The sequence below is a fragment of the Lactuca saligna genome, chromosome 7 (genome assembly GCF_052625555.1).
Source record: "Lactuca saligna cultivar CGN05327 chromosome 7, ASM5262555v1, whole genome shotgun sequence".
Lineage (NCBI taxonomy): Eukaryota > Viridiplantae > Streptophyta > Magnoliopsida > Asterales > Asteraceae > Lactuca > Lactuca saligna.
This window is the reverse complement of record NC_136423.1, coordinates 23,314,787-23,458,965: the sequence shown is the minus strand read 5'-3', so window position 1 is coordinate 23,458,965 and position 144,179 is coordinate 23,314,787. Positions and strand designations below refer to the sequence as shown.

Sequence of the window (144,179 nt, the reverse complement as noted above, 5' to 3'; positions counted from 1 at the left end):
CGAGGCCAGCAGCCGGCAGTTCAGATGCCGGAGGGGGATCAGGATCGGGATCAGGCCCGGAGGCCGGGCAGATGGATGAGCAGACTAGGGAGTTCCTTTCTTCTGAGGTTACCCGCATCATACTAGAGCAGACTCCTGTGATCTTCGGTTCGATCAAGGAGGGTATTTTAGAGCTGATGGATGAGAGATTGAGTACTTTCCATGCCGAGATGGCGGCCGTGATGGGGTCGCGCACACTTACGTTCAGGGAGTTCAGGGCATGTGGGGCTCCAGACTATCATGGGGCGCGGGACCCCATAGCGAGTACCAGGTGGTTGGCGGATGTGGCCAACGCATTCCGCACTAGCAGATGTCCCGAGGGGGACAAGGTCAGATTGGCGTCCTGTCTTCTGAAGGACAGGGCACGAGACTGGTGAGAGGAGGTCGGACATGCCATCGGGGATGATGCGGCATTGGATGCCATGACCTGGGCTGATTTCTCTACCAGGTTCAGAGCGGAGTTTGCACCGATCATTGAGGTGCAACAGTTAGCTAGAGAGTTCCAGGATCTTACCCAGACTACCGAGACAGTGGCGAAGATCACCGCCAAGTTCAGGGAGAGGGCCCTTCTTGTTCCTCAGTATGCAGCCGATGAGGAGATGAAGAAGGCCCGTTATCACGAGATGTTGCGGAGTGGCATTCGTATGTTTGTGAGCTGGTCCAGTTGCAAAACGCTGGACGACATGATTGCTAGAGCCAGAGAGAGGGAGATTGACCTCGAGATGGAGAAGAAGAGGAAACCGGAGGCGGTTTCGGGTGCAGGTAGTGTGGGCAAAAAGCCCAAGGTTTCAGATCACAGGTCCAGGGGTCAGCAGAGCCACGGTCGGTGTGGCAAGTGTGGGAGATTGCACGAGGGGGCGTGCAAGGCAGGGAGTTCCGGCTGCTACAAGTGCGGTCGGACTGGGCATATGAGTAGGGATTGTACGACCCCTACTACTACGGTTACAGCATCGGATCTGATTTGCTTTCAGTGCAATCAGAGGGGACACAAAAGGTCCCAGTGTCCCAGTTTAGCTGCAGCAGGGAAGGTGGTTGCACCTGCCCCTGCCACCCTGAGGATTACGGATGGCCGGCAGGGCCGAGCTGATGCGCCGGTGGCGAAGAGCAGGGCATTTCAGATGACAGCAGAGGAGGCGCGAGCGACTCCTGATGTGGTGACGGGTATGAATCTTTCCTTCATCTTTAATTGTTATTATATCGTTTGTATATTATTTGATGATATGTTTTATTTAGGGTCGTTCTCGGTGAACGGCATCCCTGCTTTGGTATTGTTCGATTCGGGGGCTACCCGATCATTTGTATCGCTTGCGCTTAGCAAGAGACTTAGCAGAGCTCCCGAGGAGCTGGATTGCCCACTAGAGGTTGAGATAGCAGATGATAGGACCGTGAGGGTCGGCAGAGTACATAGAGGGTGTTCCCTTCAGATATTTGAGGAGCAGTTTTCAGTGGATCTGGTTCCGATTCCCCTGCGCGGGAATAAAGTTATTGTGGGCATGGATTGGCTAAGCCCCAATGGGGCGGTGATTGATTGTGAGCTTCAGCTAGTGAGGGTTCGCACTCCCAGTGGGGGAGAGGTAGTGATTCAGGGCGAGAGGCCCCAGCGAGGACTGACCTTTTGCTCTGCCGCAAGGGCGAGGCGCTACGTTCAGCAGGGTTGCGCCGGTTTTGTAGCCTACGTCTTGGATGCCCGGGATAAGGGCAAGATGACGATTGATGATGTTCCTATTGTTCGAGATTACCCGGACGTGTTTCCCGAGGATTTACCGGGGATACCTCCTCAGAGGCAGGTTGAATTCAGGATCGACCTGGTTCCTGGTGCGGCTCCGATAGCCAAAGCACCATATCGACTTGCTCCCCCTGAGATGCAGGAGTTGTCTACACAGCTTCAGGAGCTGTTAGACAAGGGTTTCATTCGGCCGAGCAGTTCGCCTTGGGGAGCGCCGATCTTATTTGTGAGGAAGAAGGATGGGTCGCATCGGATGTGTATTGATTATCGGGAGTTGAACAAGGTAACGGTGAAGAACCGTTACCCACTTCCGAGGATAGATGACTTGTTTGATCAGCTCCAGGGAGCGTCTTGGTTCTCCAAGATCGACCTACGCTCCGGTTACCATCAGATGAGGGTCAGGGATGAGGATGTACAGAAGACTGCTTTCAGGACCCGGTATGGTCATTATGAGTTTGTGGTGATGCCATTTGGGCTCACCAATGCCCCAGTCGCGTTCATGGATCTCATAGAGGGTGTTCCCTTCAGATATTTGAGGAGCAATTTTCAGTGGATCTGGTTCCGATTCCCCTGCACGGGAATAAAGTTATTGTGGGCATGGATTGGCTAAGCCCCAATGGGGCGGTGATTGATTGTGAGCTTCAGCTAGTGAGGGTTCGCACTCCCAGAGCTCAAAGGAGGTAAATAAATGACTTAGATCTGATTTCCCCAAGGTGGTTAATCACATAAAGTTGCCAAACTTATGTTCATGCATGGATTAATGGGGCTCTAGAGCTCAAAGGAGGTAAATAAATGACTTAATACTGACACGAGACCACAACCACCATAAATTTTGCACCGTTTTGCATAAATGAACCCTTAACATGTCCAAAACTATAAAGCTGAGCTCCAAAAACGTCCTTAATTCCCAATCACCAACCAAAAGGATCAAAATTACCAAAAACATATGAATGAAAAGATCTAAGAAACGAAATGGAAAGGTTTGAACTTTATACCTCACAAGCCACCAAAAGAGGATGATAAAGCTAGATCTTAAAGCCCTTATCCAAAGAACAAGTCTTCAAGCTTCTTCTTCTTCTACATACACAAAACCCTCCACAAAAACTTCACAAGAGTTCTAGATCAGCAACCATGGGCTATGGAACGAATTAGCGTTTTTAGGATATAGAGGTTGGTTAGGAAATGATCAAAAGAGGATAATGTATGGCATATATATCGTAAAACTTGAAAATTAGTGTTTTCTTACCACCCCCTTGTACGCCCAGTGTATGAGGCTACACACCTGCGACCAACCTCCACTAGTACGCTAAGCATACATCAAAGGTACGCCCCAAGTACTAGCTTCTCAGCTAATACGCCAAGTGTAACCTATTGTAAGCCTCGCATAGTGCTTACAAGGGCCAATACATAATTCTTGAATTATGAAGGACAACAAGGAGCATCTCCATTTCCAAGCGTTACAACTCTCCCCCACTTCAATTAGATTTCGTCTTCAAAATCATTCCTTATCATTCCTAACACACCATACAGCTTAAAAAACACAATCACAACCCCTACGCACACTACATCCTTCCCAAAGATGACTGAACCCAACCCTAGCAGAAACTCTCCAACCCGGTGAAGAACAAATCCTTGGTACCATGCAGAGAACCACCTCTACTTTCACGAAACCTGAAATCTCGAATTGGTCTGAGTCCCCGACAGATCACCCATACTAAACCATTACCAGGCCAAATCCTCATTGAAGTCCAACTTAAACAAAATGCTTCCAACCCTTAATAGACTTGATGCTTATATTGGGAACAAAATCACTGAAAATTTATCGTTACAGAACACTTATACTTGACAGAAGGCTCATATAATACTTCGAGTAGAAGACTCATCCCTGCAACGGTTAGACTCAGACGAGATTTGCGCAACAGGTCAAATTAATTACTCTGAGATTATTTAATTCAAGCTGCAAGTGACTAGCATATTCCCTGAATAACAAGCAACCCCACACATGATTTCCAAATCACTAATATTTGCTCGACTCATATTGAAGTCCCCTAGCTGCTTCCCAAAGGTAGTTGAGACCTCCATGGTCCCAACTTACCTGCCAACTAACTGATTCACCATATTCCCGCCCGGTTGTTGAGGCAATTAGCCTTACACAGTCACACCATGCGGCTTCTGAACAAAAGCCTCATCTAGCAATAATTTCCCTAGCTAACTCACCACTTATGGCTCCAAAAATCTTTCTGATCCAACCAATCATAACATCCCGATCCACCTGGCGCCACCAAAACCCATGCTATAAGTGAATGCTGACCAACTGTAGTCTTATATCACAACCGGCCTCCAATGACCTACCATTTTTTTTATTTCCATGAGTGTTGTGTCCTTCCCATAGTCTTACAAACTGGCCTACTCTGGTCTATTCCATCTGAAGAAATTCATAACTAATCGTGGAATTGCCAAGCCATCACCATTGCAGAAGGATCGATGAATGCTACGGGTCACCCCGTAGCCTTGAAACACTCCCACACCAACTGCCTACCTAGCGAATGTTATGGCCCACCCCGCAGTCTTACAACACTCCCACACCAATTGCCTACCTAGTGAATGCTACGAGCTGCAGTCGTACAACACTCCTATCTTGCCATGGCTATCGCACATGGTCTTACCGCTCATCAACCAATCCATCCATCGCCAAGAATACGCTAACTGACGGTTGGGAGTTTCCTAAATTCCCAACTTACACAATCCTCAATCCAGATGGCTACTTGATTCATCTTCCCTCCCAACGAAAATGTGAACTCATCCTAGTTTCACGCCTCATTCGGCTTTCGAAAATCTGAACAATTCTCCTCCACTTGAATTCATCGAAGCTCTCCCAGCACACAAAGTTCGAAGGATTCCTAATCCATCTTACCCTTATGATTGAACCACTGACAACCTGCACTCAACAATGCTAGTGTTCCATCACTAGCCAAACCCAAAGACCGCACATCACCTGAAGACCAGATGAACACTCCCCAAAATCTCAGCAAATCCGACGACCCCAAATGCTTCCGATGATACAGCCCCTGAATCCTGAAATCCTTTATGCTGGTGACAAGACCAAAACCTTAGCAATCAATTAATTTTCCTGACACTCCCAGTGGCTAACCTAGCTCACGTGACTATCACCACCATCTTCTTGCTACTGCTCCTTCCCTAGAAACGGTAGTGATTGAACCTAAAAGTCCTTCCATATGTGACTGCCAACCCTACCAGATCAAATGCTAAAACCATGGAATCCTGAATTTACTAGAGAACCAAACCACTCACCTTGACCATAGACCTTCCAAACGATACCCCTGGATTGATCCCGGCAAAGAACCATAACAACAATCGAGCACAATGAAACTCGTTCAACAAGATACAACCCCTTGCTGACCCACTAATGATTCATGGCATGCAAATGGCATATAACAATTCTTGATGATACAACTCAAACAATTGTAGATAATTAAACCGAAGATAACGCTTACCCAAACAGATACAAAATCCTAAGCAATATAAATACAGATAATAACCAAAGAGAAGAAAAAAGGCAACATACCCGCAATATCACCTGCTGGAGTCATGGCATGCCCATGTTTGACACTCAGTTCTTGGCTGCTCTCTGCTGGGGCTTCTGCGCTACCCTCACAACCATCAATGATCCTCAAAGTAGCCAGAGCAGGTGCACTCACCACTCATCCCATCAACACCTGACAGTCGGCCTTATTGTGGACCACTTGGTTGCAGTGAAAACATAATGGGCTTGCCCCTAAGGACAATCCCTGCTGACATGACCAACCCTGCCCCACTTGTAGCAACCCATACCCTAGAACAAGAAATCCCATCATGTATTTTCCTACATGTGCTGCACTGACCCCGACCCTGCTGTCCCCACAATTGCTGATCTAAAGTCTTAAGTCTCTTCTCAGGACCGTCTATTGCCTATAACTGATCTGGCCCCCTCTTCACCAGGTGCTCCAAATCGATCTCCCGCTCTCGGTCTCTAGAAATCATATCATTCAGGGTCTTGCACCCTGATATACTCACAAACTCCCGGATGTCATCCCCTAGCATATCATGATACATTACCTTCTTTATCTACTCGTCTGATGCATATTGTGGAACCAATAAGGCCCTCTCCTAGAACTTGGCAGTGATCTCTGCCACAGTCTCAGTAGTCTAGCATAGATCCTGACACTCTCGCACTAACTAGTACACCTCAATCACCGATGCAAACTCAGCTCATAACCTGGTCAAAAAATCATCCCACAACATACCATCAACAACATCATCACCCACCTCACATCCTACCTCCACCAACCAGTCTCGTTCCCTATCCTTCAAAAGGCAAGAAGCAAATCTGACATTCGACTCCTCGGGACAGAAGTTCATCCTGAACGCATTATCCATATCTGCTAACCATCTCCTATTGTGGGATTCTTCTCCCCCGAGAACGTAGGAGCTCCATATGCACGGAACTCACGGAAAGAAAGAGTGTGAGATCCAACGACAACCATAACCTTAGCACGGAACGTGCCCACACGCTCATCCAAAATCTCCATAATCCCCTCCTTGACTGTACCAAAGATCAAAGGAGTCTGCTCCAAAATACCGCAGGTAATCTCCGACAAGATGAACTCCTGTATATGCTCGCTAATCGGCTCAGTGCCTACACCTGAGCCGGAACCAGAACTTGAACCTCCTCCCTGAGTGCTCATCACCAAATTAAAATATAATCATGCAAATAATCAGAACATACTCAAGAATCCTCATCCCACAAGCTTCCTAGATTCTTCAAGACTCTCCCTAATTTGAGTATGGATCATGTGCTTTCAGTAGTAAGGTCCCAATACTACCTTCTACACCTATTCATACTTTCCGTAGAAATCATCCCAATTCGTCTAAGTCACCCTCTCAAATTGATGCACCCTTAGATCACTAAACAACACAACTAAACCCACTGATGCATTTCCTAGGCTCTCTTAGGTTCCCGACCCCACCCTGACCTCTGCTTCTGAAAGGATCTCACCAATGTCAACTAACTACCTCATGAATATAGTCACATGCAACAGAGATTAGATAATCATTCGAGTAAAAGACTCAACCCTAGAGCGGTTGGACTCAGACAATAACTGTGCAACAGGGTCTGATCTATGGCTTTGAGATTATTTAACATGTGCCACATTTGACTTAAGCCCCACAAAGCACAAAGAAATTAGCATTCAGGCAATGGAAAATCTAACCAACATACACTAATCAAGCCATTACATCCACTTATCTAAAATCCATACAAGCATACAATCCTAATAGCTCATACAATCAGGCATATAAAGGAATCTCTCCTATCATAAAATCCTAAGCAAATCCTTAGCCTTAATCTAGCATGCAGTTCTCATAATCATATCATATATCATAACAAACATGTATTGGTATTCTAGGAACCACTTACATGAGCTCAGCCGATTGCACGCATCACACCCCCTTCTTTGATTAGAAACCCCTATTTTTTTAAACATTGATTTTATGAAAATTTTCACCAAACCCTCAGTTTGAGTTCAGACACACCCGAGAGTATGCATGAATCCCTTAAACCAAAGCTCTGATACCAACTTGAAACACTCCAAAACATGAAGGTAAAATTTTCATTTTTAAAACAACCAAAACACCTATTTATCATTTACTAAAACACTTAAAGGTATTTTATAATAAAAACAGTTATTGGAGTACAATCCTAAAATCTCAAGGTTGCGGAAAATATGGGTGTATGCACTGCGATCAAACCGGGTCTTTCCCTTTTGAACCGGAAGTACCTAAAACTATAAACAACAACTATAAGCACAAAGCTTAGCGAACTCTACAAATACCACATAACATACATAACATACGAGTCATACTTATCAAACATGCAATAGGAGATACTATGTGCCAACCATAGTCTTGCCATTATGCCACGAGTCGTATCACTGTCTTTCCTTTCCAGGCCGTGGACCAAAACCATAGGTCTTATAGACAAGTACTAGGAGCCACCTCCTGGTCTTCCATGTAAGCATCACTAAGACAACTAGCATACAAACTACAACTACTTATCTACTTAACTACCAGAGTCCAAACTCTGGTCTTGCATACAGATTTGCCAGGAGCCACCTCCTCATCTTTCATACAAATGCCAAGGGCCACCCCAGGTCTTTCTATAATACATAAACCAATAGGTCGACATTGGTGCTTTCGACCCAATAGCATAGTGAGGAAACTCACCTCAGACAGTTGAAACCCACAGATAAAAATCGGACTGCAGCTCTGCTAAAATTCACGTGCTATCAAATACAAAAATGACAGCCCATCAATAACTAGATCCTGAGTCACACTAAGAGTAGAAATCGGGGTAAAAGATCTTTTTACCCTTCCTCTAACTCGTCCCAAGGCTAAGGCCCCATCTAGATGACCTAAAAGCCCAAAATCTAACACAAGCACTCAAGGCCCAAATATGGCCCAAATTTCCAAATTGGGCCCAATCCCTTTCATGGGCCTTCACCTAAGATAGTCCAATAAAGTCTCAATAGCCCAACCATAAAAATCCAGATACCCTAACATGGCCCAAGACAACCAAGACCATCCTAGCCCAAAACAAAGAAACCCAAGCCTGTTGAGTACGTAGGGCGTACTCAGCCTGTACACTCAGCGTATTCCATCAAAGGCTTATACGTGCAACGTACAAACTTGTACGCCCAGCGTACTCACCAATCATGGCTAACTTTTAAAATTCAGCTCTTAATCCATTAAGACTTTGATCCAAACTCATATCTGACTTCCCCAAGGTGGTTAATTACATAAAGTTGCCAGCTTTATGTGTATGCATGGCTTAATGAGGCTCTAGAGCTCAAAAGAGCTTAGTAAATGACTTAATACTCGCATGAGACCAAAACCACCATAAAGTTTGCACCTTTATGCACAAGGAACCATTAACATGTCTAGATCTATAAAGCTAAGCTTCAAAAACGTTTTTCAAGCAACTTTGTTCCAGAACATTGAAGGTGGGGGATATGAGGAAAGCAAAAGTAGACATTATTGCAATCTTGTGCAAGTTAGATTTGATTTATCCTCCAGCGTTTTTTGACATTATGGTTCATTTAGTTTTGCATTTACCTGATGAAGCGATTGTCAGAGGTCCGGTATGTACGAGATGGATGTATCCCTTCGAAAGGTACATGAAAAGACTAAAAAACTATGTCAGAAACAAGGCGAAGCCGGAAGGTTCTATAGCTGAGGGTTATGTTGCTGAAGAAGCTTTATCATTTTGTTCGATGTACCTTAAAGATGTAAAGAATCGTCCGGAAAGAAATGTAGATGTTGTCATTGAAAAAACAAAGTTTTAGATGTTTGAGTATAAAAGTCGACCGGCCAGCACAACTCAAATCAAAACTCTTAATTTAACGAAAATGCATAACATGGAATGGTTTGTATTGAATAGCTGTGAAGAAGTCAAACAGTATATCAAGTAATTAATCTTATCTCTAACTTTCATCCTTAATTTTTTTTTATCTTTTTAAATCTATATCTTTTGGTCATCAACATAGGAAATTCAAATCTGAGCATCCCCAAAGTGATGAAAAGAGAGAATTTCGTAATTGGTTTCGTGAAAAGGTAATATAAATTAATAAACAAATTTGTTTCATTGATCTAACGAATACAAAATACATATTAATTTATAATTTCTGGGTTCATCAAATGAAAATAGAAAACTCTCCAGAATTCCACAAAGAGTTGTCGGCTCTTGCAATGGGTCCGCAAATGAATGCTTATTCTTACATCGCATGTATAGTCAATGGTGTTAGGTTTATGGTAATTAGTCGTGACACACAACGTACAACACAAAACTCTGGGGTTTTAGTAGTGGGTGAGAAAGGCGAGAAATATTATGGCCAGTTAGAAGAGATTATAGAGTTGAGGTATACACATGATTATTCAACTGTACTATTTCATTGCAAGTGGTTTGATACTCGAACATGAGTTATTTCTAGTGATAATTTCACCAATATCAACACACGACGCGAAGCATACAAAGATGATTAACTCATATATGCTTCACAAGCCAAACAAGTGTTCTACATCAGAGATCCAAACAATTCTCATAAGTGTGTTGTCGAGCATGTTAATCATCGAAGTATTTGGGATCTACCATCGAACAATGACATTGTACAAAATGTTGACAATGTCTCACACGAAAATGTAGACAATGTCGATGTACTTCAAAATATATCTTCATCCGATGCTCCACTTTTTATCGATTTCAACATGTACTTTCAAAACATTCCTAGAGTCATTATTGATGTAGAAAGTGCAACTGAAGTTCCTCCGCCAACTGGTAGAGTCAATGATGTTTCTGATTGCGAGACTGATTACGATGAGACCGATTCTGATTATGATACCGAAGAAGACACTGAAGGATATGAGGAAGATTCAGATTAGAATAGTTCTTATGTAATGTGTATTTGTAATATGTGTTTGTAATATGAACTTTATTTGGATTTCTAGTTTAAATAGAAATGTGTATTTTTATGTAATCTGTATCTATAATAAAAATTGTATTTGTACATCTTATAGTTTTTCAGGAAATTATGAGCATATGGATTTTGTTTATGTATACCATGGCTGCTGTCATGGGTCGTGGACATGGGGGAGACGGAGCTAAGGACCCACCTTTCCCAGGTGGTAGAGGTGTCGGTCAGCATGAGCAAGACGGTAAATATTATTATGAATTCTTATTTAATATTTTTGTTCATTTATTATAAATTAAATATCGTTTCTAATAATTTATAATTATATTTATAGTTGAGGAACGTGCCCGAAGGAAAGTTCGAGGCAAAGCAAAAAACATAAAACTTGAAAAAGCAATCTTACGGAACCAGGGTAAAGCAATTAGCTTGCAATATGATAGGGATATCACATTTGATCACATCAGAGAGCCGAAAGACATGTTTTCCCGAGAAGTTGGAAAAACAATGTGGCAGATGGTCCCGTTTGACAAATGGACTTGGAAAAAAGTTTCCCCTTCAATACAGGATACCGTATTACAACATTTAGCGGTAATTATTTATTTAAATATATTTTATATCGTTAACTATAATTGTTTTTTACTTTTTTAACTTTTTTTTGTAGAGAAAGTTTGATTTGGATCAGATGTACCAGGATGTACAAGCTAATCTGTTGATAGAGAGTTTTCAAACAGCTTTGTTAAAAGGTTATCGAGAACGTAAAGCTGACGCAAAAGAATATTTTATGTTAGTTGGAGGGTATGATAATATCCTGGGAGCATTAGCCAATCCTCCGGAGGGTATGCTAGTTGATAACTGGGTGAAGGCAGTTGAATATTTTCAAACGGACGAACACAGATTCACATCAGAAAGGAACAAAAAAGTCCGTGAAATGCAAACAAGTGTGAATCGTTGGGGTTCGAGCTCGTATAGCAGTACTTGCTATAAGAAGGTATTTTACGATACATGTAATTATTTTTTAAAAATATAATCTAATATTTAAATTTACACAAACCTCAAGAGAGTTGAAACGTTTCGCAAAGCTCATACCGATAAGAATGGTGTGTTTGTTATGGCTGAGGCGGAACAACAATACGTAAGTATTTAATTATAATTTTATCATATAACTAAATGCTTATTTATACTTAATTATTACTCACTTTTGGGGTTTATAGAATGGATTAGTTGAAGAACTGTTAGAACAAACTCAAGGTGAAAGTGAGTTAACCCCCGCTCAAGAAAGAGTTGCATTCGAGAAAGTATTAAGAGAGCGACGTGGCCATATTAGAGGCATTGGCCATAAACCTTCTGCTCTCCCGCCGAATCCACATCCTTCGCAAGCATCACAACAAGCATCACAACCATCACAGGTAAAACAATCTACTTTGGTTTTTGTCCCAAGTGCAAGAAATAGCAATGTACTTTGGTTTTCTATCTTAGTTTAAAAATAACAATCTACTTTAGCATCGTACAATGCATGTTGAATTGGTAATTTTGGTTTTGTGGTGATTATTTGCTAAAAAGTTTGGTAATTTGGTTTTTGTCCCAAGTGCAAGAAATAGCAATGTACTTTGGTTTTCTATCTTAGTTTAAAAATAACAATCTACTTTAGCATCGTACAATGCATGTTGAATTGGTAATTTTGGTTTTGTGGTGATTATTTGCTAAAAAGTTTGGTAATTTGGTTTTTGTCCCAAGTGCAAGAAATAGCAATGTACTTTGGTTTTCTATCTTAGTTTAAAAATAGCAATCTACTTTAGCATCGTACAATACATGTTGAATTGGTAATTTTGGTTTTGTGGTGATTATTTGCTAAAAAGTTTGGTAATTTGGTTTTTGTCCCAAGTGCAAGAAATAACAATATACTTTGGTTTTCTATCTTAGTTTAAAAATAGCAATCTACTTTAGCATCGTAAAATGCATGTTGAATTGGTAATTTTGGTTTTGTGGTGATTATTTGCTAAAAAGTTTTGTAATTTGGTTTTTGTCCCAAGTGCAAGAAATAGCAATGTACTTTGGTTTTTTATCTTAATTTAAAAATAACAATGTATTTTGATAGTTTTTGTTTATGTTTGACAATCTAACTTATAAGTTTATATATATATATATATATATATATATATATATATATATATATATATATATATATATATATATATATATATTGTTATTAATTATGTAGTTGGAAAATCTTCGTGCAATGCTTAGGGACCCGATATATAGGGATGAGCTTTATTCGTTTTTTCAATCCCACAATAATTAAGGAAACGATGGGAACGAAGATGGTGATATGTAAGGATACGTTTTATTTGCATATGTTGTCATGCTTTGCAACTTGGTAGATTGTAAAAATTTGGTTGTTTTGCTACTCGGATATTATGACTTTTGATATTTAATTGTAATCGGATGTTTGTTTGTAATTTGCATTGACACTATTATGTTTGATATTTAATCGGATGTTTGTTAAAAATTAATTTGTAATTAGCGTTGACACTATTATTTTTGATATTTAATCGAATATTGTTATTATCGACGACACTTTTACCAGAGACATTATCACCGCCAACCAAAATCATTTATTTAAAAAAAAATGAAAATTGTTATTATCGGCGACACTTTTACCGGCAACAAGTGTTATTACCGGCGACATACTTATTAGCGGCGACAGAACTCATTAGCAGCGACACAGTCAATAGCGACGACTTTTATCATTAGCGGCAACATAGTGACCAATAGCGACGAAGCAGTAGCGACGACTCATTACCGGTGATGAGTCACCGCTATTAGTATTACCGGCGGTTTTTGGGACCTGTACCCGCGACTTTATTGTCGGTAATGACCTTTTTCCTTGTAGTGTTTATGATGGTTTCTTTTAAAATACTATTTGGTGACTTCATATGGATTACATTTGAACTACTCATTTAGGAGGAAGTGGTATGAATTTTTCATTTGAGAAATAACTTTCTTTTTTTTAGAAACAATCTTATAAAGAAGATGAATCAAGAAACACTCAGCTCTAAAAAAGGACTAAAAGTTTAAGTAATTAATTAGAAATTAATCAAATTATAGTATACATATTATTGAAAGAGGAAGATAAAAATTTATTGGAAAATAATCAAGTGACAACGTAAATTCTATCTTTCGGCAAAATTAAAGAAGACTAGGGGCGAAACTACTCACCTAATGGTTGGTTTCGATTAAATCAATTGATATGATAATTAATATCATATTAGTTTATTATAATTTTTTATTTTGTTTTGGTTTTTACTTTGTTAATTGGTTTTCCTTTTTTATAACATTTTAGATTTTTTAATATTATTTTGATGGTTGTTAATGTGAAGTTATCTTAATTAAAGTGTAAACAAAATTTATATCTTATTAATTTAATAAAATTTTACAAATTTTTTGTTCGTAGTTTCTATGAGTTGTAACCTAATATATATATATATATATATATATATATATATATATATATATATATATATATATATATATATATATATATATATAGAGAGAGAGAGAGAGAGAGAGGGGTTGGGTTCATGAGGCACACTATAGGATCATTATGATCATTTTTTTTAAACTATTTTAGAGTTAAATAAATAAAAATATGTAAATTCATAATTTGTTAAACCTCTTACTATATATTGATATTCGGTAAAAAATATGTAACAAGTGCATCATATGCATATCATTTGGAACACGGTTTTTTAAAGCTTATCATTTTATCGAAAAAATAACTAAAAATATGTAATTTAATCATTGTTTAACCTTTATACATACTAATAATAATTAATTTAAATATTTTTATTTATGTTTTTGAATAGAAGATAAACTCAAACAAAGATTTAAAAAGTGATAATAAAATTCTCATAACTCAACTTTTTCACAATTATTTCACGTTAATATTTTGAAAGTCTTTTAGCAACTCTCAATAGAAAACTTTTTACTCCAACAAACTATAACTGGATAACTGTATATAGAAAGATTTAAAGAGAAATGAAACTGGTAATCAGTTCTTGAAATATACAAACATACATTATAATCTTTCCCATAGTAAAAGAGTACATAAAACTTTCCTTATACAATGAGAACATGCATGGTGATGGACTGATGGTGGTGCACTGCTTCCTGCCGCTAGTGATGCTGACCATCGGGCCCATGAGGGGCAACTCTAGCCGAGTCCACCATTTTTCTCCTCTTATAATTCTTCAATTTAGACAACTCTAAAACTAAATCATTCAAAAACTTTATGCTTATCACTCCTTTTTCCATACCCTTAACTCCACGATAACTTGTCCCCAAACTACTTACACTTGTAAACAAAAGTAGTAGAAGAATGCACATTGAAATTAGCTTAGAAGATGAAGTAGCCATTTTCATGATACTTGAAAGTGGTAATCAGTTATAGAGATTTACATAAAATTAATAATGATCGAGTTTGTTGAATGATAGTTGCATAACTCTAGCTGAATCTATATAGTGCTTCCAGTCTAGGAAAATGTTAAGAATTATATTGTTTTTTATAATTATTAGTTTCACACATATGCAATTATAAAGATATCAAGACAAAGCCGTAAAGTTGTATTAGATCTATTTTTTTAGGTGAGTAGGTATTTTTTTAATTTTTTTGACTAGATTTTAGATATACCCATGCCTTGTTAAACTTAGTGACATACTGACATGATAATTGTAGGCATACTGTATCTATTTTAAGTATGGATCACACCATATAACAAGAAATAACATCCTACTTCTATTGATTTGTTTATTATATTTTCAATTTTTTTTATATTACAACATTGTATTATAAAGTAGGTGTGAAACCCGTGTACTACACGGGTTTATTAAAAATAAAATTTTAATATCAATATTTAAACATTAAATATTTTATAAAATAACACTTTACATAACATAATGTAATCTTTTGGAACATTTATAAAAGAAATCAAATATTCTTTAAAGCATTTATAAGACTTTATTATCAAATTAATAGAATGATTCTCTTTCCTTATACAACTCGTTAGAATTTTGTGGAATTTTATTTTAAAAAATGAAAATTCCCAAAAACGAAAAGTGGAAAATAATAATTCTAAAACTCCCACAAAATTACATGTGACAAAACTCTTTATAAAGCAATGCTTTAAATTGTATTTCTAATAGAATTTTTGAATCGTACAGCAGGAAGGTATATATATATATATATATATATATATATATATATATATATATATATATATATATATATATATATATATATATACAACTACAGATCACAACCTAAACTAGAGATAAATTAGGAACATATACAGGAGCAGGTACAACAACTATGACTAAGTAACTATATCTAATATCTAACAAGTGTGGAATAATATATTCAGTTGATACACCCCTGCAAGATGGAGGATCCGTCGGATACGCCAATCTTGGAACGTAACCTCTGAAATGGACCACGAGAGAGAGGTTTGGTGAGAGCATCCGCGAGTTGGTCAAAGGAGTTGACATGTCGAACAACAAGAGAGCCATCTTGAACTTTTTCTCGAACAAAGTGGTAGTCAAGTGCCACGTGTTTCATTCGTGAATGATAAACCGGATTGGCACACGAGTATGTCACGCCCATGTTGTCACAGTAGAGTGTTGGTGCAGAAGGTGGTTTGATGCCGAGCTCAAGAAGAAGATTTTGAAGCCACATAACTTCTGAGGCTGCATTAGCTAATGCTTTGTATTCTGCCTCTGTGGAGGACCTTGACAGTGATTTTTGTCTAGCTGATCTCCACGATACAATGCTTGAGCCAAGAAACAACAAGTAGGCAGTAGTGGAGCGACCCCCACATGCGATTCCTCCCCAGTCGGAGTCTGAGAAAGCAGTAAGTTGGATAGAAGAGTTCCTGTGTAAGTAAAGACCATGATGAATAGTACCTTTGAGATAACGAAGCACCCGTTTTAAGGACTGCCAGTGAGTTTGTGAAGGCGCATGCATAAACTGAGACAACTTGTTGACCGCAAAGGAGATATCAGGCCTAGTGAAGGCTAAGTACCGAAGAGAGCTCACTAGTTTCCGGTAGGGTGTTGGATCTGTACGCCGGGACCCATCATGTAAGGTGAGAGAGACTGATGAGTTCAATGGAGTTGTGACATCTTTTGCACTGTCCATATGGAAGTGTTCGAGTAAGTCATGGATATGACGATGCTGAGATAAAAATAGTCTGGTGGAGACAAGGATAACCTCAACACCGGGGAAGTGATGGAGAGAACCAAGGTCCTTGATTGAGAAGCGTTTGGCTAGAGAGGAGACAAACGACTCTAGAAAGGAGTTGTTGTTGCCTGTTAGGACGAAATCGTCAACATATACTAAGAGGTAGCTGATGATGCGATTAGAATTGTAGATGAATAAAGATGGATCAGCTCTAGACTTACGATAACCGATAGAGACAAGAAATGAGGTGAGTTCAAGGTATCACGCACGTGCGGCTTGTTTTGACCCATAGAGAGATTTTTTTAGTTTGCAAACATGAGTTGGGAAGTCAGGGTGAGTGAAACCAGGAGGCTGAGACATGAAGACCTCTTCATGGAGAGTACCATGAAGGAAGGCGCTGTTGACATCTAATTGACGAAGTGGCCAATTATAGGAGAGGGCTATAGATAAGACTGTACGGATGGTTACGGGTTTGGTGACTGGACTAAAGGTGTCAAAGTAATCCTTGCCATATTGTTGTAGAAAGCCTTTGGCTACAAGACGTGCTTTGTATTTGGAGATAGTGCCATCCGAGTTGCGTTTAATGTGAAAAATTCATTTACATCCTATTGGAGTGTGATTGGATTTTGGAACGAGCTCACATGTTCCATTTTGGATAAGGGCGTTGAAATCTTGGTCCATTGCTTCACGCCACTGTGGGTCCTTGAATGCTTGTGTATGGGTAGTGGGCTTAAGGATTGTTGGAAGGGGATGTAAGGTAGTAGTATTTACAAAGGAGGGGTTAAAATATTTTGAGTTGGCTTTGCGAGGTCGAGTGGTGGGAAGTGGTGGTGGAGAGGGAGATGGTTGAGGAATAGGTGAAGGTTGTGGAGAGGCCTCAGATTGGGGTGAGTTTGGTTGAGAAGAGTGAGGTGTGGAAGGGGTTGACGGTGTGTCCGGTTCAAGGTTATTGGTGATTGGCGGGATGTGTTCAGATAATGGATCAAGCTGTTGGATCAGGGGAGGTGCTGAAGTAGACATGGTAGTGTCTAGGTGCGTAAATGAGGTTGATGAGGGAGTTAAGAAGAGGTCAGGTGTTGGTAGTTTGTCTAGGATTGTGGTGTTGTGATATGGGAACTATGTGGGTATGAACTCAACATGTCTGGAGTGGTAGAGTTTCTTTGTTTGTGTGTCGAAGCATTTGTAGGCTGATTTGGATGAGGAATATCCAAGAAATATACAATAGGATGATCCTGGTTGGAGTTTTGATGTGGTATAAAGGCGTAGCCAAGGGTAGCACAGGCATCCAAACGGTTGGAGTTTATGGTAATTTGGAGGTTGGTTAAATAGGCATTTATAGGGAGATTTTTTGTAAAGGATGGAAGTAGGGAGTCGATTGATTAAGTAAACAACGGTTTAGAATACATGGGACCAGAAGGTGAGTGGAAGGTGTGCATGGTGGAGAAGGGCTAGACCGGTCTCGACAATATGTCGATGGCGGCGTTCAGCTATACCGTTTTGTTCAGGTGTATGAGGTGGTGTAGTGTAATGGGAGATGCAATGTTTTTGAAGGTAGGGTAGGAGGCCTTGGTATTCACCACCATTGTCACTGAAAAGAGAGACAATAGGATGTTGAAAAAACTTTTCAACAAGTAGTTTGAATTGGGGAAAAATGGCAACAACATCACTTTTGTGGGAGATTGGATAAAGCCAAGTGTATTTGGTGAAATAATCCACAAAGAGAACATAATAGGAGTATTTATCAGTTGATTTTTGGACAGGTCCCCATACATCAGAGTAAATATGCTGAAGTGGTTTTGTGGCAACAAAAGTATTTTGACCAAATGGTAACTTGTCACTTTTATTAATAGAACAAGAAGAACAATGAACATCAGACTCTGACTTGAACCTAAAACCTAGCTTGGAAACAAGTTGCTGGAAGACTTGACGTGACGGATGACCGAGTTTGTAGTGTAGTAGAAGTGGCGAATGTTTTATTGTGGAATGGATGAAACGATTTGTAAGTGACTAGGCAAGGTAAACTCTATCAGCCCTCTCTCCTCGCATGAGTCGCGCCCCCGTGCTCAGATCCTTCACAAAAAGATGAGATGGAAAGAATTTCACCGAAACATTATTAGTATCACACAATTCACCAACAGATACTATATTTTTATGTAATTTCGGAACATGTAGCACATTAGAAAGAACTAATTTCTTTTGTGGAGTATGAATGTATGAATCACCAGTATGTGTAATAGGCAGACTTGTACCGTCATCGAGTACTATCTCATCAGGGCCTCCATATTCAAAGACTTGATGAAGAGTGTTGCGATCAGATGCAACATGGTTCGAGGCACCGGTGTCAAAGAGCCACTGTGGAGAAGCTGGTGCTGAGGTAGTAACATGAGCTGTTGGGGTTGGAGGTTTTGTGGTGTCAGTGGTAATGTTGTGTTCTCTTAGGAATCATGCTACCTTGAGACATTCTTTGCTGAGGTTTCCTGGGATATTTCAGTATTGACAAAACTGGTTGCTACGGTTGGGCCGGTTGGTATTAGAATTTTGATTGTTCCACTATGGTTCTGCACCACGTGACTGATAGGAGGACCGGTTGTTTCGATTGTTTGAGTTGTTATTGTTGTACCTGTTCTGAACCCCTGAGTTTCTAGAGGTGTAATTAACTGTGGTTGGAATGGAATCGGATATAGGAGTGGTTTCTTTGAGTGCTCTTTCAAAGTCGGTGAGTCGATCAAAGAGTTCAGAGTACGAGAGAGGAGTGTCTCGCACCTTGATGGCAGTTGCAATTGTATTGTAATCATCTCCTAGTTGAGACAAAATGTGCACAATAAGATCTTCTTCTAAAACATGGAATTTTTGAATTGTTGATCGATTGAGAGAAATTGTGTGGATCGGTTTAGGTCTCGTGAGAGTTACAGTGCTCTGATACCATATAAAGCAATGCTTTAAATTGTATTTCTAATAGAATTTTTGAATCGTACAGCAGGAAGGTATATATATATACAACTACAGATCACAACCTAAACTAGAGATAAATTAGGAACATATACAGGAGCAGGTACAACAACTATGACTAAGTAAATATATCTAATATGTAACACGTGTGGAATAATTTATTCAGTTAATACTCTTGAAATTTGACAAGTGGAAAAAAAAACTTCCATTTATTAAAGAGGATATAAAATCGTGTTTTTATTTTTTTTCTTATTACAATATTATACTTTAAAGAGCCTCTCCACTTATAGAAGTGAAATTTGGATTGTATTTTGATGGCATTTATGTAATTGTGTAGATTTATTAAAACAAAAAAAGTTCAAATTAGTCGATATATTACTCCCTCTGTTCTAAGCTTTGAGAAATACTTTGACTTTGAAGGTCAAATGAGTCGATCTATAGTGTAACACCCCGTTCTTAAAGTGTTTAATTAAGAGTCCCTGAGATTTAAGAGAAAGGGTAATTATGGTCCTTTTTCGGGAAATGGGTTCTATCCGAGAAGGTTTCGGGTTGGTGTATGTTGTTAGAAACATTGGACTTCTTGTCACCCTCGTATGAATGTAAAGTTATTTAGGAGCAGGTTTAGAGTAGAGGAGTTGCGGAGTTTTGAAGATGAGCATTGTTATAGCTCTTTGTGAAATAAGTGGGAAAGGTCCCATGCATGCATGGCATGCATGCATAAGTTTTAGGTTTTGGCTGGGTACGCCCAACATAAGCTGAACGTACGCCCAGCGTAAAGGGCGAGAAGTGTGCGGGTGGCCGGGTGAGTACGCCCAGCGTACTCTCAGAAACCCCAAACCCTAATTTAGGGTCACCCACTATATAAGGAACATGTTGGTTCATACCCTAGCCTCCTTAAGCTCATCCTTAACCTCAGAAACCCTAGAACTCGTATTCCCTCCATTATTGGGTGTGTTTGACCTTGGAAAGCTCATTTTGGCAAAAGAAAGGTTAGAAGGAGAAAGGAGAAGTTGTCAAAGAAGAAGAGGAACGATTGGAGCTTGTAGATCTGAAGAGATACCATCCTTTGGAGCTTGTTTGAGGTATAAAGCTTCTTGCTTGACATTCATATTGTGTAGATCTATGTATTGTGAAGCTTTGACACCATTCTTGTCCCAAGAGTCCTCACCTTGTTGCATGTTTCGAGTTGGTCAAGATTATTTGTCCTTTCAGACCTTTGGAGAGGTCTTGAGTGAGAAAAATGAGGTCCCAAGGGTTGTAGTTGTTCCATATGTGAGATATATATGTCTTAATGGATTAAGACCTTGGATTATGAGCTTATGGACGTCCCAAGTGATAAAGTTTAAGACTTTATGGATTCTAATCATATTTGGCCTAGGGATCTGAAGTTTGGGCTTAATAGCTTAAGCCATTAAGGAGTTATAATGACTTAACGAGTAGAGTAGTTACGCCCCGCATAACCCTTGATTACGCCCAGCGTAGCGGGCCAGTTCCACGATTCCCTTTTGCGAATCAAAGTTGTACGCCCCGCGTACCAAGGAGGGTACGCCCAGCGTACTTCCCCTATTGGACTTTCATTTTGGGCCTTTGAGTTTGGGCCATTTGTGGGTAGTTGGTTATTGGGCCAAGTCTGAGAATTTATGGATAGAGTATTTTGGGCCCAATTATTGTTATGGATATTGGATCTAGGCCCATTTGGTGAGGTGGGCCCAATTTGTTAAATTGGGCCAATATTGGACTTTGTATAAGATTTGGACTTTGGTCTTGGCCCGATAAGTGGATGTATGATTGGCCTAATGTTTATTTTGTTATGATTGTTAGTTCGGTATTGGCGGTGAGTTGGTGATTCGAGAGTCTGCTTCTTCAGTTCAGAGTATCAGCATTCGCGAGGTGAGTTATCCTCACTATATCGACAGGGTCTAAGGCACAAAGGTCGGCCCTTTATCGAATTGAGATTCGGATAATTGTTGTTATGTTATTACATTGATATGTCTGCATCCTGGTAGCTAGGATGGTATATGTTAGAGACCTGGTTAAGGTCGGTTTCCTGATATGTAGGGTGATGTTATGCTAGTGACCGGTTAGGTCAGTATCCTGGTTAGGGTAATGATATGTTATGTGATCTGCTTCATCGGCTTGTTGACTATGAACTCTTATATGATTGTATGTTATGTGCACATGGTTTTTTGGACTGGAGTTGGGTTGAGGCGGGTCCTGCTTTGTGCTGTAGGCCAAGATACCCAGGGTGGACCGGTTGTTCCGAAGGCCCAGCGAGCGGTCCGGATAGGCCCCACGAGGGCGAACCAGACGTGCCGAGGCTCGGAGAGGGGACCAGGCCGACTGAAGGCCCGATGCGGGCGGACCAGTCATACTGTAGACTCAGAGAGTGGACCAGGTGGGTTGAAGGCCAGGTGCGGGCGGACCAACCACACTGCAGACTCAAAGGACATGACTAGACACGGAGGGTGGACTGAAGGCCGATACGGCAGACCAGTCACACAGTAGACCCGATATGCATGGCTATTCTATGTTCTGTTATGTTATGTAGGCTATTTATGTAATGGGTCGAAAGGCACTATGTTATAGGCAGGAAGGCAATATGTTTTGGACCGGAAGGTCGTAGCCTGGAAGGGCGTATATGTGGTTGGTATTTTGGGGGTATCTCACTAAGCTTTCGGGCTTACAGTTCTGGTTTAAATGTTTTTCAGGTTCTTCAGGAGACCGTGGCAAGGCGAAGGCGTGATCGTACCGCTCCTCGTGTTTATTTTTATTTTTGGGAGTACTCTGATACTAAATGTATTGAAAACCTTTTTGTAATAACATTATTAAAATGGGTTGTTTTTGAAAAGTTTAAATTTTGTTGAAATTTTTGGTTGTTACAAGTTGGTATCAGAGCCTTGGTTTGAGTGACTTGTAGGAACATTCGTGTGAATCCAGTCTCAAATCAAGGAGAGTTTTTAAAAGAGAAATTAAAATGGTTTTCAAATTAAGTAAAAAGAGGACGTGGAGGAACGATCAGCCGGAGCCAGTAGGTAACCCCAAAATACCATACATGATAATTGTTTTCGAGCTTTGATAGAACAACATGCTAGTACTATGCTAGGGATCTTCAGGATTTCATGATAATGTTGCCTGTTTTATGATGCCTGCTAGCCTAGGGTTTCCCTCTGTATGAGATTTCCAGTGTTCCTCTAGGAGTGAGGATTGAGCGCTTGCTATGTATATTTGTCACTAGGGTGTTGTGGTAGTATTTCATACAAATATGGGTGGGTGTGGAAGGTAGTATGGGCCCGTACTACTGAAAGCACAGGACCCATACACGTATCATGGAAACCATGACCTCTAGGGTTGGGTTGAGAGTTGGTTCCCGGGATAGTGGGAAGTGTCTGAGATTTTGTGGTTTATTTTCAGTATGGAGATTTCGAGGCATGCTGGGAGTGGATCCGGGTCAGGATCGGGAGCAGGAGAGGGAGTTCCGGGCGGGTCAGTACCGTCCGAAGTTATCAAACAGATGAGCATGTGCGAGTTGGATGCGAGGATTCGTGAGATCCTGCATGAGGAGGTTGCTGTGTTGTTCCGGGACGAGCTGCCGGAACTGTTTGGGTCGATCAAGACCGCCATGGTGGAGTATTTTGATGAGCGCTATGCGGCTCTCACTGAGATGGCTATCGCGGCGGCTACAACGGTTGTAGCTGCGGCAGGGGGAGGAGCTAGTAGAGGTTTTCAGTATCGGGACCATCGATAATATGAAGCCTCCCACCTTTGATGGAGTTCAGGACCTGATCGTTGCTATGAGATGGTTATCGGACGTGGAGGGGTGTTTCTTCACGTGTTCATGCCCTGCTGATCAGAGGGTGAGGTGTGCTCTGAACCTGTTAGGGCTCGGGGCAAAGGATTGGTGGAGATTGACCACGGGGTCATACTCGGATGCGCAGAGGGTTGTGGTTTCATGGGATCAGTTCAGAGAGATGTTCAACACTCGTTATGTTCCGCAGGTCGAGAGGGAGAGGTTGGCTCAGGAGTTCCTTGAGCTGAAGAAGGATTCGGAGTCGGTGACGGAGATCACCAGGATGTTTACTGAGAGGGCGATGTTTTGCCCTTAGTTCGCTCCGGAGCAGGCTCAGATGCCCCGATATCTGAGTTTGCTGAAGAGAGATATCAGACAGTTTGTGTCCGCGCAGACATGCGAGACTTTGTTGGAGTTGCAGGAGGCCGCCAGGCGGCGTGAGTTAGAGATTGAGTTGCAGTTGCGTGAGCTGAGGCAAGCTCCGGTGCAGTCGTAGCCGGCGATGAAACGGTCTAAGACCATTGATTCCAGGATGGGAGATCAGGGCAGCCACGTTTGTAGGAAGTGTGGGAGGGGTCACACCGGAGTTTGTCGGTTCGGTGGTTCATGCCGCAAGTGCGGAAAGGAGGGGCACTATGCGAGGGATTGTCGGCAGTCAGTGCCGGTTCGGGATTTGAGGATTTGTTATCATTGTCATCAGGTTGGGCACTTGAGGGTCAACTGCCCACAACTTGTTGCAGGACCGATGCAGGCTCCAACACCGGCCACTTTGAGGATCACAGGTGGAGGTCAGGGTGGAGCGTAGCCCCCAAGGGCTCAGGGTCGTGCTTTTCAGTTTTCAGCAGAGGAGGTCAGAGCAGTGCTGGATGCAGCTGCAGGTAAGTTCCTTTCTTGATATCTTGTTATCTTGTGATTATTGTGGAGTATTATTATCTGCTAGTCTCATTGTTTGGTTTTTCGTTCTGGTATCTGTTGTTCCTTGAGGGTTTGGTATGGTTATGGGTTTTCGTTGGTTATCATTCATGAGGGTTATTAGTGGATATACGGCGTTGGTTTGAATGTCGGGTAGCATCTGCAGTCTGAGGAGTGGATAGTTGAAGATTGAGTTTCTTTCGAGCGGGATGATCAGTGTGGAAATGTGTTTTTGCGAAGGTTGATAGTGCTAGTGGGAATCAGTCCGCGTGTAAGTGTTGGGTTTTGTGCAAGGTTGTTTTGGGAGGTCGGTGATAGCGACCGGTGGTTGATAGTCAGTGCCCTAAGTGGGGGAGAATTGGAAATTCTCTGGATGGTCGATAAACTTGAGAGTTTGTTTAGCTGCTTGGGATTCAGCGGTATTTCTGTCAGCCGAGAGCAGGCTGGTATGGGTGAGTAGCTGGCTTGCAGGGCGGGATACAGACCTATGACATTGATTATGGACGGCCTGGGATCAGGCTGGGATCGAGTATGTATGATGGAGATAGAGTTCGGAACCCCTAGAGGGCTAGAACAATATGCATGGGAGGATTTCCCGGAGAGATAACTCGGAATGATGGATGCTAGTCGAGCCGTCCGGATAGACTGAAGGCCGGTAGGCGTACCAGTCAGGCCGAAGGCTCGGGGGACGGTCCAGCCAGACTGAAGGCCCTGGAGGGCGGTCCAGATTGGCTGAAGGTTTTGAGAGTGGTTCAGATTGGCTGAAGACCTGGTAAGGTGGTCCAGTCATGCTGAAGACTCTGCAGGTATTATTGGATCGTTTCGAGGAAATAGGTTGGGTATGTTGTGATGTGTTAGCATTAGAAGGTCTGGCCCCAGGTATTGATTGTGATTAGTGGAGATGGTGCATGGACTCGAGAGTCCTTGCGAGCAGGTTTAGGACATGTGTGTTGCATGGATAGCGGTTATGCTATAAGGGAATGTAAATTCACGGAAGTGGAAGTAGCAGCGCAGGGTTATGATGGGAGTGGTCCATTTATGGTCATTGAGCAGCAAGATTGCGGCAGTGGTATGGGATCACATCCGGGTCGGATGGTTGCTGAGGCTAGGTAGGAATGCATGGATGGAATCTCGGATCTCCAGATAGATTTTGTTTTAAGTTGTGAAAATTCATCCGGAAGGATGTTTGGAAGTGTCATCAGTGTATCGGGGTTTTCCTAACCCGAGGACTCTAGAGCTAGTTCGGTGTGGTTATGATATTGCGGTGGAGAACTCGTGGGAGTTGCTCTGAGGCTGAAACATGTGTCATCTTGTCAGCAAGAAAGGTAAAGTTGGGTTTCGAATTTCGATGGTCGAGTCTTGAGTATGCAAAACCCTATTGCTTGGATCTAGGCTTTAGCCATAAGAACTTTCCTATGTGCGCATGCAAAACCCTATTGCTTGGATCTAGGCTTTCTAATAAACATGATTTTGAATCCAAGACTTCTAATGGCTAATTAGATTAAACAACAACATTAAAACAGATCTAGAATCATACCTTTGAGTTCCTTGTTGATCTTCTTGTCTTGGAGCTTCTAGAGTCACAATTGTCACTCCTCTAATGGCTTACAAACACCAATAGCAAGCAAGATGATTTAGGAGAGAGGAGAGGGGATGGAATTCGACCAGAGGTTCCTTGCTTTAGGTTCTGAAATATTGTCCACGAATTCCACACCCCAAGGGCCTATTTATACCTTTAGACTCCTTAAGGGTTTCACCCTAAACCCTAATTGGATAATCTTCACTTAAGGCTATCCAAATCCATTCCATAGATATCCTTATGGACTATTTTGAGCTATCCTAAAGCTCTTAGAAACCGTCCAAAGTCAACCCTAATGGATTTACAGTCTAAAGCTTAACTATCAAACAATTGATAGTTTATACCCTCTTATTTAATTAATCTCTTTAAGTCACCAAATTAATACCAATTAATTTATGACTTATATTAATCAAATAGCTAAATATTATTCCTTATAATATTTACTCTCTCTTAACAAATCATCCTTCAAGTTGCTATAGTGAAGGCAACCCAAAAGGACCATGCACCACCGAATATAGTTATAGCCTTAGACACTATTCCAACAGTCTCCCACTTGGATAAGTCTAGTAACTATACAAGTATAATACGGTTTGCAATCGTAGCTCTCAAAGACGCTGTCAACTCTGATCTAATCAATCTTGTCCTTTAGATAAGGGATCGTACAGTCCTCTGTTAGATATCATGCTGACAATCCTATGGAACGGTTAGTCTAGCATTTAGATTTCTCGATCTTCGATTTATTTGACATAGAACTTAATCGAACACATCAATTCAGTTCTGACCGGGCCCGGCACATAAGTCAAATCAAATCATCGAGTGGCCAAGATATCTCTTCTACCCTCTTAGGATAAAATTTACAGATAAACTTCGACTTATATGCATTTACTTATTCATTAACCAACTATACACAACAATGCGTTTTATAACATCAAGTTACTGATGCGTTTTCGCATTATCAATGCACAATCAATTAACAAATAATAAACCATATATCTAGGTTTTAAGACCATATGATATTATCGTCTTGCGATCACCTTTTATATCGTATTCCATAAGGTGATTCCAGCAAGCGCGGGTTTATTCCAATGCTCAAAACTAGTTCGTAAGCACTCATGAACGTTGCAGCAACTCTTGCTATGTCTAACACCATTTAGACACTCTACACACCAATTCACGACAATCTTCATTCATATCTACTCCCAACATATGAACGATTGTGGACCATTTGAATAATTCGATTATTCCTAATAAACTCAATTATTCTGGAAGTCAAAACATGCAAAGTGAAACAATAGTTAAACAACTAACATGTGATAGTAACTTTACTCATAAATAAAACTTCTTTATTTAATCATCAAATGTTAATTACATTTATCTATTATACGTTTCTAATACTATCTAATCTATGCTAATATCATCCTTCAACCCAATACTCCTAGCATGCTGTAAGTGCTTAACCCTACTCAGTCCCTTCGTAAGCGGATCTGCTGGGTTATCTTCTGATGATATCCTCTTCACTACGAGTTGTCCTTCTTCTACACGATGTCTAATGAAGTGATATTTTCTGTCGATATGTCGAGATCTACCATGATCCCTCGGTTCCTTGGTCAAGGCAACCGCACCTTCGTTATCACAGAAAATCTCCATGGGCTCCTTTATGGCCGGCACAACTCCAAGATCACCGATGAAGTTCTTCAGCCATATTGCCTCCTTCGACGCTTCGCTCGCTGCGATGTACTCTGATTCGCACGTTGAATCAGCTACGGTTTCCTGCTTGGAACTTTTCCATGTCACTGCTCCTCCATTTAGGGTAAAGACCCAGCCCGACTGCGAACGATAGTTGTCCCTGTCGGTTTGAAAGCTGGCGTCACTATACCCTCGCACCTTCAAGTCATCACTCCCTCCAAGGACTAAGAACCATTCTTTCGTTCTCCGAAGGTACTTAAGGATGTTCTTCACCGCAATCCAATGTGCTTTGCCAGGGTTTCCTTGATATCTGCTAACCATGCTCAAAGCAAAGGCTACATCAGGGCGAGTACAAGTCATAGCGTACATGATTGAGCCAACTGCGGAAGCGTATGGTACTCGGCTCATTTCTGCTATCTCAGCTTCGGTACTCGGACTTTGAGTCTTACTCAACTTGGCATTTCCTTGTATCGGTAGTTCTCCCTTCTTTGAGTTTTCCATACTAAAACGTTTTAGTACCTTCTCCAAGTAAGTATTCTGACTAAGTCCAATTAGTCTCTTACTTCTATCTCTTACTATCCTTATTCCCAAAATGTAAGAAGCCTCTCCGAGGTCCTTCATAGCGAAGCACTTCCCGAGCCAGGACTTAACCTCCTGCAGAGTCGGGATGTCGTTTCCTATGAGTAATATGTCATCGACATATAGAACGAGGAAGCTTACTACACTCCCACTGGCTTTGACATATACACAAGATTCGTCTTCGCTTCGTACAAATCCAAACTCTTTGACTTTCTCATCGAAGCAAAGATTCCATCTGCGAGACGCTTGCTTAAGTCCATAAATGGACTTCTCAAGCTTACACACTCTATTCGGATGCTTCGGATCCACAAACCCCTCTGGCTGAGCCATGTAAACATCCTCAGCCAACTTTCCGTTAAGGAAAGCGGTCTTGACATCCATTTGCCAAATCTCATAATCATGAAATGCGGCAATTGCTAGCATCACTCTAATAGATTTAATCTTCGCAACTGGCGAGAAGGTCTCATCATAGTCAACTCCGGGAGTTTGAGTAAAGCCCTTCGCAACCAATCGCGCTTTGTATGTGTGTACGTTCCCATCCACGTCGGTCTTCTTCTTGAAGATCCACTTGCACCCTACGGTCTTACGTTCGGGCACGTAATCAACCAAATTCCAAACTTGGTTATCGTACATGGATTGGATCTCGCTATCCATCGCCTCTTTCCATTTCGCAGACTCCGGGCCTGCCATGGCTTCCTTATAGCTATTAGGTTCATCAAGATTTACTAGTGTACCATCACTAATATACGTGTCCCCTTTGGTAGTAATATGAAAACCATAAAACTGGGGTTGAACTCTAAATCTATCGGAACGTCTAAGAGGTAAGGATTCGTCAATCGGTTCAACCGGAGTTTCCTCCTCGGGTTGAACGCCAGCGGTGGAGGTTCCTTCATCTATCGATTCTTGAATCTCTTCAAGTTCGATTTGCCTCCCACTGTCTCCTTGGCTTATGAGTTCTCGCTCTCGGAAAACTCCTCTCCTCGCAACAAAGATAACATTATCTTTCGGTCTATAGAAGAGATATCCAAAGGAAGTTTGCGGGTATCCGATGAAAATACATCGCTCACTTCGAGGTTCAAGCTTGTCGTGAGTATCTCGTCTTACGAAAGCCTCGCAACCCCAAACCTTGATATGTGCCAACGAGGGAGCTTTCCCCGTCCATATCTCGTGAGGTGTTTTGGCAACCTTCTTGGTAGGGACTCGGTTAAGGATATGGGCGGCAGTCTCTAAGGCATACCCCCAAAAGAAGATAGGTAGTGAAGCACGACTCATCATAGAGCGAACCATATCCAATAAGGTTCGATTACGCCTTTCTGCCACACCATTCAGTTGTGGTGTCCTAGGAGGCGTCAATTGCGAAACTATTCCACACTCCTTGAGATACTCGTGGAATTCAAGACTTAGGTACTCTCCTCCTCGATCGGATCGAAGCATCTTGATTTTCCTGCCCAATTGATTCTCCACTTCATTCTTGAACTCTTTGAACTTTTCAAAGGTTTCTGACTTTTGCTTGATTAAATAGATATACCCATATCTACTATAATCATCGGTAAAGGTCACATAGAAGCGGTTCCCATCCTTCGTGGTTGATCTAAAAGGTCCACATACATCGGTATGTATTAGGTCTAATAGTCCCTCACCCCTTTCACAAGTACTCGTGAAGGGTGATTTAGTCATCTTTCCAAGTAAACAAGATTCGCATGTGTCATCTTCCCTAAGGTCGAATGACTCCAATACTCCATCCTTTTGGAGTTGGGCTATGCGTTTCTTGTTGACATGTCCAAGACGACAATGCCACAAGGATGCTTTATCCATACTAGTGGAAGAATCAATATTCAAAACATCATTTCCTAAGTTATCAACAATCATAACAGTTTCATATATTCCATTACATGGTATAGCTTCAAAATAAAAGACACCATTTAGATAAGCCAAAATAGAACCATTCTCATTATTAAAAGAAAATCTAAAACCTTGTCTATATAAACCATGAAATGAAATGATGTTTCTAGCTATTTCTGGCGAATAGCAACAATTGTTCAAATCTAAAACTAAACTATTCTTAAGCACCAAAGAATACACTCCAATCTTGGTCACAGGCGACGATCTTCTGTTCCCCATGATTAGATTGATCCTTCCTTGCTCCACATCCCTACTTCCTTTTAGTCCCTGCACATTAGAACAAATGTGATAACCACAACCGGTGTCAAGAACCCAAGAAATAGCATGATTAGAATTGTTAGATTTGATTGCATATATACCTGCGAAAGATGGCTTGATCTTTCCTTCCTTGATGGCTTGCAGGTAGTCCGGGCAGCTTCGCTTCCAATGTCCTATCTTGTGGCAGTGGTGGCACTCTGCCTCCTTCGGGTTAGAGCAGGGCTTAGAGGGATCAAATTTTGTCCCACTAGAAGAGGAACCATCTCGGGCTTTCACCTTTCGATAGTTATTTGAAGAAGCTTTCCTCTTCTTTCCCTTCCCTTGACCAATAGCCAAGACAGGAGCAGCAGACGGATTGGGAGTTGGTGCAACAGACTTGTCCTTGAAATTGCTCTCAGCAACCCTCAAGAGACCTTGGAGCTTACTTAGAGTGACCTCCTCTTTGTTCATGTGGTAGGTCATCCTAAATTGATTATACATCGAAGGCAAAGAGTGAAGCACCATGTCGATCGCCAAGTCTTCGCCGAAGTCAACGTTTAACTTGCGAAGGCGGTCGACATACCTTTGCATCTTTTGCAAGTGCACGGTAAGAGATTCTCCATGACCCATCTTAGCGGAAATCATGTTGGTGAAGATCTCGTAACGCTCTTGTCTCGCGTTTTGGTGGTACCTCTCCAACAAGTCTTGATGCATCTCGTATGGATACATGTCCTCGTAGGACTTTTGGAATTCGGAGTTCATGGTGGCGATCATGATGCAATGTACCTTCGTTGCATCTCGCTCATGAGTTTCAAAGGCGGTGATTTCGGCGGGAGTAGCAATTTCGGGGTTGATTTTCTCGAGCTTCTCGTCGAGGACATACTCTTTATCCTCATAGCGAGCAATGGTGCGAATGTATCTTATCCATTCGCCAAAGTTCGTTCCATCGAAGGTGACCTTTTGGCAAAGGCTCATCAACGTGAAAGAACTAGCAGCAGCGTTGTTTGCGTTTGACATCTATAGAAAGGACAAAGATAGATTAGAACAAGAATCCCTAATTATCACCCAATAAGAAAAATTAGGGCTAGGATCCAACAATAACATTTACATACTAGAAAAGGGATGCCGTAATCCAACATGCAAATAAATTGAAGGTAAGTGAATGACGATTCACTAATTCTCCATCAAAACTTAAACTTTTAGTCCTAAGTATTTTTGAGAATTCCTAGGTTCGGATGAGATTCATTGAACTATTCAATGGCATGTTTAAATCTCGATATGCCCCTCTTGTTTGTGACTGGGATGCCGAGGATCACAAAGCGGGTGTGAATTACCATGCAAATTTACACGGTGCCTTCATTGTTACGATCACCTATTCGATGTGCCGGTAAACCACACACGCTCCATCGAACTATGATAAACAATGAATCACCCTTTGCCACCTTCGCTTAGAACCAATTAGTGTGCCGGTAAACCACACACGCTCCACTAACATCTTAGCAAGGTGCAAAGTGTAATTTCATGGGATTGCATCAATTCACTTTTCCTAAAGTAACTAAGATTGGGAAATTTTAAAAGATTTAGTTACTTCGTATTTCTTATTATACTTTTAATGAGAGGATGAGGTTGCCCTATCCTACCCGTTCGGCTAACGACCCTCCACCAATCAAGCAAGCGGTGGGTGTGAGTGTACACCCATTAAGCGCCATTTTATAGGCCGCAACCTTATACCCACCTTATAGATCGGCTTCGTGAATGAGGCCTACTAGCGGTAAGACTAGCATTTAGTTATACATATATATATTATTCTAATAACATCATATAAGTATAGGGTTGTATTTTAAACTTTTTCAAAAACTAGGGTTTGAAATTTAAGTTGTCTAAATTAAAGCTTTTAATCACAAATTTAAATTTCAAAACTATAGGGTAGGTTTTAAACATTTAAAAACATTGAGGATCAAATAACAAATAATTTCAATTAACAATTAATATCTTAATTATCTTTATTTGATTTATCTTTGATTTCTTTGAGGATAATTACCAAAAATAATTAAAACAATTAATTAATTATCATATAAAGAAATTAAATATTTAATTAGTTGATAATTACCTTTAACTAGATCAAGATAACACTTATATTTATCAAAAAATCGGATTCATATTGATCTAATTAGTTTATGGAAAGTTTGGATAAGATAAACACAAAGAAATCCCGAATTTGGCCCTTCCTGACGCTTGGACTCGCCGAGTGCACAAAGGGACTCGCCGAGTCAGGCCTACTCGACGAGTCAGTGACTCAAAACCCAAAAAATCGAATTTTGCAGGTTTGTTTCAGTTATTCAAGCAACAATTTAAAGAAAACCAATCTAGGCTCTGATACCACTGTTGGGTTTTAGCCATAAGAACTTTCCTATGTGCGCATGCAAAACCCTATTGCTTGGATCTAGGCTTTCTAATAAACATGCTTTTGAATCCAAGACTTCTAATGGCTAATTAGATTAAACAACAACATTAAAACAGATCTAGAATCATACCTTTGAGTTCCTTGTTGATCTTCTTGTCTTGGAGCTTCTAGAGTCACAATTGTCACTCCTCTAATGGCTTACAAACACCAATAGCAAGCAAGATGATTTAGGAGAGAGGAGAGGGGATGGAATTCGACCAGAGGTTCCTTGCTTTAGGTTCTGAAAGATTGTCCACGAATTCCACACCCCAAGGGCCTATTTATACCTTTAGACTCCTTAAGGGTTTCACCCTAAACCCTAATTGGATAATCTTCACTTAAGGCTATCCAAATCCATTCCATAGATATCCTTATGGACTATTTTGAGCTATCCTAAAGCTCTTAGAAACCGTCCAAAGTCAACCCTAATGGATTTACAGTCTAAAGCTTAACTATCAAACAATTGACAGTTTATACCCTCTTATTTAATTAATCTCTTTAAGTCACCAAATTAATACCAATTAATTTATGACTTATATTAATCAAATAGCTAAATATTATTCCTTATAATATTTACTCTCTCTTAACAAATCATCCTTCAAGTTGCTATGGTGAAGGCAACCCAAAAGGACCATGCACCACCGAATATAGTTATAGCCTTAGACACTATTCCAACAAGAGGAAGGGTAATTCTGGTCCTTTTTCGGGAAATGGGTTCTATCTGAGAAGGTTTCAGGCTGGTGTATGTTGTTAGAAGCATTGGGCTTCTTGTCACCCTCGTATGAATGTAAAGTTATTTGGGAGCAGGTTTAGAGTAGAGGAGTTGAGGCGTTTTGAAGATGAGCATTGTTATAGCTCTTTGTGAAATAAGTGGGAAAGGTCCCATGCATGCATGCATAAGTTTTAGGTTTTGGCTGGGTACGCCCAGTGTAAAGTGCGAGAAGTGTGCGGGTGGCCGGGTGAGTACGCCTAGCGTACCAGGAAGGTACGCCCAACGTACTCTTAGAAACCCCAAACCCTAATTTAGGGTCAGCCACTATATAAGGAACATGTTGGTTCATACCCTAGCCTCCTTAAGCTCATCCTTAACCTCAGAAACCCTAGAACTCGTATTCCCTCCATTATTGGGTGTGTTTGACCTTGGAAAGCTCATTTTGGCAAAAGAAAGGTTAGAAGGAGAAAGGAGAAGTTGTCAAAGAAGAAGAGGAACGATTGGAGCTTGTAGATCTGAAGAGATACCATCCTTTGGAGCTTTTTTGAGGTATAAAACTTCTTTCTTGACATTCATATTGTGTAGATCTATGTATTGTGAAGCTTTGACACCATTCTTGTCCCAAAAGTCCTCACCTTGTTGCATGTTTCGAGTTGGTCAAGATTATCTATCCTTTCAGACCTTTGGAGAGGTCTTGAGTGAGAAAAATAAGGTCCCAAGGGTTGTAGTTGTTCCATGTGTGAGATATATATGTCTTAATGGATTAAGAGCTTATGGACGTCCCAAGTGATAAAGTTTGAGACTTTATGGATTCTAATCATATTTGTCCTAGGGATCTGAAGTTTGGGCTTAATAGCTTAAGCCATTAAGGAGTTATTATGACTTAATGGGTAGCGTAGTTACGCCCCGCGTAACCCTTGATTACGCCCAGCGTAGCGGGCCAGTGCCCCGATTCCCTTTTGCGAATCAAAGTTGTACGCCCCGCCTACCAAGGAGGGTACGCCCAGCGTACTTCCCCTGTTGGACTTTCATTTTGGGCCTTTGAGTTTGGGCCATTTGTGGGTAGTTGGTTATTGGGCCAAGTTTGAGAATTTATGGATAGAGTATTTTGGGCCCAATTATTGTTATGGACATTGGATCTAGGCCCATTTGGTGAGGTGGGCCCAATTTGTTAAATTGGGCCAATATTGGACTTTGTATAAGATTTGGACTTTGGTCTTGGCCCGATAAGTGGATGTATGATTGGCCTAATGTTTATTTTGTTATGATGGTTAGTTCGGTATTGGCGGTGAGTTGGTGATTCAAGAGTCTGCTTCTTCAGTTCAGAGTATCAGCATTCGCGAGGTGAGTTATCCTCACTATATCGACAGGGTCTAAGGCACAAAGGTCGGCCCTTTATCGGATTGAGATTCGGATAATTGTTGTTATGTTATTGTTTTGATATGTCTGCATCCTGGTAGCTAGGATGGTATATGTTAGAGACCTGGTTAAGGTCGGTTTCCTGATATGTAGGGTGATGCTATGATAGTGACCGGTTAGGTCGGTATCCTGGTTAGGGTAATGATATGTTATGTGATCTGCTTGACCGACTTGTTGACTATGAACTGTTATATGATTGTATGTTATGTGCACATGGTTGTTTGGACTGGAGTTGGGTTGAGGCGGGTCCTGCTTTGTGCTGTAGGCCAAGATACCAGGGTGGACCGGTTGTTCCGAAGGCCCAGCGAGCGGTCCGGATAGGCCCCACGAGGGCGAACCAGACGTGCCGAGGCTCGGAGAGGGGACCAGGCCGACTGAAGGCCCGATGCGGGCGGACCAGTCATACTGTAGACTCAGAGAGTGGACCAGGTGCGTTGAAGGCCCGGTGCGGGCGGACCAACCACACTGCAGACTCGAAGGACATGACTAGACACGGAGGGTGGACTGAAGGCCAATACGACAGACCAGTCACACAGTAGACCCGATATGCATGGTTGTTCTATGTTCTGTTATGTTATGTATGCTATTTATGTAATGGGCCGGAAGACACTATGTTATAGGCAGGAAGACAATATGTTTTGGACCGAAAGGTCGTAGCCTGGAAGGGCGTATATATGGTTGGTATTTTGGAGGTATCTCACTAAGCTTTCGGACTTACAGTTGTGGTTTAAATGTTTTTCAGGTTCTTCAGGAGACCGTGGCAAGACGAAGGTGTGATCGTACCGTTCCTCGTGTTTTTGTTTATGACATGGTTCTGAGAATACTCTGATAATAAATGTATTGAAAACCTTTTTGTAATAACATTATTAAAATGAGTTGTTTTTGAAAAGTTTAAATTTTGTTGAAATTTTTGATTGTTACATATACTTTGACTTGTAAATCATGTAACCTTGTATAGTTAACTTTATAGTGAGAAAGATAGATCAAGGGTATTTTAGGACACGTAAAGGTTTAAAAAACTAAAAAGTGACCAACATATTGGAACGAAGAGAATATCACATTCCACTATGTTTCCTCTTTGATTATCCAATAAAGACAATACTATCCTTAAGTTGTCTATCTAGTCATCTTGTGCACTTAATCATATATTATTTGGTAATCATCGAATTAGATCATAATCTAAAGTAAAGTTTGTTTTTTTATGCCAAAAGAAGACAACTTTTATTGCCTCTTTATGAACCTAGTTGCCGCATGCATACCAAAACGTCAATTGTAACTTGACCTCACCTTTTAAGGGTGTGTCATTGTTTGTATATTTTAGGGTTCAATATAAGAAATATCAATGTACTTTTATTGATTTCCATATCAATATATCATAGTATACCACTTTTATTTATTCCTATTAAACTTTTGTATCGACTTTAAAAAATTTATCCAGTCATAACAATGTCTAGGGGTGTGTAAAATACCAAAATTTTTTGTATTTAGAAAAACCAATTTTTTAGGTTTAGTTTGATTTTTTATATATAAAAACTAAAAAAAATGAATCCTTTATATATATATATATATATATATATATATATATATATATATATATATATATATATATATATATATATATATATATATATATAATGGCATTGTTTTATGTATAAGTTAAATTGATTAAATATGTTAAAATAAAATAAAATAAATACATATAGGTTCCCACTGAAAATTAAAATAATGAACATGTTTTTTGTATTACATTATAGTAAATTACTTATATGTGTTGAAAGTTATTAACGTAATTCATGATAAAAAAAATTGAAAACTGAAAATCTAAACCGAAAAAATTGAACATAACGTTTTTTCAAAATAAAAAACCCAATTTTTTTTGTTCACTTCGGTATATCAAGCATTTTTTAGATAAGTTTTTTAATATAACATTTAAAACAGAGAAAAAATATAACATATAATGCTATAATTTTGACAAAGTTTTTAAAAAATACAGTGCCTTATGCCTTAATAAGAAAAAGAAAATTGAAAATAAAAATATTATATTATAAGACAAGTAAATAAAGATACGTTGCTATTTTTTGTATTTTGACTTGTGATTTTATGATCCAAAATATTTTATTCGGTTATTGTTATTATTCAATTTTATGAGACAAATCACAATTTTTTTTTAATTTACGTTGGGTTGAACAAATGGGTTATGGTATGCATTTTGTACCAAAAACACTAGAGGACAATGCCGACAAGATATTAAAGTAAGATTAATTTTAGTATAATTGGATAGGAAGGATGAAAGCCTAATCATAGTTTATCTTCATCAAAGTTTAATACTTTTTTGGACTTTTAATGGTCAAACATAGTATTAGCAATGGTGATTTTATTATATGATGATGACTACTTTTAGGATAAAATGAAATTGTGACCATGTGATCTTAAGTGGAAAGAAAAAGTTTAAGTCAAAAGGGATGTTCTATTCCAATATCCTATTTTTTTATTATCCAACACATAGGTTAAGTTAATTAATTCATTGATCTTCATGATACCATTTAATAAATTAAAATTACAAAAATGTTTAAAATGATGGTTTGTTTTTATCATATTAACAATAATGAATTGCATAAAAGTCACTATATTTTTATAAAAATTTGATTTGACATTGTATTTTCTTTTGTTACAAACACAACTCAGTTACCCACTGTCATGACCATTTTTTGTGAAATGGTATGACATGTATTTGGTTATATGGCGGTAATGTGTCAAAATGTTTAAAAGAATGACACAAAAAACACTAGGTTCATTTTTTTTCAATTTGGATATTTCATTTTTTTGTTTTAAACCGAATATTATTTTTTTTTTTTTCAATTTTGATATTTTTCTAATTGAAACTGTATAAATATTTTTTTTTCTTTTGAAATCATATATATACATTTTTACATTTAGAAACCACATTTCTTTAGTATAGTTACAAGTTTTTAAAATTTAAATCATAATGTTATGTATAAATATGTTATTTATATTATAACTGTAATTTTTTATTAAATACATAATTTTTATACGAGCTTCGAGGTGCGGAGTCCACATCTAGATAATTAATGTGATATCGGTAACAAAAAAACACAATTTTTTTTAAAATTATTTTCACGGACAATCCTTGAAATATCTAAGTTACAATTGATATCCGCTAACCCTTTTGTAACATAACATATGAATAAAATGAAAGAGACCAAACAATTTTCACAAGATACAAAGTGCAATGTTAAATGATAATAATAATAATAATAATAATAATAATAATAATAATAATAAAGCCACGCAAGGGATGCTACATGAAATATGAATTGTTAGGTTGAATATTGTAGATTGTCATTGAAATCTAACAACTTCCAAGTAAAAATTAGCAATGAAAACATAACTTCTAGCTATATGGTTGATTTATTTACCAATGACTCAATTAAAAAATTAGGAGATTCTATATCAACCATTAATTATCAAATGCTCAATTACAAAAGATGTTGTGACTAATACATATTTTTATGTAAATATACATATGTTTATTATATTTAAACTGTATTTTCATATTTTCATGTATTTATTTACATTTAAACCATTTTTTTATATTAAAATTACACATTTATATGTAAAAAAAAACATAATTTTTATTAAGATTATGTATTTAAATGAGAAATATGATTATAATATGAATAATATATTTTTATATACAAGATTACAATTAAAATATAAAAAAACTTGTATTTATATAAATTATGGTTTTAAACCTAAAAAAAGATGTATTAATAGGGTTTTTTAAATAAAATAAATAACTATATATTTTCAAAGAAAACTTTATCAACAATAAACGAAATTAGAAAATTATATTCAATTTTGAACAAAATAAATAGAGTGTCTAAATTGGAAAAGAAAAAATATCATAAATGATCCCTGTGGTTTTCCAAAATCTGAAGTATAGTACCCATGGTTTAGAAACGTCATAGTTGGTCACTGTGTTTTCCAAACTTTTGACAGGTGGTCCTTATCCCTAACTTCATTAATTTTTGTCCGTTAATTGAATGACATTTTCGTCATTTCAAAACCATAGGGGCCATTCATGATACAAAAAAATAAAAAAAATGAAATAATACTCTCTCTCTCTCTCTCCCTCTCTCTCTCTCGTTGCAAACTTCCACTCCATTGTAGCCCCATTTTCCTTATTTTATGTGGTCTAAATCTACAAAAAGATATCATTTTTTGAATCTGTAGCTCCAAAATTCATGTTTCTCACCGTAGTCAGCGATTCCAATTATATTTACTTTCCATATGTCAAGGATTTCAATAACCTATTGGTTAACAATTAACAGAGACCAAGTCTACATCAATGGTGGGAGGATTTTTTAGGTGAGTGGATGGAAGGTGATAAATCGATATTCAGGGTGAAGAGATCTTCGATCATCGGAAAGTCAAACATGACGGCGATAGGTTTTTTTTTGTGTTTTGTGTTTAAATCTCTATTTGTCTCTCCATCTCTCTCAGAATTTCCATTCAGGTAAGTGCAAAGACAAGAACAAACGGAGCTTTATAAAATCCTTGAAGGAATCCCAATTATCGGTGTCGGTGAAGATGTCTAAGTTTAATCAATCATCGGCAACAGAAAATGATGCCACTTGGTTGAGATCTTAAATGTCGGAGACAGAAGGGGAGCGAAAATCAAACACATAATTGGCATCGCTACCACCATCGATGGAGCTGCAGATGTCGTTGTGGCTGTTGTTCGTCTCACAAACCAGAGCAACGGAAGTTCGCACGTCTGTTTGTGTTCATCTCCTCCATCTGGTGATTTTTAGAAATCGATTACTCTTGAAAGTCTATAAGTTTTTTTCATTTTCAAATTTTGATTTTTATTTCAGAAACAAACCTAGAAAAATGATTATTCTTGAAAACTCTTCAGGAACATACCCAGAAAATCGATTTTTTTCAGACTCGATGAAATCGGTTTTAAGATTCAGAATCGTCTGTGTGTGTGTGTGTGTGAAGCGAAAACCCACAAAATCAAATATGTGATTCAAATTTGTGTTCTTGAGTGTGTGTATGTTGAAGAACAAACCCAGAAATTTGCATTCTTGGCTTTATCGGTTTTTTATTTTGTGTTATTGGGGTGTTACAAAGAGATATGTTTGTATGATGAATCCGAACCCATGTCTTTCCCAAGATCTTCATCTCGGTTGAGAGAGAGAGAGAGAGAGAGAGAGATAAACATCATAAATGGTCCCTGAGACAGTGAAATGACGAAAAGACCCTTCAGTTAACGGATAAAACTGAACGGGGTTAGCAATAAGGACTGGTCGTCAAAAGTTTTGAAAGCACGTGGACCACCTATGATGTTTTTAAACCCCGAGAACTAAACTTCAGATCTAGGGAAACCACAGGGACTATTTATGATGTTTTTTCATTGGAAAATAATGAAAACTTGGTGTTAAAAATGAAAAAATAAAATATGAAAACGTAGTATCTTTTGTGTCATTTTTTAAATATTAACATCTTATCATGTCATGCCAATGTCACATAACACCAAATAGTTTCACACGTCAACAGGTAACTGAGTTGACCCGTTAAATAATCAATATTATAAAAAATTTAAAAAGTAATGATCAAATTGCAACAAAAAATAATAAAGTATCAAAATCAAATTTGTAAAAGACACACATTGTTGGCATGTAAAGTAATATATATATATATATATATATATATATATATATATATATATATATATATATATATATATATACACGTAAAATCTCACCTAATATACTATTATATTAATTGGTTTCTCATGAGTCAATGGTTTCTTATATAAACATAAAAGTTAAGTATCATTTAACCTACTTTTAGTCAGTTTGTACTAAGGTGTTCAAAAGATAATTTGAATATCTTATAATACTTGTAACATAGATTTGTAAGAATATCTTATAATACTTGTAACATAGATTTGTATGAGAAATGAATTTATATAAACGATAATGAGTTCAAAATGATGTTAATGTCATTGTTTTATGTTAAATAATTGGTTATAGAGGTCTTTAATCACTAGTTTTATGAAGTTTAATGATGTTTATTTTTATTTATAGTTTCAATCAAGAAATTTCCAGATTTTTAGTGAAAAGTTAAGAGAGTTAAAAAAAAAAAAAAAAAAAGACTTTTTCATAAAGTTTGCCAAATAATAAGATTTTTATGGAGTTAACCGGATAAAAAATAGTTTACAGTCAAAAAAGGATGATTTTAATTTTTTATTCAGTAATTGACACTTCATTGTTAAAAAGGTAAAATTTGAAACTTTTGTATAAACGGGACCAAAATATCAAAAAAAATTTAGAGATTTTCTTATACCCTATTAACAAAATGACTATCATTTTCCCTCAAAATAAAAATTGAGAAAAAGGTTATATTTCACAAAAGTTACTTTTTGCAACCTTTTGTTAGTTAGAGAGTGTTTGGATATGTTTATTAAAAATGCTTTTAATTTTTTAATATATAGTTTATTAGCTTATAGTGGCGTCAAAATGGAGTTTTTAAAAAGTGTTTGGATTAATTTATATGGTGTTAAAAACGCGATAAATTGATAAGTTCTTTTTTGTGTTTAACAAAATGACCAAAAAATTGGACAGCTATAAGTTATAAGGGGTTTGATAAGTTAGGAGTTAGTAACTTATCAAAAATAACTTATCTCTGCTCCACACTATTATAAGCTATTTTTAAAAATAGTCTATCGTGAAATAAGTAATAAGTTAATAATAAAAAAATAAATAAATAAATAAATAAAACCTTATTTTTTAAGCTTAACTAAACACCGTCTAAAAGGATAATTTAGTTACTTTCAAAATTTCACAATTGAGATGCGAAAAGTAGGTAGTGATTTTGTTAAAAAGATAGAAACGAAATACCTAGTTAGTTAAAGTGGACCGTTTATTTTGGTATTTTTTTTTTATTATCTTTATCTTTAAAATGGGTTAACTTTATGATTTCTTTAATCTTCATTACATGGATTAAGTTAATAAGTTATTTAATCTTTAATAGATGGGTAAAGCTAATGATTCATGTGGTTGACAATTAATTGGTTTAATGCAACGTTTTAAAAAACCGATTCAAATTGGTTGTATCAGTATTAGAGGAAAAAAATGGTTCAACTAGTATCAATTGTAAACTTATTTATGGATTGAAACAAATCTGTCAGTTTTTACAAAAAATTTATTTAATTGGTTATTGAACAAATAAAAACATCTATTGAACTAGTTTGATGTGAAGGTGACAATATTTTTTATGAAAAAGTTAATAATGAGCTTCATTTACCAAGCCATCATGAAATTTGATGCATTTAACACCTTAATGTCAAAAAATTCATAATATGATTGGATCTTGATAGGTTTGTATTTATCTAAAATTATATTTTGTTTTGGTGCTATATTTTATGTTTGTTTTTTATTCATTTAGATTGATGTAAAAGTTATAATTATGTATCTTTTTAATAAATTTGGATTGATCTATTGCAGGAAAATAAAAAATACATGAAAATTCTAGAAAATTATTCGACATGACGGTTGAACCAAGAACCGATCATCATATCATTTATGATTTCTAAGAATATACTGAATTGTCCACATTAAAGAACATATTGATAGAATTCTTTTTCGGCTACATATATGTGATAGTAATGAACATATCGATAGAACCCTTTTTCGGCTATATATATATATATATATATATATATATATATATATATATATATATATATATATATATATATATATATATATATATATATATATATATATATATATATGATTTAAGTTATCATATGCATGGCTATAAATCATTAAAATGAGCATACGCATCACACAAGATTTCTCATGTATTACTAGAAATTATATAAATTGCATATTTACGATTGCTTATCTTTACACAAACATTTTACCGAATAAAGATGCTAATGATGATGTGGGTCGGGTCCTCCGGGACTCAATCTCACCGGGTCACCGTTTTTTCCACTTGCAATGTCTCTTTCAAACTGTTTCTCAAACGCTCTTTTAGCAATCTCTATTTTCCTCCTACCGTTGACATCATACCCTGCACTCAACGAGATCAAAAGCATTACAGTTGTTAACAAACACAAAATTGTTGTAAAAATCGGTTTCATATCTTTGTGCGGTTTCCAAATTTGGTGTAATTCTTGTTTCAATCTTTATATTTATGTTTATATACATGCATATGCCTATTTATATAGGTCTCAAAAACATCTCAACTTTAAGGATGACATAGAAGATGAGACACATGACATCGAATTTGACATTTTACACGTAGTTTCTTAGAGTGATTGGAGGTTGAATAGGTAGGTATGATCAAGATTCGTTAAGTTCATTGGTGGGGTGATTTGATGTTGATGTTAAGCTAATCTTGAAGGGAATGGTTAATGTGCTATTTGTTTTTACTTTTTATTGAATATTACGGTTAATGACTTCACAAAATATTTTTATTTCTTATAGCATAAAGATTAATAATAATGACCTATAGAATATAAGAGTTAAAATGCAAAGATTAATGATAGCCAATTTTCAATTGAATTTTATATAGATCATGGAAGTACAAATATATAAGTAAATAACTATAAAAAAGGTTTAAACTTTCAAGAATTGTGATATAAATTTCTATAATACTTTCAACAAGGGGTGCAAACGAGTCGAGCTGAACCTAAGACTGGTCAGGCTCGGTTTGGGCTTGTTTACGTTATACGAGGCTCGAGCTCAAGTTCGGTTCGATTCGAGCTTTCTTGTACCGAGCTCGGCTCGAGCTTGTAAAAAAATATACAAGTTCGGCTCGAGCTCAAGCTCGGCTCATTTTTTGTCTAACGTGCCTAAATAAGTTTAAGCTCGGTTCGAGCTCGTTAAGAAGTTCATTTACTAATACCCTAAATCCCTAATTTCCCAAATATTTTTATTTTAAAGTATAAAAATAATAATTAATTATATTTTATGTAGGCTCGCGAGCCTAATCGAGTTTTGTGACATAGGTTCGAACTCGAACTCGTTTAATAAACAAGTTTAATATTCATTTGAAATCGATTTCAAATCGAACTTTTAACAAATTGATCCCAATTAGATCATGAGTAACTTGGCTTGTTGGCTCGATTTGGAGATCTATTTTCAACTTCCATTTTACTTTAAAAAATACATATTTACAAGGGTTAGACGGTCTTGTTGGGATTGATGCTAAATTGTGATACTATAATAAAAACTTAAAATATTGTGCTCTAACAGAAAAAAGCTAAATTTAAATAATTGTACGTCGTTGGTTTTTTATTTAACCTTAATTTAGTGGCTTTGATTTTTGCTACATAAGTTTTTCTGCTTTGTTCATATTGTTCTTATGTACCGATATTCAGGTCGTATCTGTACGTGGAGCAATATGACGATAACTCATGAACTTTAAATTTTGGAAGCCCATTTTTATGTACTATTTGTATTATTTTAGAAGAACAAAAATTATTGATATTAAGGTGTTGTTTGTTTTTTCTAAGGTAAAATGTTTGCAGTCTGCGGATCACATCTGTAGACCTCTGCAGTAGAAGAGGTGGACTAAACGTCTGCAGTCTGAAAAAAGAAGACTGTTTGTTTTTTTAACATCTGCGGACTACTAAAATAAACTGAAATTTAAATATGATTTTTTTAAACTTCAAAGTGATTTTTTAATATTTATATGACTTTGTTATAAATAATTAACGAATCTAGATCAAATTTTATGTATTATTATATAAAAAAATAAATATAAAAATAAAAATAATATGAATTAACGTATATATTTGATAAAAACCAACAACATTGGTTGCAAAGTTATAACTAAACATTATAATTAGTGATCAAAGAATTTTGATACATAAATGGATGAAAATAAACTTTAATTTTTTCAATTAAATCCATTAAAAACGTACCAGAAATATATTCTCGAGAAATTGACGATACTGTATTAAATAATGTTTTGAAAAATATGGCAAAAAAAAAAGAATATATTTTGATTTTTTTTCATATTTATATAAACAACTTCAATGACTATTATTATAATAAATTTTTATTTATAAATTTATCAAAAATATCATGTTTGTATCGTCGAACGTTTTTTTTTTAAGTTTTGTAATTTTTTTCACATTTTTTTTATCATTAATAATGTTGGAAAAATATAAATTAAAAAAAAAAAAAAAACTTGAAAAAAAATAAAGATATACATGTTGTTTTAGGCTAGAAGATGTCTGAAGATGTTAGAAGACTTTGATCCACATCTGCGCCACGAAGAGGACGCGCAGACATTTTTAGGTCTGCAGTCTTCAAAAAAACAAACAGTCTGCGAAGGCTAATGTCTGCGCGTGGTCTGCGTGGCGTAGATAGAAGAGGTTACGCAGATCTGCAGATAAAAAATAAACACTACCTAAGTCGTCGGGGAAAAAAAGGTTTCAACTTTTTTATTTTATTTGGAGCTTCAAATGAGATTGAATCGGCCCTAAATATTGCATTAAGAGTTCATTATTTTTATGAACTTAAATGTACTAATATGAATTTAAATAATCTTAAGCAAGTGAAATATGTTTTCCCTTGTTTGTAATTAACCAAATTAGTGAAATGAATAATAATAATAATAATAATAATAATAATAATAATAATAATAATAATAATAATAATAATAATAATAATAATAATAATAATAATAATAATAATAATAAACTATATTTCTACAATTAGTTAATATAAGATATTAGCATTGTACTTTTGTAACAATATAAAATAATAATAACTAGCAGAAGCCCCGGCGCGCCATTGGTGTGGGTTCGAGTGGGTTTGGATGAAATTTGTTATTTAATGATTGTTTTTTAGTAAGCTTGATTATTGAGATCTGTAACATCCTGAAAATCCATGGAAATACCTGAAACCATAACCATAAAACTGTAAGCTCGAAGATTAGTGAGCTCCCCAAAATAATACATACAACACGTATAAAAAATATAACAACGTGTGGTTGTGTCAGGTCTATATCAACCCCAGTTCCATAATGACTGTAAGTAACAGCCTGTAGTTGTGTCGGGTATGTATCAACCCCCGATTCCGTATCAACTTCGAGTCCATAATGGCCTTATATAACAACTTATAGTTGTGTCTAGTCTGTATCACCCCCAAGTCCGTTTCACCCGACATACATAAGCATACATACATATAAGCATGAGTCACAAAGACAACAAGCACATACATACATATCCGTAAGTGTCACAGAGACAACCATCCTCCTACAAACGTAATCTAGTAGGTCGGCATTTTTGCATTCGACCTATGAGTACAGTGAAGAGACTCATCTCAACTCGATGTCAATAAATCTCACACTTGAGTTGTTGCTACCATGACTTCTCACATTGAATATATCCAAGATCAATCCTAATCAATAGTTAGTGTAGTAACCCATAATAAAAGGTCCAATCATATTCTATCATGCTAAGGGGTAAAAGACCATTTTACCCTTCCTATACTTGATTCAAAAATTCATGGCCAAAAACTCTAAATGACCTAAAGCCCAAAATGGCCCAAAAAGACATTCTGGTGAGTACCCCCCGTGTACGACCCTAGTACGCCTAGCGTACTGCTCTGTTGCCCAACATCAACTTTAAGCTCTAAATGCTTAAAGACAAAATTATCCAAATCCCAAATATAACACTAAGGAACATAATAAGTCATAAAGTTCTTGACTTTATGACTTTACATGGCTTAGTGGAGTCCAAACCAAATCCCTAGGTCCATAACTTCACCAAAAGGCCACTAACACATGCATGGAAGATATATACCCATCAAGATTCAATTTTTGTAACTTAATGACCTCACAAATGACTAGAAATAAGGCTAAAAGGTTATGGAGTAACTTCTACTAAAAAAATCCAACTAGGACCAAAACAAGCTCATAACATAATCTAAAACTAGATTTATATAAAGAACCATCAAGATTGAAGCTTTATACCTCCAGAAGAAAAATCAAGATGAACAAGGTCTGGATCTACAAGCTCTAAGACAACCAACACTTCTCCAATGAGCTCATTCTTCTCCAAGATGCACCAAGAACACTCCAAAACACTCTCAAACTCAAAAATCTCACAAATGGGGCTAGGGTTTTGAGGGGACTGCTTTAGAGGGTGGAGGCTGAAGGTAAGAAGGGTTTCCAAAAAGTTAAGGCCTTTAAATAGGGTCCAAGACCCAAAAATTACGGTTTAACCTTGCATCGCGTACACCCAACATACTCTAGGTACGCCTAGTGTATACGGGGGAACCTTCGCGATCAATAATGCCTAGTATGCCCAACGTACATACCCTGTACGCCCAACGTACAGGCTTAAACCCATATCTTTCCTAAATTCTAATGGTCATAACCCCCCACATCCTAAATTAGTTTTCGGTGATCTTTATATGCTCGGAAAGGTAATGAATACCCCTACCATTCCATCTAATCTTCGTTGACTTAAAACCTTCCGAATTTGAATCCTTAATTCAAGAAAAGGCCTGAAGCATCACATTTACCATTATACCCTTGGGCTCCCAAAACACAAACTGAAGGCTTGGATCACCCAACTTACATAAATCACACCCAAATGAGTCTAAACCCAAATCCTTGAAGTATAGGGCCCCAACTTGGTCCATTTAGCCTATAATTATCAAAATTGAAAGCTTATCGAAACCAAATGTTACAAGATCTTTAATTTTAACAATATTTTATTTATTTACAAAACTTGTGACAAGATTTATAGGGGCCACCACTTCATCATGAGATGGGCTAAATGCAATAAATTGCTGACTTCGATGCTGCCACATCAAAGGCTGGTAGATGCCCAACTTAAAACACCAAAAAAATTCATGTCAATTATGAAATGAAATTATAATTAATTAGACCTTAAAAAGTCAAAACAAAATTGTTAGCCTTTTCTTATTAAAGTCAAAACAAAATTGTTAGCCTTTTCTCACTCAAGAGAGACATTTGATTGGGAAGCAAAACATGGCAAGTTAGGTGGTTTAACCATAGCAAGAGGTTAGGGAGTCACCTATAAAAATAATCACAAAATTAAAAGAAAGTAAGGTAACTACATCATTAAAATAAGAGAAAAGTAGAAGTTAGATTTGATGCTATTGTAATAATGAAGATGTAAAATGTTGAATAAAATCAATATTTTGCCTTTCCTAAAGATAATCGTTGATTTAATCATCATTAAGTGTGACCACAACACATTTATTATCGTTGTTGCTTAAATACATATGAATTTTCCAATATATAACAAAGTCCTTAGTGAAAGTACATTTGGTTTTTATAACCGATTATTTAGAGTTCAATTCAAGCTTACAAAGGCATGCCATTAAGATTATGAATTTTATTCAGAAACCAAGTGAAATTGGGTCTATCATGATGAAACAAATTCACTTGTTCACTCACCAAAGTGTTGAAAGGGTCAAAATCTGGAATATGAAAATAAAACATAAAAACTATAGTTCAAAGTCAATAAGTGGCAGATTGACGTCTTCTTTCACACTAAAAGCAGTTGCATCAATAATTTCAACACGAACCCATGTGTCCATTGGAAGTCTCATTGACTAGATGACAATGCTTCCCTCCTTCATTGCATCCCCTACCAAAATAAATTCAAAAATCACATTTTTTTTCATTAAATGGTGGATAAAAATCAAAATGCATACCAATAATGAAATATCAAAAGAACTAAGTGTATCTTTTTCTCCACAAAAATTATTCATATTTTTGACATTGAAAGATTTTAGAGATATTTGATTAACTAAAGACACTTTCCAACAATTATAGTTTCTTTCAATGGATGGATAATAACTATCCCTTGATATGTTATATTCTACCTACAAAGCTTCCAATCAACATAAATTACTAATGAGCAATATTAGTATTTTAAAGAAATGGGTAAATAAGACATTATCCATTAAGGTAGGACATGAATGACATCACCTTCAATAATAAGAACTAACTATAAAAATATAGTAAATGTGTATACCTTGAAATTTAAGGGTGTATAATTCCTTTTAGGACCTCCTCGTCAGTCGCATATGCAGGTAGACTAAAGTATCATTGGACACAAAAGAAAATAGTCAGTCACGTGTGTAAGAAGGTGTGGACGCTTTTTATCATCCTTATATAATAAAGAAAATTACCATTTAGTAGCAGCATGTAACATGCCATTTGAGACTGTTGTAGAACTGCAAAGAAGAGTACTAACACCAATGTTGCAAAAATTCATTACACTTGTTAGAAATAATTTAATAAAAAATAAAAAAACACATGAATATTTTTAAACCGGGAATCAAAACTAATACAATACAACTTATTATGTCATGTCTTGTGGATATGATATGAGATGAGAGTAACCTGGAAAAAAATCAAGATGATTAGATGTAGTATGTATCTCCAAACCCAATTCTTGTAGAAGTATGTCCTACGGATGGAGTTCATCATGTATGTTAAGCCCAACAGATGTAATCCTTTGGTGTTTCAGGTAACTTTCTTTGAGGAGCTTCTGATAATCAAGCTGATCCAACATCTTTAGGTACAAAAAGTGAAATCAAATCATAATATATAGAGTAATTAATGGTATGCAAGACTAATTGTATGAAATAGAGTCTATAGATCATTTATCTTGGACGAAGGTGTTTTAAATGGAATTTTTCCAATTTTTTTTTTAGTTAGTATGGGAAAACAAAGGAACACGTTACGATACTTATTATTTGAAAATCATTTTAATTGTTTGTGTAATCATTAATTGGTTTGGCCCTAAAACCACATAACGCACGCCCCTAGAAACTAGGTGTGGCACTGTAATGCAATTTACATGTCCACAACCAATTGTAGTGGTGCTTAATCTCATAAAGCTAAGAATAAACAGAAGGTAGATCATCTTCAACACTTTTGGGATAAATCCTTTTATCTGCATTCAACAATGCTAACATGTTGTGAGAAATGCAGTGTTGTAAATGAAATATGTCTCTCATTTGAGCAGCAATAATAACCAATAAATAAGGACCATAAATCAGGAATTGAGGGGTGCTCTTCGTCATTTTTTTTCACTATTAGACATTTCTACGAACACTTAAGTGGTGTTTGTTTTTTCTCCGCATATCTTCTTGGCCTCTTTTGTCTGCGCGATGCAGACCACACACAGACATTAGCATTCACAGAATGTTTGTTTTTTTAAAGACTGCAGACCTAAAAATGCTTGTGCGCCCTCTTCTTGACGCAGATGTGGACCATAGATGTTAAAAAACAATATTACAAAAAAGTTGATTTAAATCTGTTAATTATTTACAACAAAGTAATAAATATATTAAAAAATCACTTTGTAGTTAAAAAAATCAGTTTATTTAAATTTTAGTTTATTTTAGTAGTCTACAGATGTTAAAAAACAAACAAACTTTTTTTTTCAGACTGCAGACGTTTGGTTCACATCTTCTGCTGTAGAGGTCTACAGATGTGCTCCGCAAACTGGAAACATTTTGCCTACAAAAACAAACAACACCTTAATGTGCACTTTTCTTAAATTTCAGTGTCATTCCTATGAAATCATTCCTTGGCAACCTCTCGAATTCCATCCTAAGATAGACGTTTTAGGAAAAAAAAAACATATAAAACACAGAGAATAGTAAAAAGAATACAAACTCATTTTATGAAGATTATTTGAAGAAGACTTCCATGGTTGAGATGAAATTGAGAAAGAGAAAGAGAGACGAACTTTACACCTACACCAAATCAATAAAACAAATTAACAACAATTGATTAAAAGTGTAACAAAAAGAACGAAAAAAACCATAATAGGAAGACATCACCTGATATTAGTCTTTAGTAGAATGTGGGTTTTATGTACCAGATTCCCCGCCTACAAAAAATGTAGATGACATCATATATAAACAACCACAAACACGATGAAAATAAAATGAACTGCAGATCCGGTGCTAATTTACATAGGTAAGGAATTGTTTCAAAATCACATTTCCATCAAGTTATAATTGGAGATGGTTCCTATTAAAGAACTTAAGATCAAAAATTAATGATTTACCCTAAATCAAAAATACGATCATCATTTTCAAACATACGAGGCTCAGAAAAAGAGGATGAAACACTGTTATAAATGCAAACACCCACTGATAGGATATGCCTTCCAAGTTGCCTTGCCAAAATGCGACCTTGAAGTTCAACCATCATCGAGAGTGCATATTTTTTTCACAAGAAAAAGTCATCATCAACTCAATCAATGTAAAGAAAAATCAAAATTGGAACCCATTAAAGGAATTACCGGTCAATGATGAACACCAAAACCCGTCAAAGGAAGCAATCAAAACCGCAACCCATCAAAGGAGACATTATATAGCGATTTGTCGATTTCTATAGAGACAAGGAAATTCATTTTGCTGCACAGAACAAGAAGAAAAAGGCTGAAAGAAGGCGAGGACAGCCCATCGGCGGTGGCTTATCGGAAAAATGTTGGGAGAGACAGAGAGATAACGATGAGAGAGGCGATAAATCTTCATATGAATGGTGCGGTAGATGAAAGCAGTAGAAGGCGATGGGAGTAAATACAACTGATCGGCCAAGAAAAGCGGTGAAATGAGTCTTTTTAAAAAATTAGGCTTCTAAGGGACAAAAGCTACCAAAGTTTGGAATCTTATGTGGCAAAATTCTAAAGGATATAAAGAATATTGTTCCTAACTTCTTTCTGCATTACTATATATATATATATATATATATATATATATATATATATATATATATATATATATATATAGTAATCTCTATCTTTTCTTTACAATGACATCATCCAAATCCACATGATTCATGATAAATCGTCTATCTTGAACCATACTCATTTAAACTCATCTTTTTAACTTACGTTGATTAATTGTTTGATTACTTGAACTCTTTGCTTATCTAAGAAGATTATTTCATGTTTGGTAATTCACTTACAACTAAACTGCATGAATGGTCCCTGTGGTATGTCGAAAATTGTCACTTTGATCAAAAAATGTTTAGACTAATACCAGTGGTCCAAAGTTTTCATTTTGTTGCGAGTTTGGTCCAATTTGTTTTGACTTCTTATAAAACGACGATTTTGCTCTTTAAATTTTCATTTTCAATTTAGTTTTTAAATTATAAGAACTAAAAAAGAAAAAAAAATTGTATTATCACCCCCACCCCCTATATTTCTCTCTCTTGTTCAGAAAAAAAACACCACCAGATTCTGGTGGCTATTCCGATGACTAAGCATTCCGGTAACAAGAAGATTCTGTTGCCGGAGACGTTTTTTTGACAACAAACCAAAAGGGTGCGACAACTAGAAGGTTTTAAGGATATGGGAGTGATTTTCGAAGATGAAGATCGATGAAGGTTTCCAGCAACAAGGAACCAATCACCAGAGCAAACAGTTCTAGATACGTCTATCCTGTTTGTCGTATTCCGGTAGCGATAATTATCAATGAGATCGAAGCAAATGTTTGTAGAGGCGGTGGCAACGCTATAGTTTGTATATAGATGATGGCATCATCTCGCTTAACCTTTTCATCATCATTCTTGTTTCACCACATACAGAGGTAGAATAACTCGAGCCACCGACGGAGGCAACATGGAGTTGGTGACGAACGACCTTGGGGTTCCGAAGTCGATAAAGATGCTAATAAAGGCTGAAGGATCCGATTGCGGCACTGGAAAGCCAAACGACACAGACACAAATCGCAGATCCGACGTCTGATGTTCAAATCTTCGTCATCGATGGTGGTTTGGATGGTTCGACAGACGATTGATAACAACAGAAGGGAGAAAAAGAGAGTGATGGTCGTCGTAGCAGCATAAAGAAAGAAGCATGGTGGTCTTCGGCGGTTCGGATCTCAGTTTTTTTTCTCCGACGAAGTCGGTGCCGAATAGTTTTAAGGTTCTGGCAAAGGTTTTGATGGTCGGACGATGGCAGTGCTCCGACTGCTGGTGATAGTTGTTTTTGACATAATGAAGAGAGGGATATGATGTTTATGTGTGTTATAAAAAAAAACATGTGGATGTAATAGGTTATATTTCTTTTTCTTTTTGGTTTAATTTTTAATTAGAAAATACAAATTTAATAAAAGATAATTAGAAAAAGAAAATACCAAGGGCAATTCCATCACTTTAGAAATTTTCAAAATAAATTAGACCAAATTCACAACAAATTAAAAATTTTGGACCTCTGGTGTTAGTCCAAACATTTTTGGACCAAAGTGACAGTTTTCAACATAATATGGACTATTTGTGCAATTTTGTCTATTCACAATGAAAGAGAGATTAATGATGAAATATATTAGAGAAAACTAAAGGTGAGTATGGCAATCAATGTTTGGAAAGCCTAAAAGCTTTTAGGTAACTTTTTAAAATTTAATCTTTTTTCATTCTACGTTATTTATATTTCAAGAAAATGTTTATGGTTTTACGTTTGGAGCCAAAAGAAAAATGATGAATCTATTTAAATTTATTTATTACAATTAAATGAAAATGTATGCTCTTAGTTTGCAATATCCTATTTTTTGTTTGATTGGGTTTTCGTTATCGGGTAGTTAACTAATATGATTAGAAAGTTATATTTATTGTTGGATATATGATTGAATTTTTTTGACAACATTATGTGGTATTTAATTCTAATTTAATTAAAAGAAAATGTAAAGAAACGAAAACAAATTTTAGTTATAACATCTTCGTTATTATTTTGCATTTTTTGTTTTGTTTTAAGAATTTATTAATATTAGATGCATGTGATATTGTGATATATCCATATTTTAATGGCTTTCATATAAATAAAGGAAAATACGAGTTGACTAAAATATCAAACACATATATCAAAAAACACAAATAACAAAACCTTAAACTTAAAGAAAAATTTATAACAAAATAACACAATGGATGTTTATGTATAACAATTAAAATTATGAAAATATAACAACTAAAAAGAACTTATGGAATTTCTCTAAGTATTTTGATCCATAAATAAATATAAACACTCCATGACTATGGTAATCTAAAGCAATAAATAAATACATATAATCTTATAAATAGTTTATTGTATATATGTATATATATTTATATCTATCTATATATTTATTTTAAAAGAGGTCAACTTCCTTACACCGTATTACTTTAAAACTCTCATGTTTTCTCAAATTCTTTTTAGCAATCATGTTAAATTTACTAATTACTCCTTAATTTAATATTTGAACTCTTCAAATTTCAACTAATTAACCACTATCATTAAAAAAAATTAATTTTTGATCTTGAAAATTGGGATGTTACAAAGAAATTTGTTGTAAAGGTCGCGAGTAGGGTGTTCTTTGATTTGTTTAGTTTAGTTTTTTTTCTAGGACTTGATTTTGGATTTTTTCATTCAAGTGTGATTTTGCCTTTTTTTTTTGATTTAAGACCAATAGGACAAGTTGAAAAGATTTTAGATTTCATTTATAATTTTGTGAAACCATAGAGACCAAATTTGCAGTTTGGTTTAATCGTTATATTTACTCTAATAAATGAAGTTTTTGTTTTGCCACATGTCACATTCTTATTTAATTTTCCAAATGTTATTTTTTAGTTATTTTGAATTATTTTTTTCCACATGTTATTTTATGAGTTTTTTTATATTTTATTAAATTTCATATAATATTTAAATGTAATAATTGCAATAAATATAGTAAAAAATACATATCAATTTCATTAATGAACTTACATTTTAATTTCAAAATTTTCAAATTAAAACTCATTAGTTTCTTTTTGTTTATTTATTTAAATTTAAAAGATAAAAGAATTTCAATTATAATAATTCATTATTTTTTATAAATTCAAAGTTTTCAAATATTTTGATATATATATATATATATATATATATATATATATATATATATATAATTTTTAATTAATTCATTTAATACATAAATCTCAAATTAATGTGTATGTACATATAACATGTGAAGGTCTGAAGAGTAATAGTTCCATAGAAAAAGGGGTAAAGAAAAATGTTCTCTACATATATGTGCAGTCGGAAGAGGCGGGAAAATGGTAAAAACCCTAGTTCGGATTGAGCATCGGTCGTTCCACTCGTTAATTTCTACTTGATTTTTCCACCAATCCACGCAAATGGGGATAAAGGTAGTTATTTTCCTAGAATCTGATAATATTTTCTTGTCGATAACATGTTTGATTCTGGTAATTTAAACTGTTCTGAAATTTTTTTTTGTTGAATTTGGGTGTTTAGGGTTTAACGAAGCTTCTAGCGGACAATGCCCCGAAGGCCATGAAAGAGCAGAAATTCGAGAGTTATTTTGGTCGGAAAATCGCCATCGATGCTAGCATGAGCATCTACCAGTTTCTGGTACCCAAATTCTCGTTTCCCCTTCCCATTTCAACATAAATCACTATACGTATGTGTTATGCTTCATATGAATTGGATCTATTGTAGATTGTCGTCGGAAGAAGTGGGACAGAAATGCTGACTAATGAGGCTGGTGATGTGACTAGGTAAGTGTCTTAAACGATTTTTCATCTCTTAAACATATTAATTTCGGATGAAAGATCATTGAATTCATATTCTAATCCACAATTTGGGTCTCATTTTTACAATTTGTTGTATGTATAACAGCCATTTGCAAGGAATGTTCAATCGGACTATTAGGCTTCTGGAATCTGGATTGAAGCCAGTGTAAATCCATATTTCTTTCCTTCTTCTTCTTTTTTAATCTTTCATTTCTTCATATGTATGACCAATTTGACCTTCCTCTCCATATCTAGCTATGTTTTTGATGGGGCACCTCCCGATTTGAAGAAACAAGAACTTGCAAAAAGGTAACCTAATTCTTGTTTTATCATAACAAATAATGTCAATAACGTGACATAGTTTTAGGGTTATTACACAGATACTCAAGGAGAGAAGATGCAACAGCCGAGTTAGATGAGGCTATTAAGGTAATTTCATGACTTGTTTCCACTTCTTTTATGTGATCTTCATATTTTTTTACTTATCATTATTATTTTTTTAATCTCTTTACTGTTGTAGGCTGGCAATAAGGAAGACATTGAGAAATTTAGTAAACGTACTGTGAAGGTCTCTAATTATCTACATGTTTTTCTTTAATGTTTATTTAATTTTTAATTTATTTAAGTTATAAACTATAAAGAATTGTTTTCCATCTTTTTTAGGTAACAAGACAACATAATGAGGATTGCAAAAAACTTCTAAGGCTTATGGGAGTGCCTGTTATTGAGGTAACTTTTTATTTTTTTTATTTTTTAAAAATTATTATTGAGAAAATAACATGACAATTATGGAAATGGAATGAAAAAGTAAACAAGGGTAAATTTGTAATTTTATTTCTTATGGGAGTGTAGGCCCCATCTGAAGCAGAGGCACAATGTGCTGCTCTTTGCAAAGCTGATAAGGTAATGTATACGTATTTTTTTCCATATATGCAAAACAAACATTTATTTTATTTTATTTAATATATTTAATTATAATAAATAAATTTATTTCAGGTGTATGCTGTTGCCTCTGAAGATATGGATTCTCTTACTTTTGGAGCACCAAAATTTCTTAGACATTTAATGGATCCTGCTTCAAGAAAAATCCCCGTGATGGAATTTGACGTTTCCAAGGTTTTAAATTAAAAAAATAAACAAAAATTATTATTATTATTATTATTCTTTTTCACTATTTTTTAACTAATTTTATATCAGGTTTTGGAGGAACTGAACCTTACAATGGATCAATTCATTGATCTCTGTATCCTTTGTGGATGTGATTATTGTGACAGTATTAGAGGTTGTTAAATAAATATATAATTTTTATAAATTTCTTATTTTTTTTTTTTATTATATATATATATATATATATTTATTTGTTTATTTTTATTTTTAAAATTTAGGTATTGGTGGGCAGACAGCTTTGAAGCTCATTCGTCAACACGGGTCAATAGAAACTATCCTTGAAAATATAAACAAAGAAAGGTTCTTTATTTATTTATTATTTATTTTAAAAAAATGTTGGAGAATGTTATTTACGGTTTTACCCTTGTTGTCAGATATCAAATACCTGAGAATTGGCCATATCAAGAGGCCAGACGCCTTTTCAAAGAGCCTTTGGTTTGTGTTGATGATGAACAGCTTGAACTTAAATGGACTTCTCCAGATGAAGAAGTGAGATTCATATTATAATAACAAAAAATAGCAATGTACTTTAAAAATTCTATTTTTTAATTTTAATTTTTTTATTTTTCAGGGTTTGTTAAACTTCTTGGTGACTGAAAATGGGTTCAACAGTGACAGAGTCACAAAGGCAAGGACACCAAATGATTTTACTCATTATTTATTTAAAAAAAAAAATATTTTTTGTATTTATTTTTTCTAGCTCTTTGTACATGTAATTAAGTAATGTATTTAAATAACAGGCAGTAGAGAAAATAAAAGCTTCCAAGAACAAGTCGTCACAAAATCGGTAAAAAACTTAAAACCTGATTATTCATTTTTTGCGTATGCATTCTTAGTTTTTAATTTGTATTTTTTGCTTTCTTTATACCAGATTAGAATCATTCTTTAAACCAGTTGTTAGCACTTCTGTTCCCATTAAGAGAAAGGTACGATATCCTTTTCTAGTAGTTGAATTATTTTAATGTATTTTTATTTTTGTGGAATCATCACCAGTTATGTTTCTCTTAAATAGTTTTAGCAAAATTGAGGTCTGATTATTTTTTTTCCTGCTTGAGTAGTTAATAGAATAAGTTGAAAAGAAATAGAAAAAAAAAGGTGGAACATCGTTGCATAATTACGAAATTAACCCTTTGGCTGTCAGGATACTAAATGCGTTCTTGGATCTTCAAAACAAGTAACCAAGACTAAGATATTAACTGGAAAGATCATAAGCAGATTTAGTCCTCCAACTTTAAGTCTGTGTTCCAAACACCCCCTGATGTTATCCAAAGGTGTATGCTTTGGCACATGAAGCCAAAATGGTGATGTTTTAAAATTTAGCCGTGTTTTTTTAATGGTTTTGAGAAACTAGTGATTGACTTAGGCCATTTTTTTTTCCCAATAAAAACTTATTTGAGAAAATGCTGTGAATGGATTTTTTTTTTTTTTTTTTAATAGTTTATGACGTTTTTTGGGACAGGAAACGAATGAAAAAGCTGCAAAAGAACCAGCCAACAAAAAAGCGAAGGGTGGAGCTGGTAGAAAAAAGAAATAGGTTCGTTTTTTAATTTTATTTCACCAGTATCAATTTAGCCATTAAATTATTATATTATAATCTTCATAAAATATAATGATTTGGTGGCTAAATTAATAAAATTGTGAAAGCGTAAGTGTTTTTTTTCCATCTTCTTAAGTGTTTCATTTATCAATGAGATTGAGATTTCTTTTCTACACTTGTAGGTGGTGCTTCTGTTGTATGCTTGATGTCCCTCCAACTTTGATGATTTTTTTTTTTTAATATTTTGTTTTGTAATATTAAGAAGTTTCTAGTTTCTATGATAATTTCGCTCTAAAATCGAGGTATCATGTTATCGTTTACTGAAACAACTTTTTTTTACATCAGTAATATTGACGTCCGTGTAGAGTAAAAGTGTACTTTGCATGTTTCTTTCTCTATGATTCATAATATGTGATTGCATGTTAAATATAGCAATGCTAGGAAACACTTTTATAAAGCAAATTCTAAAGTACGTATATAAACAAGGTTGAATTTAAACAAAAATAAAATAGTTTATTAGTTTCGGGCACAACTAATATTCTAAATTTAACAAAATCCAAATGTCCACTCTTCAAATATAATGTTAAACAAAAAAAACATCCAAAAAAATACGCATCACAGATGCTAATAATATGACATGATATATCCATCCTCTTGTTTTTGATTATTGAAGTCATGAGGATCCTTGAAGCAAGTCGTTTTTACTTTTACCTTTCTTCATTTTGGCTTTCACCCGTGATTTTGACACCAATGTTTTTACCGTGTTTGTAAAATTCCCAACCGCCATAATTATCAGAAGAACCCCACACGTAACCACCTGGTTATAAATATAATTTTTTTTAACAGATACCGATTCTGATACTAATGGGACAAAATTTGCATCTTTTTTCAAATGTGAAAAAGACGTAAATGCCCTTCTCATTTGTGTTATCGAAAATACAAGAATGAGTTGGAATGTGTAATGACATACCTGCCACTCAGAAACGACACCAACCACTGCGGTTTTAAGCAATAGCAGACCCACGTATGCTTCAAAAGCCTACGAATAGAAGATAAGCAAAGGGTAAATTTGTAAATATGATTAAACAATGAATTGGAAGTAGTAGGTTAGTATTTAAGCAGAAAATGACCTGTAAGACAAAGAGAATGGGGTATAAAAGCCATATTTGACCTTCTACTCCAGCAGTTTCACCCCACACAACATCCATTCTTCTAGCCTGCAAATCAAAATCAAGTCCTTAAAGATCCTTTTTCTTTTTAATGATTTTTAGGGTCACATTTAATCTATCTTTTTCTTTGTATTTAAAAATAAATAAATAAATTATAACAATACCTTTCCCAATGCTATACGAGTATAGAGCCTTTGGCGTTGGTATCTATTTTGTAAAAGCATTGCAACTCCTTGCATGATTGCCCATTTCAAAAACAATTGTATACCTTTCTGAAAAAATTAAATAAGATTAAAATTTAAACACTCAAACCTAAAATTAAATGAAACGAAATAATTTAATTAGTAATTTAACCTGTTTCTGGGAGCAATCGGGTTGCCTTTCTATCTCCCATGTGAGGCTGATGAGCGCCATAAGCATAGCACAATAGTGATGATATATCCACCTGAAAAAAAAATAAAATCAAGAGGGCATTTTCGTCTTTTGCACAAATGAAAGATCAAGAACAAGTCTGTCCTGTCTAACATGTGGGCCCTAGAAACATTTACAAGGAAAAATTATTACCATGGACGAATGTCACTTCCATTAACTCTCAAGATATTCTCTCTCAAAGCCAACCCTGTGTAGAGAAAGAGCAACCACGCCTGAAAAGGGCACACTTGTAATTTTCAATGATGAGGATGAGGAGGGCATTCGTGTCTTTTGGATAGAAAAGAGATCAAGATTCAAGAACGAATCTTTCTCCCATAGTTTTGGTTTGAGACAAAAAGATTTGGAATTTTTTTGTCTCTAGTTCAGTGCATGTCAAACACAGTACAACCTGTTGTGTGTCCTGTGTAACAAATGGGATACGGAAGTGTGATGAGAAGAAGAACACACATTACCTGGTACATCTGAACAGGTAATGCAGGAAAACATCCATTCCATACCCATGACCTTAGAAGCAGAAGCAATGATGGGAAGAAAAGAAACAGATATGCAGTTCTATCCTGTTCATAGGGAACCAAAAAGAAAGGAAATAAAATTCTCTTGTTATTTGTTTAAGAGGAAATAGATTTCATATATGTGTAGATGGAAGAGGTTTAAGATGTTATATAGGTGGGGATTTTAGAACTTACTCTGAAATTATTGTATTCCTCTTTCACTTTCAATTGAACATCCTTTCTGGTAGCATGAACATTTATGGGACCAAGAAACATCTTCAAAAATCTTCCTGTAACCAGACAACACCAATTAAACATTTTTTTTAGCTCTATGGAGTTATCAAAGTTTTCTTCAGTGTTTTCAAAATCATTCCAATTTGAAATTGGAAAGTATGAATTATCAAAAAGTGGTGTGACTAGTGTTCTCACAAGCATAATAGTGAGGGATTAAATTAATTAATGGAAGCAAATCACCATAAGATTTGCTGGGAAGAAATGCAGCTGCATCTCCTTCACTCAACGTATAATTCGCTCTAGTTAGCTCTTCAACCAACTGTGTGAGGATAAAACAATCAATCAACTACAACCCAAATAAAGGATCCATTTTTATAACTAAAAAACCTGCAAGTAAAGCTGTCCACACAATAATATCTTCAATTTGCAACGAAAAATCAGTATTTATTAGCTTAAATACACACAGTAGCTTATCGAGAGTGAACTAAATAAGAGTCAATCAAACAAACATGGCCTTACTTTTTCGGCATCTTTTGGATCCAAATTCCCTTTCTTGACGGAGGAAGCAATGTATGAATGGAGCCTTTTGATACTTGAATCTAGAGCTAGGGCTCGTTGCCTTAGTGAAGCTTCCTCCTGTGAATTTCGAGAAATTAAAGTTGCCGCAGATTCCTGCAACTCTTTACTCTGTTCCACGATTCTACAAACTTCTTCCGCCGCGTTTCTCTCAGACGAGTTATTATCACCGCCACTGACGGTGGCGGTGGAGTCTCCCATCTCGAACAGATCAACGATCGATCGACTTTCTACCCAATTTTCACTGAACTGATTGCTTCTGCGTTTTTATAGTTATCGAAAAACTATGCGCCTGATTCCGTGATTAATGAATCGAATAACAAGGAAGAACACGAATAGAGAAAAAGTACCGGGAATTAAACAGGGAGGGGAGGTTTCCGGCGAGGAAACGGCGACGACGGTGGCGAATCTTAAGCACACAATCTGATAGTTAAAGTCGTAATTTATAGTATCTCCGATCTCGCGATATTCATCACCACATAATTCAATTAAGATTTTATTTCCATATATTTCAATTATGGCAAACATAGGGTCATATTTGACAAGTAAACTAACTTTTTAAAAAAAACTATGCAGAATAGTTTTTGAAAAGTTTTATATAAATTTCTTAAATATATCTTTAATCAATTATAATTTTTTTTTTTCTAAATGTTATTTTATATTTTCAACTAGTTTATCATATAACTTTTTACCAAATATAAATTTTATAGGTATCTTATAAGTTTGCAGTCTATAACTCACCATAACAAGGTAAGCAGCTTTGTCTGAGTCGTTTTTTTAGTTTTTTAGTTAGTACGTCAAACATTACATATAACTTATAATCAATTATCAAATACCCAGAAAGAAAATTGAAAAATAAAAAAAGCTAAAAATTATGGAGGGTGTACATGAGAATTATACTAGAAATGATGTCAAAAACCCTTGTGGACCCCGACTCTCTGGGACCCATTCTCGTATGAAGGTATTTTTTATAATATTTTAAGGTTCGGGGGCAAGGATATGTTTTGTCCCTATTTAGTTTCAGGGGATAGGCGCTCTGTCCCTAATGCCCCATGGGGGCCTTAAGATTATTACCCTATATTTAACTATTTTATTTATAAAACTAGTAAATAAATTTTGGGTAACCAGTATGTAATATATATATATATATATATATATATATATATATATATATATATATATATATATATATATATATATTTTGTATTTAAATAATTAGTGTAATTTTTTAATGTTAAACGAAATAAACAAGTAAAAATAGGGTTAATATGGTTAAATGAGGGATTTCAAGCCAAACATGGTTAACGTGGGATTCAAGAGGAAATAGGAAATTGGGATGGTTATTGAAATTTGAGGGTAGGATCAAGGGCAAAAACACATGGGGAATTTGAGGCCAGGGGTACATGAGAATTCGACAATGGAGGCGGGGAGGTTATTTTTGCCCCTGTTTGGCTCCATTAACATCCCTAATTTATAATGCCCATTTATTAAAGAAAGTAATTGCTTTAACAAATAGTAAATTATATGAAAAACAATGTTGTTAAGATCGAAATCCTAGATTAAGATCATAAGAACTTACAAAAAACTATAACAAAAAAACAACCACTAATCTCAACAAAATCGTTTTTGTAACAACATCAAACCTAAGTTCTTAGGAGCCTAAGATGGTTCATTCAAATCTTAGCAATTCTCTTTCATTTGGTCTTAGTGACTAAAAGGACAACTTTAATTTTTTTTTAAACCTTTGAAAAAAACATCACACACATTAGTTAAATAATCCAATGCAAAAACTAAACAATTATCTTTTCAAGTTGCAAAAGCCTCATAGATTCATTTGCAAAGCTCGGAATCTAACATCCCAAATCACATGAATCCACACAAAGCCTCCCTGCTTTGTCCACTCATAAAATATGTGAGCAAATTGAGGTCAATAAACTTATCTAACTCATTTGAACTCTAAACACTCGATACATGGCCATATGGAAACAATGCAACAACCGACTGATGCCCCATAGACAATATATGAAAGTTCTATAATGTATGTGTTTAGTATACAATCCATGTATTTGTTTAGATGTGCAGAAAGTCCAAAACAACATTTGACTTTGCCAAATCTGTTTCTAACAGTTCCAAACTTAATTTTAACGACTTAAAAGTGATTATAGTGGATCCAAAACATGTTTTAAACATGTAATAACATCCTTAACTTAATTCAATCATTAACATAATACATTATCCCATAAATCTCAAATTTAAACATTTAAACTCAAATGAAGGATATGGGATGTTTGGGGGTTAAGAGATACCAAGACTAATCCCTCAACTTATATTTCAATCCTAAAAGTTAATATTCTTACAAACAAAATCCAAAACCTAGTTACATATCTTAGAATGGATAACACACACTCCTTGCTACACTTATAATGCGTGGTCGATACAAAGCGTTTGAGAGCTTCTGGTATTTGATAAAACGTTATGTTTTGAACAAAAAATCTCGTTTGACATCACAAACTTTTAGTGTTTAGTTTAAACAAAACTCTTAAGATTCAAAAGTTATCTAATGTAGCATTTAACAAAACGCTATCAGTTACTAGCTAACCGCTACCAGCTTGTTTTGGCGAAACGCTTATAAAGTATGCATTTCGTTCTTAATAGGACTTGAACAACATATGGGCATATTTCCACCAAAACTAGACATGTTACCAGTGATGAGGCTAGATATAAGGAAGATGGGTCTTAGGACCCACCTAATTTTTTTTAATTTATCTAAAATTTCTATAGAAAATTTTCAAGGATCTACCTTAAAAAAATTTAGGATGTACATTACTTATAACTTTTTTTTTTTCCTTAAAAATTTATATAGAAAAATATATATAGAAAAAATAATGAACCATTTGGTTTTCTATTCTAGACTCACCAAAATATGTTTAGATCAAATAACATACCTTAAGTTCGATGATTAAAAGGTTAAGTGACATCCACAAGATTTAAGCTTCAATTCCAACCAATCAAATAATTAATTTTAATTTTAGTACCTTAAATTAACAAACATTGAAAGTTGAATTAATTACTCGTATATAATTTAATTTAAAATAATTTTATTTAATGAGAAGTACACTTAAAAGAGAATGAAAAAGATGAATCGACCATTTATTGGTTGTCTTTTTTGGGAAAGAGAATGAAACCTCAGCCAAATTTATTGGCCGATTTGTTGTAGTATATTTCGAAGACATTTTGTAAGATATACCATATTTTAGAAAAATGACCACTTTTTTATGTGAGTACATTTTTGATAATAAAATTCTAAACATATCATATTTCACAATAACCTTTTCTTTTTATAAAAACAACTGTGCGCAAGACAAATTTTGATATATGTAACGTTTAATATGTGTCTATGTTAATAATGACAACTAAAATTTAGAGTTCGAGTGATCTATTAAGACAACAATTTTAGACAAGTCATATTTTATATGATGAATTTTGATAACAATGTAAACTTTGAAATACAATGTGCTTATTCGACATCCACAAATTATTTGATATGATAATATTTTATGATGATGAAACATTTTAATATGTGAGTAGATTACGTCAAAATTAACTCCAAAATATGAGTAATATTTTGTGACAATAAACTAGTTTAAGAATGACCAATTTATATTTTTAATTTATATAATGTGACTATATTTTAATAGTTAAAGTTTACAAGAATTTATCATCATAAATTATTTTATAGGTTAAACTAGTAATGAGTAATCATAAAAGAAACACAAATTCAACAAACAAAAATAACAAAACAATGCAAGATAAAGAAGAGGGGAAAGTTAGGTGGGGGAGTCCATAAGAACAGAAAAGTTAAAAGGATGGTGGTTGTGACGTTGATCCATTTTTAGATTAGTTGAGAATAAATTTATAAATTTATTGTTTTTTTAACTAATTGGTTAGATCATGTTCAAGTAGTATATTTTAGACTAATGCCAAGTTTAGTCCCATTCGAAGAAAGGTGGTACAAAATTGAATAAAGACTCACACTCGATCTTTTGTTCTGCCAATAAAAGTGAATGCTCTATTCTTCATCATATCCCATCATGTCTCGTGTATCAAACACAACATTATAGAAATTAATGAGTATTTGATAGTTGCTGATTGAGTCAAGACATATATCCTTAAATCTGATCGAGTAAAAGACATATAAGAAGAGTTAGGACTGAGCCAGAAGCTTTTAAGTGTAATATCAAACAATCTGAATCTGGCTGAATCAGATTCAACCTCTTACCAGACTCAGTACGAGACATATCAAACAATCTCTAAGAATCGTTGAAGTTGCTATGTATTCTCCCCCATGTTTAATTGTCAATGGGGGCTTATGAATCGGGGGATATCTATGTGTGCCAAAAACATGGTACGATAACTGATGTGTTCCTTGCTCGTAAGAGGTCCAAAAGTGAAAAATATGTTTGGTTTTGTGCGGTTCTTAGTGGTGGATAAGGTGGATGTTCTTACCCATAATTTGTGTTCTTTACGGGTAAGTAATCACAAGATTTTTACTTCTTTAGTCATATTTGAAAGTAATTTGAGTTTTGAATCAATCATGTCTAGTGGGAGGTTCAAAAGTGCAACAACTTTCTTTTAATAATGGATATGTTCAAGGAGATAACATAACTATCAATTTTCTTCCCAACTATTACTTATGCTATTATCGTTTTTAAACTTTCGAACTATGTAGAAATCATATACTCATATATAATTAATGCATGTTTGGTCAACATATGCAAAGTGCTTTATTATTTATTTTGGACACTTTTGTAAAGTAGTGTAATATTATCTTTTAGATTTAGCATTTTTTGTTCATGATGAATCACATGATAAATGAATTCCTTCTATATGCGTTAATATCATGTTAAACAACTTTGTTTCTTTCATCATCTTTTCATCTTGTTTCCTTTAGTATATGTTTGGATAATTTTCATCTTGTTTTCTTTATTATATTTTTGGATAAATATGGCTTTTTTTTTTCGGTATTGAAGTTACTTATGTATGCATCGATTGTAAGCATGGCCTTGGAAGGAACAAATCAACTTTGTTTTTAGTTAGAAAATTTTGTGTTAACATGGTATTACCACATAAACATACAAGCTATTTAAATATGTTTTTTTTATAAAAAACTCATATACGACTTAATCAGACATTATACGACTTAATCAGACATTGACTCAGATCTCACTCAATTAACAATTATCGATCAACCCTATGTTTTGTATCCATGTATCACTAGATTAAGGTCATGTATATTTTTTTTGTAGTAATCATCCTTATATATTATTGAAAAAGGCTATTAGCGTGATCTTGTAAATTAAAAAAAAAAAGTCCAATTAAGTAAACAAAAATAATATAAAATATAAGATTGAAATTGAAAAATATGGTGTATGCAGAGTGAAAATATTTTGGGTGATCCCATTGACATGGATGGGAGGTAGTACACATCTGATGATGCCAGTACCCTTCAACTTAAGGCTGACATTATGGAAGCAAAACTCAACACTCATTGCATTTTTTATTTTTTTATTTTTTTTATTTTTTAAAGTAACGTTTTCACGTTTAATATAATTTTGTATATTTCAAAATCTTATAACTTTTTTCGCGAAAGATTTCTTTAACTACAAACTATTTTTTGCAAAACATAACTAAACTCAACTCAATTGACCCATTCACGATTAAATGATTTTATCTATTTGATCAATTACTTTTTATAACATAACCTAAAATCCTAAATTAACCTATCTATATTCAAATTCAAACTAACGAATAAAAGTATAATTCTTTTAAAGTTATACAGTTAATGTTATAAATGGATAAAAAAAAAATTTCCCCACAAAAATCGTTATGTAAGAAACTAATATAACGGTAGTATATATATATATATATATATATATATATATATATATATATATATATATATATATATATATATATTTTTTTGAAAACACATAAGAAACACCAAATTATATAAAAAAGAATTTTAATAACAAAAAAAAAAAAAAAAAGAAATTGAGATAAAAATCCCCTTAGTATAATGCATGCATGAGCAGGCCTGGTTTATGAACAGTTATTTCACATGAAACATCACTCTCTCTGAAAGCAAAACCACCCACCAAAGTCCCACTTCCACAGTGAATCACTTTAATCTTTAACCTCATAGATTGCTTCTTCACAGAGATGGCAGAAAAATCGACTAATTTGGAAACTAATTTATATAAAAAATACATCAAAATGGACAGATTTTATACATGTGAATGTTCAAATTTTGTTTCTAGTGTTAAAAAAGATAAAGGAAATTGGTATAAAAGAATATAAGTGATTCATCTGTACATGCATTGTTTCATCATCAAATTGATATAGTACTATTACCATATCTAAAACCCACATCACACACAGATACACACACTGAGTGTGTGACATAAATGAATATATGCAAAGAGGGTTTTAGTTTTAGGTAGCTACCAGTGAGATTTGAGAATGAGGAAAAGCAAAGGAATTGGAGAGATAGTTGAAGTAGAAGGAGGTGGTCGAATCGTTAGGTCACTCAGAAGAAAAGATCGCCATAGCAAAGTCTGCACATCGAAGGGTCCGAGGGATCGGCGTGTTCGTTTATCGGCAAACACAGCGATACAGTTTTATGATGTTCAAGACAGGCTAGGTTATGATCGACCCAGTAAAGCCATTGATTGGCTCATGAAGGAAGCGAAACCAGTGATTGATGCGCTCGAGAATGATCACCATGAGCATGAGTTGCTTACATCTGTTGTCGATACCTCTGAGGCATTTCATCGAACAGGTGGTGAGCGGAACCAGGAGATCTCCACTCTCGCGAAAATCAGTGGTTTTGATGACTACCCAATGGGGTTAATCGATTCAAGAAACAAAAACCAGGAAAAATCGATTGAAGAAGAAGAAGAAGAAGTTATAACCCCGATGGATTTCACGTGGAATCCGAGTTACAATTCGGGAGATGGCTTTGCGTTTGTTGATAGGGAACCCCTTCAGTCCAGTTATCCTACACTCATCCATACATTCAACAATGCGTTTATAGATGATGACGAGTTTTTGGGATTTAATTTTCAGCAGGAAAATCATCTTCAAGAGGAGGAAAATTGCAACCTTGTTTCCAAAACCCGTCGCTCCTCTGCCACTTCCTATCAAATTCTCTGAACAAGGTAACAAGCTCTCCTCCTCCTATACAATTAATTTACAGCTATTTTGTAAAAAAATAATAAAAAATTATATTTTTCGTAATAATAATTTCGCATTATAACAAAAATAATTCGCAATATATAATAACTTATATCTTAAAGGATGATGTTAAATATATGTATAATGTTTCAGTTCCTTATAAGGTAATCAGGCTCCATCAATACACTCATAAAGTTTATTGAAAATTTTGTGAACTAACACTTTTTTAATACATAATAATTAATGATTTAAAAATATATTGTACAATATGAAAAAAAAATTGTGTTGTTATATATGGCAAATTTTTTTTTGTTATCTATCAATCAACTCTGTTTTTTAACAACACATCGTATCTTTGACCTAAATAACACTTATGTCCATACAAAATGTCATTTCATATGAACTTTGACAAGTTGTATGTCATCTCACCAACATGTATGAGTATGACCTTTAATCCTACTCATTTTCATGTCGATCGCCATATTGCAACATTGCAACATGTTTAATAATTGAATTCATGTACTTCACTTCTAAAACAAGTACACTATTTGTGTTTGTCGATCATTATGACTTTTTATATGACATGTGAAGTTTTATATGATAAATTTCAAGTTTAAGACCACCTACTCCCTTGGAATGATGTTGAGCTTTCTTTCGATTATGACATATCATGTTTTGTGGTAGTCTTCTCACTTCTCATTACAATATAAACACTGTTTAAAAACAATATCCACTTACATAATAACAAATAATTTTTAATTTTTAATAATTATTTTAATTATATATATTATTCAATGAAATATTATCACCAATATAGTTAAATAGTTCAGATAAAAATAATAGTTATTAATGTATAATATAATCAACAGTGAATGGGTCCTAATTCTTCCGTTGAAACATTTGATTATCAAACTAGAAAAAATAATGCTTTGACATTTATACCATTAGTTCTTAATATGTAAATAATTAAGAAAGAGAAAGACAATTCTAGACTTGTGGTGGCTATCGCTTCGATTAAAAGATTGAGAATTACGTGACTTCCTTCTATCTTATCATGATTTACTAGACATAATATAACTTATGGTTTCTCACAAATACGAGGGGTTGCAAATGTTCATAAAAAATTTCATTGGTAGGAATGTCAACGGGGCAAACGAGACTGGGATTGCATCCCTTGCCCCTGCCCCCGAAATCTCCATCCATTCCACCCCTGTTCCCGCCCCCGAATTCCCCTACTAACCCTTGCCTTCGCTCCCGTTCATCCGCCCCCGGTTGATTTTGGACTACCTTATTTGGGCTAAAAAAGTTCTTGTTTGGGCTAAAAGAAATTAATTTTTAGGTAACAAATAAATATTTATAACATATTTTTAAATGTTACAAAACAAATTAAAAACATATTTTTTATTGAATTTTTGTACGTAAAAATCATCTAATTGTTTATTATATTTATATAACTAATATATATCAATTTATATAATTTATTAACGGGCACCCACAGGGGTTTCGGGATGCGACTACCAACCCCCGCCCAGCCCCCGAAATTAAAACGGGGTTAACCTTGCCTTCGCCTCGGCCCCGTCTCTGATTTTTTTCAACAAATGCTCCCATACGGGACGTAGCCATCAGGAGATCGGGATCGCATGAGACTTTTTGACATCCCTATTCATTGGTGTTCTTCACGAAGCAATGGTAACAGACGACAATGGCAACGGTAGATGATTTAAACATTAACAATGACAAAAATATGAAGAAGTGAAGAAGGAAGAAGGAGGAAAAAGGAAAAAGGAGTGTTGTCTTTCATTTGGAAACAAGTTCAAGTGATTGTTTTCTCTCTCTCTCTAAATTCAAATGAAGGCATTATTGTCGGTATAGTTAAATTTTCTGTGGATAAATAAAAAGCCTCAGTGAAAAAATATACTCCGATAATAAATACTTAATTTAATTCAATATCTTATATATTCAATTAAGTTGAGTTATAACTTATATGATTCATTATTATGTTATTTATCTCTTTAATCTTATATATATATCAAGGTTGTCAAAACTGGGATCTTATCTAGGATCGTTTTTTGGTTTGCAAGATCGGGATCGGGATCTTAAGATTCCACAAAATATAATATAATTTTAATTTATAATATTTAATCATGAAAAATATTTCAAACATTTAATTTTTCGTTTAAAATTATAAAAACTTCAAAATATTAGTCATAAGTCACAATAAAAAATGATAAATAATAGATTGGTAAAGGGTAAAAGACATAAGGTGGTAAAAAAAATTCATTTGCAAAAAAAAAAAAAAAAAAAAAAAATCAAAGGAAGGTAGGATCGAATCGGATCTCGATCCTACGATCTTACGATCCTACCTGCGATCCTACACCAAATACGATCATTTTACGATCCTGATCGTTTTTCATACATAGGATCGTAGGATCGTACGACCCTACGATCAGGATTACGATTTTGACAACAATGATATATATATATATATATATATATATATATATATATATATATATATATATATATATATATATATATATATATAAGATTAATGAAACCAATGAGCTTTAATTTGAAGAATTTTGAAATGAATAGGTAAATTTAATGAAATTAATATCAATATATTACTATGTTTATTGCAATTATTACATTAAAATATTATGTGAAATTTGATAAAATAAAATAAAATAACATCATAAAATGATATGTGAAAAAAAAATTAATTCAAAATAACCACAAAATGAATGTCTTACAAATAGCAAAAAGAACCTTCATTTATTAGAAATGATTATTACTCATTACATGAGAATTGATTTATATGAGTCTACTTTCCTTGTTAAACCATATTAAAATTTCTTGGATCATTGACATCGTGTGTATATATATATATATATATATATATATATATATATATATAATTTCATTTTTGATTTATAACATAATATTTCTAATAATTTTATTAGATAAAAGGATATTAACTAAACATTTTCAAATCATAAATATTTTTAAAATTTTCTTCTCAAAATTAACTAATTACTCTATTTTTGAAATGTTTTATAAAGCTTTCTCATCAAATCTGTTATTTTTGAGCACATATAATGTTTATAAATTTAAAAACCACATATCAGAACAACATTAAATAAAATCAAAGTCCACATTACACAAAATTAGGATAAATACTAGCTATAATAAATCTAGAATCCATACAAAATTTACATTACACAAATTTAGGATAAATACTAGCTATAATAAATCTAGAATTCATATTTCGTTTTTATTTCATTCCACAACATAATGAATATAACTATAAAACAATAAAAGTACCATTTAACCAATAAAAAAATTAACAATATTTATTATTATAGATCGTATAACATAAGTTTATATTGTTTTTTTTTTTAAGAGCAAGAAAGTTGTTATTATAGAAATCTAGCGCGCGAGTAGGTAGACGAAAATTACTGTAATTAAGGGTTTTTATTTATTTATTTATTTATTTTGATCTAACCAATTGAAGTCGTATTAAACATGCATCATGTATAATGATATCTAATTGTATAATTTTGGTCTGAATATTAAAACTTGAAAATTAATTGCAACTTTTCACGACTAAAAATAGAATTAATTCGACATATTTATTTGTTGCTAGCATTAGATTTTGTAGAGTATATTGCTCATGATTTGAATGTTTTAAAATATTTATAATATCTCTAAACATTATATAAAAACATCACTAAATCTCTACTCAAGTATTCAGCAGGAATCCAACTCCAAGTGACTTGTTAATACATGCCTTTATATGGTAGCACATATATTTAAATTATACTTTATAATATCATTTATCGTCTGTTAGATATAATTTTATGTAGTGACTAACTAAACGATAGTTTATGTCCTTTATTCCAAGGTAACCAAGACCATGCCGACAAAGACAGAAGAAAGATATCGACATTATCTATAATTATAATATATGTGGTTAGTATTTAATTTGCATCGTAGATCTGAATATAGTGAATCTAGCAGTCTAGCTAAATTTGTTGTGTAATGGTTTATATATAACCGGTTTGTGTTCTAAACGTTATATGTTCTAATGCTTAATTGAATGGCTTGCATTTTAAACAATTAGGGTCAAACCAGAGTGATGAAAACAGTTAAAAAGGAGATTGAATGGTCGAAAATGTTGTGTATTATTTTGTTACGTAATGTACAAGTTATTATGATACAAAAAATATTGAGGTTTATTTGTTGTCCATTGGTAGAATTAGAAGTGGTCATACACTCATACTTTCATCATACCTATTAATTTATAAATAAAAATATAAATAAAAAGTTGAGATTCGATAGATACAAAGAATTAGAATTGGTCAAATGGAGTTTTCTTGTCACAATTATTTGGATCGGATCCACCTCCAAACACTATTTAATTTTTATCAAAATATTTTATACATGATTATGTATAAATATCAGTGCTAATGCATGTAGTATTATTACCATTTTTTTTTTCGTGAATAAATGAATATTTTAGGGAGGTTTTTTACATTATATATTAACTACTAGGTGTAAAACACATTTATTACATGGGTTGATTAAAAAAAATAAAATATTAAAATATAAATAATAAGTATTTTTTAAAATAAAATTTTGAATGAAAAAATAAAGAAACATATTAATTGAAATTTATTATACTATTTATTACATTTGATACTTTACGTATATAAGTATAAGATTATGTAACTTTTTAATTTTAAAAATTGAAAAAAACTATAAATTGATATGAGGATATTATTTATTTAAAAAATATCACAAAATAACAAGTGTCAAAACTCATTAGAGATTGATATATGATAAAAAAACATTCATTTAATAGAAAGGATTTGATGAGGTTAAATTAGTTTAATGTCACCTTATACATTCACTGTTTAAGGTAATCATACTTATATACATACCTAAACACAGGGAATCAAAATTTGATAAAAATGCCTATTTCTAAAAGAAATAAATGAAGTGTCTTTTCAAATTACTATCGCACTAAGGCGGAAGGGATATAAGTCATGTATTCAAGAGCTAGTAATCCCATATATAGGCATTATGAGTTATGACATCCTCATTTTGTTGTACAAACAAGATATACGTACCCAAATATATTCGTTGTCATTTGCATCTTTTAGGATTTATATTTTGTAATGTACAACTCAAGATAATGAATAAATTATAAAGTCCGCTAATTCTATATTGTATAAATGTTTATGCTTAAAGTACAATTATCTAAGACATAACCCCCACAAGGATACATATCCCAACTTTGAGGTATGTATTAGATCTAAGTTAAGCTCCATGTAGAGCATGTATGTTTGTTCAATTAATGCCATCCATTGATGGCCTATGAGGAAAGTGAGTGGAATCTAAAACAGATTAAATGCAATGAAGACCTTCCATTTTTATGATTGATTCATGCATGACCGTTGTTTTGATTTTTATAAAGTAATAGAGGATGATACGATCATGGATCTACTAAGAGAGAAGTTAGTTGAGAGCAAATGGCGACATTTCACCTTTTAAGTGTATAAAACTAACTTAAAACGTCCACTAATGATATGAAATGAATATGTGGATTATCAATACTTCTATCATTGGCAAGAATTTACCCATATATTTGGAAATATAGAAAAGCGAGTTATGTCTTCTTACGCTGGCAACATACTTTTCCAAAATTCCCATTTAAACAATCTATCAATATCAAATATATAGTAGGTGTTGCTGAGGTTGAAAACATGAACGTATTTAAGAAGCATGAAGGACCTACCTAAGATTTGAATTTCATTCATAATATATATAAACCACCTTAAAAAATAAAGGACCTACTTTGAGTTTGTTTTTTAAAAAATATCTTAAAAACCATTTTAAAAGGAGAAAAAAATAAGTTACATGGGGCATTTGTGCTCTTAAATATATAAGATTAAATATAATATATAGTTTTTATCAAACAATAAGGTATTAATGCATTAATAATCAACTTGTTTTCATTAAATCGTTCGGTTTTTTCAATTATATTTTAATCGGTTTTTTAAAATTTTAGTTCGCGGTGGCTCAGTTTTTTCAGTTCTATTTCATTAAATCGTACACGATCCGACCTGACTTGACCCCTCAAAAGTGTTGTTTATTTTTTTATCGACTCCATTTAATTTGGGAACCACGTGATATTTTGATCTAGATTTGCCACTGGTTGAAGAGGTGTCGCCGGTGCATGAAAAATAGGTAAAAACCAAAAAAATCGAACTTTTTTACACCGCGTACAGGAAAAGTAGGTGTTGCCGGTGCCACACCGGGGCACCAAGCAAAACCGTCCCTAATTAATATTGAAACATATTTTTTCAGGGAAATTGTAAGAAAGTCACTATATTATCATATAATTTTGATTTTGACACCGAGTTATTTTTTTCGCAATTATGTTATTATATTTATAATTTTGTTGCAATATCAACCAAATGATCAGTTCTCCTGATAACCACTTTTCCCGAATTGCAATAAAGTCACTAAGTTTACCAAAATTTTGATTTTGACACCGAGTTTTAAATTGCAAGAAAGTCCTTATACTACCACACAAATTTTCATTTTGACACAGAGTTTTTTTTTCTCAATATGTCATTATATTTATAATTTTATTGCAATGTTAACTAATTGACCGATTCATGAGATGTTATTGTGGTTTAAAAGCTTGATTTAGAAGCTCGATTCATACAATACATAAACGAAGGTCGGTCCAATGCTTCAAACCCACTTACAAGTCAGCGAAAAGGGCATGGTCATCCTTTGAGGAGATGTTATTGTGGTTTAGTAGCTCTATCTGCATAACAAGTAAATAAAGACCCCTACAAGGTTGATTTATTTGTAAAACAAATAAATGAATGCCCCTACAAAATGAAGACCACGATGTGGTAATAACCTAGTGATCCAATGTGTAGAAAGTACATTTTTGTCAAAGCCACGACGTGGCAAAGACGAGACCATGACGTGGTCTCGCAACAGTGATTCGAGTTACATAAAATGAACAGTGACATCAATGAACTTTAAAATACCACCACATGATGAAGTTTGACCATCTCGAGGAGGAAAGTAAATTACCTTTTATTTCAGGTCGGGAAATATCGCAAGAGAGAAGTGTGTCATAAAAGACATGCCACGACATGGCATGAAGTGTACCACGGCGTGGCAAAGGAAGAGGTTAAAAACAAATGATCTTTAATCAGATCATTTCAACAGAACACTCCCAAAAACACACCCAATGTGCGATTTCACCTAGTTACACCCTAAGAGTCCGATTTTTTATTAGAGTTACGGATTAAAGCTTCAATTTGGTGGATTAAGTTATGAATTACTACTTCTAACACTTGAATTTCTTATAATGTTTAATATTTAATTCTCGTCAGAGTATTACTTCACAAATGGCATCTAAAGGTCAATCTAGTGGTTCAAACTCACCTAAAAATCAGTGAAAGGGCGTACTCACCCTTTCAGGAGATGCTATTATGGTTTAGAAGCTCGATATGTACAACAATTAAATGAAGACCCTTATAATGTTGATTCAAGAGATGCTTAGTGAGTTTGAACCACTAAATCGACATTGTAGGGGTCTTCATTTACTTGTTGTATAAATCGAGCTTCTAAATCACAATAACATATCCTAAAAGGGTGACTATACCCTTTTTATTGATTTGTAAGTGAGTTTGAACCATGGATGAACATTTATTTATTTGTTATACAAATCGAGCTTCTAAACCACAATAACATCTCTTGAATCGATCGATTGATTGACATTGTAACAAAATTGTAAATGTAATATCATAATTGAGAAAAAAACTCGGTGTCAAAATTGAAATTTTGTGGTAATAAAGTGACTTTCTTGCAAATTTAAACTTGGTGTCAAAATCGAAAATTTGGTAAACTTAGTGACTTTATTGTAGTTCGGGAAAAGTGGTTACTGGAAGAAATGGAAGAACCGGTCATTTGGTTGATATTGTAACAAAATTGTAAAGATAGCAACATAATTGCAAAAAAAAAAAAAAAAAAAACACTTAGTGTCAAAATCGAAATTTTATGGTAATATAGTTTTTTTTTTTTTTTTTTTTTTTTTTTTTTTTTTTTTTTTTTTTTTGTATCTAAAATATTTTTCTTACATCATTTTATTATTTCAATCTTGAATCACATCACACATACATGTCATTACAAATTTCACATTCAATCCTTTATGGTCATTTTGTCCTATAAGGCATCATACTTTCATAATACGTATTTGTACACAAATTCAAGTTTATTTTCTTATACTTATCATAAGCCTAATCATTTATGGATTCTCAATTTGCTTAGAATTTTAACTTCTATTTACACATTCATCCAAACTTACGATCTTTCTTGAAGCCCCTTTGTTAAACTATGGCAATATACTCTCATTTGTCTCAAATATTTATGATTTTCCCATACTTGTGCATACAAGTTGCACATATAATTTTTTCTTCATCATTGTAACACTGTATTTTAGGTCTAGAATTTTTTTATATTATATACTGAAAAAATGTTTTGGAAAAATTAAATCAAACAAAAATAATTGAATTTAAATATGAATAAATAAAATAAATCATATAAACTAAATAAATAAAAACATATTAGTTAAATTTAAAGTTTTAAAGCTATTAGAAAGATTAATTAATGATAAATCAAGATTTTTTTGTTGAGGGGTCATTTTGCCATGTTTGGGAAACTTTTTTTTGATTTGTGTTAAACTAGTTAACCTATGTGTTTAGGACTTTATTTTAATACATTAAGATTTAGAATCTTGGGTTAAACTTCCTAAGTTAGAAACATAGATGAAAGTTCTATTTGGAAATTTTAAGATGTAGGGATTAAAACCATCAAATTTGTGAAACTTAGGTTTGAGTTAACCTTAACCAATCTCGGTTCCAAAATGTTAAGAAACTAACTTTTCCAGGTTCCTAGTGTAAGTAATGTAACTTGTTGGGTAAATGAGAGTTAATTGCAGACAAAGTGAGAAACTTAAGTCTTGAGGGACTGAATGTGTCCATTTTAGAAAGATAACCTCTAAGATCCCCAATTACCTCATTTCTACTTCACTGAAACATGTAGAAGCTGGAGAGTAGAGAGAAATCGAATTTGATGATCTATGGTTGAATTGGAAGCAAATATGAAGAGTCAATGGTGTTTCTAAGCTTAATCTTGAAGTAGCTCTTAAATTGATCTTTGACTATTCAAACACTACTGGAAATGAAGTTGAGTGGCATCAAGATTAAGTGATCATGAAGTAGATAGATATAAGACAAAAAGGAAATTTAAAAAGCCACATCTTTGTAGTGGTTTCATTTTTGAACTATATTGTGAGATTATTACTACCTCACATTTTGAACAACCTAATTATATTTTAGAATTTCGGACATGTAATTATATATTTTCAAACAATTAAATTATTTTGAATTGTAATTACTTGGCTTTATTAAGAGAAAGTAAATTACGTGACAAATCACCATTCAATTTTATTTTATTTGATATATTCCTAATATAGTTTCAATGAATTAATTAAAAAAATATGGAATGATGACATTTATCATAATTTTATTTGTTAGGAACATTTTTTTTAACCGGCAAATCTAATCTACTTCTAAGCTAACACCACCTATTTCATCTATGTCTACGACGAGACTTGAACCCTCGACCTCAAAGAGGGAGAGCACCACCTGATACCGCTGGGCTACAAGCCCTTTGGTGGTAGGAACAATTATAGACATAAAAAGTAGGAATCAATTTAATTTCTTCTTTATTAATTATTTTAAAACCACTCATACGGGATGTTGCATTGATTTAAGTGGACTAGTTGCTTAATTTAGTGCTTAGATTTAAGCCGTAGTGCTCATTAAGAAATAGGAAAGAAATTAGTGTGACATGATGATTAAATCCCATTATATTTCATCCTCACATAGTTTAGGATAGATTGATTTATCCTTAGTATTTGACATTGAACAAAAATTTGATTATCTTGTATTTGGAATCCTTAGAACTAACTTTGCTATGCATATATTTATGTTTTGAGTAATAGGAGTTCAATTGTAAATATTATAAAAATAAATTAAATATGTAAACTCGGTAAGACAATGAATAATTAGATTCCATACGAAAGACCTAAGTTATAATAAGATTTTGATAATTAAAGATACATTTACCTTCGATTTTTATGTTAAAAATAAAAAAATGTGTATGATTAAATACATTCCAAGAATAAAATAAAATAGTTTAACTTCCACGATGGGTAGGTAATATGTGATTAAGATGAGAAGAATGATAAACAACAAATAACCCTTATATAGTTTTGGGTATTATGTGGCATGACCATTAAGATTTTATAATTATAAATTTTATCTTATTATTCAGCGATTAGCATATGAAAATGCTAAAGGAATTATATATATATATATATATATATATATATATATATATATATATATATATATATATATATATATATATATATATATATATATATATATATATATATAATTGAGCCACAAAGATAATAATTATATATCTTATTAAATAAGGACAAAATTGCAAAAATGGTCTTATGGTATGTATTTTTTATGAGGTTTGCTCCAAACTTCGATTTTGGCTTTGTGGGCATTTTGATTTAATTTCGTTGCGAATTTGGCATTTCGGTAAACTAAAATGATTTTAATACCCTTGGATATTTATTTTCTATTTATTTTCATTTTTAAATTTAATACTTATTTATTTATTTAAATATTTAAAAAAAATAAAAATCTCTCTCTCTCTCTCTCTCTCTCTCTCTCTCTCCCCCCCCCCCCCCCCCCCCCCCCAGGTTTGCTAACATCATCATAGAGCTAAAAAAAGCCTTGATTATCTTTGAATTTTGTTGAACTTGAAAACATAAAATCCCTTTGCAAATGGAATTATATGCAAATTCTGTTGAATGATAATGAAGATACCTTGATCGTATTAATTAAAGTATTAAATATCTGTTAATGACTTAAATATTTGTTGAAGAGTTTATGTGTGAGTGCATAGTCCCTTTCATGAACATGATTTTAATACAAGGGTTAATTAAAGTATTAAATATCTGTTAAAGAGTTAAATATTTGTTAAAGAGTTTATGTGTGAGTGCATGGTCCATTTTATCTAACACATATATATGAAGTATTTTATATAAATTACGTGCTGTGAGTGCATAATCCCTTTCATAAACATAACTTTAATGCAAGTATTGATTGAAGTATTAACTATATGTTTATATGCGAGTTATTTGATGTTGCCTGAAATAAGTGTTAAAGAACATACCTGATTATATATGATGATTTATGATCAAGAGTAAACCTAAATTAATTATGAGGAACATTGGGTAGTATTTTCTTACGAGTACGGGTTAGTTATACTCAGAGAACATAACTTTAATATATGCCATTGATCCGGGAGCATGGATTAGACATAGTCATTGTCCCTAGTCCGAAAGTATGGATTGGACCTAATCAAATGTCATTAATCCGGGAGTATGGATTTAAGACATAGTCATTTTTTCTTAGTCCGGGAGTGTGACATCCTCATTTTCACGGCCAGAAAAGACCGATTTTGTTTATGCTTTATAAAAATCAGAGTACCTATTTTAATAAAAATGTAGCAGAATTTGTTCCCAGTAAAACATAATAAATACGTTATCAAAGCATTTCCGAAGAAAAATATTTTTATTTATTTTAAAACATTTGGGATGTCATCGTCAACACAGAAACATAAGCATAAACAGAACATACATTCATTATCACTAGTGATTTATATCTCCTTAATCTCTCAGTGTAATGTGACTTCATATCAACACCTGTGATATAAATAAGCTTGAGTGGGCCAGGTTGGGAAACTTGGTGAGTACATAGGGTTTTCAACCCACAATAATATCATTATTATGTTTAATCATCAATCAGTTAACCTAATTATCCATCCCCATTATCTTCTTTACTCTTAAGGATCTATCCTAAGAATTAGCTATTTCTCATTCACTCATTCCTAAGGATTATCCTAAAGAATAGGTACGAAGTCCATCATTGTCAATGACACAATTGTCAAACACAACTGCTAGTTCTATCACTTAGGCACAAATATTTATTATAAGGTGCTAATAACATTACTCTATTGAAATCCAACAACCCTATACGACCCTTTAAACTAGATTCCCCGTACCGTGAATGGTTAAAAAGATATTATAACGACATTTATAAAACTCATAATAATAGTCCAAATATTTATTTTAAAGTCCTAATAACATTACTTTATTGAAACATAAGCTATACTAAAGATAGGGTAGGCGTAGCTCACTTACAACAGGTTTTTCTCGAAAACTGGGCTTCACTGGAGCAGCGTTCCCTAGCCGAAAGGCTATTTTCTCGGGACTCCAGGAGCCTTGGGGCTTCTTTTGGATGCTAGGGGGTTTACCTAGACTTTAGGGGGCTTAAGGGAGGCTAGAGAGAGAAAGTAGAAAGAGAAAGTGGAAGCGGAAAGGTGTGAGAATGAATGGAACCTGACACCTTTATTTATAGGTTGAACTGTGGCAACCCGAAATTTACATTCTGTACAACATATCAAGTCAATAGAAGTCAGAACAGTTACTGTTAATTTTCAGACTATTTGGGATAAGTTTGAGCATTTTATGATTAACACTTTAGGAGATGCCAGAAGAGGGGATGCTCTAAGGTTTATTGTGCAATAATAAACTTTCATACTACAAGAAATTGGAAATTTACAACCCAAACATGGAGTTTGCGGTCCTAAACCCCAAGGGGTATATATATGGTCCTTAGCCATATTTATTCATTTGTTCCATTTCCAACTAAAGAAAAACCCGATTCTTTCTCAGGGATCTTCGGCCTTTCATCCCAAATCGTGAGTGCTTCTATCTAAGAGTATAATAGGGCTTGTTATATGTCTAATAACCAAGAAATCATAAGAAAACAACAAGATCAAAGAGTTTACGGCCCAAGAACACCTTGGACCGTAAACCCTTCTTTAAGGGCCAAAAGTGTGCCCTAGTCCCTTCCTTTCCTTGTGAAACTAGCCTAGACTCGTACCCTAATGTGTGTAGGACTTGAAATCAAAAAAACACCATGTCCATGAGAGATTACGGCCGCAAGCCCCTAAGGGATTTTGTCTTAGGGCCGTGAACTCCTCAAAGGAGTTAAAGGGTGCCCTAATCTCTTCCAATGACTAAACCATCAAGTAGAAATACTTCTAAGGAACGTGTAAGGCTTCAAAACATCAAATGATCAAGGTCTTAAGAGATTACGGTCATAAAATCAAGGGTTTACGACTATAAACTCATTGTGTTATGATTCTTGGGGAGTAAACTCAAGAAAGGGGTTCTTTGGAACCCTAGACCCAATAGCTTTGTCCTACAACAACTCAGATGCAATCCTTAGGACTTATAACACTTATATAAGGTGTTTAGAATGTTCTAAGATGTCTTAACATTGGCAATTAGTTATTTAAAGACTAATTGGATACATATATGTGTGATTATATGTTAACTAGGATCTTGAGTGTGTACAAGTCTTCACTTGACACTTAGCAATCCTACATCGTTCAGTTCATTCAAACCACCATCTACAAGTGAGTTCATACCCCTTAATCAATGTTTTAAATGATTTAATTAGGGGGGGGGGGGGGGATACAAGTAGAAAACAACATGCTATAGAATCAATCACATGTGATTTATAATTGGGTTTTCATCCAACTGATTTCACATGCTTCAAAATGTGATGTATGAAATGGTTTTCTATCTTAAAAATACTTTGTTATCAAATGTATTACTTTTGAAATGTTTTTTAAAATGACATCAAGTATTGTTATTTATTGTTCAAAACTCTTAAATATCTTACAAAACCATTTTTGTATTCTTGATCAAAACTATATCTGTACACTTATGTTCTTATATATATATATATATATATATATATATATATATATATATATATATATATATATATTGATATGATAGCTTTCATCCTTCATTCAGTTCCCACACTCTTGTGTAGCAAGGGTGTATAAGCCTTCTTGGACATCAATTACCTTCCGGTAAACTATTATAGGGATAGCTAGAGTATACAAAACATTATTCCTATTATAAGGAATTACACCAGAGTGAGTTCATTCGTGAGTCTATACTAAATGATGCATGAAGAGATACACTTACATGGACACACTTACATGGATACTTGTAACTAGATACTATATGATGAGATACTATTACATATCATACGTGTAGTTTAGTTCTGTCGATCCTAGTGCAAAAGGATATCATATAGGACTAACCATTCCGGTAGCCACCTGTTAGCAACAGAGGTAATGAACATCTACGGATGCCTACGGTTAATACTTATACTAGGGTTACCTTTACGGTACTAACCATTCCTACACCCTGCTGTTAGCTACAGAGGATAATGAACATCTACGGAAGTTCAAGTTTAATACTTTTCGGCAGTTGCGATGTCGTGTTTATCCTAATACAAAAGGATAATAGTTATATGACTATAGTTTCCCTATTACCTTTATTTTGTAATACATTCATATAAACGATGATGTAGACTATATATTGTTTATAGCAGTCATACAGGGGAAAAACCATCTTTATTACTTTCAAAACATTCAAGTCTTGGTAGAAGACTACTTTTATACTAGTAGGAAATATGGGATTTTCTAGGGTTTTCATACTTATATCAAATGTTCATTCAAAGATTTACATGGCATTCATAACAACTTTCCAAAACAGAATAATGACACTTAAATACTTATGAATTCACCAGCTTTATGCTGATCTACTCTTTCAAAATAACTTGTATTCTCATGTCACCAGTAGACAAATAAGATGACCAGGTTTTGACAAGACGGAGCACAGACAAGACTCGTCTTTTATTTTGATTACATATTTTGGTGTCTTATTACTATTCAAGAACACACATGTATTCAATCTTTACTTTTAATGCAATGGATGATGTTGTTGCTTGTTTACTACTTTGCATTGTTGTGATACTGTACATGACGTCCTCCACCCCTGAACGTTTCCGCCGTTCTTGGTTTTGGGGTGTGACATGAATTCCGGATGGACTCGCTGAGTCGGTCCACTGAATCTCCTAGTCAGTGCTATGTGTCATCATCTGATGGCTTTCCTTGGAGAGAAAATAAAGGCTGTGATCTCGCCACGCCACCCAAACTCGCACACGAGCTCCGTTTTTGACGTTATTTTTTCCAAGCGTAGGTAAAAACAATATCTACAACTTTCATTAAAACCCCGTCAGCTAATTCTCGACCGATCTTAAATTTAACAGTAGGAGGAGATTAGACTGTTAAATGACCGTGGAAAATTCATAACTCCTTCATACGAACTCCGTTTTCGTCTGTCTTTTTACCGTTGAGTTCCTATTAATGAGATATTCAAATCTCATTTAGGTCGCGTAAGCGAAAAACGACTCGAACTAAAATTCGAGTTTCGGGTCGTGTACTGCTAAGCCAAATCTTAGAAAATTCATAACTTCCTCATACGAAGTCAGATTTGGGCATTCTTTTTTTTTTTTTTTTTTTTTTTTTTTTTTTTTTTTTTATGTTCTTGGTTTAATGTATAATACAACTTTTGTTTAGATTACTAAGGCTAAAAAGTCCTTCATAAAAAATTCACTATTTACGTCTCCCGGTGCCGTGCCGGTTTTGCCGTAAAACTTCGGTGGGCCATAACTTCTTCGTTATAACCCATATTTCGGCGTTCTTTATATGTATGGAATCCTTGAGACATATTCTACAACTTGGTTAAGATTATTTATTCTAAATAATATTTTGTCAAAAAGTCGTTTTCGACCCCTATAATCTCTAAATTGACAAACCCGGATCTACGAGCGTTATAGGGAGTATGAACAAAACATAGTTATTCATCATTAATCCGGGAGTATGGATTTACACATAGATACTTGTCTCTAATCCGAGAGTATGGAATGGGCACAATTATTGATCCGAGAGCATGGATTAGAGCCGAGAGTATGGACTAAGTAAGAGGTAAAATTTAAGGTCCGAGAGTATGGATAGTCTCGTTGTGAGGATTAACGGGGTGGGGTAAGAGTTGCTTATATATATATATATATATATATATATATATATATATATATATATATATATGGTGAAATTGTATATTTTGTGAGTTCTAAATTATATATATGATATAACATTGTCAGATTGAAATCCCTATGTACTCACCATGTTTCCCAACCTGACACACTCAGTTTATTTATATCACAGGTGTTGATATGAAGTCACATTACACTGAGAGATTAAGGAGATATAAATCACTAGTGATAATGAATGTAAGTTCTGTTTATGCTTATGTTTCTGTATTGACGATGACATCCCAAATGTTTTAAAATGAATAAAAATACTTTTCTTCGGAAATGCCTTGATAACATATTTATCATGTTTTACTGGGAACAAATTCCACAACATTTAATTAAAAGAGGTACTCTGACTTTTATAAAGCATAAACAAAATCGGTCTTTTCTTGCCGTGAAAATGGGGATGTCACAACTGATACCAAAATCATCATTGTAGTTAACCATTTGTTGTATCAAGTCTAAGTAAGTTGGAAGGTTACTCTACTACTGGTTAATCAATGATCTAACTTCTTTGGTCGTGGAACATCCAATAAACAAATGGTCTTCAGTTTTAGGGCTAGTATGACAAAGAGGTTAGAGAACTGCATTGATGTTTACTCTAATTTTTTGAAGATTTATCCGGGGTGTGAAGTCTTTCTAGTATTGTTCTCCACATAAGGATATTCACTTTTCCTAGAGAAATACAATTCCAAACAGTCTATTATGGGTTAATGAGTAAAAACTTATCGTCAAATATCTTTAGTAAGGAAGAGACACTATAACGCCTCTCTTCGACATTATACTTTTCAAGCTGAATATGAATGTGATTAATTTTACCCCAAGTGTTTTCTTGATAATAGATCAATCTAGTACGACCAATACCACCATCTGTCCCAAGAAGCGATTTGACAACCTCCTTCCATAAAGACCCATTATAATTTGTAAACTTTCACCACCATTTACCATGTAAAACAAAGTTTAAAGCACGAAGACTTCCAATGCTTAGGCCTCCATTTTTCTTGTTGCTTAAGGTCTTTTTCCAAGCTATCCATGTGAATTTATTGTCCACCACACCACCAACCCAAAAGAAGAAGTTGCATATACTCTCGAGTCTCTTGATAATGGTCTTGTGAGCTTTATAAAGAGAGAATAAATAGGTCCTGAGGCTACCAAGGATAACTTTGCATAAAGTAAGTCTGCCACCATACGAGAGATTCACAGCTTTCCAACTTGACAACCTATTTTGAAATTTCTCAATAATAGGTTTCCAATTACTCATTTTGGTCATCCTAGCCCCCACTAGGATGCCAAGATAATTGAACGGGAAGGATCAACGACTACAATTTAACCAACGTGCCATATTTGCAATTTCGTTGACACCCACTCCAGCACCAAACACCTTGCTCATGGCAAGGTTGACTTTGAGACCAGAAGCAAGAAAGAAGCATCTAAGCACTCTCCTGAGATTTAGTGCATTCTCTTTAGACCAACCCCCAATGAATATATCATCGTTTGCATATCAGAATATAGAAAGTTTCGGGCCGTTATTAGGAAGATCAACACCTTTGTAAGTTTTTTTGTCAATAGATTCCGCTATTGCCTCCCTTAGGCCTTCGATTACAATAACGAAAAGGAAGGATGCAAGAGGGTCTCCTTGACGAATACCCCTCTAAAGACGAAACTCTTTTGTAGCATTAACATTAACTAGGATAGAGACCTTGACTCAAGTTATGCAAGCATTGATCAAAGAAATCCATTTTTCACAAAAACCCATCAACCACATCATATTCATCAAGAACGACCAACTTAGGCTATCAAAGGCCTTATCAAAATCTACTTTGAAGATAAGCAAAATTTTCTTTCTTTTCTTCGCTGAAACCTACATAATAGTTTATGATTTATAGAGTTGTAGATACAATATTTTGAAGCACATATTATTATATATGGAGAACTGTTGTGTACAAATCAAGTCCTATACTAAAGAGAAGTAGAAATACCTTATTACATGATACATAAGCAGATTTATGATGCACAAAAAAACAATGTAATATATTACTAGAAAGAACGTAAAATACATTGACACATATAATTAAAACAAGTAGGATAGTAGTGCATGTAGACTTAATATAGCCTACAATTATGCCCCAGTAACGGTAAGCAAATACAACATTAGTAGTGAAATAGGGTACATCAAATAAACCACAAAACCCATCCAAAGTGGGTAAACTACCCTTGTACTTGTCAAAATCGCCATCCCTCCACCAATTACCAAGACAACAAAAACTTGAGGGGATACGTCCCATGGGAGATCTCTTATGTACACAAGTAATAGAAATACCGTCAAAGTACTCATACTACTCATGGCGACTCCAGAGTAGATCTGCAAAAAAAGAAAAAAAATTAAACCATAATTCCTTTTCATCTTTACACATAATATATGGTGCAAAACAATACACATTAAGTAGTGGGACATGGATTTTGTTACCCACAAACACTAACGAAATGTCCTCGACCTTATTTTAATGGGGAAATATCACAAATGCCCTACAAAGTTTCTAAGATTGGTCAATTCAGTCCCTAAAGTTATTTTCTGGCTTTATGGGGGTATAAGGTAGGTTACAACCAACTCTTTTAGTCCCCTTCAACCTTTAATAGCCGGTAAACCATGCGACAATGACCGTTTAAACAAAAAAAAAACTCACTTTATGCCCCTACAAAGCCAAAAATAAATAAATTTGGTGATCATTTAAACCATAACCTAAGAAATTGACTTCAATCGACACTTCCATCCTTGATGGTAAAACCAACTCACTGGTGAGAACTCCTTCCTCTCGGTGAGTATTGCTTCCTTTCAGGTGAGTTGGTTTTCTCATTGAGGATGAAAGTGTCGATGGAAGTCGATTTCGTAAGTTTAGGTTTAAATGATCCCAAACTTACTTTTTTGGCTTTATAGGAGCATAATGTGAGTTTTTTTGATCTAAATTATAACTGTTGTATAGTGTAACGACTATTAAAGGTTGAAAGAAACTAAAAGAGCAGATCGTAACCTACCTTATGTCCCCTATAAATCTATAAAATAATTTTAGGGACCGAATTGACCAATCCTATAAACTTTATAAGATATTTTTATTATTTTCCCCTATTTTAATCAAGAAGGGAAGGCAAGGTAAGTGAAAATGTGTTTTTGAGATTTATTTAAGAAATGAAAGGGAAGGAAAAGGCAAATATGTTAGAAAACCATTAATCCATTTTTGGGTGGATTAGGAAGGGACGAGAAAGGAATATGATGCACAAATTGCCTTTTTGCGTCTACAACAAGCTTCATTTATTACCAATTAAGGATATAAATGTAAAAATGTTGATTTCCTACCATTTTCTTCTAACTTGAGAAGGTCTATTTTGCTCCAACAAAGAACACAATTAAGTACTTTTATAGTTTTATTTCCCTTTCAATTCCTTCCATTCCCTCTCCCCTTCCCCTATAGGCTATAGCTTTTATCCATCTCATTTCCTTGATAAAAAATCGAGAACTTGGTTTTAGAAGGAACAAATACCCTAGAAAATGTTAAAGACGTGGCTCGTTCTGTCTTTTGTGTTGCAGAGCTTATGGTTGATAAGAGACGTGATATGTTTGTGGCACATGGTATTATAAAGTATGGGATGAGGAAGGAAGGGACATTTGCATAACTGGCAAAAGCCACAACATTCGTTATAAATGATGATGAAACGAGAACAGTCATAGTGATCCCACAGAATATTAGGCTCAAAGCTCCCAAGAACTCCAATATCGAACTTTGAGCATTACGGATTTTCTTAGGTATCAAAGCCTTTCGTTGTTCCTTATCTGCCTCCTATATAAACAAATAAAAAGGCTATTTAATTTACTTGTTAGTAAGATAATAAATAGTAGGCAAGTTGCATTCAAAAGTAGTTCTTAATTAATGCAACCGGTCAATATGTTATGACAATTCTTTTCTTTTTAATGAAAACACGTTGCAACATTAATATATGTCCAAAAACAAAACAAAAGATTCTTGAAGTTTCCTAAATAGAAAGTTACCTGATTACGTTTGAACAAGAAGGTAAGAGGGTTATAATCGTTTTGAGAGAGTGGTTTTTTTGCTTCCTGGAGCCATTTCGTTAGAATTATTACGAACTCATTCTCTTCAATAGATTGATTGCCTGAGATGTCGAATTGATCCATGATATTTTTTACAAAATCATCGTTTGTTGCACTGTCTGCTTGCACTTGTATTCCTAGTAAAAAAGTTTTCAATTCTGCATTCGACACTTTACCATCGCGATCTTCATCAAGTCCCTTAAAAATCCTGCACAACAATAATTTCTCAGTCATAATGCTTTCTTTATAGTTCTAAAAAACGAGAAATTTTTAGGCGAATACCAACTCTCTTATAAGTCGCATATTTGGCTTCCCATTTATGGAGAGTAGCGTCTGTAATTTGTCCTTGACAAATTTTTTTGTCACGTATTCAAATCTCCTGTTTTGAATCCAAGGTTGGAAGATCTACATGTGAATACTACATTTTATTATGATGTAAGAACCCAACTCATTTCATATATAGAAACGACAAGTTTTTGAGATTTTCTATCGTTTAAAATATTAAAAGCCTAACCTGATACATAATATAAGTAATGTACATAGACGACACAACGATGAGAGTGACTAAAATTATCACTCGAGTTATTGATATCGAACTGATGATTGCTGGGAGTTGGAGAATGATAAAAGGGATAAGTGACATGAGCATGATTCTTGCTGTATATGTTGTTGCTTTATCAGTTGTAACACCATTTGCTAAAAATAGCATAAAAGAAGACATAAGAAACGACAAAAAAGTTACTCCAATGGTTGATTGCACATATGTTGATTGTATGCGAAGATAGAGTACCTGTTAATTTAGTTAAGAAAGATGGCTCTTGCTCTGTAACCACGTCATCATCATCTGCAAGATCATAGCTTCCGAAAGTTACGACTGATGGCCAAATTATTGTTAGACTCATGACTGCGGATCCTGTTAACATGTCCATTCCGGAACTAGCTGTAGAAGAACCTCCATTGTTGTTTGATAATCCAGACTCTGCAAATCGATTATCAAATATATTAAGATTTCGTATGGATTAATTTGCCAAAGTGGTTATTTTGACTTATAGGTACAACAACAAAAAGTTTTGCAAGAAAAAAGATTAAAGAATACAAAAAGGTAAAAAAAAGAAGCTTACGCAAGACGAGGAAAAGTGTAGGGAAGTTTGCAAGAATATGAAACAAACTTGCACCAAATATACCCGGCCCGATAAGACTGAAGAACTTATTGGATCCATCAGAAATGTACTTCTGACCAAGAGCCACCAAGTATTGATAAACCACAATTAGGAAAAGCGTTCCCCATGGTTCGCTTGCGCATGGTAAGAACTCGTATTTAGGTTCGCATGTCATTGTTGCACCCTCGTTTTTTCCATAAAACTCCATCAAAATCACCAAAAAAATAATAAAATTCCCACTTTTCACGTATATTTTCATCTGTCCTCTTGTTTTGAGTGGCTATTCGCCTTGAAACTTTATAGCAATGAGTTGTTTAGAATCGTAACCTTAGGGCTAGCTACATATGCTCGCTGGATAAGCAAAGAGATAAATTTAGAAGATGAAAATGAATACGAGCGATAGGTGAAAGTTTTTGAATAGCATATTATATAAAAGAAAACACATGTTTTGACGGAGTAATGATATTAATTGGCGTAGAAAAATAAGGGAAAAATATCTGTAGAGATTTTAATGGACAGAAAAGAGAGAGGGTATGATAACAAAAATATCTAGATAGGAGGTATCTTGATAACAAATTGCCATCTATTTTACTTTTATTAGAAAATAATATAGAATGACTTTTTTTTTCTTTAACAATGGTCCCTATAAGTATTAATATCTCACAATTTTGTTTTCTTTTAAAGTTTCGTAAATCTTTCATTAAATTCTTTGAATTCTACTTGATCTGTTCCAAGATGTATTTTATTAGAGATGATTTGTAAAAAAATTTCTTTTTGATTTGTACATAATAAATTTTCTTTTAAATACACAATAAAATATTGCTTAAAATGTTATATTGTAGAATTATAGAAAACATAATTGTTATGCACGAAAATAAATTATTATGTACGAATCACTTTCCATATTTCAAACGTTCAATTCAAACAATATGTATTCCGCTTTATAAAATAAGGCAAAGTTTCATGTTTTTTTGAAGCTATTTTTAGATTAATTGTGATATTAGGCTTAATGGTATGTCTTTTTTATTTTACACCGACAAACCGACGTGCCATGTTTTGCCACCGGTGAACAGCCAACCCATGACAGATTTTTTTTTGCCATCGGTGAGATTCCACTGTTTTTTCTCTTTTCTTTTACCGATTAAATTGACACTCGTTTTTTATTTTATTTTATTTTATTTTTTAAATCCTAACCATTTTTTAAAAATGATAAAAATGACATCAGCCTAGGTGGCACATATTACCGATGGTATGACACGGTTTAATCTTAAACAAATCATAAATCGCGTAGTTTGGACAACCTATCGCACCGTTTGGACAACCTAACCGACCCATCCCAAGGGCCATGATATTTGCAAAAGTTTAACAATATTTGGAATAGGCCAAGTTTTACATCTAATGACATCAACATTAATTAATTGTCATATAGAGTCAATGGGTTGTGTCTGTAGATGCAGATAATCTAAAATGTACGTTAAGTAAAAAGCTATAATAAAATAAAAATATTTAATTAACAAATGGTTTCCAAAAATGAAATATCATTTCTCAATATATTTCATTTTTTTTGTAGATTAAATAACGCTGCATAGGTTGACCACTTTTACAAACATTCGAAAACTTAAAATCCAATAAAAATAATAAAAATAAATATTAAATCAAGTATAGAAATAATTAAAATTAGTAAAATTAAAACATCAAAGTTGTGATCAGGCTTAATAAGGTTAAACATAAATTTTAGTATGTCAGAACTATTTGTGCCAAATTTGGAAATTTTGTGTATGATTTGGATCTAGCTAGGAAGCCCTTGTGATGAGGACTTAAATTTTTTTAAAAAATTAGAAGGTTAGAGTGATCGGCATGGGACACAACGGGCAACGAAGAGGCTGAGGTGGAAGTCGGAGCGGTCATAACGGGGGAACACCGCACCCTTCCAACTCGTTGCAGCTTGTCACGGTGGATTTTGTGGCCGTTACCACCGGGTGAAACGGGAAAAAATTTGGACCGTTGCCGTATTAAACCTTTGACTTAATTAAAAAAAAACTTTAAATTTATTTATTCTTTTCCTATATAAATACCTGTTATCTAAACAATTTTTTACACATAACTTCTCTTTTTCTCTCTATGTAATATCAATTATCTTCAAAAAAATTTGTGGATCCTTTCGACTCGTCCGATGATTCCAATGACGATATATTCTTTAGGATGATGTATCATTATTACATTAACGAGCTGCTACAACTAGACCCAGACCCGCTACTAATGAGACGTGCGATGTTAAACAAAAATCGTGAGTAAGGACACGAGCATCTATATCGCGATTACTTTGCGGATAATTGTGTATACGGGGGGAAAGACTTCAAAAGAAGATGTATTCCTACGGATCACCAACGCCTTGGAAAGTCTGTATCGCTTATTTACTATACTTTTATACAAAATAAATACAAATGTACTACATGTTTCTTTTTAATTTTACAACAAATGTACTATATTATTAAACTGTAGTTAATTTATGTTTAAAATTGAAAATTTTCAATTAAGATATGATGCTAGAGGTAGACGAGAGTTTACAACGTTGCAGAAATGTGTTGCGGCTATTCGTTTGATGGCTATGAGGGAGTCACCTGATACCATGGACGACTATATGAGAATGTCCGAAAGAACCACAAGGGTGAGTTTGTATACATTGTCAAGGGGTGTTGTTGAAACATTTGGAGACGTATATTTGTCGAAACCTTCGTTGCATGATTTGCAAGAATTGTATCTGGTGCATGAAGAACGCCATGGGTTTCCCGGAAAGATTGGAAGCATTAATTGCACACATTGGAAATGGAAAAATTGTCCGGTAGCATGAAAAAGGCAATACGCAAGTGGTCATCACGGATCACCTTCGTTGGTTTTAGAGGCTATTGCTTCTCAAGATTTATGGATTTGACATGCATTTTTTGGGGTTGCGGGCTCCAACAACGGCATCAACGTTCTTGATCAGTCGCCAATATTTGACGATCTTTTTGTCAAAAATGTAAGCAACAAATCGATTCACAACATCAACAGATCTTTTATTAAATGAAAATAAGATCCAGTTGGTTTTCAAGATACTTACAACTGAAAACTCACTACATAAGCACTCACTCTCAGATGTATATAAAGAAACTAACAGATTTAAGATTTTACAGAACAAAATCAACAAGAATAGAACAACCCTAAACATATCAATCCCTAATCTGAAGAAGAAGATGATGAGAGAACAAAGAGACTCGTGTGTGACAAAGAAAAATGAACTGAAAAAAATCAATCCTAGCTAACATGATGACACAAATATATGGTTGACCAATTTTCACAGATAATCCTTAGACTATTCATTCTGACTCCGGTAACCTTGCTCTTTCTTCATATTTGCTCCAGTACCCTCCAGGTTTAATATGCACGACATAAATTGCTACAAGTATAAAACTTTATACAACAATCAAATTTAGAGTAACTACTAGTTGCTCCTTAATCTTTATCCAACTTTAAAACAACTACATTATGTACCTAACTTACAAAGTTAGAAAACCAAATTTATTAATACCAAGTTTATGATTGGAAATAGTTAAGAAATAATTATATTTCTCAACACTTTTGAATGGAAAGGCCCAGGATGCTCCTTTCACGGTGAATAGAAATGAATATAAATATAGGTATTAACTTACATATGAAATATATCCTCAGTATTCCACATTCGTGAAGGCATTCCGCCACCCGGTTGAAGAACAAGACAATTTCTTAAGAGATGACAAGAAGGAGCATGTAAGGATGTGAAAAGTGCTTTTGGACCGCTGAAGGCGAAATGGCATATAGTTGAACATGTAGCACGACAATTGGATTTAGAAACCCTATGATATATCATGTATGCATGTATCATAATGCATAACATGGTAGTATAAGATAAAGGGAAAATATTACACACTATATCCCAACAGAGCCCAGACACATTCAGTTTCAATCAGGAACAACAGAGTATTTGCATCGAGTTGTTGACATCCAAGACACAAATAAACACATACAACTTCGAGAAGACTTGGCGGATTATATCTTCTATGGTAACAATAACGATAACGAATAGCATTTAGTTTTTAAAAAAATATTTTTTTAACGAATAGCGTTGTATTTTTTTTTTTTTACTTTGGATGTTATGTGTAATTTAATTTATATGTTAATTTTAATCTTTAAAAATTGTTTTTATTATATGTTATTTATAATTTTGTAAACATTATGTTTTATTGATTATGTTATATTTAAAAAATATTTGTTTAAATTAAAAAAAATTGAAAAAAAAAATAAAAAATAAATTATAAAATGGAAAAAAGTTAGTGTCATAACAAGATGTAACATGATGATCATTTCCCCATTTGGTATTATAACACCGTTGGTGATGCGACATGTGAGGTGGCACCAAAATGGTGTTACATCTAGTTGCCCACACCCAATACTCTTATAAGATAGACTTTCTAAGTTTTAGATGTTAATAAATGTTCTCTTTGGAAAAATGTAAGCTAGAGGGTTTTAAATTTGTAAATTCTATAAAATTTGGGTTTGGCCGATATAACACCCTAAATCAGAAAGGTCAAGGAAGGAAAGGAAGACCATAAGTTAAAGAGGGTCGACTCGTCGAGTCCAGGGAGGAACTCGGCGAGTCGGCAAGTGGACTCGGCGAGTCTGGTCTGGGTTGGGAAACCCTAATTCCGGGACTTGGTACCATATTTAATCACCTTATTCTTTTCCCTAGGGCTCATTTGCGGCCCCTATAGTCCAGAACCCTAAACCCTAGCCACCATAACCGTTTTTGGAGTAAGATCTACCCTTGGTGAAGTAATTTGAAGCTTGGAAGAGAAGAGATTCATAGTGGTGCAAGAGGAGGCCTTGGATCCAGAGTTGGTGGAACTTTTTAGAGCATTTGGAGGTAATGAATCGTTATCCTTGGCTTTCTCCTTTCTAGATCCATCTTTCATGGAGTTTTAGGGTTTCTTTGAGAGTATGTGATGAGAAAATTGGTGCACAAGTTAGATCTGGAGTTGAAACTCCAGATTTGAGCTCTATTTGGATCGAAAATGCAGAAAGCCCTGTTAGTTGCTATGCAAAAGCCATTCCCCATGAGTTAAATTCCTATCTAGCTTGGTTTTTGGTATTATGAGACAAGTAGCACGTAAGGTTAACAACTTTATGTTGCTAATGGACTCTAGGAACCCATATCTATTATTTGGAGCAAAGGAGTGGCTCTGTGACTCGAGATTATGAGAATACACGTAAGGACTCGGCGAGTCTGGGAGTTGACTCGACGAGTCGGGCTAGATACCAGACTTAAATCGCGTAGTAACTCGGCGAGTCACATGAGTGGACTCGACGAGTTGGATGAAGATAGACAGGAACTCGACGAGTTGGAAGAACAACTCGGCGAGTCTGTTGAAGATTGCCTTAGACTCGGCGAGTCTGTTATTGGACTCAGCGAGTCAGGTAGCGAAACCCCAAACCCTTCTAGTTAAGACTCGGATCAGTGAGTTGAGTGGAGACCCAGTGAGTTGGACAGGTCAGGACTCGGAAATCAGTAGACTCGGCGAGTCGAGTCGCAAATGAAAGGGGTTTCTGAGCTTATGAACTCGGCGAGTCAGTAGGCTGACTCGGCGAGTAGAGTCAACCTTGAAGGTTGACTTTGACCAGGACTTTGACTTTGATAAGAGTTGACTTAGTTGACTTTTCGAGGACTGTCAGACTAAGGGTTATATTGATATTGGTAACTCGGAGAGCTAGAGGAGCAGCGCCTCAGAGGGTTGTCGGTTAGTAGCCAAAGGGTTATTAGCAGAGCTTAGCAGTTCAGGTGAGTTTTTTTCCAGTAGGAACGGGTCTAAGGCCACAATGCCGGCCTGTTTAGCTAGCAGTAGTTTCCGAACTTCGGTCCGGTGCAATAGTTAGTATGTTTGATGCCTTCGTGGCTCAGATAGGATTTATGTGTTATGTGTTCCGGGCTACGGCCCGATGCAGTATGCAGTATATGTTTTCATGCTAGTTGATATGTTTATGTTATGCTATGTTCAGTCAGTTTCCGGACTTCGGTCCGATGCAGGGGGAAATGCCCCAGTTAGTCCGAACTTTGGTCCGGTGCAGGGGACAAGGTCCCAGTCAGTTTCCGGACTTCGGTCCGATGCAGGGGGCAAGGCCCCAATTAGTCAGGACCTCGGTCCGATGCAGTGGGCAAGGCCCAGTATGTGCTTTATATGTTATTGTATGGTATGTGGTAGTTTGGGGGAGCTTACTAAGCTTCGTGCTTACAGTTTCAGTTTTTGGTTTCAGGTACTCAGTTTTCAAAAGAGGAGCTCGGAGAGGTTGCAGTGCACACACCATGGTCAGTTAGCCTGAGAATATTTTACTCTGATAATAAGATTATGTTTCGAATCAATACTCAGAAATTATGTTATGACTTATGATACGGTTTTTATAAATATGGTGTTTTAAAAGAAATTTTTAGCAGTGATTTTTGGATTGTTACAGACGAAACTCTGACCAATCTTGCTATCAAAATGGCAATAAGCTAATATATGGAATTCATAGTGAAACTATTATAACTTGTTAAGACTTACAAAGGTTGAATGTCATCAATCTTGTCAAATTTAAAAGTTAGGGACCATAAGTGTAGTACTCAGAGATTTGATATGCAATCTCTTCATCCATTCTCCTTCATTTTGAATTAGGCATGAGCAAAAGGACCGAACCGGCCCGACCCGGACCCGACCCGGGAACCGGCTTCGGCCAAAATCCAGAACCGAACCGGCCCGGTGGTTCTACCGGTTCCGGTTCCGAGTCCGGTTTTTGCCGGGTTTTCGATTTTGAAACCGGTCTTCGAGAAATAGCAACGTATTTTGGGGTTACGGTTTCGCTTTATGCCCGGTTACTGAATGTGATTATAATCTCGAAGATCAATAACATAAATGCAAAACTGTTATGTTTTTTTATATACATATACATTGAGTATATACATATACATATTATTGTATATTGTATTTTGTTTGTTTTTGTTAAGTATCCGAATCATACGTACATAAGAAGATTAACTGTTCTAATATGTGGATTAAAATCTTGCAAATTTGAAACCTCGAAAATTGTGTTTTTGATGATATTGGTGTATTTAGGATATGATATTTATAAGCAGTGCATTATACGTAGGCATGAGCAAAAGTTTACTTTTTAACGATCTAAACATGTTCGAATGTATTGGTTACTGTTTATTTTCTTGATTCTAAATGATCTAATCATCTAAACGTGATATTGGTACTACTTTAACGAATGTATTATTGAGATAAAGTTAGTATGGCTTATTTTATGATTCTTAGTGTATGTGTTATTCCGTTTATGGAAAAAACACATTATTGTTTCTCATCCTGCAGACAATATTTGTATGCTCCGAAAGAGAAGAAAATATTCAAGGATTGAGACTTTTTATTCACCTGTCAATTAAAATAGATGTAAATTGTTTCTCAGTGGGTTTTTTGTTTTACAATCACTTTATTTTACGTCCAAATTAGAACTCCAAACTCCAAACCACAAAAAGCTACGGTTTTTTTTTTATTATTTTTTTTATTTTTTTATTATTATTTTTTTTAAGTCTATCCGGTCCGGTTCCCGGTTTTCGGCCGGTTCCAACGACCGGTTCTTACCGGATCCCGGTTCCAAAAATTGATGAAATTTTAGTATCGGTCCCGGCCCGACCGGTTCCATTGGGTGCCGGTTCCGGTACCGGTTCCGGTTCCGGCCGGTTCCCCGGTTCATATGCTCACCCCTACATAAGAAGATTAACTGTTCTAATATGTGGATTAAAATCTTTCAAATTTGAAACCTCGAAAATTGTGTTTTTGATGATATTGGTGTATTTAGGATATAATATTTATAAGCAGTGCATTATACGTAGGCATGAGCAAAAGTTCACTTTTTAACGATCTAAACGTGTTTGAATGTATTGGTTACTGTTTATTTTCTTGATTCTAAATGATCTAATCATCTAAATGTGATATTGGTACTACTTTAACGAATGTATTATTGAGATAAAGTTAGTATGGTTTATTTTATGATTCTTAGTGTATGTGTTATTCTGTTTATGGAAAAAACACACTATTGTTTCTCGTCCTGCAGACAATATTTGTATGCTCCGAAAGAGAAGAAAATATTCAAGGATTGAGACTTTTTATTCATCTGTCAATTAAAATAGATGTAAATTGTTTCTCAGTGGGTTTTTTGTTTTACAATCACTTTATTTTACGTCCAAATTAGAACTCCAAAGTCCAAACCACAAAAAGCTACAGGGTTTTTTTTTTAAGTCTATCCGGTCCGGTTCCCGGTTTCCGGCCGGTCCCAACGACCGGTTCTTACCAGGTCCCGGTTCCAAAAATTGATGAAATTTTAGTGTCGGTCCCGGCCCGACCGGTTCCATCGGGTGTCGGTTCCGGTACCAGTTCCGGTTCCGGGACCGGTTCCGGCCGGTTCCCCGGTTCATATGCTCACCCCTATTTTGAATGAACTATAAGGTGCTGTTTGTTTTTTGGAAAAAAACATCTTCAGATCTTTTATTGTTGCGCGGCGTAGCATACGCACAACACTTTTTCATCTCGCAACTGTTTGTTTTTCCAGAAGTTTTCGGATTAAAAAACCTCTGCGCGTGTTCCTCTTGACGCAACACTTGTTTTGTCTCTTCCTACCTCTTCCAACTTCTTCTTCTTCTTCTTCTTCTTCTTCTTCTTCTTCTTTTCTTGTTAAAATATTGTTTATATGTTGCTGAAATCTGATTTCAATTTTTTTTTCGTTATTTTGTTTATTCTTGTTGATTTTTTTTTAATATTGAATAATAATATTTTGGTGATGAAATATCATTATTTTATGCTAAAATATCTTTATTTTTTGTTAAAATATTATTACTTTTGCTTAAATATCATAAATATTGCCGAAATGTTATATATTATTAAACTTTGGGTATTAAAAAACTATTTTCGGATTATAAAATCAGTTTATTTTAAGTTTTTAGTATCAGCAACATGCAGATGTTAAAAAAAAACAAAAACGCTTCTTATTAAAGTCTGCAGTCGTTTAGTCCACCTCTTCTACTGTAGAGGGTTGAAAGGTGGTCCACAGACTTTATGGATTTTTGCTTTAATAAAACAAACAACACTTAAGTCAAATGGACAATGAAATGGTGATTTTTGAGCCATGGGAGGAAATGGATGTGGGTTTGAAGTGTAGATGGAGTTTTGAAGCTATAATCACTTTCCTAAGGTGTGCCTGCATGCAGTTGCAGGTGGGAAAAACATACAGCATGCAGTTACAGGTGGGCCCGAAGGTGTGCCTGCATATGCCATATTTGACTTTATGTTCCAACAATGCTTCTGTGTGATTTCATCTCTAGTTCTTGCTTATACATGTGTGAAGTGTGTTTTATGTGATTATACATCTATATGTCGAGTGTTTCAATAGCATTGATTGTTGTGTTGGGTGTATATATGTCATTGATTATCTACTTTATTTTTGAAAACTGAAGGTTTTTAGTGTACATTAATTACAAGAATTATGACCCATAAAAACATGATGTACATACTTTCATGCATAATCACACAAAAACAGCTACTTGCTTTAAAGCTCTTTGTCACGCTAAACTTTTTTTTTTTTTTTTTTTATTTTTTATTTTTAACTGAAGCCTTTTAATGTACATTAATTTCAAGAAGTGTCGTCAATAAATTATGCATTTTTTATTCTAGAAAGAGTAGAAGTGGAGAGTGGTTCATGACTCCTAAAGTTCTTTCCCACCACTGTCATGAGGCTGCCGAATTTGCTCAATTTTAAGATAAAGCAACTAAAAACATAGTAATATTCTAGATGTTTAAGTTTCTTATAGTTTTTTTTTAGAGATGTTAATGTATATTAATGTTTTGCTTATTTTTTAAGACTTTTTTTACTAACATCAAGAATTGATAGATGGAAGATAGTTTTGACATTATCCTTGATGACACCTCGAAACCAGTATGGGAAAATAGGCCGAGTCTCCAATAATCGAATACGTTCCTGCAAGTATACCAATGGGCAAGTACAAGCTAAAATTAAAATACGGGGGTTTCTTTCGGTTAGCGAAGAACAGTTGTAAGAAAATATATTGCTTTGGCTCTCAAAAATGCATCCACATAGACACATGGTCATACAATTTGAGTCAACTAAACGAAGAAGTTATAAAGCATTATTCATCAAAGAACAATCCAAAATTGTCAATTTCCTATGTTGATAAGTGTGCATCAAGTCAATCGTTTATTGAGCTTGATTCTGATGAGAAGTTCATGGCTAAGCTTAATATGTATGAAAAAGAGAAAGAAGTAACCATTTACATCACAACAGAGAATAACCACAACTCAAATAATCAGTGTGCGCATAACCATTTATGTGACAACATAGATGAACCCCATGTTGATTCAGACTACTATCCTAGTGAAGAAAGCTATTTTAGTCACCTTAATTCTGAGAATGAAGATGAGCCAACAAATGATGATGAAGAAGGTTACTCTTTTAGTAAGAATACTATAAGCATGAAAGTTGGTACAAATTTTGAAAATGTTGTTGCTTTTCGAAGAGCTTTGAATCATTACGCAATCATAAACGAGTTTGACTACTATATTCAAAAAAGTGATCCGACACGATTCACAGCAAGGTGTGAAAACATAGATTGCAATTGGAGAATTTATGCATCTGTCATGCAAGATGGTATTACCTTTGAAGTAAGTACATACGTAAGTTATTTATAACATGATTTCCAATTAAAATATATTTATTATATTCATTTAATTATTGTGCAGGTTAGGAAACTTGAAGAAGGACATACTTGTACTCGAAGTAACATGGGTGGTAATAAGCGTGCCACTCAAGGATGGATTGCAAATATAATTACTGATAAGTTGAAATCTGATGGGGACATTTCTCCCATGGAGCTTAGAAAGTGGATTATGAAAACTTACAATGTTAACGTACCATATCTGAAAGTATTTAGAGGGAAAGAGCAAGCATATACTGATATGCATGGTAAATGGGAAGATTCTTTCATGAAGATTGATGTATTTAGATAAGAATTGCTAAATAGGAACCAAGGAAGTGTTGTCGAAATTGACTTTGATGTAGTTGGTGGCAAGAAACGTTTCAAAAGGTTTTTTATTTCTCTAGGTGCTTGTTCGAGAGGGTTTCTTGGCGGTTGTCGTCCTTATATTAGTCTTGATGCTTGCCATTTAAAAGGAAAATTCAACGGTGTATTGGCCGCTGCAACTGGTGTTGATGCTAACAATTTCATCTTCCCGATAGCCTATTGTGTGCTTGAATCAAAGAACACACAATCATGGACATGGTTTCTTCAATCACTTCAAAAAGCAATTGGGACGCCAAATGGTCTTGTTATCTCATCAGACATGCAAAAAGGGTTAGAAGCTGCCATCATGCATGTTTATCCAAATGTTGAGCATAGCGAATGTATACGACACTTATATAGTAATTTCAAGAAACATTTTCGTGGTAAATTCTTCAGCAAGAAACTATGGAGGGCTGCAAAAACCTACTTGCCTACCAAGCATGATAGCTTATTGAAGGACATTGGTGATGTAAGTCAAGACGCCATCACATATCTAAATACCAACCACAAAAAGGTATGGAGTAGATGCAAGTTTGGTATAACTTCGAAGTGTGATTACGTCACTAATAATATTTCAGAATCATTTAATTCTTGGATTGGTGTATTGCGCTATCAACCCGTGCTTGATCTACTTGATGCAATTAGAGAAAAACTTATGAAAATATTTGATAAGAAAAGAATGTTAGTGAACAAATGGAATGGTACATTGGTTCCTATTGCTAAGAATCGTGTTAACGTCATTTCAAAGGTAAGTATGATAAATTAAATTGAATTACATATCTATAATCATCTTAACAATATATATATTTTTATATGTAGAACTTGGGTGAATATGAAGTTTGTAGAAGTTGTGACAATAAAGCTGAAGTGAAATGCAAGGGACAACGTTGTCAAGTCTACCTAGAATAAAAGAAAATGCAGTTGTCGGGTGTGGCAAGTTACGGGCCTTCCATGTGTACACGCAGCAGCTTTTATTGCTTTTACGAGGGATGTTAATTGGGACAAATATGTTGATTCATGTTACACTATAAAGAAATTCAAAGAAGCATATGCTTTTGAAATTTCTCCGATGCCTGGAGCGGATCAATGGATGCAAAAAGATGGGGAGAAAATATATCCACCTATTATCAAACGCCCGGTTGGACGGCCGAAAAAAATAGGATCAAATCATTAGATGAGTCGAAAAGAAGGCACAAATGTCCATGATGTGGGGAATACGGACATCGTGAAAAGACATGCAAGAACCCTGCACTTCAAGATTTAGATCCAAGTGAAACATCAACCTCAAGAAAAAGGAATATGTGTCTGTGATAATTAGTTGTTTTCAAAAGTTTTTATTGTTAGTTAAAATTATTTTGTTTTTGAGAACTTTGTAAACTTGTTTGAGACACACAAGGTTAAGTGTCCACATGAAAAAATATGTCCTTAGTTTTTAATTTTTTAAACTTGGTAAACTTGTTTATTAGTTGAATTTGGTAAACTTGATTTTTTGTTCTTAGATGTAGTATTTTTTAATTTTTTTTAAGATTGCATGACTATATATATGTCGATGGTAGACTTATAGGTTAATAGTTACTTTTATTGTTATCATTTCTCATCTTTATTATTTATCTTTCTAATCGATCAATTTTTTTTAATAACAAACATATAAAATAAGATTTAATCGATTAAAACACTTTTGTTTATACTAAGTCTTAAAATGATAATTTTGGGTAAATATGATATTTTGACAATTCAAGGGTACATATGAAATTTTAAATATAGTTTTATAAAAGGGGTATAATAATCAATGTATAAAAATATTGATTTAAAATGATTATAAAATATTAAAAAAAACATTTTGGGCAAATATGATATTATAGATGCTTATTTAGGATATATATGATATTTAGATATTAGTTAGGGTAAATATGCTATTTCCTTCTTATTTAGGGTATATATGAAATTTTCCCTTTATTTTATTTATTTATTTATTAAAATCTTAGTCTGATATTTCTACACTTTAATTAACATAAGGAATGCATGACTTTTAGTAGTAATGTCATTTGATCTAGTGGAGTTTTTCACGTTGACTTGTGATTTCAGTAGAGCTCTTTAAGCTTATTTTCATGTTTTAACCTAGTACTCGAACCATTAGAACTCATTGAAATGTTTTTATATAGGCAAGTCAAACGGAAACAAACATGTTGATATTCTATAGTTATTTGAATCTTTAGTGTTATATTGAATAAAGCTGATGAAACTTCATTCAAGTATAAACAACTTTTGAGTATTATATATCAAGAAGTTAGTTACTTTGTATATTTAATCTTGGTGGAATTATGTTTTTAGAAAGATCAATACTACTATTAGGTATCAAAGTGTTACTGTAACATTCCAAAAATCATAGTAATTTTCCTTTTCATTTTAAAGAAAATAAAAATCGTTTTTCAGAAAGCCATAAATCGTCAAAATCATTATTTCACAAAATGATATGAAATCAAAGTATCAAAATCATAACATTTCTCAAAACATAAAAGCCAATGGAAGATGTCTAGAGTCCTGCTTTCACTTTGCCCCAATCCTCAGAAGTATCCGAAACATTTAAATCCACAACTACAAGTCAAAGCCAAGTGACTTTCCCAAAACTACTCACATAACAATACATATACAATACATGTATACAAGGCCTACAACACGAGGCTGGACAACCACTAGAGCCTACAACATCCAAGCTGGACTGCTCCTGTTAGGCCTACAATACGAATTGGACAACACAAGCTACTTGCCTACAACACACAATTGGACCACCTCAACCCAACCACAATATGTCGACATTGTAAAAGCCCAAAAATCCAAGGTAAAAATTGTCATTTTTATTAGACTCAAAACACTGTTGTAACATTGTTCTAAACATTGAAAAGCATTTCAATGTACACAATTATAAGAATCTAGTCCCAAAGGTCACATATTACAGAAAACACGGGTGTATGCGTTGCGATCGTCCCGAGCTCTTCCATAAACGGAAAACATTAAACACAAAGCTTAGTGAGTTCCCCAAATACCACATACTATACATATCAAACGATCCATACATGCCATACATAACCGTGAGCCATACATATCAATCATAGACCATAACCAATGAGAGTGCTATGTGCCAACCATAGTCTTGCCATTATGCCATGAGCCACCTCGTGGTCTTTCTTTCCAGGCCGTTGGCTACAACCATATGTCTTACATACAAGTGCCAAGAGCCACCTCCTGGTATTCCATGCAAGTATCACAAAGATAACCAACATACAAACTATACTACTTAACCAATTACTTGCTAGAGTTCAGACTCTGGTCTTGCATACAGTATGCCAGGAGCCACCTCTTGGTCTTTTATACATAACGCCAAGAGCTAACCCCTGGGACTTACTACAACACATAAACTAAATGGGCCAACATTGGTGCCTTCGATCCATACAATAGTGAGGAGAATCACCTCGAATGCTGAAGCTCACTGCAAGAAATCCTTAGCTACTACCCTGATAACTCCTCGAGCTAACAATACCAAAATATCACCCAATTAGAAATTGGCTTCCAAAACATGATCCATAATCCATACTTGGGGTAAAATGAACATTTTACCCCTGGCCCAACAAGATTCATAATTAAGGCCCAAGCCCTAAATCCAACAAGATCCAAAACCACAAAATCCATGAAAGCCCACTAATGGCCTAATTTTCCAAATTCAGCCCAATGCCATACGGTCCTTATCCTAAGCCCACATTCTCCAACTCAGATTGCTTCAAACACCCCTTGGAACAAAACTGATCAAAGGCGTAAGTCAAAAGTCAAAGTTAATGGCCCGAGTTGACCCAACTTGCCGAGTTTTATCCTTCAACTCATCGAGTTCCTCTGACAACCACAAAGTCGGGAAGAAACCGATCTAACTCGCCATGTTGACCCATACCAACTTAGAATCGAGGAAAACCAAAGCAACTCGCCGAGTTGGCCATCCAACTCATCGAGTTCACCCGAGACTAAACAGCTTAACCCATTAAGCTGATATATTCGAAACTAACAGCTTCTCCCACTGAGATCTTAGCTGAAATGGCCTTAAGAAGGGTAAAGTTCCCAAATTTACGCCCAAGAACCACCCAATGGGTTCAAAACCCAAACCCTAAACTTAAAAGGGTAAGCACTTAATCAATAAGCACTTATTCACCAAGATAAAGTCCTAAAATACAGATTTGGTCCTTAAAGGTTTCAAACACATGTAAAGTTTCCAACTTTACTCTTAAGTATGCTTAGAAGAGGCTCAAATGTCCAAAAGAAGCCATAGGATGGACTTAATGCATGCATGGAGCTTTTAAGACCATAAAGTTGGCATCTTTATGCCAAAAGAGCTCAAGAGGACCATAGATCTGGAAGGAAAACACTTGGGATGACCTTCAACCCCACTAATCATCCAAACAAGGCTAAAAGCAGCATAAATAACCCAAAAAGAGATGTAATCAAATATTGAGCAAGGTTAGAAATTTATACCAGAAATCTGTTGGAAAAATGCAAAGAATCAATATCTTAAAGGCTCCAACTTGAATCACCACCTTGCACCAAGATTCTCTTTCTTCCTAGGGCTTCAAACACAACAAAATACACTCTCAAGGGGCCACACTAAAAAAGGATTTAGGGTTTAAAGATTATGGTTAGGGACTATGAAGGCTGTAAATGAGGCTAACACATGGAACTTAATGTGTTTAAATAGGGTGCAAAACCCCAAAATTAGGGTTTTCCTTAACAAAGGCCAACTTGCCGATCTAGTTCATAAATCTCGCGAAAAAAATAACCTTTACTGGCCGAGTTGAGACACCTCAACTTGTCGAGAAGACCCCTTAAATCCTCATGATTCATCACCTTTAACTCGCCGAGTTGGCTCCACCAACTCGCTAAGTTTGACTTGAAATCGGCAATATTTCCACAATTAACCTTCTAGATTCTGGATGTTACAACCCTCCTCCACTTAAATTAGATTTCTTCCTCGAAATCACTCCTTATTAATGCTCATGCCAAAACAACCAACATGTCGATTATAAACAAAATTCTACACATACAATAATCTTCCCAAGGCAACCGAAACTCAACCCGAAACTTATATCCCGAAAATGTCATCCAACTCTTCAGCCCTTGCAAACACTTCTACCTTTTTGGGACTAGAATATTTAATGGCCTGACACCCCGACAGACCGCTCTTGCTGAAACAACCCCATGCCCAACTCTCAACGAATAATCTACCAAACATAACACTTCTAATTCTTAACATACCATGACCTATACAAATTTACTGAAACCACCCTTAGAATAGTTCTTCAAGACCGATGAAGAACGAATCCTCAATCTCTCAAATAAAACCAACCATATCTCACTTGAAATCTGAAACCTAAGTCTCAATTGCCTGACTCCCTCTCAGACCTCCCACGCCGAACCGCCACCAAGCCAACCTCATAGAGTTTCATACCAACATAATGATTCCAACTCCCCGATCACATTGATGCTACAAAGGGAAACAAAGTCACCAACCATAACCAGCTACATGACACTTATACTCGACAGAAGGCTCGGATAATCCTTTGAGTATAAGATTCATTCTTGTAACGGTTAGACTCAGACGGGAGTTGTGCAAAATGGTCAAATCAATTACTATGAGATTATTTAATTCCACTGCAAGTGACTTAGCATTTCCTAATCAATCAGTTACTCCACACACACACGAAACCCAAATCACTAATACTGCCTGAGACACTGAAACCGACCAAAACACTGAAATTGCCCGAAACACTAACACTGCCCGAAACTACATGCTGCCTCCTGGTTGCTTTCCAAAATCCACCGGGACCTCCCTGGTTCCAATCATCTTAAATACCAGGTTCCAACCTGGTTACTGAGCCAAAAGACTCCCACATAGTCGTCTCTCGTGACTTCCAACAGAAAGCCTCACAGGCAATAAGTACCCAAACCATCTCGACACTAACCTGATGCTAAACTGAACGTTATAGGACTAACTGTATTCTTTCCTCACACCCAGTCTCCCACGACCTACCATAACTTGATTTTCAAACATAATGTGGCCCTCTAATATCCTTGCGAACAGACCCACCCTGGTCTAAACCTGTGACATCCCCAAAATCTCGGCCAGAAAAGACCGATTTCATTTATGCTTTTTAAAATAATTTTCAGAGTAAATCCTTTTAATTTTAAAAGAGATGCGGAATTTGTTCCCAAAAACAAAACATGATAAAATAGATATTTATCAAAACATTTCATAAAGAAATATGATTTCATTTCATAATCAAAAGACGGGATGTCATGTTCCGATACAGATCATAAAGCATAAACGATAGCATTACAAGTCATTCAACAAATATATACATATACAGACTTGTAAACAAAACAACTTGATGTTCGCCCATCTTAAGCTCTTGCGCCACTTCCTGTAAAATAAATCAACTGAGTGGGTCAGGCTTGGGAGCCTGGTGAGCATATAGGGTTTTCAACCCACAATAATTATATTTAATTTCAACAATCAACAATAAACCCGATTACCCATTCCCGTTATCCTCACCTTACGTTCCTAAAAATAACGTCTATTATAAGGAACCTATTTCAGGATTTTCATCGGGACGGATATTACTGCAGAGGGGCTTCCTCAACAATAAGTATCCTAAAGGCAACCATGTGGGGGATAGAGTACACCGGTGAAGACGTCGTTCACAACACCTACAGGTAATGAGCCTGCTAGTGTTCCACAGGACAGTCTAGAATAGTCCGTGGTCGTCATCCATACTCTGCTGAATGACTAGAATAACACCAATAACACGGAGGCCTCTCATCTGTTTATTACACACCAATTATCTACCCATGTTCTACCCAACATATTAGTAGATAAAAATATACGTTTTTATACATAGTTTAAAAACCTGTATAACATGTTTTAATCAACACATATTCCACATAACAGATGAGGCATACACACATAACACGTATTTCATAGAGAATACATCATATCTATAAGATAGAAGAGAGTGAATATACACTCACACGTATAACAACCAAATATATACACCTAACACGTATTTTATATGAAATACTTCATAATATTGCGTTGGAATGAAAATAACTACACACTCACTTGATCAAAAGATGATCGGGCAGCACTACGGCTTGCAGAAGAGGTGTTTCTCCGTAGATCTGGAAGATCTTCACAAAACCGGGCTCCTCGCGGGCAGCGTTTCAGCTCGGGAATAACGCTCTTCGGGATCCTCGGGGCTTCGGATCTTACTTCGGGGCTCGGGAATATTACCGGGGCTTTGGGGTATAAACGGCATGCAAATCGAGGCAAAACTTAGAGAGAGGGAAGAGTTTGAACAAGAGAAAATGGCTGAATTCGAGTTCTATTTATAGGCTGCTGGGTCTGGGATTACGCGGGGCGTACTCAGTACGCGGGGCGTACTCGGGTTACGCGGGGCGTACTTTGACGTCACTGCGTGCGTCGACTGGTGGCACTTGAGTATTGGTCAGACAAGTTGCATCCGACTGAGTACGCGGGGCGTACTCAAATTATGCGGGGCGTAATTGACTTGTCAAACTTCTAAATTGCGTAACTTTCGCATACGAGCTCCGTTTTCGACGTTCTTTATATCCACGCGAAGGTCAGACCATACTCTACAACTTTCATTTAGACTCCGTCGGCTAATTTTGACTTTTATTTTTATTATTTATTTTTAGAAGGGCGGGACAGAAAAACTCCGTTATGAATTCATAACTTCTTCGTCTGACGTCCGTTCTCGCCTAACTTTTCATTGCTTCGCTACTAACAACAAGATCTTTGATTCTCATTTAGATTGTTTCGGCTAAAAACCGCTCGATCTCAAATCGAGTATTCGGGCTGTATACTGCTAAGTCGAAACTTCATAAAATCATAACTTCCTCATACGAAGTCAGATTTGGGCGTTCCTTTTATGCACGCTCTCGGTTTAACGAAATCTACGACTTTCGTTTAGATCGCTAAGGCTAAATATCGCTCTATCTTAAATTCATATTTTACGTCACTCGGCGTCGTGTCGGTTCTGTCGCGAAACTTCGACATGTCATAACTTCTTCGTTATAACTCGGATTTTGGCATTCCTTATATCCCCGGAATCCTTGTTTCGACCACTACAACTTTATGCAAAGATGTCGGGCTTATCTCACACTTAAATTTTGACGCTTATTTTATTCTTAATTCATTAAATTATAAAATTAAGAAAATACACACATAAATCACATAATTCAAATAATTCACAAATAATACATTCTTATTATTTCAAGTTGAGTTACAAGGTTAACCTAGACTATTACATTGATAAAAATGGCAAGCCTAGAAACACGGGCGTTACAATTCTCTCCACCTTAGAATGATTCCGTCCCCGGAATCACACACCAGCAAACAAATGCGGATAGCGACTCATCATGTCACTCTCCGTCTCCCAGGTGAGATTTGGCCCATTCGTGTGTTTCCATCGGACAAGCACTAACTCCACCATCTTACGTCGCAATTTCTTAGTCTTTCGGTCAACAATTGCCTCCGGTTCCTCAATCAACCTTTTGTTCTCATCGATCCTCAACTCTGCAAGTGGAATTATGTCGGGAACTTCTCCTGTGAACTTCCTCAAATAACACACATGGAACGTGTTATGAATTCCATTCAGTTCTTCTGGTAGTTCGAGCTTGTAAGCTTGGTTCCCAATCCTCTGAAGAACTTTAAACGGTCCAATAAACCTTGGACTTAACTTTCCCCTTTTTCCAAATCTTATAAGTCCCTTCCACGGCGAGACTTTAAGCAAAACCGAATCTCCAACTTCAAAAGTCATCGGTCTTCGCTTTTTGTCAGCATAACTCTTTTGACGATCCTGAGCTGCTAACATTCTCTCCCTAATTATTTTCAACTTTTCAGCAGTTTGATGGACTATCTCCGGCCCCATAAACTGCTTTTCCCCAGCCTTAAGCCAACAAGACGGCGTACGACACTTCTGTCCATACAAGGCTTGATAAGGTGCCATCTTTATGCTCGAGTGAAAACTATTATTATAGGAAAATTCTACCAAAGGTAAATGTTCATCCCAATTACCTAGGAATTCCAAGGTACACGCTCTCAACATATCTTCAAGTGTTTGTATCGTCCGTTCGCTCTGACCATCAGTCTGCGGATGGTAAGCTGTACTTAAACACAACTTGGTACCCAATTCCTCTTGTAGACTTTTCCAAAATCTTGAGGTGAAACGACTATCACGATCCGAAACAATTGTTAGCGGAACACCGTGAAGTCTCACAATTTCCTTCACATAAGAATTCGCAAGCTTTTCCATAGACCATTTCTCATTGGCTGCTATGAAATGCGCACTCTTAGTGAATCGATCGACGACCACCCAAATCATGTCGTGACCATTCTTTGTTCTGGGCAGTTTAGTGACAAAATCCATAGTAATGTCTTCCCACTTACCCATAGGCACAGGCAATGGTTCTAAACTCCCGTACGGTTTCTGATGTTGTGCCTTGACTCTTGCACAAGTCACACACTCGGCCACATACTTCGCAATGTCGAGCTTCATCGTCGGCAACCAATAATAGGGTTTCAGGTCCCTATACATTTTAGTGCTACCGGGATGAATTGAGTACATGGTCTTGTGAGCTTCTTCCATCAGAAGATCTCTGACTCCTCCTGTCTTAGGTATCCAAATCCGATCTTGGAACACCTTCAATCCGTGACTGTTTACACCGAACACCAATGTTTTTCCCAAACGTTCCTCCTTTCGGTCATTCTTCTCCGAAGCTTCCTCTTGAGCTTTCTTTATACTTTCTAAAATGGTTGAGACAACTTCAATTCTCAACGCTCTTGGCCTTCGCTTTTCAAGATTGATTTTCTGACTGAGAGCATCAGCAACAACATTAGCTTTACCAGGGTGGTAAAGTATCTCACAGTCATAGTCTTTAAGTAGTTCCAGCCAGCATCGTTGCCTCATATTCAATTCTTTCTGATTGAAGAGATATTGGAGACTCTTATGATCAGTGAAAAGTTTGCACTTCGTGCCATAGAGGTAATGCCTCCATATTTTCAGAGCGAAAACTACCGCTGCCAACTCCAAATCATGAGTCGGGTAGTTCTTTTCATGCTCTTTCAGCTGTCGAGATGCATATGCGATCACCTTATCTCTTTGGGTCAAAACACAACCCAATCCAACACCAGACGCGTCGCTATAAACAGCGAAGTCTTCAACTCCATCGGGTAGAGAAAGTATCGGTGCCTCGCATAGTTTCTTCTTTAGCTTCTCGAATGCTTCTTTATGCTTATCACTCCAAGCATAAGTAGCTCCTTTGTGGGTCAAAGCTGTTAATGGACTAGAAATCGAAGAAAAGCCTTGGATAAACCTTCGGTAATATCCGGCTAATCCTAAAAAGATTCGAATCTCCGTGGGACTTTTTGGTTGTTCCCACTTCATTACAGCTTCAATCTTTGCTGGATCAACCATTATACCTTCTTGGTTGACCACGTGACCCAAGAATTGGACTTCTCGAATCTAAAAATCACATTTGGAGAACTTCACATACAACTTCTCCTTCTTCAAGACTTCCAAAACTTCTCGCAAGTGTCTGCCATGCTCCTCTTGGCTTTTTGAATAAATCAGAATGTCATCAACGAACACTATCACAGATTTATCAAGGAACGGATTACAAACCCTGTTCATTAAATCCATGAATGCTGCGGGAGCATTGGTTAGTCCAAACGACATAACCAAAAACTCATAGTGTCCATATCGGGTTCTGAATGCGGTCTTCTCTATATCCTGCTCTCTTACTTTTAGCTGATGATATCCTGACCTCAAGTCGATCTTTGAGAAATAACTTGAACCTTGTAGCTGATCGAATAGGTCATCAATCCTCGGCAACGGATATCTATTCTTTATTGTTGCCTTATTCAGCTCTCGGTAATCAATGCACATCCTCATGCTTCCATCTTTCTTCTTTACGAATAACACCGGAGCTCCCCAGGGTGATGAACTAGGTCTAATGAAACCTTTGTCCAATAACTCCTGAAGTTGCATCATTAGCTCCTTCATCTCCGTCGGTGCTAATCGATAAGGTGTTTTTGCAATTGGCGTTGTTCCGGGCAACAAGTCAATACGAAATTCTACTTGTTGATCGGGCGGTAATCCAGGAAGATCCTCGGGAAATACTTCCGGATAATCACACACAACGGGAATATTTTGCATCACCTTCTTTTCCTTCTTAGCATCGATCACGAATGCTAAATATGATGTACATCCCTTAGTCAAACACTTTCTGGCTTTCATTAGAGAAATGATTCCAGAATTTACTCGGCGTTTGTCTCCATACACCATAAACGATTCCTTTCTAGGCGGATTCACTTTCACTATTTTCTTCTTGCATAAAATTTCGGCATCATTGGCACTAAGCCAATCCATTCCCAAAACGATGTCGAAACCATTAAGTTCTATAGGTAATAATTCCTCGTGGAACTTATTCCCATTCAAATCAATTAAAATGTTTTTCATACGATGGCTAACAGGTACAATCTTGCCACTAGCAACTTCGACTAATAAAGCATTATCTAGTCTCACAATAGGCAAAGCTAGTTTTCTACCAAATTCATGCGATATAAAGGAGTATTTGGCTCCAGAATCAAATAAAATTTGGGCAGGCAATTTGTTAACGAGAAAGGTACCTGAAGCGACATCAGCTTCATCTTTAGCAGCTTCCAGTGTCATCTGGAATGCTCTCGCCTTTGGCTTTGGCGGAATGTTGGGTCTTGATGCTTCCTTCTTTTTCGTACAATCTCTTGAGATGTGCCCCTCCTCACCGCAACCATAACAAACATTCTTGGTGAAAGTGCATTCGTTGGCATAATGCCCTGGCTTTCCACATTTGTAGCATGTGGTTTCCCCGCCACACTTCCCATGATGCTTCTTCTTGCACTTGTCGCACCATTTCGCCTCTACCTTTCCTCCACTTCCTCTCGAACTAGACTTCGAGAATTTACTTTTCTTGCTGGACCATGAAAATCCAACGATTTTCCTTTTCTCACCAACCTCTGACCTTTCTAGACCTTTTTCCCTGATCTGGGTCTCAACATTTCTAGCAGCCCAGATGGCGGCTTTCAATGTGGTTGCTTGCTTAACCATTGGACCATAGTCCGCTGGTAGTCCAAGGGCAAACTTGTTGACCTTAGAGAGTTCTGTAGGCACCAAATATGGGATAAACTTCATCTTTTCCGTGAAACTTGTAGCGTATTCAGTAACGCTCAATTTCCCTTTCTTCAAATTCTGAAACTCATTACTGATTTCCAGAAGGTCCTGCTCGGAGCAGTATTGCAGTTTTAGTTGTTCCAGAAAGTCTTCCCAAGACATTTTGCTTGCTTCTCCCTTGGGCATAGAGTCAGCTAACAGCTTCCACCAACTCAACACGCCAGATTTTAGCAGAGGGATCGCAAGAGCGGTCTTCTGCCTGTTGCTGCATTCGCAACTTTCAAACATAGTCTCCATTTCAGAGACCCAGTCCATAACTTGTACCGGCGTCGGGCTTCCGGATAGGCATGGTGGTTTGGATGCCATGAAATCCTTATACTTGCACCCACGACCATCATTTCCTCCATACTGGTTATTGCGTCTAACCACTGGTTGTTCGTCTTGACCAATGATCCCACTAAAGTTTTCTCCTTCAGACTGCCCTCCATTCTCCTCGGGCTCTTCCGCTTGAATTGACAGTTCTTCACGATTCTGCCTAAGCAGGCGTCTTTTTTCTTCCATCTGACGATCCAACATCATTTGAATCATCATTTGTACACCAGCCATTGTTATCGGCTCAGGTGCAGCAGCTACGACAGGTACTTGCTCGATTACAGGCGGTTGATTCCTGTTTTCATTAGCATTTCCAACTCCGCTTCTTGTTCTCACCATTTTGATCTATACACTGAATAATTTCACCTTATTACTCCAAACGATTACATGCTAGTTCTAATATCGTATACATACGCTTAGAATCCTAAACACATAAACCTTCAGATCCGGTTGGCAACAAACCATAGATCCGAACAAATAATATCATATATGGCAACATATAACATTTAGCACATAAAAGCATTTTAGGCAACTTTCCTAAAATAAACTAGTGCTTGTGTCTAAGATCCAACAGACACACACCTCGCAATCTCCACTTAGAATGCTAAGTTTAAGTTTAGAAATCCTACAAATTCCTAGTTCGCTTAAACTAATGCTCTGATACCAACTGTGACATCCCCAAAATCTCGGCCAGAAAAGACCGATTTCATTTATGCTTTTTAAAATAATTTTCAGAGTAAATCCTTTTAATTTTAAAAGAGATGCGGAATTTGTTCCCAAAAACAAAACATGATAAAATAGATATTTATCAAAACATTTCATAAAGAAATATGATTTCATTTCATAATCAAAAGACGGGATGTCATGTTCCGATACAGATCATAAAGCATAAACGATAGCATTACAAGTCATTCAACAAATATATACATATACAGACTTGTAAACAAAACAACTTGATGTTCGCCCATCTTAAGCTGTTGCGCCACTTCCTGTAAAATAAATCAAGTGAGTGGGTCAGGCTTGGGAGCCTGGTGAGCATATAGGGTTTTCAACCCACAATAATTATATTTAATTTCAACAATCAACAATAAACCCGATTACCCATTCCCGTTATCCTCACCTTACGTTCCTAAAAATAACATCTATTATAAGGAACCTATTTCAGGATTTTCATCGGGACGAATATTACTACAGAGGGGCTTCCTCAACAATAAGTATCCTAAAGGCAACCATGTGGGGGATAGAGTACACCGGTGAAGACGTCGTTCACAACACCTACAGGTAATGAGCCTGCTAGTGTTCCACAGGACAGTCTAGAATAGTCCGTGGTCGTCATCCATACTCTGCTGAATGACTAGAATAACACCAATAACACGGAGGCCTCTCATCTGTTTATTACACACCAATTATCTACCCATGTTCTACCCAACATATTAGTAGATAAAAATATACGTTTTTATACATAGTTTAAAAACCTGTATAACATGTTTTAATCAACACATATTCCACATAACAGATGAGGCATACACACATAACACGTATTTCATAGAGAATACATCATATCTATAAGATAGAAGAGAGTGAATATACACTCACACGTATAACAACCAAATATATACACCTAACACGTATTTTATATGAAATACTTCATAATATTGCGTTGGAATGAAAATAACTACACACTCACTTGATCAAAAGATGATCGGGCAGCACTACAGCTTGCAGAAGAGGTGTTTCTCCGTAGATCTGGAAGATCTTCACAAAACCGGGCTCCTCGCGGGCAGCGTTTCGGCTCGGGAATAACGCTCTTCGGGATCCTCGGGGCTTCGGATCTTACTTCGGGGCTCGGGAATATTATCGGGGCTTTGGGGTATAAACGGCACGCAAATCGAGGCAAAACTTAGAGAGAGGGAAGAGTTTGAACAAGAGAAAATGGCTGAATTCGAGTTCTATTTATAGGCTGCTGGGTCTGGGATTACGCGGGGCGTATTCAAATTACGCGGGGCGTACTCAGTACGCGGGGCGTACTCGGGTTACGCGGGGCGTACTTTGACGTCACTGCGTGCGTCAACTGGTGGCACTCGAGTATTGGTCAGACAAGTTGCATCCGACTGAGTACGCGGGGCGTACTCAAATTACGCGGGGCGTAATTGACTTGTCAAACTTCTAAATTGCGTAACTTTCGCATACGAGCTCCGTTTTCGACGTTCTTTATATCCACGCGAAGGTCAGACCATACTCTACAACTTTCATTTAGACTCCGTCGGCTAATTTTGACTTTTATTTTTATTATTTATTTTTAGAAGGCCGGGACAGAAAAACTCCGTTATAAATTCATAACTTCTTCGTCTGACGTCCGTTCTCGCCTAACTTTTCATTGCTTCGCTACTAACAACAAGATCTCGATTCTCATTTAGATTGTTTCGGCTAAAAACCGCTCGATCTCAAATCGAGTATTCGAGCTGTATACTGCTAAGTCGAAACTTCATAAAATCATAACTTCCTCATACGAAGTCAGATTTGGGCTTTCCTTTTATGCACGCTCTCGGTTTAACGAAATCTACGACTTTTGTTTAGATCGCTAAGGCTAAATATCGCTCTATCTTAAATTCATATTTTACGTCACTCGGCGTCGTGTCGGTTCTGTCGCGAAACTTCGACAGGTCATAACTTCTTCGTTATAACTCGGATTTTAGCATTCCTTATATCCCCGGAATCCTTGTTTCGACCACTACAACTTTATGCAAAGATGTCGGGCTTATCTCACACTTAAATTTTGACGCTTATTTTATCCTTAATTCATTAAATTATAAAATTAAGAAAATACACACATAAATCACATAATTCAAATAATTCACAAATAATACATTCTTATTATTTCAAGTTGAGTTACAAGGTTAACCTAGACTATTACATTGCTAAAAATGGCAAGCCTAGAAACACGGGCATTACAAAACCATCCAAAGAAAATCGCAGGCAAAACACAGGTTTGCCACAACCTCACCACTGAACAAGGACCGGTGAATGTTATGGGCCACCCCGAATTATTACAAAACTCCCACACTAACTGACCACTAGTGAATGCTACGGGCCACTCCGTAGTCTTGCAAAACTTCTACACTAACTGCTAACTAGTGAATACTACGGGCCACCCTGTAGTCTTTCAACACTTCCAATTACCATATTCGCAGCCCAAAGCCTTACCTCTAATCCATCAAATCGAATACACCCAGAGTCGAGCACACACTTGATCGGACGCCCAAGTTGAACTCGAGCCATGAATGGACCCCCCAAACTGGTTCCCCAAAGCTTGCTATCAATCACCAAGAGAACGCGATATCAATGTTGGTAAGTTTCCCAAACTTCGAACCCATCCCATCCTCAATCCAAATAGCCACTTGGGTCGCTTTCCTCCCCGGAGAGGATACAAAACTCCTCCTAGTTTCGAAACCACTTCTGCTCCTGAGTCCATGGACGATTCTAATCCACTTTGAATCGACCAAAATTTCAAAGCACACTAGAATTGAAGGATTCCCCAATCCTTTTTAGTTTCCAACGATTGATTCGCTGACAACCAACACTCAACCTTGCTAGTGATCCATTAGTAGCCAACTCAAAAGACCGCACAACCTTTGAAGGCTAGCTGAACACTTCTTGAATCTCAATATTACTGATAACCTCAGGTGCTAAAATAAAATCACACTCAAATCATGAAGTTTAAAGGATGGATACTCCAACTAAATCCTGAGCAACAACCTACTTCCCTCGAGGCCTCCAAAAACAATCCAATCACAATGGCTAAAATCCACTAGATCCTGGCGACACTGGACAACTAACCCACTGAATCCTGACCATAAACCTTCCACATAATGCCCCCGAACTAATCCCGACTACAACCAAGATAACACAAAACACTCCACACCTGCTATAAGAGAAACAACCCTTCACTAACCACTAATAATTCATGGCATGCAAATGGCATATGATAATATTGGAAGATATAACCCAAAAATGAGCAAAGAAATGAACCGAATATATGCTTACCAAACTGATGAAGGATTCCAACAATCACAAATACTGATATAAATAACGTGGAAGAAGGAAAAAGATACATACCTACAATATTGCCTGCTGGAGTCTCCAAATCAATCTCTCGCTCTCGGGCTCTAGAGATCATATCACTCAGGGTCTTGCACCCTGAAATATTAACGAACTCCTTGATATCATCCCGCAGCATATCATGATACCTCAGTTTCTTCTTCTCCTCATCCGCTGCATACTGTGGTAACAATAAAGTCCTCTCCCGAAACTTGGTATTGATTTCTGCCACAGTCTCAGTAGTCTGGCGGAGAGCTAGAAACTCTCGCGCCAACTGTTGTACCTCGATCGCTGGTGCAAGCTCAGCTCAGAACCTAGTTGAGAAGTCATCCCATGACATATAATTAATAACATCATCACCCAACTAATTACTAATCTCCTCCCACCAATCACGTGGCCTGCCCTTTAATGGGCAAGAAGCAAATCTGACCTTCACCTCTTCGGGGTAGAAACTCGTCCTGAACGTGTTATCCATATCTGTTAACCACCTCCTACTGATAATGGGGTCCTTCTCTCTCCATGGAATGCAAGAGATCTACAAGCTTGGAACTCCCAGAAAGACAGAGTGAGAGCTCTAATGATAGCCATAATCTACGCACGAAAAGAACCCAAGCGCTCTTCCAGTATCTCCGAAACACAGTGAGAAATCTTTGATGAAATGAACTTCCTCATTTGCTCACTAATCGGCTCAGCAACCGCACCTAAGCTAGAACCCAAACCAAAACCAACTCCCTGAGAGCTCATCTCCAAACTGAAATATGACAAGCCAATAATCAAAACATACCTAAGAATCCTCCGCCCATCAGCTTCTTAGATTCTCCAAGACTCTCACTGATACGAGTATGGATCCTGTGCTTTCAGTAGTATGGGGACAATACTAACTTCCACACATATCCATACTTTCCTCAAGAATCCTCCTTAATCCTCTAAGTCACTTTCTTAAGCTAAAGCGTGAAAACTCACTAAACCGCATCACTACTCCACTGAAGCATATCATAGGCTCTCCTAGGTTACCGACTCCACCCACCCTCAGTTGTTGAAGGACTCCCACTAATGTCCTTTAGCCTCCTTATGAATATAGCCACATGTAATAGAGATCAGATAATCCTTCGAGTAAAAGACTTCACCCTAGAAGGGTTGGACTCAGACAAGAGCTACGTAATAAGGTCAAGTCATTCACTCTGAGATTATGTAGCCTGTGCTACATGTGAATTAGCATATTCACTTAGTAGCTAACTCACATTGCTAAGAGCCCCACAAAACACAAAGCAAGCATCATTCAGGCAACAAAAAGTCTAACGATCAAACTCTATACAAGACATTCCATCTACTTATCAAATATATAGACTAGCATGCAATACTAAAGTTCATACAATTAGGAACATAAAAGGCATCTCTCCTATCATTTAATACTGAGTACATCCTTATCCATAATCTAACATGCGATTCACATAATCATATCATATCACATAATAAAAATGTATTGGTACATTGGGAACCATTTACTTGAGCTTGGCTGATTGCGCGCATCACACCCCTTTCTTTGATTAAAAATCTCTTTTTAATTAAATGTTTATTTTATAAAAAATTTCACCAACCCTCAGTTGGAGTTCAGGCACATCTGAGAGTATGCTCGAATCCCTCAACCCAAGGCTCTGATACCAACTTGTAACAACCCAAAAATCCAAGGTAAAAATTTCATTTTAATTATAATCAAAACAATGTTGTAACTTTGTTCTAAATATTGAAAAGAATTTCAATGTACACAATTATCAGAGTCTGATCCCAATGGTCACATATTGCGGAAAACACTGGTGTACGCGTTGTGATCGTCCTGAGCTCTTCCATTTGAAAACTGGAGTACTTAAAACATAAATGGAAAACCGTAAGCACAAAGCTTAGTGAGTTCCCCAAATACCACATACCATACATATCAAATGATCCACACGTGACATACATAACCATGAGTCATACATATCAATCATATACCTTAACCAATGAGAGTGCTATGTGCCAACCATAGTCTTTCCATTATGCCATGAGCCACCTCGTGTTCTTTCTTGCCAGGCCAGGGGCCACAACCTGTGATATCCCCAATTTCACTACCAGAAAAGAACGATTTTTTTATGCTTTGTTTTATAAATCAGAGTATTCGTTTAAAGAAAACGGTTGCGGAATTTGTTCCCAAAACAAAATATCATAAAAATTTATCAAAGCATTTCTTTAAAGAAATGTGTTTTCATTAAATAACAAAATCTCGAGATGTCATGTTCCGATACAGACCAAAAGCATAAACAATATAAAATAGACCTTACAACAGTTATTTATAACTACTGATCTATAACGTAAATTCTCTCGTCAAGTCCACCAACTTATACTCTTGTGCCATTACCTGTAATGCAAAGAAAACTGAGTGGGTCAGGCTTGGGAGCCTGGTGAGTATATAGGGTTTTTGACCCATAATAATATAATTATTATATTCAATCATCAAACAATCAGCCCAATTACCCATCCCCATTACCTTCTTTATTTCTCAAGGTTTTACCCTATTAATCAACTATCCTTCCTTCATTCATTCCTAAGGATTGACCTAAGGAAATAGCACAAATTTCCATTGCTACAGAAGGCGCATCTGCCAACATTATCCTTTAAGTGCCTCTGTCAGGATTACGCCATTCACTATTAGGCGCATCTGCCAATATTATCCTTCAGCGCATCTGCTAGTATTATGACATTATCTATTTGGTGCCTCTACCAATATTATTCCTAAGCGCATCTGCTAGCATTATGATATTTTCTTTTAGGTGCATCTACCAATATTATTCTTAAGTGCATTTACTAGTATTATGTCATTCTCTATTTGGTGCATCTACCAATATTATGCGTAATCATCTTTCATACCTCATCATTTACCTCATCATTTTATCACATACCAACTATCTCATCTACCCATGTTCTACCCAACATATTTGTAGATATAAAATACATATACAGTTTAACTCATTTAAAAAAAACTATATAAAACATCCATTCCACACTTATCTCAAATAAACAACAATATATAAACACATAGCATGTATTTCATAGAAAATACTTCATATTTATGTGTTAGAAGAGAGTGACTACACACTCACCGAAAACATATACTTAATACATTCAAACAATACTTGTATTAATATTGTGTTTATGAAAGGGACTATACACTCACACATATAAACAACAATATATATAAACGCATAACAGGTATTTCATAGCCAATACTTAATATTTATGTGTTAGAAGAAAGTAACCACACACTCACCTTATCAGAAGATGATCGGATAGCACTACGACTTGTAAAAGTAGTATTCTTCGGTAGATCTTCACAAGAATTGGCTTCTCGCGAGCAGAGCTTCAGCTCGGAAACTTTACTCCTCGGGATCTTCGGGTTTCGGCACTTACTTCGGGGCTCGGGAACGATACCGGGGCTTCAGGGGGTTAAAATAGGGCTTAGAGAGAGTATCGGGAGTGGGAGAGATGAGAAGGAGCAACCAAACTGGTTTCACCTCGTGAGTTTCTAATATTCACCTCGCGAGCTAGGCTCACCTTGTGAGCTACATATGCTCACCTTGTGAGCTCGATACGTAATTGCGTTCATCATGGCCACTTGCCCTGGAAGACGTCCATCATCTGTTGTGACATCCCCAAAATCTCGGCCAGAAAAGACCGATTTTCATTTATGCTTTTTAAAATAATTTCAGAGTAAATCCTTTTGATTTGAAAGAGTTGCGGAATTTGTTCCCAAAAACAAAACATGATAAAACAATGTTTACCAAAGCATTTCATAAAAGAAATGTATTTTCATTATATAATCAAAACTCGGGGTGTCATGTTCCGATACAGACCAATAAGCATAAACGATAACATTACAAGTCATTCAACAAATATATACATATGCAGACTTGTAAACAAAACAACTTGATGGTTCATCCATCTCACGCCCTTGCACCACTTCCTGTAACACAAATAAAACTGAGTGGGTCAGGCTTGGGAGCCTGGTGAGCATATAGGGTTTTCAACCCACAATAAATAATTAAATTAATTTCCATCAACCAACAATAACCCAATTACCCATTCCCGTTATTCTCACTTTATGTCCCTAAAATAACTAACACAAGGGACCTAGTCTAAGAATATTTCATCGGGGTGACAACACATGCTTCGGGGGTTCCTCAGCAATATAAGTCAAATAAGGCAACCATGAGGGGGATGGAATACAGCGAATGAACACCCAAGTTCATTAACATCTACAGGTTATGAGCCTGCTAGCGTTCCACGGGACTGTCTAGAAAAGTTTGTGGTCGTCATCTAAATTCCGCTAGATGACTGGATCAAAACAACATCGAGGCCTCTCATCTGTTTATTACACACCAACTATCTACCCATGTACTACCCAACATATTAGTAGATAAAACATTCATTTTTATACATATTTTCAAAAACCTGTATAACATGCTCAATCAATACTTTTTCCACATAACAGATGAGGCACACACACATAACACGTATTTCATATAGAAATAATCAGATCTGTAAGATAGAAGAAAGTGAATATACATTCACATACATAACAACAAAATATACACATAACACGTATTTCGTATAAAATACTTCATAATTATGCATTAGAAGAAAGTAACAACACATTCACACATATAAACAACAATATACTTAATACACTCAAAACATACTTGTATTATTATCGTGTTTATGAAAGGTAGTATACACTCACTTGATCAGAAGATGATCGGACAACACTATGGCTCGTAGAAGTAGTAATCCTTAGCAGATCTGGAAGATCTCTACAAAAATTGAACTTCTCGCGGGCAGAGCTTCGGCTCGGAAACCGCACTTCTCGGGATCTTCGGGATCTCGGGACTTGCTTCGGGACTTGGGAATATTACCGGGGCTTCGGGATATTTCTGGTACGCAAAACGATGCAAAATGGGAGAGAGAAGGGAGAAAAATAGCAAAGAAACTCGGCAGCCTCGCATCCTATTTATAGGAGGCTGGAGCCTCCCAGTACGCGCGGCGTACAGCAGTATGTGGGGCGTACTGCTCCGAAATCGTAAGCGCATGTGTCATTCGAAGCCCTCGAGTGCGAGTGTCGACACTCTTCGCTGTACGCGGGGCGTACACGAGTACGCGGTGCGTACTTCGGATGAGTCCGGTGACTCATCTTCGGATAATACCGAATTTAATAATTAAATTTAATTATTAATTATTTAATAAACTTCGAAAATTCATATCTTCTTCATACGAACTCCGTTTTCGATGTTCTTTATATCCATGAGAAGGTGAGACTACGCTCTACAACTTTCGTTCAGACTCCGTCGGCTAATTTTGAATTTATTTTTATTATTTATTTTAAATAGGTCGGGACATAAAATTTCGTTATAAATTCATAACTTCTTCGTTTGACGTCCGTTCTCGCCTAACTTTTTATCGCTTTGATACTAACAACGAGATCTTTGATTCTCGTTTAGATCACTAAGGATAAATATCGCTCTAACGTAAATTTCACTTTTTACGTCATTCAGCGGTGCCGGTTCTGTCGCGAAACTTTGACAGGTCATAACTTCTTCGTTATAACTCGGATTTCGGCATTCTTTATATCTTCGGAATCCTTGTTTCAACTACTACAACATTATCTAAAGATATCTAGTTTATTTTACACTTAAATTTTGACGCTTATTTTTATTCTTAATTAATCAAACCACATAATTAAGCAATTAAGCACAAAAGACATAATACTCAAATAATACACTTATATTATTTCAAAACGGGTTACAAAGGTTAACCTAGACTATTACATTGCTAAAAATAGCAAGCCCAGAAACACAGGCATTACATCTGTTCACCTCGTGAGCCACTAATGCTCACCTCATGAACTACATATGTTCACCTCGTGAGCTCTGACATAGCCTTGGGGTTCACGCCCCGAACTTTAGAAATTCATAACTTTCGCATACGAGCTAGATTTTCGATGTTCTTTATATCCACGCGTAGGTGAGATTATGCTCTACATTTCTCGTTTAGACTCCGTTGGCTAATTTTAACTTTATTTTTAATATGTTATAAACATATCATTTTTAGTAGGTTGGGACATGAAAACTCCATTATAAATTCATAACTTCTTTATTTGACGTCCGTTTCCACCTATTTTTTTATTGTTTCACTACTATTGATGAGATTTTCGATTCTCATTTAGATTGTTTTGGCTAAAAATCACTATATCTCAAATCGAGGATTCGGGCTGCATACTGCTAAGTCGAAACTTTGGAAAATCATAACTTCCTCATACGAAGTTAGATTTGGGCGTTCTTTTTATGCACGCTTTTGGTTTAACGTATTCTTTTTATATTTCTCTAACGTAAATTCACTTTTTACCTCATTCAACCTCGTTTCGGTTCTATCGCGAGACTTCGACGGGTCATAAGTTCTTCGTTATAACTCGGATTTCGGCGTTCTTTATATGCACGGAATCCTTGTAGCATATACTAAAACTTAGTTAAGATTATTCCTTCTAAATAATCTTCCATAAAAAAAGTCATTTTTGACGCTTATCGTCTCTAAATTGACTAGCCCGGATCTACGGGCGTTACACAACCCTAGGTCTTACAGACAAGTGCCAAGAGCCACCTCTTTGTCTTCCATGAAAGCATCAAAAACAAAACCAACATACAAACTATACTACTTAACCAATTACTTTCTAGAGTTTAGACTGTGGTTTGCATACTGTATGTCAGGAGCCGCCTCCTGGTATTTTTTACATAATGTCAATAGCTAACCCTCGGGTCTTACTACAACACATAAACCAAATGGTCAGGCATTGGTGACTTCGATCTATACAATAGTGAGGAGACTCACCTCAAATACTAAAGCACATAACAAGAAATCCTTAGTTGCTGCCCTGACAACTCCTCGAGCTAACAATACCAGAACATCACCTAATTAGCAATCGGCTCCCAAACCATGATCCATAATCCATACTTGGGGTAAAATGACCATTTTACCCTTAGCCCAACAAGATTCATAACTAAGGCCCAATCCCTAAATCCAACAAGATCTAAAACCACAAAATCCATTAAAGCCCACTATTCGCCCAATTTTCCAAATTGAGCCCAATCACATACGAGCCTTATCCTAAGCCCATATTCTGCAATTTAGATTGCTTCAAACACCCATTTGGAAAAACTTGATCAAAGGCGTAAGTCAAAAGTAAAAGTCAACGGCCTGAGTTAATCCAAGTCGCTGAGTTTTATCCTTCAACTCGCCGAGTTCCTCTGACAACTGCAAAGTCAAGAAGAATCCGGTCCAAATTGTCGAGTTGTTTAATCAACTCACCGACTTGACCCATACCAACTCAGAATCGAGGAAAACCAAAACAACTCACCGAGTTGGCCATCCAACTCGTTGAGTATACCTGGGACCAAACAGCTTAACGCATTAAGTTGAGATATTCAAAACTAACAACTTCTCCCACTGAGATCTTAGCTGAAATGGTATTAAGAAGGGTAAAGTTCCCAACTTTACCCCTAAGAACCACCTAAATGGGTTCAAAACCCAAACCCTAAACTTAAAAGGGTAAAGACTTAGTCAATACACACTTCTTCACCAAGACAAAGCCCCAAAATACAAATCTGGTCCTTAAAGGATGCAAACACATGTAAAGTTTCCAACTTTACTCTCAAGTATGCTTAGAAGAGGCTTAAATGTCCAAAAGAAGCCATAAGATGGACTTAATGTATGCACAGAGCTTTTAAGACCATAAAGTTGGCACTTTTATACCAAAAAAGCTCAAGAGGACCATAGATCTGGAAGGAAAACACTTGGGACGACCTTCAACCCCACCAATCACCCAAACAAGGCTAAAAGCATCATAATTACCCAAAAAAGAGATCTAATAAAATATTGAGTAGGTTAGAACTTTATCCCAGAAATATGTTAGAAAAGATGCAAAGAATCAAGACCTTGAAGGCTCTAACTTGAATCGTCACCTTGCACCAAACTTCTCCTTCTTGCAAGGGCTTCAAACACACCAAAATACACTCTTAAGGGGATCACCACACTAAAAAAGGATTTAGGGTTTCAAGATTAGGGTTAGGGACTATGGAGGCTAGAAATGAGGCCAACACCTTGAACTTAAGGTGTTTAAATAGGGTGCAAACCCTAAATTTGGGTTTTCCTAAATAGTACCCAACTCATTGTGTTGGCTCCTCCAACTCGCTGAGGTAGCTCATAAGTCTCGTGAACAAAATACCCACCACTCTTCGAGTTCAGACTCCTTAACTCGTCGAGCAGAACCTTTAAATCCTCACGATTCATCACCTTCAACTCGCCAGGTTGTCTCCACCAACTCACCGTGTTCGACATGAAATTGGAAATATTTCCACAATTAACCTTCTAGATTTCAGGCGTTATAGACATATGCAAATAAACAACAATCAACAATGATAGGTAATAATATCAAATCTACTTGTCTAACATCTCACTACATCATAACAAGATTCTAACATACAAGGATCCATACTGCAGTATAAAGTATAGTGAGAAAACTCACCTCACACACGAACACACACTCACCACAGCTTACATGAAAGTTGTAACGTCCCAAAAATACTGAGTAAAAATTTCATTTTAAATAAATCCAAACCATTTATTCATTTGTTCCAAAAGACCACCATAGTAAAAGTATTCTCAAAACATCAAAGCAAAATCATAAACATTCAATGTAGAATAAATCTCTAAGGGATGTAGTGCATTCAAGCTGGGACATTCCTTTTGAAACCATAATTTCCTAAAAAACATTTGAAATATAAACAACAAACACAAAGCTTAGTGAGTTCCCCAATATACCACATACCATACATAACCTCGGGCCTCGTCCATCATAATAGGCCCTACCCAACATTCAAATGGGCACCACCCAACATACATAATGGGCCCCACCCAACATATATAACATGCCCCATCCAACATAGATAATGGGTCCCGCCCAACATACATAATGAGCCCCATCTAACATACTAACTGGCACCACCCAACATTCAATGTAAGAGTCATAAATACAATTAGCATCCTACACAGTATATTGAGAAGACTCACCTGAACTACTCAACAAAAGCTTAATGGCTACCTCAGTAACAAAACAGCCAACGTAAGCTTCTTAAAGCCAAACTAAGACTAGTCCTAAGCCAAATACTCAATTCTACCGAAGTTCGACCAAAAATCAAACCGATTAAAAGTTAACAGTCATAGTCGACAATCAAATCAACTCAGATGAGTCGTATGTTGTGACAATTCCCTTGCTATGTTGTCATCACGTCCTGAAAACAAAGACGTGTTGCAGTGCACCACCACGTAATGGTTACGTCCAGAAAGATTTTTCCTTCATTATAAGCTTAATCCTAAAAGACCAAAACTCATATCATCAGATATGGTTCCCAATAGCTTCATAATGGATAAAGTTTCCAACTTTATCCATTAGGATGATCCAAACCATCAAGATCTAGTCTTTAAGTCTCAAAAGGGACCAAAAATGCATCTTTCTAAACTTAATCCATTAATTCTAAGTCTCTAACCTTCAAATCTAGATCAATATGAGGTTTAGATGGATAAAGTCTCTAATTTTATCCATAACAATGTCACAAACTTTCAAGATCTGAACTTTAATACACCAAAATGACCTAAAGGACCAAGATAGCTCGCATGGTTAAAATGGGAGGTAAAAGATCACAACTTGTTGGATTAGGGTTCTATGCCCATACCTGTAATTGATATGTACTTGAATTGATAGTACCACAATCCTTTAGGGTCGCCTTCATACTATTAGCTAGACAGGATGATCTATTGAGAAAGAGGAAGAATTTATTATTTGATTAATAAATTGTAATAAATGATTTATTAATATATTATGGAAATAATATATTAGTTAGAAATCATATTATTTAATTAATATTTAATTTGGAATTAATTTTGGGTCTAAAGGAATTAATTAAAAGTATAGAGGCTATTTAGCAGTTTATTGGTAGTTATGGATTTGGGCTCCTAGATCACCCTAGAAGGTTTGGAAGAAAAACTTCTAGGGAGGCCATAGAGTTTTCGTCCAAAGCCTTGGATGGAGAGTCCATGGGCTGCTTAGGCCTTAAGCTAAGGAATTAAGGTTTCCTCCAGCAAACCCTAGCTTTGGCTCTAAGCTACCTCAATTATATAAAGAGCTACAACCCCTCTAGATGTCGGCCACTCCAACCTTAAGAAGAATAGCCAAAATTTGAAGCTTTCTCATCCTCTCTCTTACATCATCTTCTTGCTAAGTGTGTTTGTGAGCCATTAGAGGTGTTACACTTGTGACACTAGTTCTCAAGCTTCTACAACAACAAGGAATTGTTTTTTTATAACTATATAGCATTCAAATGTTAGTCTATTATCTCTTTTTTTGAATTTCGAAAATACTAGATGCCTGCTAGGGTTTATTCTTTTTTGTTCAATACTTATATGTTCAATTAGAGAAAACATCGATCCAAGAGTTTGGGTTGCATGCACACATAGGGATAGTTTGTTATGCTCAAAACTCATCAGTGGTATCAGAGCTTAGGATTGTTTTCTATTGAATATGTTGCAATTGGTTGAACTTGGCAATTAGGGTTTATGGCAATTAAACCCTTTTGGTCTAAGGATTTTAACAAATTAAGGTATCCTAACCCTAGTTTTTGAAAATTTGGATTCCTTTGGCCTAAAAAATTCTAAAATTTAGCGTTTCCTAACCCTAGGGATTTTTGAAAATATGGGAAGGATTGAAAACCTTGCCTTCCTCCCTAAGATAAGATAATTTCGAAAATTAGGGTTATGGGTAGGGTTCTTATTTTTGGTAACTATCTTATTTTCTGATTAACTAGATAATTATGGAATTTTTTAATATCCCTCCTATTTTTCGAAATCTAGGGGATAGGCATTAGGTTTAATTATTTTGATTAATTTAATTAGATAATCCTCAAATGATTTAATAAATTAATTAAAAGGTTTAATTAATAGATAATTTATTAAATCAATTTCTTTTAAATTTATTTAAATTGTTTTAATTTCGCAAAATTTTAAAAGATTATAAAAACCCTAGTATTTTGAAATGTTTTAAACACACCTTATACTATATGTAAAATTAGAAGTTCAATATTTACTATATGTATAAGACAAGTCAGTCAAACAGCTAGTACGCCTCATGCACAAAGCTGATCTATTAGGGGGTTTAAGGAATCTGCATATAAAATGGTAGTTGAATGGGTGTCCACTCTCACCTACCGCTTCCTTGATTGGTGTAGGGTCGTTATCCGAATGGGTTTGACAGGACAAATAATTCTCATTAATAAGTGTAATGGAATTAATAAAGTAACTAAATGTTTTTATTTAATTCCTAATCTTATTTACTTTAGGAAAAATGTGAATTTGATGCTAATCCATGAAATTGCACATTGCAGTTTATATAAGTCGTTAGTGGAGCGTATGTGATTAACCGACACACTAATATGGACTAATAAAGGGTGGCAATGGGTGCCTCGTAAATTATCATTGATTAATGGAGCGTGTGTTGATAACCGACACATTAACTATGTGATAAATGCCATTGAGAGCACCAAGCTAATTTGAATGGTTATTCACATCTTGTTTGTGATTCTCGGTATCCCAGTCATAAATGGAAGAGCATAATCGATATTAAACATTCCATTGAATAGTTTAATGAATCTCAAAAGATCTAGGAATTTCATATAAAACCAAATTCATTCAAATTTTGTTTTTCGTGGTGAAATTGGTAAATCGTCATTACATACCTTTAAACAATTTGCAATTAGATTACAACATCCTTTTTCTAAATCGTGAATTGTTTAGTTGGATCCTAGCCTTAATATTTTATTTGGGTGTTATATTAAGGATTTTTCTTATCTAATCAAAACTTGTCCTTCGTCTTTTTAGATATCAACTTCCAACAATGCTTCTGGTTACTCCTCCAACAAATCCTTGCTCTTGGGCATCTGCTCGAAAGTCACCTTTGATGACACTAATTCAAATGATTGGATGCGAAACATCAAGATGTCTCTACGCTTCGAGGACAAGGAGTATGTGCTCGAAAAAGAACTAGTCAAGATTGATGAAACAAAATCTACTCTTGAATAACTAGCTAAGTATAGGAGACATGACAATGATGATACCAAAGTGGCATGCATCATGGTGGTTACTATTGTTGGATAAGGTGTCTAAGTCCATAACTATTTCTGGTATGCACTTGACCCGACCCGACATGGTACATTTGGGTTGCATGGCACCATGCAATTGGTTAGACTAAATGAGAGAATTAATTTAGAATTAATTAAGTGATCAAAAGATAACTAAGTAAATATATGGGTTGGTTTTGTAAATCATCCATATCTTGTATAGTGGGCTAAGAGGCTCCATGGATTATCAAGTTGGGTTCCACCCATAGGATGCTCCATGGATGCTCCATGGGAGTTACAAACCCATGGGTCATGGAAATGAAGAGTCATGACACATTAGGGTTTACATGGTGTAATCCTATATGTGTCAGCACTATATAAGGATCCCATTCTCCACCAAAATCGGCTACACATATGAAACAAGAGGGCTAAGCCGATTTCAAGAAGTGTGTATTCTCTCAAAAGTCTTTCCAAGAGCATTTGGTGTTGTGTGAAGCATTTGAGGCATCACACTTGGGGTGTAGGCTCACAAGGTTTCAAGGAACATAAGCAACAACAAGGTAAGTTATTCTATCTTTCATTCAAGTTAAAAATTGTTCTCCATGTATGCTAGATAGGAGTATAATTTTGGAATTCAACTTTGCATGATAATTAGACAAACATAGATCCAAGGTTATTAGGGTTGCATGTACACTTAGGAAGTGTTAGAATGCTCAAAACCCAACAACTATGAATGCTGAGCTACAAAGGTTCTATGAGGATTACTGGCTGTATGAGATGAACATGGACTTGATGGAAATGTACCATCAACGAGCTCATCAAGAGAAATACGAGGTAGGAAAACTCCCCCATTACCAGCAAGATGAAGGATGGAGAGTCTGTCACAGGCCACTTGCAACGTATGCAACGATATATGGATCGCTTGCTGAAGCTCAATGTGAACTTTGATAAGGAATTGCCTATTGACATAGTCGTGCACTTATTTACCAGTTGTTATGATCAGTTCATCATGACTTATCGTTTGAACAACAAAGAAACCATATTGGTTCAACTTCAGAGCTTGCTGAGAACTGCTAAAAGTGGATTGAAGGGAAAGAGTATTGCCTCCACTCCTGTTGCTATTCCTGTCTTGGTAATTGGGCAATGAAAGGGGAAGAAGAGGAAAGGTCCCCACATAGAATTGGAAGGGCAAGTCCCAAGAAGGGTCCACAAGCAATGAACACAAAGGAAAAGCTAGTTTTGATGCTCTTCCTGTCTCTGATCCTAAGGAGGCTACTTGCTTTTACTACCATGAGAAAGGGCATTAGAAACGAAGATGCCCTAAATACTTACAAGACATAAAGGATGTCAACGTGAAACCAACCTCGGTAGGTATTGAAACTATCGTATCCAAAAACTCATCATATTCTTATTCTTGGGTCCTTGATATAGGATATGGGTTTCACATTTGTTCTAAATTGAAGGGGCTAAGAAGAAGTAAGGATGTGGAGCATGGGAGAATGAACCTGATCATGAGCAATAGGAGATCGTCACGTGTTACCAAGATTGGTGTTTATAATTTAGATCTTAGTAGTGGGTTATGTTTGGATTTGAACAACTATTTCTATTCATAAAAAATGACGAGTAACATCATTTCATTTCATGGTTTATATAGACAAGGTTTTAGATATTCTTTTAATAATGAGAATGGTTCTATTTATGCTTACAAAAATGGAGTATTTTATTTTGAAGCATTACCTTACGACGGCGTGTATGAAAGTGTGATGTTGTAGAAAATTTAGGTAATAGCGTTTTGCAAATTGATTCGTATAATGATTTAGACAAAGCATAGTTGTCGCATTGTCATCTTCGACATGACAACAAGAAACGCATTCCCCAACTCCAAAAGGATGGAGTGTTGGAATCATTTGACTTAAGGTCAAATGATACATGCAAGTCTTGTTTACTTGGAAAGACGACTAAATTACCTTTCACTGGCTCTTGTGAAAGAGGTGAAGGATTGTTGGATCTCATACACACAAATGTGTGTGGGTCGTTCAGATCCACCACAAGGGATGCAAATCGATTCTATGTGACTTCAATAATGATTATAGAAGATATCGCTACATCTACTTAATCAAGAACAAGTCAAAAACCTTTGAAAAGTTCAAAGAGTTTAAACAAGAAGTTGAGAATTAATTGGGTAAGAAGATCAAGATGCTCAAATATGATAGTGGTGGTGAGTATCTTAATATCGAGTTCCAAGACTACCTCGAGGCATGTGGAATTTTTTCACAATTGACACCTCCTACGACACTACAACTTAATGGTATGGCTGAGAGCAATAATCAAACCTTGTTAGACATGGTTCGTTCCATGATGAGTCGAGCTTCACTTCCAATCACATTTTGGGAATATTCCTTAGTCTATCGTCCACATTCTTAGCCTTTTCCTAATAAAGAAAGTTGCGAAAATACCTCACGAAATGTGGACAGGGAACATTCCCTCATTGGCACATATCAAGGTTTAGCGTTGTGAAGCTTTCGTTAGAGGAGAGACTCACGGCAAGCTTGAACCTCGAAGTGAGAGACGTATTTTCATCGATTACCCATAAAATTCCTTTGGATATTTGTTCTACAAACCTAGTGAAAATGTCGTCTTCGTAGCACGAAAGGGAGTCTTTCATGAGAGAGAGCTCATATACAAAGAGGACATGGGGAGTACAATTGATCTTGAAGAAATTCAAGAGTTAAACGATGAAGGAACCTCTTATATTAGCACTCAACCTAAGGAAGAAATTCCAATTGAACCTATTGACGAGTCGTTACCTCTTAGACATTCCAATAGAGTTAGAATGGCACCAGAGTTTTATGGTTTCCATATTACTACGGATGGTGATATGTTTATCAGTGATAATACTTTGATAAATTTGGATGATCCTTCTAACTTCAAGGAATCCATGGTGGGCCCTGATTTTTCCAAGTGGAAAGAGGCAATGGACAGCGAAATCAAGTCCATATATGACAACCAAGTTTGGAATTTAGTTGATAATGTACCATGTCGTAAGAAAATTGGGTGCAAATGGATCTTCAAGAAGAAGACTGACATGGATGGAAAGGTACACACTTTCAAAGCTTGACTGGTTGCGAAGGGATTTACTCAAAACCTAGGGGTTACTATGATGAGACCTTCTCACCAGTGGCTAAGATTAAATCTACTAGGGTAATATTAGTCATAGATGCATTTCATGACTATAAAATTTGGCAAATGGATGTCAAAACCACTTTTCGTAATGGGAAGTTGGATGAGGATGTTTACATGAGTCAGCCAGAGGGTTTTATGGATGCTAAGTACCCCAATAGAGTGTATAAGCGTGTAAATCAATCTATGGACTTAAACAAGCTTCTTGTAGATGGAATCTTTTCTTTGACGAGAAAGTTAAAGAGTTTGGATTCTCTAGAAGTGAGGATGAATCCTGTGTATATGTCAAACCTAGTGGGAGTATAGTCACATTCCTGGTATTGTATGTTGATGACATACTACTCATAGGAAACGATATTCCAACTTTGCAAGAGGTTAAGTCTTCGCTTGGAAAGCGTTTTCCTGTGAAGGATCAGGGAGAGGTTGCTTATATTCTGCGAATAAGGATTTTGAGAAACATGAGTAAAAGACTAATTGGACTTAGTCAGGGTACGGATTTGGATAAAGTGTTAAAGCGTTTTAGCATGGAAAATTCCATGAAAGGAGAGTTGCCTATCCAGAGCAATACCAAACTAGTAAGACTCAATGTCCGAGTACCGATGTAGAGATAAAATAAATGAGTTGAGTTCCATATGCTTCCGTTGCTGTATCGATCATGTATGCTATGACATGTACTCTCCTTGACGTGGCTTTTGCCTTGATCATGGTCACCATATCAGGGAAATCCAGGTAGATCTCATTGGATAGCGGTCAAGAACATTCTTAAGTATCTGCGAAGAACTACGGATTGGGTCCTTGTGCTTGGTGGTAGTGACGACTTGAGACTAACAGGGTATAGTGATGTTGGCTTTCAAATAGACAGAGACAACTTCCGTTGTCAATATGGATGGGTGTTTAGCCTTAATGGAGGAGCTGTATGTGACATCCTCAAATTTCACGGCCAGAAAAGACCGATTTGTTTATGCTCTTTTTTTTTTTTTTTTTTTTTTTTAAATCAGAGTAATCCTTTTTAAGGAAAACAATTACGGAAATTGTCCCAAAAACAAAATATGATAACCATTTATCAAAACATTTCTCAAAGAGAATGTATTTTCATTAATTATAAAACCTCGGGATGTCATGTTCCGATACACACCAAAAGCATAAACAATATAAAATAGACCTTACAATAGCTATTTATAACTACTGATCTACAATCCAAAATCTCTCGTCAAGTCCACCAACTTATACCCTTGTGTCATTACCTGTAATGCAAAGAAAACTGAATGGGCCAAGCTTGGGAGCCTGGTGAGCATAGAGGGTTTTCAACCCACAATAATATAATTATTATATTCAATCATCAAACAATCAACCCAATTACTCATCCCCATTATCTTCGTTTATTCTAAGTACCTTTCCTAAGGAATTATCCTAAGGGTCATCTCCTACATCGTATTTACCTCTCATCTTCTTACATCGCATTTCCTTTATATATATTCGTTCCTAAAGCATGAATACGCAGTCACAACATCGCCTGGACTCGTAACTCATAGTAAGGGTTAGGCTATCATTGCATGAATACGTAGTCACAACATCACCTGGACTCGTAATTCATTGTAAGGGTTAGAGTATCATCGCATGAATACGTAGTTACAACATCGTCTGAACTCGTAATTCATCACCTACAGGTTATGAGCCTGCTGGTGTTTCCATGGGGTCATCTATAATAGTCCGTGGTCGACATCTATACTCTGGTAGATGAGTACATCGCCAAATTGCCAAATCGCCAGTCAAGGATACGATATCTCCTCTCATCTCACATCACCTATTTATCATCACCTATCTATCATCACCTAATTATCATCACCTATCTCACATCACCTAATTATCATCACCTATTTCTCATCACCTAATTATCATCACCTATTTCTCATCACCTAATTATCATCACCTATTTCTCATCCCCTAATTATCATCACCTATTTCTCATCACACCTCATCTAATTCATCTACCCATGTTCTACCCAACATATTTGTAGATATAAAATACATGTACATATTAACTCCTTTAACACCTATATAAAACATCCATTCCACACTCATGTCAAATAAACAACAATATATAAACACATAGCACGTATTTCATAGCAAATACTTAATATATATATATATATATATATATATATATATATATATATATATATATATATATATATATATATATATATATATATGTTAGAAGAAAGTGATCACATACTCACCCAAAACATGTACTTAATACATTCACACAATACTTGTATTAAAATTGTGTTATGAAAGGGACTATACACTCACTTGATCAGAAGATGATCGGACAGCACTATGGCTCTAAGTATTGTATTCTTCGGTGAAACCAGGATCACTTCACACACCGGGTTTCTCGCGGACAGAGCTTCGGCTCGGAAACTCTTTTCTTCTTGGGATCTTCTGGCTTCGGGACTTGCTTCGTGTCTCGGGGTTGATACCGGGGCTTCGGGGGTATTTATTTGCATGTAAATCGATGCAATACAGGTGAGAGATGAGAGACTGAGCGACCAAACTTGGCTGGCCCTTCAAATCTATTTATAGGGAAAAATTTGCCCTTGCCATGTTGTGGCACCTTTTTCCACGTCGTGGGCTTGGTCCTCACTGGATTCTTCATCTTCCACTTGCTCTGTCAGGCTCCAGAATGCATCAGAAGTCATGCCACGTCGTGGCCACTATTGCCACGTTGTGGTCTCTTACAAAACTTTGGCGTTCGCGCCCCGAACTTCAGAAATTCATAACTTTCGCATACGAACTCCGTTTTCGACGTTCTTTATATCGACGCATAGGTAAAAACAAGATCTACAAAATTCATTTAGCTACGTTGACTAAATTTGAATTTATTTTTATTATATTATTTTTATATTATTTTTTAGTAGGCCGGGACAGGAAAACTCCGTTATAAACTCATAACTCCTTCGTCTGACGTCCATTTTCATCTGTCTTTCTGTCGTTGCACTATTATCGATGAGATATTTAATTCTCATTTAGATGTTTTGGCTAAATATCACTCTAACGTAAATTCACTATTTACGTCGTGCTGTGTCGTGCCGGTTCTTTCGCAAAACTTCGATAGGTCGTAACTTTTTCGCTATAACTCGGATTTCGGGTTTTTTTATATGTATAGAATCCTTGTAACATATAATATAACTTAGTTAAGATTAATCCTACTAAATAATATTCCATAAAAAATTCATTTTTGATGCTTATCGTCTCTAAATTGACTAGCCTGGATCTACAGGCGTTACAATTATCTCCCCCTTAAGATGATTACATCCCGGAATCATCAACGAAATAAGACTTGTATAATGATTCCATACGCTATCTCTTCATCCTAGGTAATGACACTAACTTCTATGTTTCTTCGAAAGAGTATCTAACTCTAGGGCTTCTTGACTGCAGACGATGCTCAATCTTGCATCTGCTTGTCGTATTATGTTGGACTTTCAATCATAACCTTCAAGTTACAAAATAAGTCCTCATTTTGGACTCCTTCTTCTTAGGATAAATACTTTCCTTTATCTATTGTAACAGACCGATGGGTCATATTCTAATGACCTCTCATCGTATGATGCAACGCTTAGACTCAAGTCTCTTAGAGTCAAATTGCATAATGGATTATTCCTTCCTTCATATTCTAATGTGATATACTCACTGATATGTGCATATTTAGTGTGTATTAAGTATAGTTTTTATTCATATATTAGCTAAATTATCGCATATTATGGACAAAAGGTACTTAAAAGTGTTAAATTATGTTTTTTAGTCCAAAGATGAAGCTCGGAAGCAAAAGGAAGCAGGAGAAGCGGTTAGGAGCTCGAGAGTGGAATTAAGAAGGAAAACAGCTAAAAAAGGCTTCTACTCGTCGAGTCGATCCTGGACTCGACGAGTCCGGTCGAGGAATCAGAAGGATAATGATTCGGAATTCCAGATAGTTATCGTAATACGGAGAATGTGAGAGGGACTCAACGAGTCACCACTTGACTCGACGAGTCGGATCGCTTATTTAAAGATAACTCCACAGATCGAGAGAAAAAAATTCTGGGAAGTTTCAGAAGTGCTTTGCTGCGATTAATAAGCCAGAAGAACCCTAGAAGTCGACAAAGGAAGCTAGAATTCGATTCCGGGAGTAATTAAGGCACAATTTCATCATTCTACTTATTCTTTTGTTTTGTCAATATGATTAAGCAACTTGAACTTGTTTGTTTGGTGTTATTTACCTTAATTATGAACTAAAATCTTTAGACTTCTGTTTGGGGATACAAAGTTGACAATATGGTTTGATTGATTGGTAGGATTAATTCCAAGTTGGTGAAGTTTTTGTTATTTTATCTTGCTAAAGAACCTTGTGTATGAATAATAATTAATTTTCTGTTAATAGGAAGATAATTGATTAGCATGAACATCTATTGATTATTGACCTCATATGATATGTGACCACTATACCATATGTCTAGGATTAATGAATATGAAACTATAATTAATAAGGAAATTGAGTAAATTCATGTGCAAGCTTGTAAGATGACTATCAAACAAGAGGTTAATTAAGAATAATAAATTAATTAGCTATTGCAAGTCTAACTTAACCCGAATAATTAATCTAGTAAATATAATTAAATTAAGCAACTGGCCACTGTTTGAGTTAGTTTATTTGCTAAGGATTAGGGTAGTGAACATGAACCTAATCACTTGAATCGGTAATCAACGAAAGAATTAATCCATTGCACTATTACCTTGAAATCAACCATAGAGTTAACCGAGTTGAACTAAACAGAAGTTCCTTTCCAATTATTGAATCTAGTTAAATTGTTATTTTCTAGTCTTAAATTAGTTATAGTTAGTAAATTCTAGTCTTGTAAAACTAGAGAAAAACCCTTATTTCTTAATCAACTTAGATAGAATTAGTTTTTAATTTAATTTGCCGTTCCCTGTGTTCGATACCTTGCTTATTTAGCTATACCACAATTGATAGGTTCACTGCCTTTTATGTGTTATTTTATAATTAAAGTAGGATTAAAACTAAGTGAGTTTTACACACATCAAGTTGGTTATTAGGAAAATTTTAGACACAAATGCATGCGTTTCGGTCTTGGCATAATGGCTGGGTTCGATTGGGATTGTCTTATGTAATATTAGTATACTAAAATTCAATTTTGCTTGGGGGCAAGCAAAAGTCAAGTGTGTGGTATTTTGATATGGGCATATTTAGTTATAAAATTCATGCATTATCTTAATACTTTATGTTGTTTTTGTCTCATTTAATGAACAAAAGGTGCTTAATTAGATTAAATATTTCATTTTCAACAACAAAGACATGCTCGAAAGGAAAATGAAGCAGAACTAGCTATTGGATCTTGGATCTTGGATTTTGAAGAAAGAAGGATGTTGCTGGACAGCTTGACCCCTCGTTAGTGTTTTGGCCATATCTCATGAACCGTAACTCCGATTGACGAGATTCAAAATGTTATGAAAAATAGACACAATTTCGGACGACTTTCGTGTTTTGAGAAAATGCTGATTCCAAACGTACTCGGCGAGTAGGGTCGATTACTCGCCGAGTTGGTCAGAAGTTTTGCGATTCTGGACGCGCTGACTTGCCGTACACGGGTTTTCAAGTGAAAATCTATATAAAGGGACTTTCAGATCGATACCTGGGCATGGAGAGAAACCCTAGGAGGCTGAGAAATGATTGGAAGTGCTGCTAGGTCGTGAGGAACTGAAGAATCAACCCTACATTCAATTGTGAAGAGTATCAAGACAATTTTGGTTTATTCTTAGTAACTTTTTGATTTGAATCATGTTTACATACTTTGATTTCGTTTTTGAGTTTATGTTTACTACAATCATGAGCTAAAAACTTATTCTTCTGTTAGGGTAGACAATTTTGTGAACATTGATTGATTATTTGAGTAGGATTAATTTTGATTGGTAATTATGTTTTGTTAAGCTTGTTAAAGAACCTTATCTGTTGACAATAACTATTCTTCTATTAATAAATCAGTAATTAAGTTGTATGAACATCTCTTAGTTGCTAATTTCATATGATTTACGTGACCACATAGTTGTATGTCTAGGAATAACGAATGTGAAACTAGAATTAACTAGAAGAAAGGTAAGTTAATGTGTGAGCTTATGTGATACACCATCAACAAGAGGTTAATTGAATCACCAATTTGATTAACTATTATAAGTCTTATTTAACCCGAATCAATAACTAGGAAATCTGTTGATTTAGACAATTGGCCACTGCTTGAGTTAATTTGTTTCCTAAGGATTAGTAATAGCAAACGTGAAACTAATCATCTTAGTCGGTAGCCAATGAAGAATTAATCCGATACATTGAAATCACCCATGGGAACAAATGAGTCGAACCTAAACAGAAGTCCTCTTTATTATTGAATTTAGTTGATTTTTATTTGCTTAGCTCTTAGTTTCTTTGTTTAAGTTTTAGTTAATTGTTTAAGTTTATAGTCTTGCAAAAGTAGAGAAAACCCCCTTTCTATTATTTGTTTTATTTAGATAATATTAGCATTTATTTTAATTGTTTACTGTTCCCTGTGTTCGATACCCTACTTGCTTGAACTATATTACTAATCGATAGGTACACTGCCTTTCGTGTGTTTATTTTGTGTCTAAGTTAGTAGGATTAAAACTAGTTGGTTTTACACACATCATTCACATTTTAGCATGTAGCATTTCTAGCTACTAACTTCTTTAACAACGAGCGCGATGCTATCGATCGCATTGATTTCAATATTCTGACTTAAGTCAGATGCTACATCAAACTCGGTTCTCAGAACCACGTAACAAACTCATTGCAGTCAGACTCAATTTGTCATGACCGCGAGGGTCAGAATAACAACCCCCTTACTAGTCATTACCGAAACAATGGTAATGACATACATGAATAAAACAAAATCAATTACTAGTTTCTTGGTAACCTTGCGACTTTCTCTGATCCAAGCGTGAGTCATGTGCTTCCAGTAGTATAAATCTCTACTACTATTCACACCTACTCATACTCGTCCCAAGTATTGTCTCGCAGTCCCCAAGTCCTAAAATCACCAAATAATTTAACACATATGAATTTGTCCAATTAATCATAAAAAATTTTCTAGACTCTACTAGGACTTCTTCCATGCGTATCTTCACTCATCAATTCTACTTCAACTCGGTGAGTGATGGAAATTCCAGACGATGGGACAACTTCAAAAATTACACCAATCGTTCCATTATCCAGCCAATCAAAGGTGTACTTTAGACGTACCGTACTCCTCTAAATGTTCTGTTATTTTATTAGATATATTCTAAAGGCAAGATACCACTTTTACGATATCTTCCGATAGGTGTTATTCACTATCATAATCCTTTCATTTCCTCCATTTACTTAATTCTCTACGAGTCTTCACCATAAAATTTTGTACACCCAAGCTGATGTTCGGTGTACCAGGCAAGAATTTAATATCATATACATACGCTTAGAATCCTAAACACATAAGTTTTCCAGATCCGGTTGGCAACAAACCATAGATTCAAACAAATAATAGCATATAAGGCAAACATATAGCATTTAACACATAAAAGCATTTTATACATCTTTCCTAAAATATACTAGTGCTCGTGTCTAAAATACGGTAGACACTCATCTCACAATCATCTCTTAGCATTCTAAGTTTATGTCTAGAAATCCTACAAATTCCTAGTTCGTTTAAACTAATGCTCTGATACCAGCTGTGACATCCCCAAATTTCGCGGCCAGAAAAAACCGATTTGTTTATGCTTTTTTTTTTTTTTTTTAAATCAGAGTAATCCTTTTTAAGGAAAACAGTTACGGAAATTGTCCCAAAAACAAAATATGATAACTATTTATCAAAACATTTCTCAAAGAGAATGTATTTTCATTAATGGGGATGTCATGTTCCGATACACACCAAAAACATAAACAATATAAAATACACCTTACAATAGCTATTTATAACTACTGATCTATAATCCAAAATCTCTTGTCAAGTCCACCAACTTATACCCTTGTGTCATTACCTGTAATGCAAAGAAAACTAAATGGGCCAGGCTTGGGAGCCTGGTGAGCATATAGGGTTTTCAACCCACAAAAATATAATTATTATATTCAATCATCAAACAGTCAACCCAATTACTCATCCCCATTATCTTCGTTTATTCTTAAGTACCTTTCATAAGGAATTATCCTAAGGGTCATCTCCTACATCGTATATATATATATATATATATATATTTGTTCCTAAAGCATGAATACGCAGTCACAACATCGCCTGGACTCGTAACTCATAGTAAGGGTTAGGCTATCATCGCATGAATACTTAGTCACAACATCGCATGGACTCGTAATTCATTGTAAGGGTTAGAGTATCATCTCATTAATACGTAGTTACAACATCGCCTAAACTCGTAATTCATCACCTACAGGTTATGAGCCTACTGGTGTTTCCACGGGGTCATCTAGAATAGTCCGTGGTCGCCATCTATACTCTCGTAGATGAGTACATCGCCAAATTGCCACATCACCAGTCAAGGATATGCTATCTCCTCTCATCTCACATCACTTATTTATCATCACCTAATTATCATCACCTTTCTATCATCACCTATCTCTCATCACCTAATTATCATCACCTATTTCTCATAACCTAATTATCATCACCTATTTCTCATCACCTAATTATCATCACACCTCATCTAATTCATCTACCCATGTTCTACCCAACATATTTGTAGATATAAAATACATGTACAGATTAACTCATTTAACACCTATATAAAACATCCATTCCACACTCATCTCAAATAAACAACAATATATAAACACATAGCACGTATTTCATAGCAAATACTTAATATACATATGTTAGAAGAAAGTGATCACATACTCACCCAAAACATGTACTTAATACATTCACACAATACTTGTATTAAAATCGTGTTATGAAAGGGATTATACACTCACTTGATCAGAAGATGATCGAAAAACACTACGGCTCTAAGAGTAGTATTCTTCGGTGAAACCGGGATCACTTCACACACCAGGTTTCTTGTGGACAGAGCTTCGGCTTGGAAACTGTTTTCTTCTTGGGATCTTCGGGCTTCGGGATTTGCTTCGGGTCTCAGGATTGATACCAGGGCTTCGGGGGTATTTCTTTGCACGTAAATCGATGCAATACAGGTGAGAGATGAGAGAATGAGCAACCAAACTCGGCTGGCCCTTTAAATCTATTTATAGGGAAAAATTTGCCCTTGCCACGTCGTGGCACCATTTTCCATGTCGTGGGCTTGGTCGTCACTGCATGCTTCATTGTCCACTTGCTCTGTCAGGCTCCAGAATGCGTCAGAAGTCATGCCACGTCGTGGTCTCTAACACAGCTTTGGGGTTCGCGCCTCGAACTTCAGAAATTCATAACTTTCGCATACGGACTCCGTTTTCGACGTTCTTTATATTGACGCGTAGGTAAAAACAAGATCTACAACATTCATTTAGACTCTGTTGGATAATTTTGACTTTATTTTTATTATATTATTTTTAGTAGGTCGGGACAGGAAAACTCCATTATAAACTCATAACTCCTTCGTCTGACTTCCGTTTTGGTCTGTCTTTCTGTCATTGCACTATTATCGATGAGATATTCAATTCTCATTTAGATTGTTTTGGCTAAATATCGCTCTAACGTAAATTCACTATTTACGTCGCGCTGTGTCGTGCAAGTTATTTCGTGAAACTTCGATAGCTCATAACTTCTTTGTTATAACTCGGATTTCGGCGTTCTTTATATGTATGGAATCCTTGTAACATATACTATAACTTAGTTAAGATTAATCCTTCTAAATAATCTTCCATCAAAAAGTCATTTTTGATGCTTATCATCTCTAAATTGACTAGCTCGGATCTACGGGCGTTACACTATAACTTGGAAAAGTTCAAAGAAGGAAACGGTGGCTGAGTCTACCTGTGAATCAAAGTACATGGAAGAAAACGAATCATCAAAGGATGCTATATGGTTGAAGAACTTCATTGGAGACCTTGGAGTTGTGTCATCCATAAAGAAGCCAATGGAGATTTTCTGTGATAATGAAGGAGCGGTTGCCTTGACAAAGGAACCAAGAGATCATGGTAGATCAAGACATATCGAAAGAAAATATCATTTTATCAGACGTAGAGTAGAAGGAAACCTCACCATGAAGAGGGTATCATCTGAATATAATCTCGCAAATCCCTACATAAAGGGTCTGAACAGGATTAAGCACGTTCAACATGTAAAGAGTATTAGTCTGAAGGATGATATTAGTTTTAGTGGTTAGATAGATATTTGGAAACTTTTAACAAATAAATGTAAGTGACATTTGATGATTAAATAATGGAGATTTGCTTATGAGTAGCGTTTACTGTCTTTTGTTAATTGTTTATCATTGTATTTCACTTTGCATGTTTTACTTCCCGAATAATTAGATTATTCAAATATCCAAAGTCAATCATACCTTGGCAATAAGTAGTGAATTAACACTGGCATGAATTAGACTGTAGATTGTCTAAGGGTTTAGACATAACAATGGTTTGCTGCAGTATTCATGAGTACTTTTGAAATGGAGAATTATTGGATCAACCCACGCTCAGAGAATTACTTTATGAAATTGATCACGAGTAATTTAGAGACGATAATATCGTATAATCTTTAAAAGGAGATATATGAGTTGTTGTTTACAAGTTGGTTGTGCATTGATAATGCGTAAATACACTAGTAAGTTGATGCTATAAAACATATTATTGTGAATGATTTGATGAGTAAATAGTGCAAACATATAGGTCAGAGTTTATCTGTTTAGTTTGCCTTTACGTGAAAAACGATATTTTGGGCCCCTCGATGATTTGGTGTTGACTTATGTGTCAGGCCCAATCAAGACTGAATGTGTTCAACTGTAGTTCTTTGTCATTACAAATCAGAAATCGGGATACAAACTGTTAGATAATGATAATTATTTTGTTCCATGTCATTTTTCTACATGATATCTTGCAGAACAAAGGATTATATGATCACTTATCTTATGACACGTAACTGACTAGGTTATAGTTCGATAACGACTTTGAGAGCTACAATTTGCTAGTCAATTTTGAAGTTATACTTGCAACTATAGTTTTTAGACTTATCC

The 144,179-nt window shown here is 35.6% G+C and overlaps 4 protein-coding genes and 2 long non-coding RNA genes across 10 annotated transcripts; 2 read left to right on the top strand and 4 right to left on the bottom strand.

Moving 5' to 3' along the window:
* Nucleotides 1–48,280: 48,280 nt before the first annotated feature.
* LOC145006473 (uncharacterized) lies at nt 48,281–50,091 on the bottom strand. The gene is made up of 3 exons (XR_013662908.1): nt 48,950–50,091; nt 48,793–48,855; nt 48,281–48,402 (listed from the first exon to the last, which is right to left on the bottom strand). It is a non-coding gene; the product is annotated as an uncharacterized LOC145006473 (long non-coding RNA).
* Nucleotides 50,092–50,489: 398 nt separating this feature from the next.
* LOC145004302 (uncharacterized) lies at nt 50,490–50,972 on the bottom strand. Its single transcript, XR_013662343.1, has 3 exons — nt 50,931–50,972; nt 50,615–50,664; nt 50,490–50,527 (listed from the first exon to the last, which is right to left on the bottom strand). It is a non-coding gene; the product is annotated as an uncharacterized LOC145004302 (long non-coding RNA).
* Nucleotides 50,973–54,793: 3,821 nt separating this feature from the next.
* LOC145004296 (5'-3' exonuclease family protein) lies at nt 54,794–58,410 on the top strand. Of its 2 annotated transcripts, XR_013662340.1 has the most exons (19): nt 54,794–54,938; nt 55,045–55,161; nt 55,249–55,307; nt 55,429–55,488; nt 55,578–55,631; nt 55,703–55,751; nt 55,843–55,890; nt 55,986–56,051; nt 56,175–56,225; nt 56,319–56,438; nt 56,520–56,604; nt 56,708–56,789; nt 56,864–56,978; nt 57,061–57,117; nt 57,230–57,276; nt 57,361–57,415; nt 57,631–57,790; nt 57,949–58,023; nt 58,209–58,410. XR_013662340.1 is itself a non-coding variant. In XM_078963187.1 (18 exons), exons 1-17 carry the CDS (start codon nt 54,927–54,929, stop codon nt 58,021–58,023), a joined length of 1,152 nt encoding a protein of 383 aa, XP_078819313.1. In that variant the 5' UTR covers nt 54,794–54,926; the 3' UTR covers nt 58,209–58,410. The 2 variants fall into 2 exon arrangements, 1 of the variants encoding a protein (XP_078819313.1); XM_078963187.1 differs by lacking the exon at nt 57,631–57,790.
* Nucleotides 58,411–58,518: 108 nt separating this feature from the next.
* LOC145004297 (uncharacterized) lies at nt 58,519–61,431 on the bottom strand. Its single transcript, XM_078963188.1, has 11 exons — nt 61,279–61,431; nt 60,872–61,187; nt 60,593–60,671; nt 60,314–60,408; nt 60,080–60,184; nt 59,760–59,839; nt 59,550–59,640; nt 59,360–59,467; nt 59,157–59,243; nt 58,997–59,065; nt 58,519–58,843 (listed from the first exon to the last, which is right to left on the bottom strand). The coding sequence occupies exons 2-11, from the start codon at nt 61,127–61,129 to the stop codon at nt 58,700–58,702; spliced, it is 1,116 nt and encodes a 371-aa protein (XP_078819314.1). The 5' UTR covers nt 61,130–61,187; nt 61,279–61,431; the 3' UTR covers nt 58,519–58,699.
* Nucleotides 61,432–67,260: 5,829 nt separating this feature from the next.
* Nucleotides 67,261–96,035, top strand: LOC145004016 (uncharacterized). 3 transcript variants are annotated; one of them, XM_078962923.1, is made up of 2 exons: nt 67,261–68,145; nt 95,953–96,035. In XM_078962923.1, the coding sequence occupies exon 1, from the start codon at nt 67,448–67,450 to the stop codon at nt 68,138–68,140; it is 693 nt and encodes a 230-aa protein (XP_078819049.1). In that variant the 5' UTR covers nt 67,261–67,447; the 3' UTR covers nt 68,141–68,145; nt 95,953–96,035. The 3 variants fall into 3 exon arrangements, with proteins under 3 accessions (XP_078819049.1, XP_078819048.1, XP_078819047.1); XM_078962922.1 differs by lacking the exon at nt 95,953–96,035 and adding an exon at nt 72,046–72,261 and having other exon boundaries at nt 67,262–68,145; XM_078962921.1 differs by lacking the exon at nt 95,953–96,035 and adding an exon at nt 72,066–72,261 and having other exon boundaries at nt 67,266–68,145.
* LOC145006474 (sodium/calcium exchanger NCL2-like) lies at nt 86,318–90,079 on the bottom strand. Of its 2 annotated transcripts, none has more exons than XM_078965557.1 (7): nt 89,590–90,079; nt 89,259–89,447; nt 88,983–89,164; nt 88,755–88,873; nt 88,409–88,676; nt 87,903–88,199; nt 86,318–86,728 (listed from the first exon to the last, which is right to left on the bottom strand). In XM_078965557.1, exons 1-7 carry the CDS (start codon nt 89,885–89,887, stop codon nt 86,486–86,488), a joined length of 1,596 nt encoding a protein of 531 aa, XP_078821683.1. In that variant the 5' UTR covers nt 89,888–90,079; the 3' UTR covers nt 86,318–86,485. The 2 variants fall into 2 exon arrangements, 1 of the variants encoding a protein (XP_078821683.1); XR_013662909.1 differs by having other exon boundaries at nt 86,611–86,728; nt 87,719–88,199.
* Nucleotides 96,036–144,179: the final 48,144 nt, after the last annotated feature.

Bases quoted from the DNA above. Each gene is read 5' to 3' on its own strand.
- LOC145004296 (XM_078963187.1), top strand. The intron at 55,632-55,702 runs GTAACCTAATTC...GTTATTACACAG, and splicing joins AAACAAGAACTTGCAAAAAG to ATACTCAAGGAGAGAAGATG. The intron at 57,277-57,360 runs GTAAAAAACTTA...TCTTTATACCAG, and splicing joins AACAAGTCGTCACAAAATCG to ATTAGAATCATTCTTTAAAC.
- LOC145004297 (XM_078963188.1), bottom strand. From the start codon at position 61,129: ATGGGAGACTCCACCGCCACCGTCAGTGGCGGTGATAATAACTCGTCT. The intron at 59,840-60,079 runs GTAATGTGTGTT...TGCCCTTTTCAG, and splicing joins TACCTGTTCAGATGTACCAG to GCGTGGTTGCTCTTTCTCTA. The intron at 59,244-59,359 runs GTATTGTTATAA...TTTGATTTGCAG, and splicing joins CTCGTATAGCATTGGGAAAG to GCTAGAAGAATGGATGTTGT.
- LOC145004016 (XM_078962923.1), top strand. From the start codon at position 67,448: ATGAGGAAAAGCAAAGGAATTGGAGAGATAGTTGAAGTAGAAGGAGGT.
- LOC145006474 (XM_078965557.1), bottom strand. From the start codon at position 89,887: ATGAAAATATACGTGAAAAGTGGGAATTTTATTATTTTTTTGGTGATT. The intron at 89,448-89,589 runs GTAAGCTTCTTT...ATCGATTTGCAG, and splicing joins TACACTTTTCCTCGTCTTGC to AGTCTGGATTATCAAACAAC. The intron at 88,677-88,754 runs GTTGGTATTCGC...ATTGTTGTGCAG, and splicing joins AATATGCGACTTATAAGAGA to GATTTTTAAGGGACTTGATG.